We start from the raw sequence: 121,896 nt of genomic DNA, 5'->3' as shown, positions 1-121,896 counted from the left end.
CAGACAGTCTGGGAAAGTCAGTGACAGGGTTTTCATTACAGCGGGTCAGCAACTGGGACCCTTGGTCTTGGCTGGGCAAAACAGCATCAGAACAGACAATGGGGCAGCCTCCAATCCCAATGCAGAAGGCAAATTGCCAGCCCAGGAAACAAGACTAGGTCAGGTTAGCCCCTGTGTGAGCAAGACACCAACCACAAGGGGCCCCTGTGCTCAAAGCTGCACAAGAACCTTGGGACAGCATCCCCTGAACCCCAGGAGCAGAGCTCGCTCTGAAAGCCACAAAATAGAAAGAAAGAAGAAAAATGGGCAAGAAACTTTAGAAAAGAACCTTGACCATAAAAAGCCACTGTGGCGACAGGAAAGATTGAAACACATTCAGGAAAGGATAAAATTGCTAGATGTGAAATTTCACAGCAGGGTATGAATTGATCTCAAGTCCAAAAAAGCCTTTTTGGAAGAGCTTATAAAGTTTTAAAAATCAAATAAGAGAGGTAGAAGAAAAATGAGAAGTGTGCAACAGGGAGTCAACAACTTGGAAAAGAATGGACCAAAACTGACTGAAAAATCAGTTCCTTAAAAACACAATTGGTCACATGCAAAAAAAAAAAAAAAAAAAAAAAAAATCCAGGGAAGAAAACATCACTTTTTAAAAGATGGAAAAGAAGATACAAAAGCTAACTAAAGAAAATCATACTTTAAAAACTAGAACTGGGTCAAGGGAAACTAATGACTCTAGAGACATCAACAGCTGGAGAGAGCTAGAGAGACACACAGACAGAGACAAAAGACAGGGACAGACAGAGACAGAAACAAAGAGAGTCAAACAAAAAAGAGAGAGAAAATGGAAGAAAATGTAAAATGCCTCATTGAAAAAACAGCCAACCTGGAAAATAGATCCAGGAGTGACAACTGAAAAATTATTAGACTACCTAAAGACTACAATCAAAAAAGAGCAGGGCTAGCATTCTTCAAGAGATCAAGGAAAATTGTCCTGATATACTAGAACCAGAGGACAAAATGGTCATTCAAAGAATCCATTGATCACTTCTAGAAAGAAATCCCACAAGGAAAACTCCAAGAAACATTGTTGCAAAACTCCAGAACTAGAATCGCAAGTTAAAAATACTACAAGCTGCCAGGACAAACAAAATCAAAAACAAAGCAATTCAAGTATCAAGGAGCCACAGTCAGGATTTGGCAGTATCTACAATAAAAGATCAGAGAGCCTGGAATATCATATTGCAGAAGGCAAAGCCCAATGAGACTTTCAAGGGAGATGAATCTCCAATGAAGTAGGAGATTTTCAATCATATAGAAAAGACCAGAACTAAACAGAAAATTTGATCTACAAACACAGGACTCAAGAGAAGCATAGAAAGGTAGACAGCAAAGAGAAAAGAAACATTATTTAAAAGTTAAACTGTTTATATTCCTACAGAGGAAAATGATTCTTGTTACTAAAGAACTTTTTTTAAAATTAGGACAGTCTGATGTGATGATATTAAAGAAAAAGACATTAAGAAATGGGAAAAGAACTGTCTTGGGAGAAGAGGAAAGGGAAGATAAAAGAGGGTAAATCAGATCACATAAAGAGGCACGAAAAACGTGATTAAAGTAGAAGGGAAAGGGATGAGCATTGTCTGAAGCTCAATCTCGTAAGTTTTGGCTCAAAGAGAGAATAACATACACAGTTGGGTACAGAAATTTACCTTACCGTACAAAGAAATAGGAGGAGAAAGGGGAAAGTAAATGGAGGGGCTGGATAGAAGAGCAGAAACACTAGGAGAAAGAGGTAAGAGAAGAGAGGGTGCTAAAAGGGAGGGTAAATTAAGGGTGGGTTGAGTCAGAAACAAAACACTACTAAGGGACAGGGTGGAAAGAGGGAAAAAAGTACATACAGGGGATAAAATAGGATGGAGGGAAAGACACAACTGGTATAGCTATGAATGTGAATGGGATGAATTCTCCCATAAAATGGAAGCAGATAGCCAAGTAGATGAGGGAAAAGTAGGTACACTAATGAATTGTTGGTGGAGTTGTGAACTGATCCAACTATCCTGGAGGATAGTGCTCAAAGGGCGATAAAGTTGCACATACCCTTTGACCCTGCAATACCAACCACTGCTAGGTCAAAGAAATCAGAAGAGATCAAAGAAAAAGGATGAAATGCACAAAAACATTTAAGCACCTTTTTTATGGTGGCAAAGAATCATAATTTGAGGGATGAGTAAGCAAGCTGTGCTCTGTGATTGTAATGGACTACTACTGTGCTGTGGGGATGACAAGACTGGGGTGGGTTCAGAAAAAAATCGTGGCAAGATCTATATGAAGTGATGCAAAGCAAAGTGAAAAGAACCAGGAGATCATCGTGTACAGTAACAGCAACGTTTTCAGACTTGGCTGTTCTAATCAATATAATGCTACAAGACAATTCCAAAAGACTAATGATGGAAAAATGGTATCTCCCGAAATAGAACTGACAAAACTTTGAGTGCAGATTGAAGTATATTTTTTCCTTCCTCCTTTTCTCTTTCTAGAGTCTTTCAAAGTTGCTTTTCACTGTGATGTTCATTGTATAAATTGTTCTCCTAGTTCTGTTGACATTGCTCTACACGAGTCCATAGAATTCTCTTCCCCGTCATCGTTATTTTTTTTACAATCCTATTCTTTTACCACAGTTTGTTTAGCCATTCCTCAATAATGCAATTTCTGGCTGCCATCAAATGCATCATATGCATTTCTTTTGGGAATAATCTATAGGTCCTTTTTCTCTGAGGTGTCAGTCAGTAGGCATTCATTAAGTGCCTATTATATGCCCTTTACTGTGCTAAATGCTGTGAAGTCAAAGAAAGTCAAGAGATAAGTAGAACCTTTGAAGAGATCAGTCTTTTGGGAGGAGATAACATGTAAACAATTACGTACAAACAAGATATATCCAGGGAAAAGAGGAAATAATCGCTACTGGAAAGTATTAGAATTAAGAGGGGTCAGGGAAGGCTTCCTGTAGAAGATGGGATTTTAGCTGGGACTTAGCAAAAGCCAAAGAATCAAGCCAAGGGGCAGAGATGAGGAGGGAGAGCATTCTAAGGATGGGGAATCTACCTTGTGTCTGGAACAGCCAGGAGAGCGTTATTGGAATGAAGTGGGGAGAAAGGTCAGGTGATGAAAGACTGAATGCCAAAGAGAAGCTTTCTCTGGCTTAGGGGTCTCATAGACCTCTAGGTGGTTAGAGCTGTAGTAACTTTCTGGGTGTAGTTCCAAATCGCTTTCTCAAAAGCCTGAACTAATTCGGAGCCCATCAGTAGCACGTTCCTGTTTTCTCTGACACGGAACATTTGTCATTTACTATTTTTGTAACTTGGCTTGTGTGGTGGATACAAAGTAGAAGCTCACTTTTGCTTTCATTTGTAATTCTTTATTATTCATTTTGGGGGCAGCTAGGAGGCACAAAGGGCAGAGCACTGGCATTCAAGCACTCTTGAGTTCAAACGTGCCTTCAGACACTTCCTAGCTATATGATTTGGGGCATTTAACCCAACTTGCCTCAGTTTCCTATCTGTAAAATAAGCTGAAGTAAATACCCCATTATTCCAGTGTCTTTGCCAAGAAAATGTAAACCAAAAAAAAAAAAAAAAAAAAAAGAAAAAAGGATTACTTTAAAGCATTTTAGCATCTTTTTGTTGATAGCTTGGATTCTTTTCCTTTGAAAACTGCATTTTTCGACCCTTTATCTACTAGGGGAATAGCTTTTAGTCTTACACTTCAATAGACCACCTTCATCAGTGAAACTTTCTGCAAAGAGATTTTCCTACTTCTGTTTCTGTTTTACTGCACTGAACTTTTTTTTTTACAAAGATGTTAATTTTAAAAAATCAAAATTCTTCATTTAATTTTATGATTCCCTTTTACAACTTGTTTAGCCATGAACTCTTCCAACACCTATAGAACTAAAAGACAATTTTTTCTTTGCTTCTCTAAATTGCCTCATGATGTGACCTTTTATATCTGGATTACATGCTCATCTGGAGTTTATCTTGGTGTATGGTGTGAGAAGCTATTCTAAACCTAATTTTGCTGAGTTCCAGCTGCTTCTCCTAACAGTTTTGGTCAACCCGTGTATCGTCCGCCCAGTAACAGTGGGATTTCTCAAGGACTCTCTGTTCTATGTACATGTGGAGTACAAGTTACTATTATTAATTCCACTTTTTTTAAGTACCTGTATTAAATCATCTTAACACTTTGTGATACAGTTTTAGATCTGGAACAAAGGGAACTTTTAAAATTATGATCTTTGAGATCCTTGGTGTTTTCCTTCTCAATAGGCAGCTAGGTGATTAGTGGAGCACTGGGCAGAGTCAGAAGGACCTACGTTCAAATTGGGCATCGTACAAGTTGTGTGACTCTAGGTAAGTTACAACTTCCATCTGTCCCAGCTTCTTCATCTGTAAAATGGGAAGCACTTACTCCCGGAATTGCTATGAGGATCAAACGAGAATATTTTTGTAAAGCACTTTATAGAGTGACTGGCACATAGTAGGCATGTTTCCTTCTAATCTCCCTGTATTAATAAATACATTTTAAACAGTGCTCATATCAACTTTATCATATGCCTTCATGCGTAATGTAATTTCCTCCTACTGTGCAGCTTTTTCTGAAATTATAATTAAGACACCTGATTTCTAAAAATTTAAGTGAAGTGTAAACTTTTTCTCCAGCCCAGCTTGTAAAACTCGGTGGATTTTTGTGTCCCACTCGCTTCAGAAAACACCGTGCTGTTGGGAGTCTGCTTTTTCCTCCACTCGTGATTACGCGCACTGGCTCTGAACTTCCTTCTCCCTTTCCTCTTCAGGGTTCTGATCTGCTGCCTCTTGCCCCGATCACAGCTTCTTGCTCTGGGCAGTTTCTTTGCAATCTGCTCTCCAGGGTCCTCCCTGACATCTCATTTCTCTTGCTGATGACTATTCCCGTTCCGTGACCAGCCCTCTGGGACGCCTCCCCCTTGTCCCTTTTGTACTCCCATGTCCAGGGGGATATGTGTGTATGTGTGTGATTGTATGTGTGTGAGTGATTGTGTGTTTCTATGTGTGTGTGTGTGTATGTGACTGTGTAAGTATTTGTGTGTGTGATTGTCTGTGTGTGAATGATTGTGTGTGTGTATATGTGACTGTGTGTGTTAAGTATCTGTGTGTGTGTGATTGGGTGAACGTGTGAGAGTGTGTGTGGGTAAAACAGTGTTGCGTCTTCACCGGTCGACCACTGCACTATAATCACTGCACTATCCACGGGAACGCTCCATGCCGATGGGAGAGCATCAATGGAGACGAGCAGCATTCTAAAACATTTATTGGAAACTTACAACACCAAGAAGGAACACAAAACTCGGGAGCACCACTCATGCAGACACGTCGGCCCAGCTCTCGAATCTGGGCCTGTCAGGGGGGCGCATGCGCCAGGCTGCGCTCAGAGGATGCAGGGTTAGGGTTCTCGTGGTACTGGCCCAAGGCTGAGCTACACACGCCACTACTGGGGAACAAAGAGGCTTCTCGCCTTTCTCCACAACACTTAATTCTCAAACACTAACCCGGAAAGTCGCACAGTCTCACCCACAGCACAGGGAAAAACTCGAGACGCTGAGATGGGCCCGTATGAGCCGGAGCGCATGCTCAGGCTCTGGGGCGTGAAGTCGGGGCCAGCTTCAGTCCTCCTCCTGCTCTTTGTTGGCCTGCTGGAATGTCAGGGCCCGCTGGCCCCTCTCCGGGTCCGGCATTCGGAGTATCCTGATCAGTCTACTTGGGGGGAGAGAGCTGCAGACACAACATCATGAGGTCAGCCCCAGGCCCCGGCTCCAGCCCCCCCACGGCTGACATCATTGGGACCAAATGCCAACGGCAGGCTGTGACCAGGACCATGGGGGGGGGGAGGGGAGAGGGTGTCGGCCCCAGGCTTTGCCCCAAAGGCTGATGGGGGTATGGCAGGAGCCCCACCCCAAGCATTTCCCTTCCCCCTGAGAAGGCCCAGCTGGCTGGGCCATGAGCTCGCCCCGCAAAGAGCAGCAGAGGTCTGAGGAAGGTGGCTGACGGCTGCCGTTACCTCATATTCTGGGGAGTGAGCAGGATGAACTGGCGGTAGTGCTGGGAATCAGCCATCTTGAGGATCATGTCCATGGCTATTCTTCTGTTGACCATGTCCTACAGGGAAGACCTCAGTGACTCATGGTCCCGGCTCACGGGAGAGATCCCGGAGTGTGGAACATCAGGCCCAAGGAAGTCACTGCACCCTGGAGACTGGCTCGGGGCGGCTCATGGGAACCGATCTTAGACCAAGCGTCAACCAGGACAAACCCATCCTCCTCCTCCATCTCTACTGCAATCCGTCCAATAAAGAGCATCTGCAGTCATGTGAACTGGTCACTCACCAGTTTAAAAGTCATTTGTGACGTTTAAAGAAACTTTTCCTGAAGCTCAGTGTGCCCATAAAACTTAAAAGTTGGAAATAAATGAACAATCCAAATAAATTATACAACCAAACAAGTTACTCTTAGTTAATCTTGATTTTCTTTCAAGCAAAACTTAAAAAAAAAAAAAGCCAAACGAACCCCCCCCCCCCCATCTCCCACGCCCCACTTAAGTGTTCTTTTTGCCCACACCACGGGCCAGGCGAACACTCGGTCCCGGCCTGCACAAAACGGGCCACCCCACGTGATGGCAACTCCTGACTGTGTGAAAGAGGGAGCGTCAGCCCCTCATAGAGCAGGAGCACAGGACGGGCTCCTCTCGGGCACTGGCTGTCTACAAACAAACGAAGTCAGGGTCTCAGTCGGGAAATCATCAGCGATCAGACGCCAAGACAAAGGTTGGGAATGGGAAGAAGCTGTCGGATCAGCTCGGAGCATCACAAAAACTCTTAACCGATTTGTCTTTTCCAAAGCACGACCAGGACACGACCGGATGGGATTTCAAACAGAAGCTGCCCCCACTTCCCCAGAGGGAACGACGCCCCATCTAAGTGGACAAAGCACAAGGAGGGGCCCCGAGCCGGCCGTACCATGTAGACGTCAAACTCGTCCAGGCACCGGAAGGGCGACTCCGCGATGGACCACAGGGACAGAATGAAGCAGACAGTGGAGAAGGAGCGCTCCCCCCCGGAAAGGGAGCGCATGTCACTGAAGGCGGCCTGGCTCCCCTCTCCCGGCTGGACCTTGGGCAGAAGGGAGAAAGGAACCTCTACTGAGCAGGCAGAGGGACGGGCTGCGGCAGGCCTCCCAGGACCAGGAGACCGGCCTACCCATAAACACGTGGCGGTGAGCAGAGGAAGCGCCTTGCTCACACTGGGAAGGAGGAGTGTTGAGGTTAGAACCCATACCTCAACTAAACAGCAAACAGGCCTCTCACACTCAGCTATCTTGGGGCTTCTCATTTCTGCTTGGAGGATGAGGACACCCTTGGGACAAGCTGAAGGGCACCATGGCTCCCCAGGGGTCAGTCCCCCTCGGCCCCAGGGCCGGCAGGGGTCTCAGAGAGGTGAGGCTGGCCTGGGGTGACTACATCTGGGTCCTTGGACACCTGGGCTCTTTGCACTACAGAGAGAGGCCTGGGCAGGGCCCTCCAAAGCCAGCATTGTCTCCCGGAACTGGCAGGGAAGCCGGAGGCCTATGTCCAGGGATTTGTCCTGTCAGGGCACCAGAGGGGGGTGGGGATGTGCCCAGGAGCAGTTAGGGCCGGGATCTGAAGGGCACGCAGGCTTCTGTGGGACGCTTGGGCGAGCCCTCGCCAAGGGTGCATCCAGGCTGGAGGCCTGGACCTCTGCCCCAGACTCTCTTCTCAGTGGACACATAGGGACACCAAAGTCTCCCACTAGACGCGCCAAGAACTCTGGCTGCTGCAAGGAGCCAGTGGCAGAGCCCGTTATGGTAGATACTCTGGGCTGGCACTCAAGGCTCCCACAGGTGTATAAGTCACAAGGAGGATGGGAAGCACCTGTTATGTGCCAGACTCTGTGCTAAGTAATTTACAAACAAACTTCCTGGATCCTCACTACTATCATAGGAGCTGGGGGTTATTATTATCCCCATTTTGCAGATAAGGAAACCAAGGCAGATGGAGGGTGACTTGCCCAGAGGGCTACCAAGGGTCTGAAGCTGCATTTGAATGTAGGTATTGCCGATTCCAGGCCTAGCTGCTTGCCTCTGGACAGACAAATCATGAGTTTGGCTCAAATGAGCACTGTTGGGTGATCCCTGGATCTCCCTGGAGGCGGTGGCTCCTTCTGTCTAGTCTGAGGGGAGCCTAGTGGGCGTCCTTAGTGGCCAGGCAGGCCTCCCGGGGCAATCTCACCACCAGGAAGCTGGCACCAGCCTGGCCCTGCCCAAGCAGAGCTCGGCTTTTGTCATCGTGCCATCGGCATCCCAACTGGAAGACGACATTTTCCCCGTGCTACAGTCACACCACCCAGTGACTCCCCCAAGGACCCACGGGCTTTACAAGTGGCCTGGGGAAGGCTGTCACGGAATCAGCCCCGGAGAACCCCTAGGGGCCAGGTTCCCTGTGCACCAAGGGAGGACGCCCATCCACGGGCACTGGCCCTGGGACTTACTGTGATGGCCAGGGTCTCGTTCTTATGGTCAAAGAGCATCTTGCCGGAGTAGGCCCGCTGGGAGAGCAGGTTGTCGAAGTACAACTTGCACCGCAGGGTGAGACACCTGAAGGGGACAGAAGCCACCATTCGTACAAGAGACAACACGGACTGTTCAATATTGTATTAGAAACGTTCGCTTTAAGCAACAAGAGAAGAGAAAGAAACTCAAGGAATTAAGAATAGGTCATGAGGAAACCCAATTCTTACCCTTTGCAGAGGATATGATGGTACACTTAGAGAATCAACTAAAAAACTACTAGAGACAATCCACGACTTTAGCAAAGTTGCAGGATACAAAATAAATCCACAGAAATCCTCAGCATTTTATACATCACCAACAAAGTCCAGCAGCAAGAGATACAAAGAATTCCATTCAAAATAACTGTCAATAGTATAAAATATTTGGGAATCTATCTGCCAAGGGAAAATCAGGAACTATATGAGCAAAACTACAAAACACTTTCCATACAAATAAAGTCAGATCTAATTAACCGGAAGAACATCAAATGCTCATGGGTAGGCTGAGCGAATATGATAAAAACGATAATTTACCTACATTAATCTGCTTATTCAGAGCCATACCACTCAAACTGCCAAGAAATTACTTTATGGAGCTAGAAAAAATAATTACAAAATCATCCAAAAGAACAAAAGTCAAGAATACCAAGGAAATTCATGAAAAATAACACAAAGGATGCCGGCCTAGTCATACCAGACCTAAAACTCTATTATAAAGCAGCGGTCATTAAAACCATTTGGTGCTGGCTAAGAAATGGAGTAGTGGGTCAGTGGAATAGGTTAGCTACACATGACACAATAGTCAGTGACTATAGTAATCTAGTGTTGGATAAACCCAAAACTCCAGCTTCTGGGATAAGAACTCGCTTTAACAAAAATTGCCGTGAATGCTGGAAAACAGTCTGGCAGAAATGAGGCACTGACCAACATCTCACCGCTATGCCAAGATAAGGTTGAAATGAGTTCATGATTTATACATAAAGAGTGTGACACTACACGTAAATTAGGAGAACAATCAGATCTTTGGACAAAGGATGAATTTATGACCCAACAAGAAATGGAGAACATAGGAAATTCAAAACGGATAATTTTGATCACATGAAGTTAAAAAGTTTTTGTACAAACAAACCCAATGCAGCCAAGATTAAAAAGGAAGCAGAAAGCTGGGGAAAAAAAATTTATAGTCTGTGTTTCTATCAAAGGCTTCATTTCTAAAGTGTATAAGAAAAGGAGTCAAATTTATAATTCCAGTCATTCCCCAATTGATGAGTGGTCAAAGGATATGAATAATTTTCAGATGATGAAATTAAAGCCATTTATAGTTATATGAAAAAGTGCTCTAAATCACTTGATTAGAGAAATACAAATTAAAACAACTCTATAAAGTACAACCTCACACTTCTCAGATTGGTTAAAATGACAGGAAAAGAAAACGATAAATATTGGAAGAGATGTGGGAAAACTAGGAAACTAATACATTGTTGGTGGAGCTGTAACATGAACCAATTATTCTGGAGAGCAATCGGGAGCTATGCCCAAAGGGGTATCAAACTGTGCATAATATTTGATCCAGTAGTCACTCTGCTGGGCCTATATCCCAAAGAGATCAAAAAAGAGGGAAAAGGACCCATATGTGCAAAAATGTTTGTAGCAGCCCAGAAACAAACTGAGGAGGAGATGCCCGTCAGTTGGGGAATGGCTGAATAAGTTATGGTGTATGAATGTAGTGGAATATGACTGTTCTATAGGACATGATCAGCACCATGATTTCAGAAAAGCCTGGAAAGACTTACATGAACTGATGTAGAGTGAAGTGAGCAGGACCAAGACAACATTGTACACAGCACCAAGATTATGCGATGATCAAATGTGAGGGGCCCGGCTCATCTCGGCAATGACGTGATCCAAGACAATTCTGATAGACTTGGGATGGAGGAGACTGAATGCAGATCGAAGTGTATTATTTCCCCCCTTTTTTTTTTTTTGATCTGTTTTCTTTTTCTTTCTCATAGTTTTTCGCTTGGATTCTGATTTTTCTTTCACAACATTACAAATATGGAAATATGTTTAAAATGACTGTACATGTATAACCTACAGCAGACTGCTTGCTGTCTTAGAGAAGGGGGGAGATAAGGGAGGGAGAAAAAAATCTGGAACTCAAAACCACCTTTACACATAGTTGGAAAATTAATATTGTCGAGAAAAAGAAACAGAATACCGCACCCTAAATTCCCAGGACATATTTTTAGAAAAGTCCTCATGCTCATACTTGCCATTTTATGTTTTTTTTTTAATTCCTCAGAACGTTTGGATTTTGTCCAGTCTTTCTAACTGTCCCGAAACCGAGTTGTCTTCTACCAGCTGTCACTTCAGACCCCTAAATCCTTGACTATGTACTGTTAACATGTCAAAACTGTGAGCGTTCCCATGGGAAACAACAGCATCCTTGACAGGTAAGGGAAAGAAATCGCTCAACATCCAATAATTATTCCTACAATTTTCTAATTTAAATTTCCTCATTGTGTACCACTAAACATACTTTCACTAATTTCTTAACTTCGTTCCAGGATTAAAATAAATGCATCTATCTGTCAAGGGACAGATAGGTTCCAAGTCACATGGTCTGGCCCTCAGGCCCACCACTGGAGTCTCTAATTCTTGGACACAGATGGGGAGAGCCGGGGCCAGAAGGGCAAACAAGACTTCTGATGACAGTTTTTCTTGTTTTTATTTTCATTGGAGTCAAATTGGATTTTAATAGGGATAAGGATTAAGTCTTAGATCGGTCACGGAGACAGCACCTGACAGACTCTGGGCTCTACCCAAGTCCCTGGCAACGAACCCCAAGGCTCCTTTCCATTCTGTCTCATCAAGGCCTCCCTCCTTCCTCTGGGGGTCAGTCCCTGTGGCCATCCCCCTCCCTTTGATGCCCTTTCAGTGGCCAGATGTCCGGGGTGGGCCCCGACAACACCTGTGCTGGCTCTTATGATGTCCCATTTTCTCCGCAGGCCCAGGGGAACCTGGACATTGACCCCAGAGCTTCCTTCTCTTGGTGCCCTCACCCCAAAGTATGACCCAGGTGCTGAAGCAAACGTTTAAGGGACACTTCTCAGGGCTAAGGTAGAAGGGACGGCCCAGACCACTTGGAGGCCCCTGAATTTAATTACCATAGCAGGTCTGCTGCTGAGCCCGGCTCCTCCCTTGTAAAGGGAGGTCTTTCTCACTAACTGCCAGAGGCCCGCCCGTGCCTGGGCAGCAGCAATGGGGACTGGGCACGTGCTCCAGGGCGAGGCGGGGGCTGCTCACCTGCGGAACTGCTGGTAGGTCTTGTACCTCTGAGTCATGATCTCATCCAGTAACTTGATAAACCTCTTGAGGCTCTTGACTTTGCCGTCGAGATCCTGGTAGGTCTCCTTGGCCTCTTTGTACTGCCTGCAGGGGGGGCAGAGGGTTCGTTCTGAGGGAAAGGTGATCTGCACCGGGCTGGGGGCTGCCAAGGTCAGGTCCCGCTCTCCAGGGGGAAGGGCCCACGCCAAGCCTCCCGGCCCTCCCAGTCCCCACTCTCTAGTGCCCAGTGCCCAAGACAAAACAAGAGTCATTAAAAAGCAAACAAGGCAGCGGCGAGCACTAGCCAGCAGGACAAACGTTTCAGAGAACCAAGATCCAAAGAAGGGGCTGGGGGTGGGGAGGAGGACGGGGACAGAACACAAGGACCCCACTCTTGTGGCTGTTTCTGTTGCCACAAAATGCCCCCGTGACCCCACCCGAGCGGCCCAGCTCCTTCCTCTGCGGCTCTCCCTGAGCTTTCTGCTCTGGGCAGGGGGTGTCAGGGGCTTCTAATGCTCTTCTCTGGGCAGCCCACGGGACGTCCTGGCTGGTCAAGCCATTGATGGACACGCTGCTTCTGCAGGGGAAGGTGCCCCTCACCCTTGGCACAAACACGGGTACAGGGCGACGTGTCATCTGGGTTTTGCTCAGGCTGAGCCCCCTGCCAGTTGCCCACGTGCCGATTCCAGGTCTGGGGGGCTGTGACTGTTGTGGAGCCGAGGCTTGTCCCCCCTTTCCCTGTCCATCACAGCCAACCTGGAGGCTGCGAGGGGCTGCCCTTTCTGGATGTGGGGCTAGCCTTTCTGCCAAGGCACAGACGAGCAACAAAATGGAGCAGGCTCCGCTGGCCGGGGCCTGGCCCTGGCTCCCTTCTGCCTTGGGGCCTGGTTCCCTAAGTCAGACCCTAGGCTCGCCTTCTGGGCCCCGTTGTAGGCAGAGCTGGGACACCAAGAGCCTGGAGCGTCTGCAGAGCCCTCGGAGCTGATCAGGGACATGGAAGGAGCCCAACCATTTGTTCACTGGTCTCATGGGGAAACCTGGGGACAAAGGCTTGTGCCCAGCTCCTCCCCAGACCATCAGGAAGCCCCTCCACCAGCGAAGGAGCCAGCAGCACGTGGGTTTCTGGATTGGCAGAGGGCCCACAGATGGCAAGGGACGGCTGAATCCCAGAGGAGAAGCCCGCACTGCCCACTCTGTGATGGACAGCCATGCCCTCTGCCCTCGGTGGTGACCCTTCCCCAGGTCCCCCAAGGGGGAGCCCACGGGACAGTGCAGAGACACGGGCCAGCTTGTGGGGAGGAGTGTGGATGGAGCCGAGGACGGTCACCTCACAATGCTGACAAGAGCAGAGCAGCCACAGGCCCGGAGAACTACTGAGAGACCCGGGTCCCCTAGAGGTCGCTGCTCCCCCACCCAGGGAATGCCACCAGAATGGCTGCCCATTCCTCCTGACTAAGCCTGAATAAGACTGAGCCCGGTTGGGGCCGCGGCCATCCCAGTAAAGAATTATTCTCTCAAATATGAGGCAAGAGAAAGGAAAGGAGTCACTTCCCCGAAGGAGCCACGTGGGGAAGCGCCGAGCCGGCCCCCGAAGACTCCTGCCATCCCCGGAGGGAGCCCTCGGCGCGGCGCAGGGCACCCCCTACCTGATGATCTCCTCCCGGTCACCGTGACTGTTGCTCTCCGACTGGATCTTCTGCCGGAGCCGGGTGATCTCCCGGTCCAGCACAGAGGGGCTCTTCTTCACCTCGATCCGTTCCGGGCAGATCTTCCTGGCCAGAGCGCTCTTCTCCTGCAACCGGGGACGTCCGACTTACTCGCACCTTCCCCGGAACCCGCTTCAGACACAGCCAGGGTCCTGGCGGGCAGGGCCCCCACTTCAGGGGAGGCCGCCCCCCATTTTCTGGGCCTCTCCGCACCGTGCCCCAGCTCGGTGCAGGGATCTGTGGTCCCAGCACTTGGCACGGTGCCAGGCACACAGCTGGCACTTGTGAAGTACATATGGCCAACCGACTTGGGCCTGGCTGCATCACAGGGGGCACAAGCCCCACGAGGGCAGCCTCCCTCCCCCCACCAGGCCCCATCCTCCCCGGAGCCGCGGCAGGTACCTGGTGCTCCTTCTCCGTCTGGGACAGCTCGTCCTTCTTCGCCGTGAGCGTGTCTGTGTGCTGCCGGAGCTTCTCCTCGTAGTGGCGCAGGGAGCGCTTCTGGGTGTCCACCTCGGCGTAAGCCTGATTCAGCTCCTCCTGGGGAGGGGGAACGAGTGAGGTCCTGGGAGGGGGGAACCCACAGCCTCTGCTGGAGCCCATCAGCCTCCGAGGAGCCTGGAAGGCGGGCGAGCTCGGTATGGGCCAAGCTGGGTCAGGGAGGAGACCCCCCCCCCTTCCCCCCCGCTCTCCTGGCCTCGGCAGGTCCAGAATTTCCAGGCCTGGAGGACTCTGGGGCTCATGGGACCCAGCGGCCTCGGCTGTGACGCTCAGACTTGGGGTGAATCCCAGAACCCCTGGTCTATCAGGCCTCCCTGGCCCGTGTCCCATTCCACATCTCCCCCTTTCTTGGCCTGCCCCTTGAATCCCAGCCGGGACCGGGCACAGAGAGGGCAAGAAGAAATGGCGGCTGAAGGAAAATCACGCCAAGCGGGAGGTGGCCCCAACTCTGTCCCCTCTCCGTCCACCCCTGCCAGGGTTACCTGAGGGCCTGGTCACCTTCCCACCCCCTTTTGGGGCTTGGGGCCAGAGCTCAGTGGTGTCCTGGGCAGGGTCCTGCAGAGCACACCTGGTCTGGGCCCCAGGGCTCTGGGCGCCAAGCCTGGCCGCTGACCCGGGCGGCGTGCTTCCCCTTGGGCCCCCCCGCTCCCAGCTGGAGGCCCCCCGCTCCCCAGTTGGGGCGCACACAGTGGACGGAGGGCCCCAGCACCGACCTTCACAGGCTCCGCCAACTCTGAGACCTGGTGGATCTTCAGCTTGAACTCTTCGTACGTTTGCTCGGCCTCCGAACGCTGCTTCCTCAAGCTGTCCAGCTCCTCCTTCCGAACCTTCATCTCTTCCTCCACTTTCTTCATCTGCTTTTTAATTTCTTCGTCTTCCTCCTCCTGTTCCCAACGAGAACCCAAGAAACAGGGCACCGGTCACCCAAGAGGAAGGGCCATGGGAGCAAAGGGACGGGGCTGAGGGAAGAGAAGGGCCCTTCCCCACAAGGCAGAGGAGTCAGAGCCAAGGCAGGCAGGTGGAGAGCTGGAGGGCCAGCAGCCCCAAGGCTCCTGGGCCGGCCCATCCCACACAGGGGGCAAAGGAGGCCCCGAGGGGGCCGAGTCAGGGCCACGGCTCAACAGATGCCACCTGGAGGGCAGCCCGTGAGCTCGGTATTAAGAGCTCCATCACCGTGGCCAGAGGGAGCCCTGGGCCCCAGGGGGAAGGGGAGGGGGGGCCCAAAGAAGCCAGGCCTCCTCACCAGAGTCGAGATGTCCACAGACTGGTTTTCTTCTTCATTCTCGAGATCTTTGATTTCTAGAAGGATCTTTTTTATTTTAATCTGAAAGAAACATTCAGGCTTTTTAGGTCCCTTTTGGAAGCTCACAGTCTCCCCCTCCCCGCAGCCTCCTTTCCCAGCAGGGTCTGCCCCTCCTCCACCCCTGGATTCCCCAGACGCCCCCTCTCAGGAAGGCCGTTTCAGGCCCTGCCGTTACACTGGCTCAGTGAGCTCAGGCCGGCCTCTCACCTTGAGCTCCTTCAGGTGCCGGTGGTGGTTGCTGACCAGCTCTTGATTCTTCCGCAGGTCACTCTCCAGGGAGCTCACGTGTTGCTGGAAGACGTTCAGCTGCGCCACTTTGTTCTCCACTTCTTTCTCCAAATGGCTGCAGGAGGAAAGAAAAGCCTGTGACGGCCTTGTCCTCGCTGCCCCTCCCACCCCAGCCCCCCTTCTCAGGCAGCTGCCCACCTGATCTCTTTCTCGACGTCCCCCGTGAGATAGCGAGGCCTCGTGCGCTCCGACGAGTAGTAGCGTCGCTCAAAGACCTGGTCGCCTTCGGCGGTGAAAGCCTCATTACAGTTCTTGGGGGGTTTCTGCAACTGCATCACCGCGCGGGCCAGCGGGCTGCTCTGAAACCCAGAATGGGAGATAGCTGTCACTGGCCGGGCGAATGTGGCCCCAGACCCTGGGACGCCCAGTGCAGGACCCTCAGGCTCGGGTGTCAGCGGGACCTTCCGAAGTAGAACGGGGCCAGGGGCTTTGTGAACGCGTGGACGCATCCATATGCTTAAAATTTACAAAGACGGAAAGGTCAAAAGTCAAGGACACGCGGATGATCCCCAGCAAATTTAACAGCCGCGTGCTCCGAGGTCAAATGGACACTGACCTGTCAAGCTCAATCGCGCCCTTTGCTGGTAAGAAAAAAGAAACATATTTTGGTCCAAGGTGACGATGAAGTGGGTGTTTATATTGGGAAAAGTCAGGACAGGTTTTGGAGAAAAGGCCCTCCACGTCATGGAAGGGCTCAGAATGGGGCTGGCGATCACGGAGAAGTGGAGGAGAAAGACCGGAGCTAATGGAACCCTGAATCCTACCTCTCCTCCCTCCGGGGGCCAGGACTTCCTCTCATCGGTCTCCATTAAACCCTGTGACGCATCACGAGTGGGTGCCGAGACCACGAGCTGGGTCACCTTTCAACGACAGACTGATGGCTGGGGCCAGACAGACGCCCCACAGAGGCCTGGAGCTTTGAGAGCCTGTTCTGACTGGATTTTTCTTGCACAGCCCAAGTGGGAAGCGTGTGTGGAAGAACTGTGCGAGTTTCACATAGACTGGATTGGGGATGAAGGGGGACAAAGTTTGGATGGTGGGGTTTGGTGGGGTGGATGGGGACAGCTGCCTATGCACGCGCTTGAGAAACAAAACGGTAAAAAAAGGAGTCTATTCAACGTCATTAAATGGAAGGGGGAAGGGAGGGAGAAAACGGCCTTGGCCATTTTCCTACAGAGGAGCCGGAGAAATCCCAGACACAGCAGCTCCGACACAGCCACATTGCAGCCAAGGCCACTGAGACACACCTCCTTGGTGCGAGGTCCTGGTACCGGGGGGGGGGGGTGGGGGGGGGTGACCTCCACGTCTGCCTCACAGCCGAGGGGCCAAGTCAGAAAAGAAACAAGAGGAACAAGACAGGGGAAGGCTGGGGGAGTGGGGAAGGGCTCATGCGCTGAGAACCTCATGGAGGCTGCAGCCCCCCGGCCTCCCTCTTCAGGCCCGGCCCTGACGAGACCTTCAAATGGTGGAAAGACAAGGCCACTTGGGCTGGACTGTAAGGCATGGGACACTGAGAAAAACAGAATAAAGCAGGCAAGGAAAGGGAAGCATTGAGGGAGACCTGGCAAAGCCCACAGGCGCTGGGGCCTTGTGCCAATGGCGACAGAGCCACGAGGTGTGGGAAATGGGGAGCTGTGTGAAGACCGCGCCAGCGTAGGGAGACCAAATCCGCAGATTGTTGTCCAAATCATCTCCAAGGAGCTCCAAATTCAGATTTAGCAAAGGATGGGAAAGGGACAAAGAGGGGTCTGGTTTGTGGGGCTGAGGGCAGGGGGATCCATGAAGGGAGAGAACAGCCTGGGTGGGGAGGGGGAGAAAACAAGACAGAGGAGGGCCCCGGTCTGCCCCATGCTGCCTTTGGACAACAATTGGAGAATGCCTGGGGCCCACAGGAGCTGAACCAAGATGGCGGCTTCCAGGGGAATCAAAAGTGGGCTGAGAGACCGAGGCAAGGGCCCAAAGGGCCCATCTACCACCTGGAAGAGCAGGGCCCTCAGCAAAGTTGTGAAAATAGGCAGTATGGGGAAAAGGATGCCCTGCGGGTGTCTAGTACAGGTCCAGGGAGAAACCAGGGCTGGAGACACCGATTTGAGCAGTCAAGAGAATCTGGACCAAGTCACTATGAACCCCGCAAGAAATGAGGACGGTCCCCATGCAAGTGACCTGAGCAGCCAGTGACAAGTGGGGCGTCCTTGGGGGTCAAAGGTCCAGAAGAGCAGGAGAGGAAGGTCCCGGGGCTCAAGTGGCAGAATCCGAGGGGTGAGCTTTGGGTACCTAAGGCTGAGGATGTTCTGGGGGAGCGAGAATCTGGGGGCAGGCAGGCCCAGCAGAAGCGACATCCAGGTCCAGGTAGGGGAGAAGGGCGAGAAATGGGCAGAAGGAAGAAGTACAGATTTAGCCACCGAATATACACAGAGGCTCAGAGGTGGCTGGGGGCTCAGTGGATCCAATCTGGCCTTGGACTTACTGGCTATGTGACCCTGAGCAAGTCACTTACCTTCGAAAGGTAAGTGCCTGAATCTACTGGAGAAGGAACTGGCAAACCACTCCAGCGTCTTTGGAAACTTCCAAAGGGGGTCACAAAGACCCAGAGAGACAAATGAATAAATATTCCTGTGGCTTGGTTGAAAGCTCCCATGGTGGATGAATCAAAAATAACTCATTTATGGTATGGTCAATTTCTTTTTTAGAAATCAGGTTATGCGAGTCCACTATTTCTTGTACAATTCTCCATTTCATTTACAGAATCTATTTCGTTGTCATATATTTGGACAAAGTAATTTATTTCTTTTTAAATTTAATGTGAATTTAGCTTTTGTAAAATAAAAACTTTACCAGTTTTATTAGTTTTAAGAAATGTTTTTTTTTTCTTTCCAAGTGGATATTTTGCTTGCACTTTTACTTCTCAGGATTTTATTCTCATTTTTAATTGAGGCTTTTATGATCTAGGTTTTTTTTCAGTTGCCTGCTCAGTTCAATAATCTATTTTTCTCTCTCTTTCGTTAATGTAAGTGGTTGGAGACATAAATTTTGCTTTAAGGACTGCTTTGATTGTCTCCCAAAAATAGCTGGCATGTTGTCTGTCATCATTAATGAAATTATTTATTGTTTCTATGATTTGTTCTTTAACCACTAATTATTCAGGATAAAGTTTTTTAGTCTTCAATTATTCAACTATTCAGCAGCTCTAATGAAAATGATTTTTGCTGGATTGTGGCCTACAAAAGGCCAATTTAATATTTGTTTTTCTGTAGACAGTTCTCACTTTACACAAATTCCCATTATGAAAATTTGACTCGCCAGCAGGTGGAGAACAGGACTCTAGCCTGAGCTCCAGTTCCTGACACAAGTGGTGGCAGTAGCAGCACCGGCGCAGCTTCGTGCCAGGGTCCTCCTTGAGGTACTGGAGTTAGCTGCTTCTGGCTTCAGGAACCTATAGAACAGTCTACTTATGTTAAGCGAGAATTGCTTATATTTTTTCAAGAGATTTTTATGCCCTAATATGTAGTTTTTGTAAACATGCCATGCACCCCTGAGAAATACGTATACATCTTTCTATTCTCATCCAGTAGTCAAGAGGGTTATCATATATAAGTTTTCTAAAATTCTATCTGGCTCCTTAACTAATTTTTGGTTAGATTTATCTAAGTCAGATAGGATTATAGTTCTACTGTCTTTATATAACTCATTTGACTCTTCTTTTACATTTTTTAGATCCTCCATTGATTTGTGTTTCATAATTACTTATACATATCTAATAATAAAGTTATGTGTGTATATAGAGTATAATGAAAAAGTCAGACAGGATATAGTTCTACTGTCTTTCTATAATTCATTTAACTCTTCCTTTACATTTTTAGATCCTCCATTGATTTGTTTCATAATTATATATACACATCTAATAATAAAATTATGTGTGTATATAGAGTATAATGAAAAATGTGGTTTTAATACTAATTTGTTATCCCTGATGCTTTTCAGCAAAAAGTAGTTTTCCTGGTTATTTCCTGCAATAACATCTATTTTTACTATTGCCTCCTCTGCCATCAATGGCTCTATTCCTGCTTTTTTACTTCAGCTGAAGCATCAGTGATTTTTCTCTAGCCCCTTATTTTAACACTCTTTAATCCTGCTTTGCAATCCCTTTTGCTGTCTTCCTTTCTATGGGTGAACAGGGATATTGAGGGTCCCGCTGGCTAATTCTGTATTTTCCTCCCTTTTCACATAAATGGAAAGAAGGTGGGGAAGAAGTGAGCCTGCTCATCAATGCCTTACATTTGAGCTGTCGGCTCCCTGGGGTTCCTCCATTCTCATGCTGGATCTTCTCACTTCCTCATCCTCCCAGGCTCACAACCCTCCCTTCAGTTTGTTTTTCCTGGTACTAATTTCCTCTTTTCACTACTTCACTCTATCCCCACGCCCTCTGATTTTCCTGGGAGGTAAAACATTTCTGCACAATTGTGTGTGAGTGTGTGTGTGTGTGTGTATGTGGTGGTTCTCCTTTCCTCTGACCATTCCAGATGAAAAACCATAAATGAGCTCTGAAAAAACAACTCTGGCATTCCATGAGCTGTTTGAAAAAACTTAGAAGACTATTCTTACCAACTTCCTCCACAAGAAAAATATGGTGTTAATATTGAACCAGAGAAACGTTGAGAACAATACCCCCGGTGAATATGGATGCAAAATGTTTAAATAAAATATCAGTAAGGAAAGCGCAGTAGATCACAACAATGATTTTGATCAAAAGTTCTGCCCATGCCAAGCAATGCGAGGATCCGGGGCAGCTGGAGGACCTCGGATCGAGGACACCTGGGAAACTCGCTCTAGTCCCGGGCAGAACGACTCACCTTGGGCCACGGGCCACCGTTCTGCTGGTGGTCGAAGGGGCGAGGGTTCTCGGCCACCACCTCCACTTGCCTTGGCCTTGCTCCAGCGAGCCCAGATCAGACAGACCCACACGCCTGGTCACCTCCCCTCCCCCCACTCCCCTCTCAGGGGTCCTACTTTGATCAGCAGCACGGTCTCTATCCTCCTCATGTCAATCAGACTATTGGCTACAACCGCGTTGTCGATCTCCAAAGCCGTGAGCACTGTGGGAAACTCCGGGTGATAGGCCGCTCTGGGAGGAGAGGACAACGACAAACTCAGTGACCCTTTCTCACCCTGAATAGGGAAGACCCCTTTCGGGCCACAGAAGAGGCTAGAAGTTCCCCCCACACACCCAGGGCTGCCAGCCAGCTGGGGGGAGGAGCTGGCTCCAGCCATCATGGGACAGATCCAGGCATCTGACTTTCCAATCAGATCTTTTAATTCTAGTCAGTCAGTCAAGTATGGACGAAACACCTACTGGGTGCCAGGACCTGGCTTTCAAGGGTCTCATGGTTTACCAGGTGGTGGGAGGAGAAGGAAAGCGGCACTTTATTAAACACCCACTACGCACTTCACAAATATGCCAATTGCTTCCATTTGGACAGTCAGAAAGACCAAAGATGACGTGGCAGGGTCAGGTAGTGGCCACTGAAACCCTCCTTACCAAGTCCTCAAGCTCTATGGCTGGCCATGCTGCTCAAATGCCCCACGCCCACCTGCCCAAAAGACTGTTCTATGGAGAATTAAAGCAAGGTGGGAGGGGGTCAGAATAGCCTCAAGATCTCACTGAAGAACAGAGATGATCCCCCCAATGTTCCCAGGGACCTTGGGGGCCGGGCCTGGGGCGGAGGCTGGAGCTCGCTGCCCCCGGGCGCTCCCTGGGCACCAAGGACAATGACCAACCACCTGGCTCCTCTGACCCTTATGACGACGCTGGAGGCAGGCGCTGGGTCAGGGACTGCACGAGGAGCAGCAGCATGCCTCCGGCCTCCCACGGGGAGGAGCCTCACCTGCGGCTGACATCGTACACTTCGTTGCGAAACTCCGAGACGATGATCTGGGGCCGGGAGGCGTTCGGAGGATAAAGCTTCTTCATCAGTCCCTGGAGGACCCGCTCATCCTTGTAGTTGTGGCAGCAAAAGGCAAAAATGAGGCCCTTGAGGCAGCACTCGATGGCCAAGGCGAGCTCGGGGTCGCGCAGGCGAATACAGGCTCCTGGGGAGAGAGGAGCCTGATCAGTGGCCGGGGCCCCCATCTGAGGGCACCATATCCGGGTGGGAGCCTCCCTGAGAGCCCCTGACATCGGAGCCCCATGGAGGATGTTGTCCCTCCCCACGACTGATACAGGGGAGGGTCCGCTGCCCCCCACTCATCCCCATACACAGGGCCCAGCCCAGACTCGGCCCAAGGCCTACCCAGTGGGCCCACGGGCTTGCGGGTGAACTGGCCCTTGCGGTAAGCGTCCTCGATGGCCTCCAGGAGGGCTGGCACTTGAGAGCCAAACTGCTTGAGTCGGTTGGTCCTGGTCTCCTTCAGCTGGTGCAGGTGCCTGCGCTTGGTGTTCAGGGTCTGCACCACATCCGACTCCTCTTGCCTAACAAAAGGGACAAAACGTGAGACTTGCCCATGGCAGGAGACCTGCCTCCCCTGGGGGAGCCGGGGACCACCTGTCTGGGGGCCCAGCTATACAACCTCACAGGGTCTGAGGGCCCATGGGGTTCCATCTGTCCAATGCCTTATGGCCTCTAGAGTTGGGGTGAGCTCCAGAGGAAGAGGCCGCCAGGGACCCCAGGAGGGCAGAGTGGCTGAAGCAGAAAGGGTGCCCGCCCCCGGGGAGTCCCGTACTTGATTCGGGACCGTTCCTCCTTGTCTTTCTCTATAGTCTGCCGGAAGCGCTCCATCTCCTGCCCCAGAAAATCTTCTTGGTCCTCGTAGCTCTTGAGCTTTTCATTCAACGAAGCAATTTTTTTCTGCCTTTCTTGCCGTGCTGGCTCCAAACTCTGGTTAGCACTGCGGGACCGAGCACACACACAGTAACAGGCCCCATGGCAAACTCTGTGAGCGGCGAACCCAGACCCCCCTGCCGTGGTCCCACCGAGGAAGGCCCTACCTCCTCTTCAGCTCCTCAATTCGGTTCCTCAGCTGCTCGCCATCCTTCTCCAACCCTCTAAACTCATTACGGCAGCGAATATATAAAACCTGATGTGGAAACATTAAGTGCCCCATGAAGGAAGCAGGGGGCAAAGGATCCTTTCCCTAGAACATTCTGAGGGTAGATGTGATCACGTGAGCCTCCCTCATTCTGAGACTGGAGGGCCCAGACAGCTTATCCCCCAAGAGACACCCATCTGGAAGGTCACCAAGGCCCCGGAGCAGAGCAGCCCCCCCCACCCCACCCCCAGCCCTCACCTCAGCGTCATTGTAAGCCTTCTTCTTGTGGATCAGATCCTCCTTGGCTTGAATGCACTTGGGCTCCAGTTCAATGGCCTCCTCGCTGATCTTCTCCAAGTTATCCTGAATAGCCTTAAACTTCCTATCGGCCACGCCGACTCTGGCCTTTAAGGAAAAAGATGCCTCTGGGGAAAAACCCTAACACCCAAATCTACGCAACGTGACTAATAATGGAGGGGAAATGGCCCAGAACTCCCCGAGCTAGCGTGGTAGCAGCCTGACCCACGACATCAGATCTCAAGGTCAGGAGGAACCTTTTGCTCCCTGTTTCCAAGCTCCAGAGAGCATGGCCAAGGGCGAGGGCACCTCGGGGGAACCCTGTCTCTGCATTTACACAGGAGGCTCTGTCAGGTTTCCAGGAAGAGCAGACTTGGGGGCCCTGAAGGCCTGACTTTGACTTATTTCAATTCATTCCCCTTCCCCTCACAGCCTCGGCACATGACTTCCGGGCTGAAGGTGGGCAGAGACCTTTTCTTCAGACCTTCAAGGTCAGCTCAGAGCCCCGAGGGCTGCCTCATTCCTCTGCCCACTGCACCACACTGCCTCCCTTTTCAGAGTGCAAAAAAAAAATAACAAGCACCTAGGACTTAAGTCATAAATATCTGCTGATGAAGGGGGGAGGCAGGAACTGAGAGGAACATGTTGAAAAGAAGTGATCGCTTTGCCTATTTTTGCTTTTATTGAGCACAAAAGAGATCCTTCTATAGCTGATGAATCAACACACATTCAGTTCTGATCTAGTAAACACATAAACAGGGACACGATTTCTACGCCATCCTCATTCTGGTGCTGAAGAAGCCTCTTACTGGCCCCTGCCCATCCACCACTTCCTCCTCCCTCCCTCCCTCCCGCTTCCTCTCTGCTTCTTTTAGTGATCTTTAAAGTTTTTTTTTTTCAATTTATTATCTCATTTCTTCCCCATGACACAAACAATTGTTAACATCCTTTTTTGGGGGGGAGGGGACGTGCAAGGCAATTGGGGTTAAGCGAGTTGCTTCACATTACACATGAAGTAAATGTTAAGTGTCTGAGGCTGGATTTAAATATGGGTCCCCGTGATTCCAGGGTTAGCGTTCTACTCACTGAGCCATCTAGCTGTCTCTTTAACATTTGTTTTTAAAGCTTCTGAGTTCAATCTTTCACTTTCTCTCTCCCCATCCCCCCTGACTGAGGATGCACACAATTCAATACATATGTAGTCAGGTGGAATATTTCTGTAAGTCACATTGTGAAAGAAAACATGCCCCCCCCCCCCAAAAAAAAGCACTCTCAAGGAAAATGTTAAAAAAACAAACAAAAAAAAAACCCGCTTCAATGTGTGTTCAGACAGCAGCAGTCCTTTCTCTGGGGGTGGAAGCATTTTTCATTCCGAGTCCTTCAGTTCTTCTGAATCACGGCATCACTGGGAAGTTATGGCACTGACGGCTGATCATCTTCTCGCTGTTACTTTGTGCACGGTACCCATCCCCCCGCGTCAATCCACTGAAGGCTCTGCAGGCATTTCTGGGAGCATCCTGCTCATCGTTTCTCACAGCACGACAGTATTTTGTTGCCATCACAGACCACGATTTCCTCAGTCATTCCCCAACTGATGGACACACTCACAATTATCCAATTCTTTGCCTAAGAGCAAGCTGCTGTACATGTTTTTGTACATATACATCCTTTTCCTTTCTGTTCCCCTCTGGGGATACAGACTCAGCAGTAGCACTGCTAAGTCTAAGTATACGTGTGGTTTTATAGCCCGTCAGACATAGCTGAATAAGTTTACAACTCCACCAATGGTGCATGTGTCTCATGTTTCCCATGACAACCCCACCACCATTTGTCATTTTTCTTTTCTGTCCTATTAGCCAATCTAATAGGGATGTGGTAGTATTTGAGAACTGTTTTAATTTGCTTTTCTCCAATCAATAGTGAGAATATTTTTTTTCCCATAAGGCTATAGATACTATGACTACTTCATTTGAAAACTTCTTATCTTTTGATCACTTACCATTTGGGAAATCACTTATCTTTATTCTGTTTGCTCCAAAAAAAAGACCACTTTTTTTTTTAAACTATTATTCTAATTGTATTTCCCTGCTTATTCCCTTTTCACATCCCTTCTCACAAATGTTTTGCCCCCCCATTTGAACCCCTTTCCATCTTCCCCTTCTTCTATTCTTCCCTCTCCTACTTTCCTACAGGGTCAGACAAGAGTTCCCCACCCAAATGAGTGTATATGTTATTCCCTCTTTGAGCCAATTCTGATTCAAGTAAGGTTCAGGTACTATCTTTCTCCTCCTCCACTGCAAAAGCTTTTCCTCGCCTTTTGTATATGATAAAATTTCCCCCATTCTACCTCTTTCCCTTTTTCTCAGTATATTGCTTTCTCATCCCTAAATTGTATTTTCTTTAGATATTATTCTTTCCTATTCAACTGTGCCCTCTGTCTATACATATGCCTTCTAACTGCTTTAATAATCAGAAAGCTCTTATGTGTTGTAAGAAGCATCTTCCCATATAGGAATATAAACACTTTAAGCTTATGAAGTCTCTTATGAACTCTCCCGTTTACTTTTTCACATCTCTCTAGAGTCTTGTATCTGAAAGTCACATTTTCTTTTCAGTTCTGGTCGTTTCATTGAGAATCCCTGAAAATTTCTATTTCATTGAACATCATTTTCCCCCCTCTGAAGATTATACAATTCTGAAGGACCTCTGATGAAAAAAACTCAAGGTATCTGAACAGATTGAAGCAGACTTTTTTTTTTACACTATTTTTCTTGAGGGTTTTTTTTGGAGAGTGCAAATGTTGCTGGATAGGGAATTCTTGATTGTAATCTTAGCATATTTATCCTCCAAAATGCCCGATTCCAAGCCCTCTGGCTCCTTTAAGGTAGAAGGTACTAAATCTTGTGTTACCCTGACTATAGCTCCACAACTTGAATTGTTTCTCTGTGGCTGCCTGCAGGACTTTTTCCTTGACCTGGGAGCTCTGGATATTTGGCTATAATATTCCCAGAAGTTTTCATTTTGGGATTTCTTTTCCAGAGGTGATGGGTAGATTCTGTCCCATTATTTTCCCCTCTGGTTCTACAATATCAGGGGAGTTTTCCTTGACAATTTCTTGAAAGATGATGTCTAACTTGGCTTTTTTCAACAATGAGGTGATTCAAGGCAGTTCCAACAGACTTGTGCTAGAAAGAGCCACCTGCATTCAAAGAGTACCATGGACACTGAATGTAGACCTTTTTTTGTGGTTACTTTTGTTGGTTTGCTTGTTTTTTTCTTCCTCATTCTGCCCCTCTTGATCTATTTTTTCTTGGGCAGGAAGATAAATATGAAAATATATTTAGAAGAATTGCACATATTTAACCTATATTGAATTACTATTGACGGAGATGGGAAGACAGGAAGAAAAGTTTAGAATGTAAGGTTTTGCAAGGGTGAATGTTGAAATCTATCTTTGCATATACTTTGAAAAAAAAAAAAAAAAAAAAAACTATTACTAGGGGCAGCTAGATGGCGCAGTGGACAGAGCACCAGCCCTGAAGTCAGGAGGACCCGAGTTCAAATCTGGTGTCAGACACATAACACTTCCTAGATGTGTGACTGGGCAAGTCACTTAACTCTAACTGCCTCAGCAAGGAAAAAAAAAAAGTCAGAAACTTAACTCAAAAAACTATTACTATATTTTTCTAAAAAGATAATATATAGGCTTGTTTTGATCACAAATCTCAAGTAGTCTTAATAATTTTTAAATTCTCTCTCCTAGACCTATTTTCCAGGTCAATTGTTTTCCCAATGAGATAGTTTACATTGTCTTCTATGTTTTCATCCTTTTGGTTTGGTTTGGTTTGGTTTCTTGATTTCTCATAAAATCATTAATTTCCATTTGTTTAAGGCTAATTTTCAAGTTTTTTCTTCAGTGAAGTTTTGTACCTCCTTCTCCACTGTTCAAGTCTACTTTTCCAGGAGTTGTTTTCTTCAGTGGGTTTCCCCCCCTTTGGCCAGTTCTGCTTTGTAACTCATTCTTCTTCACGGTTTTCGTCCTTCATTTGCCATTCGGCCTAGTCAGTTTTTCCATGCGTGGTCTTCCTCAGTGTTTTTTCGTTATCTCCTTTACCAAGCTGTTGACTGTTCTGTGTGGTTTTCTTGCATCGCTCTCCTCTTTCCAATTTTTCTTGCTTCTCTTATTTGATGTTCAAAATCCCTCTTGAGCTCTTCCATGGCCCGAGACCAGTTCTTGGTTTTCTTGGAGGCTCTGGACGCAGGGGGTCTCACCTGGTTATCTTCTGAGTGTGTGCTTTGAACTTCCTTACCCCCGTGAGAACTTCCTATGCTCAGCACCCTTTTTGGTTGCTTGCTCATTTTCCTAGCCCATCACGTGACTTGTAATTATCAGAATTCTGCTTCCAGGGTGGAGGGTCAAGCGTCCCAAGCTTCAGGATTTTTGTGCAGCTCTTTTCAGAGATTTTTCCAAACCAAGGAAGTATGCTTTTCCCGCTCTCCTGGCCTGAGATTCAAGCCCCTTCTGTGAGGAGGGTCCCCATGGCTGCAAGCTCTGGTGTGCTAGGGCCCTTCCTCACCCAGGGTTAGACCAGGATTGCGTCGGGGTCGAGCCTCAGGGTCCCGCCTCAGGGTGAGCTGAGAGCTCCTGGAATTCCCTCCAATCCCTTGTTCCTCCTCATCATCTGGGAACTGAGTGCTCCGGAGGCTCCCAGATTTGTGCTCCCCCCTGGCTCTGCTCCTTGCTCAGGCTCCTCACCTTTGCTCCTTTCTCTCCTGGGACCCTCGGTCACTTCCTGTGGCTGGGCTCAGGGCACAGACTTTTACCTTAGTCACACAACTGGCACAAGGGCTGTGGAGTTTGGGGCTGGCCATCCCTGCCCCCACCGGGCCAAGCCCTCCTGCTGGTGGCCAGCAGTCCCTTGTGTCCCTGCGCTTGCTGACCTGCCCTGGACCCGGTTGTTTTCTTCCCATTTTCAGAGGTTCACTTTGGTGCTGAATCCTGCACACAATGACCTGATCTCGCCCTTTTCTGTTGAGAGGAGGGTGGGCCACCCCTTCTCAGGGTCTCTCAGTGAGGTCTCCCTCCCCCTTACAGCCCCCTGCACACGGCCTAGCACACGGGGCTCCACCAGCCTGCTCCCGGCTGCTCCCTGGAGCCCTACCCTAAAAGCTCACCAGGAGGCAGACCACGCCACGCCCTGTAGTCTGAGTGAGACCCAAGTTCCAATCTGGCCTCAGACACCTGTGATTGGGTGACCCTGACCTCGCCCTGCCTCAGGCTGCTCGACTGTAAAATGGGGAGAGGATCAGCCAGCCCCTCCTCCCAGGGCCGCTGTGGGGATCAAGTGGGACCCGAGCGATAAGGCTCTTAGAGCTGGCTCTGGCCCAGTGGGGGTGCTCCCCGGAGGCGTTTGCTCACCCGCCAGTCCTCCACCTTCTGCATCAGCCGCACCGTGCGATCCTCCCCGGCGCTCACCTGATTCCTCATTTCTTGAATCTCCTTCTCGTACTCGCCCACCTATAAGACAAGGAGGCGTGAGGTCCCGAAGGCCCCTCCAACCCGGAGCTGACCCCGGCACGCAGAGACCCCCGGCGGCCTACCAGGGCCCAGGCCATCTCGTGCTTCAGGTCCTCCAGCTTCTTCTTCATCACGCTCAGGTCGGCGATGCTCTGGAAGCGTTCCTCCTTCTCCAGGCACTGGCGCCGGAGCTCCAGAAGCCGCTGCAGACACAAGGGCACATCTGGTACCTCGTGCCCGGAGGCACGGGGGATCGGGGGAGGGCCCCACGGGACCACGGGGGATCCAGCCATGACACCTTGGGGGTGCAGGAGCTCAGGCGGGGTTCTGGCCCCTGCAGCTGGCCCAGTTTTGTGCATGACTCTGGAAAGTCCCTCCCCATATGCCTTAAATGGAGAGGCCTGGGGACCGTGAACAGGGCCGTAAGCGGCTCTGCCCTGAACCTCGGCCCCACCCCGGGCACCCGTGAAGAAACCCTGGCAGTCCCATCCCTGTCGTCCCATGAGACTCAGCGTCACCCTCAGCTCAGTTACCCCAGGTCCTTCCCCTTCCCCCTGTTCTGGGATCAGGTGCCAAAGATCTGAAGGCGATGCTCTGGCCTCCCCCTCACAGCCTGGAGCCTGAGGGGTGGCCTTTGGGGGGGAGGGGGTCACAGCCACACCCTCCAAGTCAGGCCTGCTGCCCCCAGGTGGGTCGTGCTCCTCCAGGGCCAGCGCCTACACTGGCTGCCCCACGGGCCTCCCTGCCACCGTTCTCGCCCCGAGCCGTGCAGTCGGCCGTCTGTGAGCCTGTGACTGGGCTCGTATCTCCCCAGGGCCTCTAGGCCCAAGGCCATCCCCGCGTGGCCTCTCCTTTCTAGGGACCCACCCTCAGACACACCACCCGGGGGGGAAGGGGTGTCTCCTTGGGCCCAGGCCCGGGTGCAGCTGGCCCCGCCCCCCACTCGCCCCTTTCTCTCCTCAGGTCCGGCATGCTGCCTCTGGAGGACCAGCCCTCGGGGCCCAGCTCTCACCCACCTCTTCCCCCTGCTCAATCTGGTCCCGGGTTCTGGCCTTGGTGTCCATGATGTATGAGTAATCCTCTTTCATCTGCTCCAGCTGGGTCGCTTTCATGAAGAACTGCGCCAAAGAGGGGCATGAATCAGGCGCGTTACCGAACCCCCTTCCTCTCGCGCTGCCGTGGCCCTGGGGGGTCTTCCCAGAGGGCGCTGGGACTCTGCCCGGGTGGCCCCCAGCTGTGCCCCTCCCAGAGCCCCAGGGGCTCTCCTGGCAGACATGCCGGACCCCTTGGCCATCTCCTTCTCCAGCTCGGCTCACAGGGTGAATGACTTGTCCAGGTCCCCCGGCTGGACTTGAACTCAGGGCTCTGCAGACACCTGCTGGGCCGGGCCAGTGGAGGCCACAGGGTGAGGCAGGGTCACACCCCAGCCTGGGCTCCTGGGCCCTCGCCCGTCATGGCGGAGACAGGCCGCGCTCCTGGGCTCCCTTACCTTGTATTTGTCCCCTTCGTTCTTGGACTGCAAGAACTGCTTGCTCATCTCTTGGGTCAAAATGGACACGGGGTTGTCCACCTGGGGACGGACAGATAGACGAGTCGTTAACGCCCGCCCGGATCCACCGTGGCAGGCTTCGGGGGAGTGAGGCGGGAGGACGGCCAGAGCCCCGAGGCGACAGCCTCCCTGCCGCGAGCAGAGGCCGAGGCCCGGCACCGCCAGCCTGCACGGGGCCATGGGCTCCAGGCCCAGGAGCTCGGCGCCCCTGGCCCTCCCCCGGCCTCCACTCGGGGGACGAGGCTCGAGGCCTGCATTGGTCACTGCTTTCAATAACGCCAAGGAGGCCGGCCTCCGTGTCTCACAGCCTCCAGGGATGGAAGGGGAAACCGAGGCTGGATCACATGACCCACCTGGCCAAGCCAGGCAGCCTAGCCCCGTCAGCAAGGCCAGGCAGCCTCCGACAGACATCCCCTCGGAGCAGGGGCCATCATTACCCCATGTGGGAGGCTGTGCTCACTCGGGGCTCAGGGCTGGGCCTGAACCTGCTGTTCCTGACTCCAGGCCCAGGGGCCCAGGAATAAGCCTCCAGCTTCTGGACATGGGGGAGGGGCAGCTTCAGACCCCCAAGCATGCTTTCTGCAGCAGCTCCATTCCCTGGAGCCAGAGACCTCACCAGGCCCCTCACTCTGAGGGCCCCTTTGGTGAACCTTCTGGACAAGCCCACACCGGACCCACCAGGCCGCCAAGTCCCTTTCTACCCAAGTCTCAGTCTTCCTGCAGGGGGCACAGTCTGAGATGGGACACCTCCCCCATTCATGGCTTCTGCCCCCAATCGCCAGGCTGCCTCTGCTCTCATGAATTTGCTGGGCAGAGGGGAGCAAGCACCCAGAGGAATGAGTCGGGTGAGGGCTAAAAGGATCAGACTGAGGCTGGAGGACCAGATTTCAAATCCGGCCCTGCCCCTTCCTCCCATCCCTTCTGCTCACTCATCCCTTACCCCGTTAGCCTACGAGCGTCCGTGCTAAGGACTAAGGGCTCGGGGGCCACGGGCGCAGGGAAGGAGGGCAGGCTTCCTGGCGGCGGCACCTGAGGCTGGCCGGACGGGCAAGAGGAGAGTGTTCCCGAGCTATGGGAGCACACGGAGATGCCAGGAGCAGGGGGACTTGCCCTCGGGCTTAGGGGGGACAGCTCAGCGCAGTCTGGGCAGGGGGCGCTCCGAGGGCCCACCTCATAAAGACGCCCCTCTGCTTCCCAAAAGCACAAACTGCTCGGACACAGATCGCTGCGCCGTTACCTGGATGTTAAAATGGTCGAGGATGGCCGTGAGCTCTTCCTTCTTGGTAGAAACCAGATTTCCTAGTTAGAGAAACACACAACGGGACACCCAGTGACTTTGGGCTGCGCAAGCTCTTGCCCTGCAATCCCACAGGCACTCGCTCCCCCGCCCCAATCTGAGCTGCGCTGACCCTGCCCCCAGGGTCTAGTGGGCACCGAGCAGGGCCTGATGGGCACCAAACATCCCAGTGGGCACCAAGCAGTCTGACGGGCACCGAGCAGGGCACTGAGCGGAGCTGGCAAGAACTAAGCAAGGCCTGACAGGCACCGAGTGGGGCTCAGGGTGATCCTGTCTGCATCGAGGCACACTTGGCAGGAGGGGCCTGGAGAGTGCAGGATGAGTGGGCAGCCCAAGGGCACCCTGGGACCATCTGTCAGAGGTGGCGGGGGGGCCTCCATGGCCCTGGGCTCCCTCTGGGGCGCACAGAGGCCGAGGCCTCAGGGAAAACTGCAGCAGGAAGCAAAAGGCCGGGGGGCGAGGAGTGAAGGGATCCCGCGCCGGGACAGGGCAGGAGTTCAGGATGCCCTGGGACTAAGGGCAGCGCTCCTCCTGGAGGCGAGAAGCAAACAGGAGGCACCCCCCCCAGGGGTCTTGGGGAGAACTGTGCAGGGAGGAGGAGGGGCTCTAGGGGCGGAGCATCCCCAGAGAGCCTCACCCAAGACTAAAGGAAGAGAGGGTCTGTGAGGGGAAGCGAGCTGAGACCCTCCACTTTGGCAATCATGGCCCAGAGGGCCCCAGGGCACTGCCAGGGTGCTTTGGGGGCATTTGCAGCCCTGGCATGTTCCCGCTCGGCCAAATTGGCCAAGGCTGCAGGAGCTAACGTCCGGCCCGGCTGTCACGGGGGCAGCTCGGAGCCCAGGGACCACCCTCGGTCTGGGGATGGCCAGAAGCCCCACAGCAGGCGGAAGCTGTCCGGGAGGCCCGGGTCGGAACTCACCGGTCTGGCCCTTGAGCTTGTAGCTGCGGTTGCCCTCCAGGCTGATGTGCTGCTGCACCGTGATGGAGTCCCCATACACTCTCGGCTTGAAGGCATCCTCCCCTCTGTTCCGGAGCGTGATCGAGATGTCGGCAGAGCTGCAAACGTGACCAGAGAAGCCCGGTCGTCCTCACGGGGACAGCCAAGGCCCGGGGGACCCCCACGCGGGGCCATGGCTTTGGCCCGGCCGCTCTCCACGGCCTTCTCTGTCTCACGCCTCCCCGTGCCTGGCCTTTCCCTTCCCTATCAGGGCCGCCGGGTTCCCTCATTTCCTGATTCTAACCCCAGATTCCAGCTGCTCCTTCCCAACCTGGTGCCTCCAGAGTGAGCCTGGGACGTGCCAGGCACAGGGGCTGGCACCAGTCCCCGTCTTGACTGCCCGTGGACCCCCTCCCCCCACGCTCTTTTCCCCCCTCCTGTCTGGCAGAGCCTTCATCTCGGTCACGGCCTCCTGGGGCTCTCGCTGTCCCGTCCCCTATTTCTGCTGAGGCTGCCACGCCCCCTTCCAGGCGCGAAGCCTGAGGCCTCCCCTAGTCTGGCCCGGGTCACACCCAGATCCTTCCTGGCCAGTCCGGTAACCCTCGGGTTTGGGGGCCCCTCTTGCTGAAAGCCCACCCCCAAGGCTCTGGAAGCTCTTCACAATATGGCGTCGGGCTCCTCCCTGCCTCAGGGCTGAGGTTCTGAGCTGGAAGGGACCCCCCAAGGGCCCTTGGGACCAAGCTCCTTAGGGGGCCACAAAACACCAGAGCCAGGTTCAGGCCCAAAGCTGCTGAACAATGGGACGATGGGGAGGTGGGTAAGGAAGTATCTCGTGGGGGCCCGCAGGCAGGTTGGGGGGGCCCCAGATTTGGGCAAAGGCCCCCCGGGGCTGTCAGAGCCAAAGAGAAGGGGCTGTGTGCCGGCCCAGAAGCAACAGCAGCAGCTGCTGAGGCCGGGCAGACCGTGGTCACCAGGGAGCCTGCGTGGCCGCTTTGTGGACAGAGCGTGGGGGAGGGGGAGCGCGGGGGAGGTTGCGGATGCTGCCTGACCAGCCCTCCTGACCTCGGCTATGTGGGACGGTTCTCTCAGAAGGGGAGGGGGGGGGAAGGGGAGGAGGATGAGGAGGGACACTTGGCACCAACTACCGTCACCACAGAGCTTTTCTGGGCCTGTGCTTTTTTAGAGTTGTTTCCAACCCTGGTTAACCAAACAGCCCTTGACAAGCAGTGGGAGGCGGGAGGTGGGAGCCAGGCCCAGGGCAGGCAGCAGCCTCCTGTTCCCCCACCCCCAGGGTCACCCCTTCTAACTTCCCTCTTGACTCTGGGGGGAGGGGCAGCATCTGGACCCCTCACTCCCTCTGCTCCCTTATTTCCTGCCCCCTCCCCCCCCCTGCCCTGCAAGGGTTCTGAGCTTCCCTTCACTTCCACTTCAAGGTTTTCACTCCCTACGGCCTGAACCACGAGCACAAAACCCAAGGGACTTCTGGCTCCCTCCCACCCACCCACCTTTCCCGGGGGCATCAGTGAGGGAGGAAACTTCGTCTCCATCTCACCCTCACCCCCAGCAGGGGTGCAGCTGGCTCTGAGCCCCTGGCACTCACCTCTGCCCATCCTTCACGAACCCTTTCAGAGAGGAGCCTCTGTTGGTGGCCAAAGCTTTCCCTCCGAGGCCCACTATGAGCGCGGTCAGGACGGCGCTCTTGCCACCTGAGGGGGCAAGGACGTCAAGAGCCCTGTCACTGTCTGAGAAAGGAGGCTTCTTCCTGCCCCCCAGGACAGTGGGCTCAAACCCCGCCCCGCCCCCTGCTGCCCTGTGTCCAACGGGCACTGCCCCCTCCTTGGGGCGCCCTGAGTGAGCAGAGGAGCTCGAAGGGCACGGCCAGCCATCACCCGTGGCCTGCGAGCGCTTCCTTTGACAAAGTCAGGGAGAAGTTTCCTCTTCCCCCAGAACGTGACACGTTCCTCACGAGACACAACAAATCTCCTTCCTCAGAGGCTTGTCTGAAAAGTGGGGGGGGAAGGGGGCCTACCCTGAGGCGAGCCGAGGTTCTGCCCCAGTTCTCGGGCCCAGTTCTGTCCGTCCTCAAAGCAGCCACTAAGCCGGCTCACAGCCGTGCTGGGCCTCCTGCCCAAGTGCCCCGCCCCCCAGGGCCTGCCCAGGAACCCCAGGGCACGACAGCTCAGAGGGAGCAGAACCAGAACCAGAGCGTCCCAAGTTTAGGCGTCCCACCTAATGCCCGAGTAACTCGGAGCCCAGAGAGTGCCTGTCCAGCTTCTCCTGATGGATTTACAAGGAACAGAACTGAACTTAATTACAGCAAAACCACGAGAAGCCATCATTCTTCTCAAAGAAAGATGTGAGAGAGGTCCCGGGAGTGAGGAGTCATGGGACTCGCCCAGGAGAGCCAAGAGGAAAGCTGGAAGCAGGGACGGTCCATGGGCCACCGGGCACCAGGATGCCCGGGACCAACGCCCTCCACGGCCCGTTACCGCCAACAGCGACGGCCCAGAGAATTCAGGGTAAACTGAGGATGCCTCCCCAGAGAGAAATGGGCCTGACGGGGCCTCGGACGTTTTAAGGACTGATGGAGCTTCCCAGACTTTCTCCACCATCAGCACACACGCGTACCCACAAGTACCTCCCCCAGCAGAGCACGACGGTACTGGGAGGGGCTCCCGGTGGGCTAGGGCTGGGGGAGACCCCATGGATCCTGAGGAGGGGCCAGCAGACAGAGACAACGACCAAGACCCGTTCACCCCCAACTTGGGACCACAAGAAAGGTCCCCTCTCGGGCTGGCCAAGCTTTGTCAGCTTTTCTCCGGACGCCAGGATGCCACAAGCCCCCGGGGGTCACCCACACACAGTGGGGATGGAGGGAAGGCCACCAAGGCTGGGGCCCAGAGCCGGGCTCTCAGCTGCCCCCTCACCCCCACCCCGGCCAGTGCCGGGGCACAGACCGACACCGTGAATCCCAAACCGACATCAACTTACTCCCATTGTTTCCCACCACAAAGTTGACGTTGGATCCAAACTTAAAAGGCCCCAGCATGGCGTGGCACATGAAGTTCTTCAGCTGGATGCTCTCGATGATCCCGACTTCGGCCGATATCTGTTAAAGACCCGTGGGCGTCAGCGCGGGCCTGACCACGGCAGGCACCCCCCCTCCCGCCCCCGCCCAGCCAACCCTCCCTTGGCTAAGAGACCACGGCGTGGCCTGTTCCAGGCAGCATGAGCGCCCCGGATGGCGGTAACACACCGGCCGCAGCCGGGGGCTCAGGAGGCCGGACTTTCTCAAGGACGCCCTGGCCCGGCTAGGACCACACCCCTCAGTACGGACGTTCTTGCCACAGACTGGAGGGGCGGGGAAGACGAGGCAGGGGAGCCCTGCGCTAGACAGGCTCCTCCTGCCCTCTTTGGGATCCCAAGGGAACGGGAAGCTGCCTACAGCGTTTCCTTGTCGATGACCCGCTACTTACCACCTGGGTCGAGGCGGTCCCGGGGGACAGAGGCATGAGGGACTCCTCTTCCTCCTCGCTCTCCTCCTCAGACACATTGTCCTGCTCCTGCCTTTGCTTCTTCTGCATCCCCATGGGAAGAAAATTCTCCTCCTTTCTTTTCGCCATGGGGCCTAGAACAATGGAGAGTGCCAAGGTGTTAGGGACAGCCTCAGACCCTGCCCAGGGAGGGAGGGGGAGTCCAGGCCTCCAGTGAGTCGCCATCCACCCTGCCCCCAATGCTACGGGAGCTGCCCTGGCAGCGCCTCAATAAGCTCTTCCCGTCGGGCCCGAGGGCGGCCTCGTCCAATCTTCTGGGCAGCAGCGGCGCTCCTCACACTCTAGCCCCGTCCGGCACCCCGGCCTCCCCCTCTCCCTGGCCTGGCCTCCCCCGAGGGCCTCTCCTGCCACGTTATGGGGGAGCCTTCTGGCTGGTGACTGAGGGTGGGTCAGGGAGTGGGAAGCACAGGGGAAAGCCTGGCCAGCAACCAGGAGGGGCTTTTGTTTGGTTCTCACCAGTTATGAGGCAACCCCGAGTCAGGCCGAACTCCCGCGCTCTGGCGTGTCCCCTTCCTCAGGATGGCTCCCAGCCCACGTGGGGTCTCTCTGTCCCGGCCCAGAGGAAAGGTCCAGACCTAGGAGACACAAGAGAAAAGCAGCTTGTTAAAGATGAAGGACTCTGGGAGACACATTGCAGGAACAGGGATCTGAGCCAAGCGCGAGCCCGTGGCAGCAGCTGTTCTACTGCATGGATCGCTGCTGAGAGTGAGGAACTCCAGGCCCCTGCACCCAGGCCAGGCCCGGGGGAGTGGGGCAGGGGCAGGGGCAGGGAGCAGGGCAGGGATCAGAAAGCACGATTTTCGCAACCACTGGCATTTAGCAGAAATTAAACTCTGGCCCCCAAAAGCACCAGCCCTCCTCCAATGCCGGAAGTACTGGGAAACTTCAGGAAGAAAATGCCATACAAAGCTCCAAGTGACAGATTAGCAAGAACCAATAAACAGAGGCGACTGCCTCTGAGCAAGGCCCGAGGCGGCTTCCTCCTGCACAGTCTGACAGCACCTCCCTTGGACCTCCCCCTGCCAGCCTCGGCCCTCTGACTGGCGGGCTGGCCTTCGGGGGCGGGTGCCCCTCCCTGACATTTAAGGAACACCAGGTGCTTCATGAGCAATCCTGTGACCGCCACCTCACCTTGATTACAAAGACTTGTCCCGGAGGATGGCCTAGACTAGGGGTCCTCCAACTTTTAAAATAGGGGGCCAGTTCACTGTCCCTCAGACTGTTGCGGGCCTGGACTATAGTGAAAACAAAAACTTTCTGGGCCTTTAAGTAAAGAAACTTCATGGCCCTGGGGGAGGGGGATAAGCGTCCTCAGATGCCGCATCTGGCCCGTGGGCCGTAGTTTGAGGACCCCTGGCCTAGACAGCGGGAGACCAGAGGGGACCCCCTTGGGAGGGGCTGAGCCAAGCTGCCAAGGAGCAGACACCCTGGGGCTGGGAATGACCATGGGGGGCTCAATCCTGCCTGCAGACACCGCCTGGCCTCCAGAAGGAGGGATGGCTCGTGGACTGGTGCTGGTGACTACATGACCCACAAATCGTTAATTTTCCTCATTCCCTGCTCTGATTCACTTAGAGACACTGTGTCCTCAACGAATCACTATCGGAGCAGACACAGGGGCAGGTGGGTGGCGCAGTGGTTAGAGCACCAGCCCTGCAATCAAGAGGAGCAGATTTCAAATCTGGTCTCAGACACTTCCTGGCTGTGGGACCCTGTGCAAGTCACTTAACCAACTGCCTCAAAGGAAAAAATGAAAAACATAAAACATGACATCCAATGTCCCCGCCACGTGGGGGAGGGGGCCGTCTCCCCTCTCACAGGCCTGTTTTCAGAGCCCAGGAGAGATCCCAGGAGGCTCCTCGCAGCACAACGTAAGTCCCTTTAATTCCGCTTCGCTGATAACCAGGTCGGGCCGTGACTACAAACTCCAACCCAAGGCTCTCATCTCACCCCCGACAGTTCCTGGGGAGCCGCGGACCAGAGCTTTCCCCCAGCCCTGGGGCTTTATGCAGATCGGGAGCCCGTCTGATCGATCTGGGCCCTGCCAACCAGAGGCCCAGGAGGAATCCAGCGCCCTGCCCGGGGAAGGCGTGCAGGGTGAGCCCCTCTGTGAATGACCACCCCCCGCGCCCGGAGGGCCAGTCCAGGCTGCTTTTTAAGGGCATTGACTCTTCCCCTCCCATCTGGACCCCACAAAGGAAAAACCTCCACGTTACTGCCTCTAACTGCCCCGTGACGCAGGTTAACAAAAAAGATGTTTCTAGATGTAGGAAACTCAAATCACTGAGAAGCTGGCAGCTCTGCCGCCTCGCCACTGCCTGGTTCGGGCAGAGAAGGAACAAGCCAATCACAAGCGTGACCTTCTAACTGAATAGAAAAAGACAGAAAAGGAAAACAAAGCACCGTCCCGGGGCCGGCAGCTTATCGGGAAGGGTTCAGAACGTGTCATGAATTTCCGTGCCAGAGCATCCCCAGAGAGGACACCGCGTTCCCGACGCCCACCTCCGTGCTCTCCTTAGTTATGCTGGTCTCCGCGGGCGGGTTTCTTTCCCCCCCCCCCCCGCCCCTTCCCTGCCTTCCCGCAGCTCAGGCATGGACGTGAGCGTGCACAAAGACCCGCAGTCGCGCCCGCGAACCAGCGCCCCCTCCCCCGCACAGACCCCAGCCACGCCCGCAGACCAGCGCCCCGCATAGACCCGCAGCCGCGCCGGACCACGCCGCCCCACCCCCGCCACAGACCCGCAGCCGCGCCGGAACCAGCGCCCCCTCCTCCGCGCACACAGACCCGCAGCCACGCCCGCGAACCAGCGCCCCACATAGACCGCAGCCGCTGGCGAAACCAGCCCCCTCCCCCGCACAAGACCCGCGGTCGCTCCGCGAACAGGCCCCCCGCATGGACCCCACGCGCTGGCGGACCAGCGCCCCCCCCCCGCACAAGACCCGCAGTCGCATCCGCGAACCAGGGCGCCCCCCCGCATGACCCCAGCCGCGCTGAACCAGCGCCCCTCCCCCGCGCACAAAGACCCGCAGTCGCTTCCGCGACCAGCGCCCCCACATAGACCCACAGCCGCGCCCGCACCAGCGCCGCCCCCGCACACAGACCCGCAGCCGTGCCGGCGAACCAGCGCACCTCTGCGCACATATGCACGCCCCCCGCCACAGACCCGCAGTGGCGCCCGCACCAGCGCGCCCCAGCACGCGCCCACAGACCCGCAGTCCGCCCACGAACCAGCGCGCCCCCGCGCACACAGACCTGCAGCCGCGGACCAGCGCGCCCCCACATAGACCCGCAGCGGCGCCCGCAGACCAGCGCGCCCCCGCGCCCACAGACCCGCAGTGGCGCCCGAACCAGCGCGCCCCCGCGCACACAGACCCGCAGCCACGCCCACGAACCAGCGCGCCCCCGCGCCCACAGACCCGCAGTGGCGCGCGAACCAGCGCGCCCCCGCGCACACAGACCTACAGCAGCGCCCACGAACCAGCGCGCCCCCGCGCACATATGCCCCAGCACGCGCCCACAGACCCGCAGCCACGCCCACGTACCAGCGCGCCCCCGCGCACAGACCCGCAGCCACGCCCACGAACCAGCGCGCCCCCGCGCACACAGACCTGCACCGGCGCCCACGAACCAGCGCGCCTCCACGCACATATGCCCCAGCACGCGCACACAGACCCGCAGTGGCGCCCGAACCAGCGCGCCCCCGCGCCCACAGACCCGCAGCCACGCGCCCGAACCAGCGCGCCCCCGCGCACACAGACCTGCAGCCGCGCCCGCGGACCAGCGCCCCCGCGCACCCCCGCAGACCCGCACCTCCAACAGCCCCGCAGCGTGAGGCCTCTCCGGACCGATGCCCCTTTGCCCGGAGTCAGGGCTTCCTCGCCCTTTTCCCTTCCTGACAAATCCCGCTCCCGGCCCTCGTTCTCGCGTCTGGGTCTCCCGGCCCCCAGCCGGTGACGACCCCCCCCTTTAGCGCCGCTCCTCACCCGCCCTTCTCGCCCCCGCCCGGGGACGCCCCCTCTCCACCCGCCCGCTCCCCTCGGCCGCCCGTCTGTTCCCACCTTATCCTCTCCCGCCGCCGCCACCGCGAGTCTGTGCTCGGACCCGGGCTTCTGGCCGCGCCCCAAAACCCAGCTCGCCGCAGCCCCGATTTTCTCCGTTTCTGACAGACGGATGACGTGCGCCCAGAAGCTGCGCCAGCGCGCGCCAATGCGCCACCTGCCGTACGGCGGCGGCGGCTCCGGGTCCGCAGGGACCTCACGCCCACGCCCGCCCCCGCCCCCCCTCAGGCGCCCCCAGCGGCCGTTCCGCGGGGCTCTGCACCGAGGGGCCGGCAGGGGGCCCTTTGGGGCCTGCTCCTCCGCCCGCAGGGCGGCGCCAGCCCCTGGTGGAGGGCCGCGGGGGGGGTCTGCGGCCTCCGGCCCAGCGGGCATCCGTGCCCCTCCTGCACGGCGCCCTCTGCTGGGTGCGGCGGGCACGTGCCCCCCTCAGGGGAGCTCCTGGTGCCCGCTTAGCGGTCATGCGCACCCTTCCCCCAAGGGCCTCCTCCTCACCGCCCGGCCCCCAGAGGGCTCAGGGGCCCCCATCCTCCCCCTCCCGTCTCTCCCTCCCTCCTTCCTGTTCCTCCCCCTCCCCCCCTCAGGATTCTAAGTCAGGGTTCGGAGCAGACGCTGCCTGGAGCTTTTGCTGGTATACAGTAGGCGCCCCTTAAGTGCTCACAGCAAGGACGGAGGACGCCGCCTCCCCCCTCAGACTCCCCTCGCCTCCCCTCCGCGGGTGGCCCTGGCCCCCCACGAACTCTCCCGCGGTCTCCACCCGTCTCCCAGCCCCCCGTTCCCCGCCTGGGGAGGGCAGCACCCCTCAGCCCCCTACCTGCCGAGGTGCCGCAGCGCGGGGGGATGGCGGAGGGACTTAGCGACCGGAGGCTCAGTTCCCCCAAGCAACGCGGGCGTCCTGGCCTCGGCCCCCACGGGAGCCCGCGGCTCGGGCTGCCCGCGGAACCCGCCAAAACCGGCGCCGCAGGGGAAAAGCCGCCGGTCCCGGAAGGAGGGCGGGAGGCCCTCCCCGCGCCCGCCGCTGCCCCCCGCCCTGCTGTCTCGGCCGGGAAGCGGCCGTTTCCCCATTCCTGGGCAAGCCGGCGGGCACACGCCTTGCGCCCCGGGACCGCCCTTCCAGGCGGGTACATTGGCCGGAACCGGTAGCCGAGGCGGGCAAAAGACGGCTTTCCCCTTGGCGGGGGCTTCCATCCGCTCGGGGGCGGGGCCAGGCGCGAGCGCCAATTTGGAACTGGGAAGTCAGCGCCGGCCTCGGCCTTGGAGCCTTCTGCCCCGTCGGCGCCTTCGCGGTGAGTGCGGTGCGGGGGGCGGGGGGGGGGGGGGGGGACGGGGCGGCCCGAGGCCGGCCGGGGCTTCTGGTCTCCGTCTCCCAGAGGCTTGGAGGCCGCCTCCGCTGGGGCCCCGGAACTCTCCCCGCCCCGCCCCGGGGGGAAGCGCACGGAGGGAGGTCTGGAGGGGCGGGGGCGCTCCTGGCGCGGGGAGACCCCTGGGACTGGGGGTCAAATGAGGGGCTGCCCCGTGGGCCAGAAGCCCCTCCGCGCCACCCCAGGAGAGGCCAGCAGGGGGCAGTTCTGGGAACGTCGGGAAATTTACCAGGGTAAACCCGGGCCCGGCCGCGGGGACAGCGGAGCCTCCTCTGGGGGCCCGGCCCCGGCCGCGGGGACAGCGGAGCCTCCTCTGGGGGCCTGAGCCCGGGCCCGGCCGCGGGGACAGCGGAGCCTCCTCTGGGGGCCCGGGCCCGGCCCCGGCCGCGGGGACAGCGGAGCCTCCAGAGGAGCATCTGTTGTTCAGAGGGGCCTCTGTCTGGGGCTCGGCCCAGAGGAGATGGAGGGCGATGTCAAGAGCTGGCTGGCAGACCAGGCTGCCTCCCCTCACAGCCCGCCTTTGCGAGATGCCCAGCGGGGGGCGCGCTGCTCTCAGGAGCGCTTCTGCCGGTCCTTGCTGAGCTTCCCCATCTGGGGGTTCGCTTGTGCCTTTTGAAGGTTTGCGGGCCCGGTTGCGTTCTGAACACCGGTGATGTTCCAGCATCCGTCGCTTTCCCCATACGTTCGAAGCGCTTTAAGAAGCGTTTCCTTTACCGTGAGTGCAAGTAACGTGACCGTTTCTCAATTAGGAAACTGAGAATTACAGAGTTTGAGTTGACTCGGGGGAGGGTCACCTGGCTCGTAAATGCGCACCCAGCCTTGATTCCAAAGGGGCTCGATATACCAGCTGCGCCCCCCCCCCCCAGAGTGGACGGCCAGTCACTAAGCAGGGCAGCGCCCGCCCCGGCGGGCAGACCCCGCCCCACATTCTGGGGAAACGCCAGCTCGGCAACTTTTTATCCTGTTGTGTCAGACAAAACCAAAAGAATCAGAAAGTCCCTTATCCCAGAGCGCCTGGGAAGGGCGGGCGGGCGCTAGAAATAAGCTCAGAACCAGCTCCACGGGGCAGGGGCTGCCTTTTGAAGGAAGAGAGGGACTCCAGAACAGAGGGGGAGGAGAGCGAGCCGGGGAGTTGGGCTGGCCCCCTCCAGGGAGGCTGGAAGGGCAGCTTGGGGCCAATTGTGATGTGCCATCCTGGCCATGGAGCCCAGCCAGGCTGGGGGAGGGGCCGTGTGAGCAGAGAGAAGCGGGCGGATTCAGGAGCTGATCAGAAGTAACAAGCTAGGTAGGAGGACCTGGAGACAGGAATTTAAAAGTAACTGGGAAGAGAAGTGCTCAGCGGGGCCAGCGACCCAGACCGGCCATCGGATTGGCCGGAGAAGAGACTTGTGATCTTTGAGCGGCTAAGAGGTTCCTTTGGAGAGAGCGGTTTCAGCCAAGTGGGGATAAGAGGGCCAGCTTGCAAAAGGGTGAGCGGGGCAAGTGGAGGGAATGAGAAGCTCATCTTCCGGAGTTTGGCTGAGGAAGTGCGGAGCTCTGGGCTGGTAGCGGAGGGAGGAGTGATGGTGAGCCCTCTGATGGGAGAAGTGGGGAGCTCCTCCCCAAACCTCCGTTTAAGGAGGGGGCCCGGGCCAGCCGACTCTCCCTCCCACCTGGCTGCGCTTCTTTCCCCTTTTCATCTGTCCACATGAGGCCGGCCCATCGCCACCTGAGCTCCCAGGCCTCCGGCAGCCTTCTCTCCGTGGCCCACCAGCCAATCTGCTTTTGGCCTCTTTGGCCCTGCCCATCCAGCCTCACATTAGCTTCTTTTTTTTGCTGGCGTCCCAGAATCAGGGCCCTGCCTCCAGATCCTTCCCTGCATCACAGTCCAGGCAAGAAAGCTGCTGAATAGTTTTGACAAAGGGCTCGGAAACCCCTGGATTGGGCCTACAGTCACAAGGGAGGCACGAGAAGGGGACACTGACTAATGAAGCCTTTGCAAAGGGGATGTAGGGAACAGCTGCCTTGTTGTGAAAGGCAATGGAGGATCCTCTTCAAGTCCGCATCACTTGGGGCCATTCTTACTTTTTTTCCCCTCGAGGTTTGAGGACCCTGAAAAGCTCCAGGGCTGGTTTCTTACACCAGCTCATGGGAGCCCTCCCTTGTGCTGTTTCTCTCCTTATTTGGGATTCTTTAGCCAGTCAGACTTAATGAGCTTCAGAATAAGTATTTACCCAGTGATGTCATGGTAGCCTGTTGGTACAAACATCCTTCCAACTAGAAGCTCGGGCTCCCTCGATTCCATGGCGATTCCAGAGGATGAGGGGCTAGGGGCCAGGGAGACTCAGGGGCGAAGAGTCACTTACAGCTCCTCAGGGATGAAAACCCTTGTTCTTCCCGTCATGGGGACCCCCTGAAAGACTTAGGTGTGCGATGCTTTCTGCTGGGCTCCTCAGGCCCCACACAGATGGGACCATCAAATGCTATTGATGTGGGGGGCACTGCCAGGACTCATATGAGCCATCCCCTGGTCAAGAACAGCAGAGACAGAGGCCCCTCTCCCTTCTTCCCTGCTCCCCGATCAGTTCCTTTGCCATGGCTTTGACCAGGCTCCTGCTGGGCTTGACCCCATTTTCCATGGGGGTGATTTTCATCCCTAGCTTTCATTTCTCTCACATTAGCGAAGGACTTTCTTCTAGCTTCATGCTCTTGGTTGATGCAAGGATCCCACTGAGCTTGTCTCCCGATAAAGGGAACGGGTAAACGGTGACTTGTCAGTCCTTTTAATTGCGTCCCCGTGAGGACCCAAAGGATTCCCCCACATCTGTTTCTTTTGCAGACAGACCCCGTGGGGCACAGGTTCCTACTTTCTTGTGTCTGTCCTTCATCGTCTTGACGTTTTTAATTGATGATTATTGAATTTGTGTTAATTTTGTCATTTGAGGACTAGTAACGGGAAAGCAGAGCTATCCCCTCCTTTTTTAAGACTTTTCCATGTAACGTCTAAATTTCTTATTTGGAACCATTAAATCCTTCTGTTACACAGTTTTCCTAACATCGGAGAAAACCAGCATGGGGGTGAATGATCTGTGGCAGATTCTGGAGCCTGTTAAGCGGCACGCCCCTCTCCGGAGTCTCCAGGGGAAGACCCTGGCCGTTGACCTGAGTCTCTGGGTATGCGAAGCACTTGCTGTCAAAAAGATGGTCGGCATCGTTGTCAAGCCCCACCTCAGGTGCGTTGGATTCATGGTGGCCGCGCCCGTCCCCCGTGGCCTTGCTTCTTATGAAAGCTGGCCAGCACCACGTCAAGCCCCACCTCAGGTGCGTTGGATTCGTGGCGGCCGCATCCATCACCGTGGCCTTGGTTCTTATGTCTCCCTGCTTCTGTGGGGTGTGGTGGGCTGAGTTTTTGAGAGCGTCGCCTCCCCAGATTTCCCGCTCCTCACTCAGGAGACACGGCATGGGAGAAGAGTGGCAAGCGTGGCATTGCCCGCTAATCTGTCCTGACTGTGTCGTGCCCCGGGAGCCTGGTGACCCCGGGGGCGAGACTGAGGCTGGTGAGTGCACGGCCCAGCCTCCCTTAAGGCGAGCTCACTCGCATGTCCCGGCATCAGCTCCCGGACGTCTGAGAGCGTCAGCCACAGTGTGAGGCATCAGGGCACGTTCCCTGCCCACAAGGTGGCTACATGCTTTTAGGGCAAATGGCACAAACACAAAGAAATGAATCTAACATGTAGATGGAACGTCCAGAGTAATTTCCTGGGCTGGACGGGGAGGCGTGAGGCTCAGCCCGCCTCTGCGAGGGCACAGAGAGCTGGGGTGAATGTGCTCAGGGACAGAGTCAAGCCACGTGGGCGCAGAGGGGAGAGGCGGCAACGCTGGCTGGCCATAGCTCAGGGCACAGGGTGCAGGGCTTGGCCACTCGCTGGCTTTTCTCAGAGCCGGGGATTCATTTAGATCTGTTTGGGCTGTTCAGGAACCTGTTTTTTCGCATCTCATCTCTAACCTTAATGGAAGTAAAACTGCTCTTCGTCATGGAAGGCGACGCTCCCAAGCTGAAAGCAGACGTGATGGGCAAACGGAACGAGACGCGCTTCGGGGCCCCCCAAAACCGGGCCCACAAATTCACAAGATCCTCTTTCAAGGCTGTCTTAAAAGAGGTGAGCAGCCAGAGCCAGGGGCCCTTCTGTCCCCAAAGTTTGGAGCCAAAACATCCCCCACATCCCCTAAGAAAGGAAGAACACTTAGTTATTTTGGGTTTCTGGCCTCAGGGCTTCCGTAGGGTCTTTGTATGGAAGAGAGATAGGAAGCTGAGATGGTGATTGGGGGTTCACGAGTATCTATGCCACAGGGCGGCCTTTGGTCAGGCTCCAGGCCTTATCTCTCTTCTCTTCCTGACTAGGAGCGCTCATTACACTTAGAACCTCCTCCACCTTTATGGGATTTTGCTCTATTTTCTCTTTGAACATGATTTTTATACCTTTGTCTCAAGCAGGAAACGTTCCAATGTCATTACAGAAATTCCGACTGCTTATTGTCATCCAGTTTGTTCTTAAATATTCATTTGCACTACACGGGGCACTTGGGATTGAGTCCTAGGAGCACAATTCCCTTCTTGGGAAATCCTTCTATTACAAGAGAAGCTCTTTTCCCCACGAAGTCTCAGTAATGGATCGGACGTGGATTACGTGAAGGACGGCGTCCGTCCTCCTCAGCCGTTGCTGACGTCGTGCTTCTGAGAGCAGGCCTCCTTCATGGCTCGATCCATTCTGTGTAGATAAAGAAGGGCCATAAGCCGGCCTTAGTGAGCATTCAGTAGTGTAAAAAGATCTCTGCTGTCCCCAAGGTGGCCTGCCTTGCCCTTGAATGTGAACATCTGTCTTTGCAGAAGACCCCGAGCTAGCAGGGGGAGGGCCTGAGAGCCAGCGGTAGGGGACTGACTTCCCAGGATACCCTGAAGAGTGTCCTCTGGCCGAAGGCAGCAAGCCAGTCCTGCACTTTTAGCGGGCTTCTCGGTGGGTGGGCAGCACAGGTCCAAGTGCCATGGCAGATGAGAAATGGAGAATTGTTGGTCCTACCCTAAGCGCATTGAGAGACCTTTAGGTGTTAACATTGAAACCAAAGCATGTGCTGCTGCATTTCAAGTCTGTCATTCTAGCTAATCTACATTGTGTCTTCTACCTATCTTCCCACCCACCCATCAATCTGTCATCTGTCTCTCTCCATAACATCCGTGTATCATTTAGCTACCATCCACCCATCTGTATCATTTATCTACATTTGGAATCTCCAAGTCCTTAAAAGGCAGTTTTTAACCTTCTAAATCACTACCCCTTTGGGCTTCGTGATTCCTGGAGAAGGATGGTGCAAGAAGCATAAGCTAGTGCACACAGTAGGCACTTGATGCTGATTGACTGATGGGAAGCAGGCCCTGATTTTGGTGGATTCTGCTCCTAGTGCCTTGACTTGTTGGAGTGCTTGGGAGTTCCGTGGGTTCAGGCATCCGGGGAAGCCGAGGCTATGTGCGCCTACCTCGATGCCCATGGCTATGTGGACGGGTGCCTCACTGACGATGGAGACGCTTTCCTTTACGGAGCACAGACTGTTTATCGAAATTTCACTATGAATGCAAAGGTACGTGTTTTTGAAAATTAATTTTTGAAGATTATTATTGTCAAGTGATTAACTTTGGGGGAAGGATATTCTGAGGCAGCATGCCACAAAGGTTAGCCCTCAAAGCCAGAGAGACCTGGGGCAGGGCTGTCTCTGATGCATCCCAGGGTTTGAGCTTGGGCAGGGAGGTCCCTTGTCGAGACAGGAAACTTGCCTTCTCCCAGCCTTGGCGCCTTCAGGTACGCATCCCAGGTCTCGGCTGTAAGTCAGGAGCTGGGGGTGCAGGATGCGACTGAATCATCGGCTGCACCTGCTTAGTAAGAGCCATGAGGATAATGATTGCAGAGAAAGTTGTTCAGCAGCTGTTGGCCCCCGAGGTCCTTGGCTATGGAGCCTGAGACGCTGCATCTGCCTCTGACCCAGTGATTGTGGGTGACTGGCTTCAGGCTCGTCCTCCTCCTTTGAAGAGTGTGGGACTCGAGGCAAGGCTTCGTAGCCCATCCTGGGGCCTGGAGCCCTTGGGTGGAGCCTGCCCGAGCCTCCTCGGGGTGCTCTTGGCACCAAATGGTCCTCCCTTCCCGCTGGGACGTTGGGATTTCTTTTGTTCCCTCCGCGCACACACACACACATAATGCAGGAGACTTAGCTGAGGCTTTGCACGCTCCTTGTCTTTTAGGACCCCCATGTGGATTGCTACACGATGTCCTCGATTAAGCGGGATCTGGGCCTGGATCGGGACACCCTGATTGGCCTGGCCGTGCTGCTGGGCTGTGACTACCTTCCGAAGGTAAGCCGCTGGCGCCGCCCCCTTTGCCTCCCCAGCCTGGTCTGGAGCGAATGCTCATGGACCCCCTGCTAGTTTTACTCATGGTTGCCACGGACTGAGAAAAAGACCTGCTTGGGGCTCCTGTTGCCGTGGTGCCTTTGTTGCCAGGGAACCCCCTTACCGCCCCAAGACCGGCCCACACAGATCTTTGCTCCATGCATGCTCCATATTGACTCACATTGCACGTGGGCCCCCGCTCACCCAGCGGGAAGTCGGCCCCTCAAAGGCAGGAGTTGCCTTTGCCTCGTTCCTGTCATCCCAATCCTTGCTGTGGGGCTCGGAGCACAGTCGCACCTCCATAACGGCTGGTTGGATGGATGGAGGAAGCCGGTGGTCCTCAAGCCGGTCACTCCTGAAAGAGTTTTCTCTGCGTGAGTCGCAGCTGTCAGCTTTCTCACATTGGAAATTAAAACTGACACATTGTTGATTCATCTAAAGTAACAGCCAGCCCACCGGTTAACGCGAAGAGCACGTCTGCTCCTTTCCCAGCCCGACGCGCGGCGTGGCACTGGGGATGTCCCATTCCATGGGGACGTCTGCGTCTGCTCGGCACAAGGCACTTCGGTGGAAGCGTGGGGAGAAGATCCTGCCTCCCGGATGTGGGCTTAGTAAAGGGAGGGCTTTCGAGAGGCAGCTGACATCTGTGTGTGTGGCCCCTGGCGGGGCCGCCCTTGAGACCCACGTCCTCCTCATCGGCCCTGGCACGGGGTGGGGCATGGGGCGCGCTCTGGATCACTGTGCAGGTGGGCAGACCCGCAGCCCTTCGGCCCGGCATGGCAAGTGGCTGGTGAAGGTGGGGGGCTCCTGCAGCTGTGCATGTGCGTCGGGCTGACGTGGTGCGCTTTGGTAGGCGGCCCTCCTCAGTAACATTCTTTTCTCTCAAATATAATGTCCTGGGAGCAGGTTTCTTGGGAGCTTCTGGAGGCAGCCTTAGTTTCAGTTCTATGTAATAATCACCTCAAATGCAGCCAGGAGTTAAAGTCCAAATCCTTTGTTGTCTCTTCCAAAATCTTATCTCCTTCACTTGGGGCTCGGCCAGCTTTCTGGAGGCCTTTGGGATCTTGGCTTCAGGGTTCTCCACAGGACAGCCTGCCACCTCTTCTCTGTCTCCCTTCCTTCTGCCCAACTGAATCCTGCCTCTCAGTCTCCCAGAATCCATCCTGCTTGAGGCTGCTAGCTTATATAAGCTCTCTTAAAGGTGCGAACTCTAATTAAAGCACTAAGTACGTCTAGAGAACTGTTAGGCAACCATTGTCTCTATCAATTCCCCTGACTCAGCACCTTGTGAGAATTCTAACCTCCTCCTCCTCCTCAGGGTGGTCCTCGAGTCCTTGATGTGGTTCACCTTTGTGCATCCAGATGCATTTCGTTATTCTTTTTACCTCCTTCAAGGGCTCTTGAGAGTCCGGCTGGCCCCACCCTGGCTCGGCACACCCATCTGATTTAGGTTGGCTCGACCCAACCATGATCTCTCCACGCTGGTCCAGTTTCTGAAGTCTCTGGGGAGGTCAGGGATGGCTCGGGCTTGAGCTCGGGCGCTTCCTGGATGTGGGTTTTAGCCTCCCTGATGTTTCACGTTGGCCAACCAAGAAGAATGTGGCCTTCACAGCTTCCTTCTTGGGAGTTCGGACTTGGCTCTGGGCCTTCTCTCCCCACTCCCGCCCTAAAGAGCGGCCTGGCCCTGCGTTTCACAGCCTGCGTCCCATGTCCCCCTCCCCCCCACACCCCAGCCACACAGAGAGGGTCATTCCCTCGGTTCTGCCCTCCCCTGGCACAGAGCCCTTGTGGGGTTGCTGCGTGGACAGTTTGAGAGCCCTGAGGGCATGTTCCAAACTCTCTTCCTGAACGCTTGGGCCGGTTCACAACGCCACCAATGATGCATGAGTGCCCCTAATTTTCTACCTCTCTCCAGTACTTGTGATCTGGTGGGTGAGAGGTGGTACCCCAAGTTGTTTTAGTTCCCCTTTCTCTAATCAGTAGCGATTTAGAGCGTTCATTCATGTGTGTTTAGATATCTGAATGGCTAGGTGATAGAGTGCCAGGGCCGGAATCAAGATGGCTCCTCTTCCCGAGTTCAAACCTTCAGACCCTGGAAAAGCCACTGAACCCCGTTTGCCTCAGTTTCTTCCTCTGTAAAATGAACTGGAGAAGGAAATAGTAAATCACCTTTTTGCTAAGAAAAGCCCAAATAGGACCATGAAGAATTGGACACAACTGAAATGACTTAACGACAATAGATGGCTTTGGTTTCTTTTGAAAACTGCTTGTTCATATTCTTTAGCCATTTTTGACTGAGGAATGACTTGTTTTTGTATATTTGACTCAGTTCCCTATATTTGAAAAAATGAGCTTTTTATCAGAGAAACTTGCCATGATTTCACCCTCCCCCCAGTTTCCCCACTAATCTTGGCTGCTTTGGCTTTGTTCGCATAAAACCTTTTTAAATAAGAATAATCCAACAATCCATTTTACTTGCTGTGATCATCTCTGTCTCTTGTTGGTCAGAAATTCTTCTTTTACCCACAAATCTGATGGGCATAATTTCCCATGAATCACCACGTTCCCATTTGGACCTTCTCTCAGCACGTGATGGCAGATGTCGGTCTTTTCAGAGTTTCTGACAAGCTGGTTTTCCATTTTCTTGACGATCTTTGTCAGTCCTTCTTACTCCAAAGCTCGGACCCCTGGATTTATCCCCTGTGCCCTGTTTATCCCGGGGAGAGCTCCCCAGTCTGGCTGGCCTGCTTGGGGCCTTCCTCCTTGGACTGTAAGCTCCACGAGGGCAGGGACTCCTGTTGGTCTCTTGGTGTACCCTCGATGCTTGGCACACAGTCGGCATTTAATGTGCGTTTCTTGAGTGACTGATTGTGGAGGAGGCAGCTGGAGAGGAAGAGGCCGGGGTGGAAGCCTGGTGAGCTCTCCCAGGGCTGATGCAGAATTTCGGAGGGAGACTCGGAGCACTTTGGAAGGGTTCCCAGGTCCATGGCCATGTCCGTCCAGGGTGGAGCTGAGCGGGGCGGGGAGCACTGGGCCTCGGACCCCGCCCTCTCGGCTGTTCAGCCCATTCTGTTCAAGGCGAAGGTCTCCATTTAAGATGCTCCTAGTCCCAGTTTGTCCTGAAAAGACTTCAGGGTCCAGATAAGGGTGGGGGGGGGGGGGGGGACATGGTGATCCAATTTGTGAAGGCGCCACTTCCCAGAGAATGTCAGACTCATCACAGACCCCGATTGGTCGTTGGCTTTGTTATGAAACTTCCACCTCCAAAATGCGTTCTCCTTCCAGGGGAATTTCCTTAAATGAGTAAATAAATAAAAGCTTCTTCAGGTAATAATAGTTTTTTAAAAAAGAAGTGCGTCTACATCAGTTAGACTCTGACGCCCCGTGCTTGGGCTCCGGAAGGGGCTGGAGCCGGACATGGGCCTGTTGGTGGATATGGCTGCTCAGCAGCCCTCCCAGGGGGTCCCCAGAGCAGCAGAAGGGGACATGTCCCTCCTCAGGGTTCTGGGGGTTTGTTAGAGCTCCCGGGCTCCCATGCGTGTGCTTCTCCCTCGATTGTTGATCACAATTGGCTAGCCAGACTTGATAAGCTTTTAGGAAGGGGTGGATACAAAATGTCCTCAAACCAGGGGGCACCTTCTCGCCGCGGGGGTTGCGGCGTGCTGGGTGCCAGCTTAGCGAGCGCACATGGCCCAGAGGAGAGCCCGTGGCATCCATCTGCCCCCAGTCCCCCGGCGTCTCCTGCCGGTGTTTGGGCACATTCAGTGTGTCTGCTGGGGCCTGTGCTCCCAGGGAACCCCACTCTTACTGTCCTGGGGGCACTGCTATGGCATCGGGGGGACCAATCCTCCTCCTTGTGGAAGCCCCCGGGGGCTTGGCCCTTCTCTCTGGTGCTCCCCTCCCAAGCGGTCCCCTCAGGAGCTTGCTCAGAGCACCCCCTGCCAGGGGACGTGGGCTCCTCAGCCCTTCCCAGGGCCAGGGCCAGATGCTGGCATCCCGTCCTGTCTGTTCCAGGCTCTTTCCACTTCCTTCAGCCTTTGTGTTGGGGCCTTTGTTGATGGGTCCAGAGGAGACGGCTGGACATATATCCCCGATCCATTTGTAAATTCTTGCCCCCTGTGGTGAGGAGCGCCCCAGCGTGCCCCGTCACCGTCAGGGCCGCAGAAGTGCCACTGCCATCTTGGAGGCTTCCTCTGGCAGCCCCAGATCCGCCCGCTTCCCTGAGATTTTCCTTTAAAGCGGCCCTGGGGGAATCGGCTGCCAGGGGGAGAGGGGGGGTTATTCCTGGGATTAATGGCGCTTTCCTTCGGTCACGTTTTTCTTCCTGAAGGGAGTCCCTGGAGTTGGAAAGGAGCTGGCGCTAAAGCTTGTGCGCTCTTTGAAAGGGCAGAACTTGCTGCAGAAGTAAGTCCAAGGTGAACTCGAGAATGTGGCTCTTCCCTGGCAGGATCATCAGCCCCCGTTGGTCTGGGAGGAGACTGCCTTTGGGAGGCACCTGGGGCAGGGGGGCCCCGAGGGGCTGAACCCTGGGGCCCATGAGGGGGCCAGAGCACGCCCTGCTCTCTCCCTGCAGTGGCTGCGTGCCAGAGGCAGGAAGCATTGAGCAGGTGCTTCCTGTGGGCCTGGCGGCCCACTTGCACCTTAAAGCAAAGATGGCTCTGCCCTCCAGAACCTTCCCTTCTAGTGGGGGAAGGGAGAGAGGAAGGAGGAAGGGAGGGAGCTGGGCCCTGTGGAGGAGCCCCTATGAGGGGTCACATGGGGTGATGCAGAGAGGGGAGGGCCCAGGGGCTGGGAGAAGCTCTGGAGCGGCCAGCAGAGAGGAGTGGATGCTTGTAGTCAAGAAGATAAGAAAGAGCCAGGCTGGCCCAGGACTGACAGGTGAGAGAGGCCGGTCTCTGCTTGCTCTCAGGGGGGCTTTCTTGTGCAGAGAGCATCCCTGTGACTCGGGGGCCTGCAGACCCGCGGCCTCGGAGGGCTCGGCCTACTCTTTCCGAGTTTGCTTTTCTGTTTGAGAGGCTGCTTTGGGTGCTTGGATTCTAGAAATTTCCCACGTGCCCCTCGACTCCACTTTTTCCCAAGGATGTCCAAGGAAGCCAGGCCCGGTGCGGCCTTCAGTTCTCTTCCTTTTCTCTGGGCCGCCAGCCATGAGCATTGCTGGGATGGCTCCAGTTAGCGGTAAAATAGGTCATATAAGTCTAGTCGGGAGTTGGGATGAGTCTAGTGGGGACGTAAAATGCTCCATGAGTCTCCTGCCCACAGCTGTTTTTAAGCAGAGCCTTTCAAAGTAAGGAAAGGGGTAAATGGCGTCCGCCAAGTCCGTCCTGCCTTTTATAAATTCTAACCCGTGATCCACATAGCGGTGGGTACCGGACGCGGATGTGCCGGCTCGCCAAAGTCTTTGCCAGGCTCCCCTCCCCCGGGAGACCCACAAACACAGGACAGAACTAAAGGACAAAGCCCGTGGCCAGTCCGTCCCAGCATCCGTGGCTCGGCCCTCGCCCCTTCACGTGTCGGAATACTGGGCTGCCAGCGGGGCCTCAGAAATCGGCTTCCCCTAATGGTCGTTGTAGATCGGGGGTGGTTTCCACACTGGCTTCCGCACCCCTGTCTGTAGATCGGGGGTGGTTTCCACACTGGCTTCCGCACCCCTGTCTGTAGATCGGGGCTGGTTTCCACACTGGCTTCCGCACCCCTGTCTTTAAGGGGACGCTCTGTGGAGTTATTGGAGGAGCCCGGGCATCTGCCCCAAGAGCGCTGAGCTGCTCCAGGCCCTGGCCCCACTTGGCTGCTGCCTTTCCAGGTTCGATCAGTGGAAGGAGGAGTCCCACAGCCCCGACCTGCCGCCAGCCCCAGTTAGGAAGCCAGCTCATTGCAATGTGTGCGCCCATCCAGGTAGGAGACATCCGTGGGGTGTCCAGTCGTCCGGCCCCGAGGAACACTGCTCGCTGGCCCTTCTGCCCCTGCCGGCCTGCAGTCCGGCCGGGCTCACGCTTGTGGCTCCCTCTCCCCCTCCCCTTCTCCCTTCAGGGCTCCCCAGCATCGGTGACTTTCCCAGGGAATCCCATCTTCTCACGGCCAGAGTTCCGGCACTTGCTCGGGGGCAGCCTGGTGATGTCAGTGGGCACTGGCGCAGTCCCTTGCTGTCCGAGGGCCAGGTGGGGCTCCCCGGTCCCCCAGTGGGAGGCCTGAGCCGGCAGGGCTCACTTAGTCCCCCTCTCACAGCCGCACACGGCCCCTAGTAAAGCTCCCGCTCCACTGGGGGCCTTTTTGCACCTGGAACTTTCCTTCTGAGCGGCCAGAGCCCGTTTCTTCGTGTCTGTAGCCCCCGTCGACGGCCATCCTCGAAACCCAAGAACGTGGCATCCGTCCCTGCTTCCAGTGGCTCTTCCAGGCCCCTCTTTCTCCCTCCCAAGAGGCATTGGAGGGCAGAGAACCTGCCTCGAGGGGCTCAGCCGGAGAGACTTTGCTCCTGGCCTCAGTCCCCCTGCACAAGGAGCCTTCACCCCCCTCTCTCCCCATTGACGCCCCACCTAGGAGCTCACGGGGGCTCCTTCCACAAAGTCTGCAGGCCCAGCCCAGGCGGAGCGTCAGCGGGAAGGGAGCTCGCAGCGAGGCCGTGGGAGGCTGGGGGCCGCACGGGGGCCCCTCTGGCCGGGGAGGAGGCTCCTCCTGCCCTTCTCTGAAATCCGCCCAAGCTTCCTGGTTCTCCTGCGGCAGTTAAAGATGCGTCTTTGCTTGGGATGTGGGACCTTCTCAGATCTCGGCGCCGCGATGGGCGCTGATCGTCTGCTGGCCACTGGTGACGGGCCCTTGGGCCGGGGCCGGGCGGGCGGTGAGCCGGCGCTCTGTGTCTCTGCAGGCTCCCCCGGGGACCACGAGCTGCGCGGGTGCCGCCTGTGCGGCAGCGAGCGCTACTGCGAGCCCCACGACCCCAAGTACCGCTGCCTGTGCGACTGGCACCGCGCCGAGCACCGCCGGCTACAGGGTGCTGCCGAGAACAGCGTCAAGAAGTGGGTCCCTCCGTGGCGCTTCCCCTGGGGCGCCTGCTGGGCACTGGGCGGGGGCACCCACTCCACGAGTGCCCCAGAGACCCGGAGGGGACCCCGGGGGGCGGATGCTGGCCCAGGGAAGGTCGGAGGAGGGGAAAGGCCATGAGGGGGTCTGCTGGGGGTCCTGATGGATGCGAGATGCAGGTGCAGGGCAGGGCTGCAGAGGGGCGAGGGGCACGTGAGAGGCCTTAGCCCATGGGACAGCCTGTTCATTGCTGGGAGCCAGTGGGATTCCCTGGGGGGGATGGTCCAAAGGTGGGGGGAGGGCAAGGGGGTGGGGCTTGCCCAGAGAGATGTCGGAGCCTCCTTTCCAGGTCTTCCTGCATGAGGAGACGGAGGGGGTGGCAGAGAGGCCCCTCAGACCCAGGGCGGGGGGAGGGGGGATTCAGTAAGGCAATTGAGTGCCCACGGGTGGCTCCGGAGGGGCTGGGGCTGTGGGAGGGGTGCGGCCCCAAGGCAGGAGGGGGCCCTTCCTCCCCTCACCCCCAGTCCCGTGGGAGCCCAGGAGGAGGCCCTTCCTCCCGTGACCCCCAATTCCATTTCCCAGAGTTTTCACGGGGATGCAGCTCCCCTGTCTCAACTGCCCTGTGAGAGCGGTCCCCGGGCCTGGGCGTCCCCTTTTTGTGAGCCATCAGAGGTTTGGAGGCCAGACCCCCAGTCCACTCCTCTGGCCCAGGCTCCCCCACCGCCCCGGGGCCCCTCGTGCTTCTGGCTGGCCCTGGTGGCCTCTGACCTCGTGACCTGTGGCTTGTTTCTAGGAAAGCTTGCGCTTGCCAAGGATTCCCGTTCCCTGAGGTAACAACCAGACCCCCAGTGAGCGCTCACCCAGGGCGGGCCGGCGGCCGGGTCTGAATCCTGTTTGTTTTCTTCTCTGCGTCCCCTCCCCCTGCCCCCACCCCAGGTCATTCGAGAATTCCAGGTAAACAAGGATCGAGTGACCAAGAAAATCTGCTTCCGGAGACCTGACCTCTTGTCCTTCCAGGTGCGTGCAGGTGCGCCGAGGGTCCCAGGAGGCTGGCGTGAGAGCCCGGCCCGCGACGTGGGGCCGCCCATCTCCTCCGCGTGCCCCGGGGGATGGGGTTGTGCTGCACCAGGCTCCGCCCACGCCGGGACCCCCGCACAGGCCCCTGCCCTGGGTCAGAGACCCCGGTGCCCGCCCTTGTCAGCGGGCCGTCTTTGCGGGCAGGGATGCAGGAACACAGCAGGTGCTGCATAAGTGCTCCCGCGCATGTCCCCTGTTGCTTTCCCCATCCAGATTTTTGCCTTGGAGAAGCTGGAGTGGCCGCGGCACTACGCCTGCGAGAAGCTCATGGGGCTCTTGGCCCATCACGACATGGTGGAACGGAAGCTTGGGCACAAGGGCCCCGCCCAGCTGCGGCCCCTGCGGTAACGGGTGGGGGGCAGCCTTTCCTCCGGGAAGAGGGGGTCCCGGGGGGCTTATTCCCCATCTGCTCTGGGCTGGCCAGGGGGGCCCACGAGGAATGGGGGCAGGGGCGGGGCCTGCTCGGGTCCGAGGCATCCCCGCAGCATGTTAAACGGCCACTTTCTGTCTCCCAGAATAACCCGCTCCCGCCTCAGGAGCGGCGTCCCTTGCTTGGAGATCCTGTGGCAGAAGCCAGGTGTGTGCTGGGCACGGTGGGCACTTGTTGGGCTTCCTGCCCTGGGGGCCGACCTGGGGGTGAGCGGGCAGGGCCCCCCAAGATGAGGGCAGAAGGTGGCTGTGAGCACAGGGAGGAGGGGCTCTGCACAGGGACCCCCATGCGCTTGTGGCTCTCGCCTTGTCCTCCCCCCAGCGCCTCTGCCCTTCAGCTGGCCAGTGAGCCTCCATTAAGCACCTGCTGTGTGCTAGCTTCTGTGCCAGGCGCTGGGGAGCCAGAGCGGGCCCCTGCCTTCTGGGGGCCCCCAGGGCATCCAGACCCGCTGCAGACGGGTCCGTGGGGGAAGGGGGCAGGGCTCGCTTCAGAGGAACGGCGGAGGGTCCCCACAAGTGAGGAACCTGGGGGCACGGGGAGGGGCAGTGCCAGGGAGGTGCCAGCCTCCCGCCTGCCCCCATGTTTCAGAGCACTACGTAATGGCCAGCGCGGCTCCCCAGGCCGGGCCACTCGCCGTGCTCACGGTGGAGGAAGCCGCCCTGTTTGAAGCTGCCTACCCCGAGGTGGTCGCCCAGTACCAGGAGCAGCTGCAGGAAAACCAGGGGAAGAAGTCCAAGAGTGAGTCTGGGGCCCGCATGGCACGGCAGGCCTGGCACATGCTGGTGGGCAAGGGGGGGCACGAAGGCTCGCTGATCATCACTAGATCCCAGAGCGCCCCCCTAGGAAGGCCAGGGTCCGAGCCTGTAACTTGGGACAGATCCCGGTCTCTCCCTCCCTCCAGTGCCCCAGGCAGCTCCAGTTCCCGGGAAGGTCCCTACAGGCCTTGGCAGAAGACCCTGGTGCTGCCCTCTGGCCCTCCCCCCCTGAGCCCCACAGGGCCCATCTGCCTGACACCTCTTACCCACGAGGTGGCCCCAGGCTGGTCCAGGCCCTCCCCCCCCCCAACTCCGAATCCCTGGAAGGGTCCGTCCCCTCATGGGAGCCCGGTGCCTGCTGGAGGCCCTGCCCAGGCCTGGCAGAGACCACCAGGATCGTTCTTTGCTTTTGCCTTTCTTGGAGAAGAACACCCGCTTACTCTCTTTTTTTTTTTTGTTTTGAACAGGTAAGAAGAACAAGGACAAGGGGGGCGATCTGCTGGATGTGGGCGAGGTGACCGGCCTTCTGGCCCACGTGAGACTCTCCCACGAGATGGGCCCGGGACAGGCCGCCAAGGCAGCCCTGAAAGCGCCCCCAGAGGAGGAATGGCCGCAGAGAAACAGCCCCGTGGGGGGCAGCCGGCTTTGGAGTGGGGCTCCCCTAAGTCTGGAAGCCTGGCAGCTGCCCGCCCCCACCCCCACCCCCGCTTCCACCCCCACCCCCCTGAGACTCGGGGGCTCACAGCACGGTTGGGCCAGCAGCCATCTGCTGTCCATGTCCGAGCTCCAGGACGATAGCTCGGCCATCGAGGCCCTCCAGCTGAGCACCATCGACTGGGAGGGCACCTCTTTCAGCGTCTCCCCGGGGGCCCACTCCTCAGGGCCCAGCGGCGACAGCCCCCACGAGCCCCAGAGCACCGGCTCGGCCAGAACCCATTCGAGCCTCGGCTCGACCCTTCAGCCTCTGAAGGAGTGGGGGTGTGCCCAGCCACTGGCGCAGCCCCAGCTCTCGGCTCCGGACGGGCGCCACGGCCACTGGGCCGACCCGGAAGCCTCGGCGCTGCAGAGGAAAGGGGCCTTCACTGCGAAAAGCGGCCCCTCCTTCGAGCCCCAGCAGCCTAACTGTAGCCCCCCAGGTCTTTTCCCAGTGTTCCGTTTGCAGAGCAGCCTGGACCAGTCTGACATGGCAAGCAGGAGGGCACCCAGAGCTGGAGCGTTTGCGCCCCTTGGCTCCGGCAATCCAACGCTGAGACCCCTGGGCCGGGGGCTCCCCCGACTTCATCCCGAGGCTCAGGCTACTCCGAAGAGATTCCCCAAAAAGACCGTCTGCCTCCCCTGCAGCTCCTCAGAGGAGGAGGACGAGCTGACTAGCAGGAGCGAGAAGTGCCTGCGGCCGAAGGGGAAGCCCGAGCAGCGCCCTCCGGCCTGGCTCCAGACCAGTGTCCCGCGGCCAGATCCCAGAACCCTCTGTAAGGGAGCCGGGGCTCCATGCTCGGCCACGGCCACCTCCACATTCGACCTCCTGGACGCTGCGGGGAGCTCGCTGCGGCCAGGCCTGTGCCCGTCCCCGCCCGGGGAAACGAAGGCTGCCAGTCTGCTCCTGGAAAGCCCTCTGCCTTTGGCCCAGAGACTGAAACTGCGATTCCAGAGCAGCTGACAGCCCCCGAGGGCGCACCGTGACCCTGAGCCCAGCCTGGAGGGCTGGGGACTGGAGAGATGCCTGAGCGAGGAACTGGTCCCCCAGACCTAGTGTGCCCACTGCCCGGGGGCTCTGAACACCGGGATTGTCAGGATTTACTTGGGGAAAATTCATATTTAGTCTAAATTAAACTGGGGGGGAGGGGGAAAGGGAGCAGCAGCCGCCAGGCTGTGGCTTCTCAGGCCCAGGGATGGAGGAGGCCGGAGCTGTCCTGGAGCCATCCCAGAGGCCGTCCTGGAGCCGTCCTGGAGGCCAGGCAGCCCCAGCACCCTCTCTCATTGGGACCCTGAGAGCCGCAGGCGTAACCGTGTGTCTCCCTGTTGGTTCTCAGACTTCTGACGGAGGCCCAGACCAGCAGCCTTGCCTCTTTCCAGAAGTTCCACGGGGAGCCGGACTCACCTTCCCGTAACCGACCCCCACTTGGGATTCTTTTGTAGGCGAAAGTAACTGAACTTCTTGTCCCCCCTTTTGTTATTCATTGTGACCCTTCCCCCATTTGTGTGTAATGCTAGGTGAACACACAGGCAAGTCGCTTATTGTCCCCTCAGAGGGGAGGGGAGGGAGGGAGACAGAAAATGGGGAACTCAGAATTTTTTAAAGTGAATTTTATAAATTTTCTACACGTAGATGAAGAAAAACATTATTTTAAAACAGTTTTTTAAAAGCTGATGTCCAGAATCAGCTTGGAACACTCCAGGTCGATCCAGGGCTAGGGTAGCCTTGATTTTGGCTCACTCTAATGTTCTGAAATGCCTAATGGGGGCCCAGAACCTTGAGGAGGACTTGGAACCGAAAGTGAGGGGGTTTGTTCCCTTTTTTGGCTCGGGGCAGACGGACCCCGAAGTTGGTAGTGAATCGCTCCCCTTCCCTCCACCCATGCATCCCCTGGCAGGTGGTTCACTAGCTGAGCAAATAGCCCACCTTCCTGATGATAATTCTCTCTGGACATCGGACCTCAGATGTCCCCCAAATCCTAAAAGCACCACGTTTATGAGGGGCCCAGTAGGAAAGAAATGACTCTCCCCGTGACCCCTGGAGGGTACGTCTAGATACACAGTTGGGGAGCTCTGAGATGCTGGCTTCTTGGTCGCCAGTGGCCCAGGAGAGCTGGAGTAGGCCTTCCTGCGTGGCCCAGAGCCGGCAAGGAGGACCCGATGCAGCAGGAGAGAAAGCAGGACACGACGGGTTCCCCAGAGACGCGGCGGACTTCTCTGACAGGTACCACACCAGGTCCTTGCCTTCTGGATCAGCCTGCCCTCCCCAGCTCAGTGATTGGCTGACTGCGCCCAGCCACGGACTGCCATCCCATTCTTGATACGGATGCTCCGGGACAGTGCCCGTGGGTCTGAATGAGCTCTGGAGTCCTCACCCGGGTGCTGGAACATCCTGAGCTGCGTCGGGCCGCCATTGCCAAGGGGCAGGAAGGTCAGCCCGTCTCAGAAGGGAACCCTAAAAGATCCTTCTAGAACACCTCGGAGGCCTGGTGATGGCTGGGAAGGAGCAACAGCCACCTGTGCTCTGAGCCCTGGCTTGGTGGCATGATGTCCCCTCAAAGGGCCGTCCACGATCACAAATTCATATTAAAGATCGCTGCGCCCAGAGGATCCTTCACAGCTTGGAGCCGTAAGAAAGCCAGGGGGCAGCTCAGTGTGGTGGGGGAGGGAATCGTGGATCTGGGGGGAAGACCCCACCGACCCAGCAAGGCAGCGCTCGACCAAGCTTTTTGGCTGATCGATGGTCTCATCTGTGAAAATGGCGACAGCCTGCCTGCCCTTGGAGGGTGTTAAGGCGCTCACCATGTGCGGGAAAGGACCCAGCTGATAACACAGGAAAATGTGTTCTTTTAACTGGATCCAAAGTGAAGCTTTTCATTTCTGGCAACAAACACTGCCTAGTTCTGTGAGAATTTTTAAAAACAAACCTTAAACTTATTTTGTTTTTATATAGAAGACAAAGATTTCTAGACCTTCAAGACAATTTGGGGATAAGAGGCAAAAGTGAATTGCCAAATTGGAAACAATTTGGGATTAGCTTTTCCTCTTGCTCAGATAGTCCTTTGTATTGCTTTGAAAGCAATTTCTATTTAGAAAAATAAAGCAATTTTTATAAGATCAAATTTGATCTTGTTCTGGAAAATAGAAGCAGTTTATATGTACCCATTATACCCCCGTACCCAGATACACACACATACATATCCTCTTTTTCTCCTGCTGTCATCATTAAGGAAATACAGGCTGCAGGAAAGCAATGAAGAGAACTGAATGTCACGGACATAAAAGAACTGCTGATGGCAGAAGCAGTTGGCTGGAAAGTCGGGAGCCCTGCCCCTGGAAAGGAAGGCTTTGGGAGGAGCCTTCCAGGGCCCATTAGCGGTAGAAGGGAGGAGGGATCACCTCCCATGGATGAGGGATGGCCGATGGAAAGGCACGGAGATGGGACCTGCTGTGAGGAGCCAGAGGAGGGCCAGTTGAACTGACCAGACTGTCCACAGGGAGGAGCTGTGTGGTGCATCAGGTGGCTGGGGAAGGACTGGTCAGCCCCCAAGGAGGCATTTGTACTTAGCCCTATGAGTAACAGGCAGTCGCAGAGGAACCACGTGGTCAGACCCATCCTTTGGCGGCTCGAGGGCAGACGATTGATGAGGGGAAGAAGCCCCAAGGGGGCAAGTCCGGAAGCCACCTGCTGGCCACGGAAACATCAGGATGATTTTCTTGGAGGCCCGGTGTGCCCACGACCCCCTCTCACTCCATGAGCTCCAGGGTCAAAAATTCAGTCCTTCCTAACCTGTCCCCCTTCCCCCACCATTTGTGGCTAGTTATCCCCAAAGGTGCCAGTAGGGCTGGCACAGCATGGCAGACAGGAGGAGAAGGCTCAGGTTTGGGCCTGGGCAGCTGCCAGCTCTCAGCCACACAAGGGCAAGGTGACCCACAGTGCAGCTTTTCTAAGAGATGGACGGGGCTGAGCTGTGATCACCCTTTCCTACTGAGTTCCTGCATGATGGTAAAACAGATTGGACCCTGTGGAAAAGCAGCCGCTTGGGGAGGGCCAGGGCTGCAGGCCCCACAACAGGGACGAAGTGGGTCAGAACCCCCCCCCCCCCGCCAGCCCCTGCCTGAGCACTGTGGATGGGCAGGGAGGAAGCCTCTGAGAAGCTCTAAAAGGGAAGGGAGACATCATCCCCTGACAGTCACGGGTCTCTTGCCCGAGTCCTCCATCAAGGGCTGACCCTGGAAGACAGTCATCTGCCTGAGAGCTGGCGTGGTTTCAGAAAGGACCAATGGAAGGTCGATGGGAAGAAGAAAGGCCAGGAGCAGAACCGCGGTCTGGACACAGCGTCTGTCAGACAGAGGCAAGTCAGAAGGGCTCATCAGTGTTGCATAGTAACTTCATCATGGTGTGCTTGCCTGGCTTCCTTCCCCTTTCCCTCCTTTCCCCCTCTCTCTTCCCTCCCTCCCTTCCTTCCTTCTTCCCTTCCTCCCTCCCTCCATTCTTCCCTCCCTTCATCCATCCTTCCCTCCCTCCCTCCCTTCCTTCCTTCCCAAAACCATTTATCTTATTATCCTGGAGACCCAGATCTCATTCTGTTGAACTCAGGGAGGGAGGGAGGGAGCCCAAGCTCAGGGAGGAAGCAAGATAAGGGGAGGGGAGGATTTTAGCAGAGGTTCTGCTACAACCCCAATCCCATAACAAGCATGCGTGTTTGCAAAGAGCCTTTAAGGCTGAAACCAAAATGCCCCTGACTAGGTTTTGGGGTTGTTTTTCTAGCTGAGGATGCTGTGGTGGATGAATCACAGGGGGCTTCGTGAAGGAGGTGGTGGCTGGGCGGCTCCTTTTAGGAAGAGTGGGATTTTGAGAGGCAGAGGGGAGGGGAGGCAAAGACTTAATGCTTTGGAGGGAAATACAGAGCTGGTAATCATAACTGAGTGTGAATGGAATGAACTCTCCCATAAAATGGAAGTGAATAACTGGATTAAAAAGTAGAATCCTACAATATGTTGTTTACAAGAAACACATTTATAAGAGATACATATAGAATAAAGGTAAAAGGCTGGACCAGAATTCGTCTGCTTCAACTAAAGCAAAAAAAAAAAAAAAAAAAAGCAGGGGGAGCAATTCTGATCTCAGATCAAGCAAAGGTAAAAATAGGTCTAATTAAAAGTGATAAGGAAGGAAAGTACATCTTGATAAAGGGTACCATAAATAATGAAATAGTAATGCTATTAAATGTATATATACCAGGTGGTAGAGCATACAAATTTCTAGAAAAGACATTAAGCCCATTACAGGAAGAAATAGATGGCAAAACTATATCAGTGGGGGGGGGGGGACTTCAATCTTCCCCTCTCAGAATCAGACCAATCATAAAGTGAACAAGAAAGAAACTAGGGAGATTAATAGGATCCTAGAAAACCTAGATATGATAGCTCTTTAGAGAAAATTGAATAGACACGGAAAGGAATGCACCTTTTTCTCAGAAGTACATGGCACCTTCACAAAAATTGTCCATGTATTAAGCATAAAAATCTCAATCAAATGCAGAAAGGCAGAAATAGAGAATGCTTCCTTTTCAGACCAGAAGGCAATGAAATTATATTCAATAAAGAGCCAGAGAAAGACAGATTAGAAACAAAATGGAAATTAAATAATCCAAAGAATGAGTATCACACAACAAATCACAGAGATACTCCATAATTTCATTCAGGAGAATGACAATAAGACAACATACCAAAACCTATGAGATGCAGCCAAAGCAGTTCTTAGAAGTTTTATATCTCTAAATAGCTACATGAATAAAATAAAGAGGAGATCAATAAATTGGGCATGAAACAAACAAAAAAAACCAGAAAAAGAGCAAATTAAACCCCCCTAATTAAATGCCAAATTAGAAAATTTGAAACTCAAAGGAGAGGTTAATAAAATTGAAACTAAGAAAACTATTTACAAAACTAAGCGATGGTTTTATAAAAAGACCAAGAAAAGAAATAAATCTTCGGTTAATTTGATTGGAAAAAGGAAAGGAAAAAAAACCACATTACCAGCATCAAAAATGAAAAAGGTGCACTTAATACCAATGACAAGGAAATTAAAACAATAATTAGGAGCTATTTTGCCCAACTGTATTGCAGAAAATCTGACAGTTGAACCGAAATAAATATTTACAAATCTACAAATTGCCCAAATCAAGAGAAGGGGAAATAAATTACTTAAATAGTCCCATTTTAGAGGGAAAAAAATTGAACAAGCCATTAATGAACTTCCTAAGAAAATCTCCAAATGGCTGAATAAGTTATGGTACATGAATGTTAGGGAATATTATTGCTCTATAGAAATGATCAGCAGGAGGATTTCAGAGAGGCCTGGAGAGACTTACATGAATTGATGCTGAGTGAAGTGAGCAGAACCAGGAAGTCATTGTACACAGCAACAAGATTATACAATGATCAATTCTGATGGACGTGGCTCTTTTCAACAATGAGATGATCCAGACCAATTCCAGTGGTCTTTAGATGAAGAGAGCCATCTACACCCAGAGAGAGGACAGTGGGAACTAAGTGTGGATCACAATATAGCATTTTTACTCGTTGTTTTGCTTGTATTTTACTTTCCAGCTTCTGGGATAAGAACTCACTATTTGACAAAAATTGCTGGGAAAACTAGAAAATAGCATGTCAAAAACTCGACATAGACCTACAACCCATACCCCACACTAAAATAAGGTCAAACTGGATATGTGAATTGGGCATAAGGGGTGATTACCATAAGCAAATTAAGGGAACAAGGGATAATATATCTATCCAATTATTGGAGAAGGGAGGGATTTATGACCAAAGGAGAACTAGAGAACATTATGAAAAGCAAAGTGAACAGCTTCGATTACATTAAATTAAAATTTTTTGCACAAACAAAACCAACAGAAACAAGATTAAAAGAGAAAGACAATGCAGGGGAAAAAAAATTACAGCCAGTCTCATTTCTAAAATATATGAAGAACTGTGTCAAATTTATAAGAATACGAATCATTCCCCAAATGATAAATAGTCAAAAGATATGAACTGATAATTTTCAGATGAAGAAATTAAAACCATTTCTAGTCATATGAAAAAAATCTGTAAATCATTATTGATCAGAGAAATGTAAATTAAGACAACTCTGAGGTACCACTACACACCTCTCAGATTGGCTAAGATGATAGGAAAAGATAATGATGAATGTTGGAGGGGATGCCAAAAACTGGGACACTGATACATTGTTGGTGGAACTGTGAATTGACCCAACCATTTTGGAGCACCCAAAGGGCTATCAAACTGTGCATACCCTTTCACTCAGCAGTGCCATTATTGAGAGTGGCCATCACTGGTGGGGGGCAGAAGACATAGCTCAATCCCCAAGGCCCCAGCAAGACTGAGACCCCCATTCCTTCTGAGGACTTCTGGTCCGGCTGTGCCTCCAGAGCTCTACATCCCACCATCCGGCAGCCAAGCATACCAAGTCTTGGTATGGTCACTGATTGACTGGTTGAGCTGTGCAGGCAGCGAGGGGAAATAGAACTTCTCTGTGCTGCTTCCTGCCAGATTCCATGTCTGGTCTGGTGAGAGGACACAGTAACTTGAGATCTTCGTAGGGCAGCGGTTCCCCAGCTTGATCCCGGCCCTGCCACTTGGCCTGTTAACGGATGCCCCAGGGACTTGGTAAGATGAGAAACTCCCCTCCAGCTCTAAAGACACTGCCCCTCCTCGGCACCTCCTAGGAGAGGAATCTCCTTTCCCAGGGCCGGTCAGCAGCTTCCCAGGCATTTGCAGCTTTTAGAGAATGCCTAAAACAATGAAAAGTACTTGTGGTTATGCAGCCAGTGCCATTCAGAGGCAAACTGGAACCCGTCACTGGCCAGGAAAAGCCGGCTTGCTGCTTTTTTAAAAAAAAAAGTGTGAAGAAATGATCCAGAAGGAGGAAGAAGAAAAGTAGAAAGGAAAAGGAAGAGGAGGAGGGAGGGGAAGAGAAGGAAGAAGAAAGGGAAAGGAAAAGAAGGAAGAGGGGAAGAGGAAAGGGAGAAGAGGGGGAAGAACAGGAGAAGGAAGAAGAGGGAAAGAAAAGGGAGGAAGAAAGGGAAGAAAAAGAGGAGAGGAAGGGAAGAAAGAAGAAGAGGGGGAGGAGGAGGAGATGTACTGGACAGCTCTTTGGGACTGGCCTGGGCCTCTCTCATCTTTTTGTCCCTGCCACAGATGAAGCACAGGTCACATTCTCTCTCTGTCCTGTCTGTTTTTCTGTCTGTGTCTCTGTCTTTCTGTTTTTGTCTCTATCCCTCTCTCCTCTCTCTCTCTGTCTCTCCTCTTTGTCTCTCCTCTCTCTCTCTCTCTCTCTCTCCTCTCTCTCTCTCTCTCTCTCTCTCCTCTCTCTCCTTTCTGTCTCTCCTTCCTTTGCTCTCTCTCTCTCTCTCTCTCTCTCTTTCTCTCTCTCTCTCTCTTCTCTCTCTCTCTCTCTCTCTCTCTCTCTCTCTCTCTCTCTCTCTCTCTCTCCCTTTGTCTCTCTCTCTGTCTGTCTTCATCTCTGGGTGTATGTCTTTATCTCTCTCTCTCTGTCTTTGTCTTTCTCTGTCTCTGTTTCTTCTCACTGTCTATCTCTCTCCCTCCCCCCCGTCCCTCCCTCCAAACATGTATTTTATTTTTTACATGTATATTAACTTTTAAAATACACATTTCTTTATGAATCATGTTGGGAGAGAAAAATCAAAATAAAAGGAAAAAACCACGACAGAAGAAAAAAACAGAAAAAAAAAATGAGCATAGCGTGTGTTGATTCACACTCAGTCTCCATAGTTCTCTCTCTGGATGCAGATGACAAATATTGGAATCACCTTGGATCACTGAACCGCTGAGAAGAACCATGTCTTTCCTAGTTGGCCATCGCACAATCTTGCTGTTACTGTGTACAACGTTCTCCTGGCTCTGCTTGTTTCCCTCAGCAATAGTTTGTGTAAATCTTTCCAGGCCTTTCTAAAATCAGCCTGTTCATCATTTTTCATAGAACAATAATATTCCATAACATTCATATACCACAATTTACCCAACCATTCTCCAACTGATGGGCATCCACTCATTTTCCAGCTTCTGGCCACTACAAAGAGGGCTGCCACAACATTCATGCACATACAGGTCCCTTTCCCTTCTTCAGTATCTCCTTGGGGTATAAGCCCAGTAGAGACACTGCTGGATCAAAGGGGATGCACAGTTTGACAACTTTTTGACCAGAGTTCCAGATCACTCTCCAGAAAGGCTGGATCCATTCACAATTCCACCAACAATGTATCAGTGTCCCAGGTTTCCCGCATTCTCCCCCCACCCCCAACATCCATCATTATCTCTTTCCTGTCATCTTAGCCGCTCTGAGAGGTGTGAGGGGTTTGTTTTCATTTGCATTTCTCTAATCAACAGGGGTTTAGAGCATGTTTCCATGACTAGAAATGGCTTTAATTTCCTCAACGGAGAATGGTCTGTTCCGTCCTTTGTCGAGGTCACGTTCTCCATGGACGTTGGCCAGAGGAGGGCAAGGAGCCGCCTTCCTTGGGAGTTTGGTGCCAGTAAAAACGAGCAGCATGAAAACCCTTTCACAGAAAGGTGATAATGAAGGAGTGGGCTTCCTCCCGAGAGGCGATCTGCATATTAAAGTTGGACCGATATTTATGGACCTTTTGATCTCCTGGAGCTCCACCCCCACCACATGCACACACACATACATTTATGGCCCCCACGTGCACACACACAATCCACACACATGTACATTTATGTCCCCATACACACATATACAACATATATATTCATGTCCCCCATACACACACACACACACACACACACACACCACACACACACACACACACCCTTCTCCTCACCCCACCCCCCCGAGATGCTTTCCATCCCTGGGACCCCCTGAAAGGCTGGCTCTGGGCCCGGACCTGCCGTGACCCACTAAAGGCCAGTGTAGACTGACCTCTGACACCTCCTCCAGTGGCTCATCCTGCAGGGTTCCGGGTTTTAGGGCGAGAAGAGCCTGGGTCGCCTGGGCCCTGCTCTCCACTTTCTGGATAAGGGGCTGCAGCTGGAGGAAGGGATGGGACTTCCCGGCCCAGGACCGGGCTGAGCAGCACAGACATCCTGCCCCCGAATGCCGCCGGACACTGGGTCCCCATTAGCTCTTGGTGGGCAGGATTCCCAGCCTTCTTTGTACTTGGCGCCCCAGCCGGGGCTCTGCACGTGGTTAGGGGGCATCATGGTGCACAGATCTGGGGGCAGGAAGCTCTGAATTCAAGTTCTGTATGAATACTTATCTGGGCAAGTCACTCCGCCTCTGCCTCCTCATCTGCAAAATGGGTGTGCGAGCAGCGCTCCCCTCCCAGGGTCACCGTGAGCCTTGGATAACGCAGAGTGTCAGCTCCTTGGGGAACCTTAAGTCCGTCCCCTGGCCTCAGAGGCTCTCCCGGCCCCAGGCTGGCTCCTGCAGAGGCCCTGGGCTCCCCTGGATTCCCGTACAAATCTGCAGCTCGCCTGGTGACGTCTCTGAGACTTGGCCCGGACATTTCCTCATCTTCCAGACCATCCCAGGTGTCTTTGGCAGCCAGACATGGGCCAGTTTTATCTATTTTTTTCTTTTGAAGGTGGATAGAAACAAGCATTTATTAAATTCTTCCTGTATGCCAAGCTCCGGCCTGAGTACTTAATGAACACTATTTCATTTGGTCCTCACAACAGCCAGCAAGGGAAGGACCGTTATTGTCCCCATTTTACAAATCAGGAAACTGAGGCAGACTGAAAGTGACTTGCCCGGGGTCACACAGCTAGGAAATCTAGGGTCGTGAGCTCAAAGGCAACTGAGAACTAAGGAGCTCGGTAACGTGGCACAAAGGGGTCAGTCACCGAGGGGTCGAGGCAAAGGCCGCATGGCCGGAGCTTTGGGCAGAGGCCCCGGTGTGGGAGGGGCTCCCGGCCCCAAAAGAGGCTCTGCTGCCTGGGGAGATTGTGCGGCTTCTGTAAGCATGTGCGTGGGGGCGAGCAAAGGTGGGGGGGATTGGTGTGGCTGAGCATGTGCAGAATATGGGTGTATGTAAGTATGTATGTGGGGGTGGATGTATGTTTCTCTGTCTCTCTCTCTGTCTCTCCTGTCTCTGTCTCTCTGTCTGTCTCTGTCTGTTTGTCTCTCCTGTCTCTGTCTCTCCTATCTCTGTCTCTCTGTCTGTCTGTCTCTCCTGTCTCTGTCTCTCTGTCTCTCTCTCTGTCTCTCCTGTCTCTGTCTCTCTCTGTGTCTCTCTGTCTCTCTCTTTCTGTCCGTTTCTCCTGTCTCTGTCTCTCTGTCTCTGTCTCTCCTGTCTCTGTCTCTGTCTCTCTGTCTCTGTCTGTCTGTCTCTCCTGTCTCTGTCTCTCTGTCTCTCCTGTCTCTGTCTCTGTCTCTCTCTGTCTGTGTCTCTCTGTCTCTCTGTCTCTCCTGTCTCTGTCTCTGTCTCTGTCTCTCCTGTCTCTGTCTCTGTCTCTCTGTCTCTGTCTGTCTGTCTCTCCTGTCTCTGTCTCTCTGTCTCTCCTGTCTCTGTCTCTGTCTGTGTCTCTGTCTCTCTGTCTCTCTCTGTCTCTCCTGTCTCTGTCTCTGTCTGTGTCTCTCTGTCTCTCTGTCTCTCTCTCTCCCTCTCTTTCTCCTTCTGTTTTTTTTCCCTCCTCTCTCCTGCCCTTCACCCCATCCTCCCTACATCAAGGCCCGCATTTCTACATGTTCTAACCCCGGCCCCTCAGGGTGATTTTCCTTGTTTCGGGACATGAGCCTCCGGGGCCTTGCTTGACGCCCTTTCAGAGATGCTGCTTCCGAGAACATTCGGTCCTTGCGGGTCCCCCTTCTGCCACTGCCCCCCCTCAGTCACAGACACACACGACCCATGCCTAGACTCCAAGCCTTGACCAGGCCCGAGGCAGCGCTGCCTCCTGCCTCTCCATCAGAGCCGAGCCGTCAGAGCAAGGCCTTGATGGAAGGGAGACCTGAGTCTGTAATCGGGCAGCGAGTCCCGCTCTGTGTGTCACTTAGGGCTGAGGGGCCAAGGAAAGGTGACAACCGTCTCTGCCTCGGGGAGCTCCCCCAGTGAGGGGGCAGAGAGAGCCGGCCTGGAACAGCCAGGAGAGAGTGGAGAGCCTCCCGGGGGGGGGGGCGAGGGGAGTGCTCACGTGGGACTGTCAGGGTTTGAAAGCTGCCAGAAAGTGGGGGGATCGAGGTCTACAGGCCATGGGGGCTCACCCAGCTGTGCGACCCTGAGCCTGTCACACGCCTTCTCTGAACCTCAGTTTCCCTACTGTAAAAGCATCTGTCCCACGGCATTGCCACGAGACCCAGCGATCCAAGACGTGTGACACGGGGAGCCCCTGGGAAGCATTGTAGCCCTGGGCTGTTAGGAGAAGGCGCTGGGCTCGCCCCGGCCCCCTGCCCATATCAGGGACAGGCTGAACTTCTCCGTTTAGTGGAACAGATTAGACCAATCTCCCCGGCTGGTCTTAGAGTTCCAAGTCTGCAGAGCTTCCGGAGCCCAAACCTCTCGTTTTATGGAGGGGGAAACTGAGGCAAAGGGCAGGAAAATGATCTGTCCCTGATCACCTCTGTGACGAGGGGCAGAGAGACTCACACCCAGGGCTGGGAACTCTCATCCATTTCTTGATTATCTACAACTGCTTGAGGCAGCTTCTCTTCTTATCCCCATTTCACAGTTGAGGAAACTGAGGCAGAATGTAAGCACCTTCACCTCCCCCTGGGCATTAGCCCTGGACGGCAGAGTGGAAGCCGAGCTCCCTGCCCCGAGCTTCCCGGGCCTGGGCGGTTTGGGGTGTAGCCTGCACCTCCAAGGTGTCAAACGGGGCCCCGCCAGAAGGAGGCTCATCTCCTCTGCCTGTCGAGGTTGAGAGCTCAGGTTCAAAGCACGGGCCGCCTCCAGCCCCGCCCCCGTCCCCAGCGAGCATCCTGTGTCTCTGCTCCCCCAGCCCGTGCTAAGTGCCCCGGGACGTCCCAGCTCGGATTTCTTGGTCCTGAAGTGGGAAGGGAAAACAGCAGAGGGGAAACTGAGGCCTGGCCTGAGGGAATGGGCCCACCCTGACATCCCGCCCCCTTCTCACAGTTTATGTTCTAAGGTTCCCTCCCCTCTGCCCTGACGTTCCACAGCTTCTGGTACCGTTTCCAACACTGTTCTGTGTTCTAAGCTCCCTCCTGGGTCCGACATTTCTCCAATCAACCTTTAAGAGAATTTCGTGGCGAGTTAGAGTTCGGGGAGAGCCCCAGAGGCCTCTGGGACAGGCTCGGGGGTGATGGCCGCTGCGGGGGGGGCAGGCGGAGCTCTGGGCTTCGTGCTGGAGATGGGCAAGGGGAGGGGCTCTGTCAGAGCTCGGTTCTTGTCACCTCAGCGCCGGCTCCCTCTCTCCGCAGCGCCTCGGGAAGGGGACTGTGACCTCTTAACAAGTGTCAAGGGTCCCCAGATGGCCCCAAAGGTCCTGACACGGCCCCAGCGCTCTGCCACAGATGGGACACACAGATCCCAGGGAGAGGGAGCCATGGGAAACGCTCTCGCTGTGCTCCCCGAGAAGTACAAAGCAGGTACAAAGTACAAAGGCTGGCCCCACACCATGCTTCCCGGGCCAGACAAGCACAGGCTTTCTTTAGAACTCTTCCTGGCTTCAAGGCTGCTACTCTGTGGACTAGAGGGACTAGGAGAGGGAAAGGGGGTTAACTGGGAAGAGCCAGAAAGGCATCCTGGGCTGGCTCCCGGAGAAATGAAAAATAGGTGATAATTCGAACCAATATATACATTACTGCAAGAAAGTCGGCATGACCTCCCCGTTGAGATATTTCAGGAAGAACTTGGTTTAGCCACTCCCTTTTATCCAATCAACATTTAGTAGGCACCTACTGTGTGCCAGGTACTATGTTAAGCACAAAGAAAGGCAACAGGCCGGCAATGAGAAGAGTAAAGGAAATCAGGATACTATCCCCCATAAACTGTCCTCTCCTCCGAACGACCTTATTTCTATGGTGGACACACTAGCCTTTAAGTTGTCTCAGGCTCTTTTCATACTTTCACCCACCACCCCTAATTATTTATCGAATTTCATTAGAAATATAATACATAATTAGTTGATTTCATAAAGAATGGAATCATGGCCAGTCTAGTACGAATTACTACTTTGGGCAAGTCATTTGATTTTGTAGAGTCTGTAAATACATGGGTGGCATGAGCTAAAAGGTCCCATAATCATTTATGTTGTTTAGTTATTTTTCAGACATGTCCAATTTTTCATGACCCAATTCAGGGTTTTCTTGTCAAAGATACTAAAATGGCTTGACATTTCTCTCTCTAGTTCATTTTACAGATGGGGAAACTGAGGCAAACAGGGTGAAGTGACTTGTCCAGGGTCACACAGTAAGCATCTGTGGCTGGATTTGAACTCAGGAAAATGAGTCATCTTGACTCAGGCCCAGTGGTGTCCTCTAGCCACGCATGAAATAAACAGAAGACAATCCTGGGAGAAAGGAGCAGAGCTTCCATTTTCTCTTTCTGAAGAGAAGGTTCTTCAGACTATAACCACTAAGGCCAATATGAGACTGAAAATCAGTGTAAGGAAGGAGCGTATGTGCTAGGTACCCGTCATGAGGTCATACCCAGTCCCATCCAAACATCCTTTATCAATGACCTATGTTAGGTCGTGGAGCATGGAAGAGCTCCTGCAGACCAGGGGAAGGAAGCACCAGTGTTCTGATTTACAAAAAGAAGTGGGCAGTGGAAATGAAGGGCCAGTGAGCTTGACTTGGATTCCTGGCAAAATTGTGTACTATGTATTATAAAAGGATGGTTACTAACTATCTAGAAAGGGAGGCAGTCATCACAGACACCCCACACGGCCTCATCGAGAACATTTCCTTTTTGTAGATGGAAATGGTCTGGTTGGTTGACGTCTGTTGATATTGATATTGAGTTAAATTTTCCGAGAACACGATATGCCGGGCTAACTGAATTTCTTTCCTTTTCTGATAGCCCGGCATATCGTGTTCTCGGAAAATTTTCTGATAGGAAAATCACATCGGCAGATCAGGGAACTGTTAAAAATAGTTTGTTTTTGCTACAACAGTAATTTGGCTCCCAGGGCCACGTGCCGAATTCCCACGTGACCATGGTCACCATGATTTGCTTTGCACATGGAATACTCAGCCGGAGATAAAAATGGGTTGGAAGTACAAACTTCCTGATGGGTTGATTAAAAGTTGACCAGTCCTGCTATCTCATATTGTTCATTATATATTTCCAAGGACCATGATGAAAGCCACTAGAATTCTGCAACTGAGTGAGGAGCTGAGATACTCAGGGAGGAGAGACAACTTCCTTCTGTCAAAAACTCTGAAGGTCTTTTCAAAACCTCATCTCAAAAGCAAGAGGATGAAGGGTACTGCCCCCAAATAGTAAATGCCCTCAGAATACTTAGAGAAAATTGATATTAAGTTGAGAAAACTGAGTCTTGCATTGTCTCTGTTGAGAAAAAAAGTTCTGTCCTTAGTCCATTTCAAGAAAAATATCTCATTTTGAAAATAAAGGGGCAATATTCAGCAGAGGCCATTGCCAGAGATGACCAGAAAGGAACAGAAGATCAAGGGAGGAAAAACAATTTGAAAGCTTTGAAATAGCCCATGGAAATGCAGCCAAGGCATAGCTCAGTCTGCCCCCGAAGACCTCTGGGTTATCTGCAAAGCTTTTGAGTGTCCCAGGGCCAGCATGGTTCCTCATCAAGGCGGCTTCTGACTGAACTACTGGGAATGTCATCCTAGCACGACAACGTGACCTTGAGGCTGTCGGACCCCCAAGGAGATGAAGCAGAAAGAAGTGGGAAGAGAGAATTCACCAAACTTGGGTCTACTTATGCAGATAAGGGACCATTTGTCTCCCAGGCTATCTTATCTGCTACCCTCCCCCTCAACAACAACAACAACAAATTTGGTTTATAGTTAATGACAGGTTTGTGTTACTTCTATTTGGATTTTGTTGTTTTCCCCTGTGGTTTTTTTATATTTTCCATGTGATTCATAGGAAGAGAATCGAATCATTCCATTTTGGAGGATTATCTGTTTTGAGCTTTTTATTTATTCTACTTGATCCCCCTGTCTCTGGTCCCTCCTCAGCCCAGTCCATTTTCCACTCAGCTGCCAAAGCAATTCCCGAAAGTTCAGGTCTTACCGCATCCATAACCTCCAGAGTCAAATACAAAATCCTGTGTTTCTCATTCAAAGCCCTTTATAACCCAGCCCCTCCTCCCTGTCCAGTTGTACCTCTTCCTCCCCTCCAGGCACTGTACAATCCAGAGACTCTGGCTTCCTGGCTGTTCTTAGATCAAGATGCTCACTCCATGTCTTCCCTGGCTGGTGCCCAGCCTGCTCTCCCTCCAGTTCTCCTAGTTAAATTTCTTTCTTTCTTTTCTTTCTTTTCTTTCTTTCTTTCTTTCTTTCTTTCTTTCTTTCTTTCTTTCTTTCTTTCTTTCTTTCTTTCTTTCTTTCTTTCTTTCTTTCTTTCTTTCTTTCTTCCTTCCTTCCTTCCTCTCTCTCTCTCTCTCTCTCTCTCTCTTTCTTTCTTTCTTTCTTTCTTTCTTTCTTTCTTTCTTTCTTTCTTTCTTTCTTTCTTTCTTTCTTTCTTCCTCTCTCTCTCTCTCTCTCTCTCTCTCTCTCTCTCTCTCTCTCTCTCTCTCTCTCTCTCTCTCTCTCTCTCTCTCTCTCTCTCTCTCATTCTTCCTTTCTTTCATATGTCAAAGCCTTCCCCTAATCTCCCCACTCCCTTTTGTCATGTAACTTTTTATTATCATTGTTGGCATCCAGCTCTTAGCACAATGCCTGGCAAACAGCAGGTGCTTAATAAATGGATTTACCTAATTATTTACATGTTGTACTCTCCCTCCCCTCTCCCATTGAATTATAAACTCCTGTAGGGCAGGGACCATGTTCACATTTCTTCACAGCCCAGAACATAGTGTAGACTCAGTAAGTAGAGCTGCTTACTTGATCCACAGCAGATAATATGAGGATTTGCCATTTTTAGCTAAGTTGGCCCAGGTTTTTGAGACCCTGATCTCTAAAACTGACTACAGGTTCCTCTTTTTGGCGCTCAAAGCCTTCACAGCTAAGGTTTCTAAGGGGTGGCCCTGAGGGTTTCAATATTGCTCCTCAAAAGCCCTCATCCCCACCCCAACTCATGTTTCCTATTGATGACCAATGAGCCAGATTTCCTTAACTTTTAGAAAGGGTCCTATCTTAGTAAGTAAGAAGTAAGAAGGGGCAGCTAGCAGTGCAGTGCAGTGGATAGAGTTCCAGTTCCTGAGTTCAAATCTGGCCTTACACATTTACTAACTGTGTAACCCTGAGCAAGTTTGTCTGTTTGCCTCAGTTTCTTCACCTGTAAAATGACCCAGAGAATTAAATGGAAAACCATTCCAGTTTCTTTGCCAAGAAAATCTCAAATGTGGTCGTGAAGAGTCAGACATGACTGAAAATGACTGAACAAGGTCAGCAACAGATGGAATAGTAAGTACAGAAATATGGCTTCCAAAATGGAAGTCTGCTCTCGCTCTGAGTAAAATGGCACCAAGGAATATGCGTGGAGACCAGTGTGGTTCTGTTTTAGTGTGTAAAGTGCTGCATAAAGGCCATCATTTTTGTCTTCACCATCATAAATACTGCTATTATTACTAGACTGTATTTCATACTTGGAAAAATAAGGACTTTGGGCTCGATGGTCTTTAGGATCCCTTCCAGCTCTCACTTCTTTTTAAAACTTGATTTAAAAAAACATTTTTAATTTAAAGTTTTGAGTTCCAAACTTTGTCTCTCCTCCCCTCCCCACCCTTCCCTCCCTCCCTGAGATAGTAAGCAATCAGATATATATTGTGTATGTTCAATCATTTAACACATTTTCCTATTGGTCATTTTGTATGAGAAGACTTGAACAAAAGAAAATAAATGAAAAAAGAAAGCGAAACATAGCACGCTACAACCTATATTCAAACAATATCAGTTCTTTCTCCAAAGACGGATAGTATATTCGTCATGAGTCCTTTGGGATTGTCTTGGATCATTGTATTGCTGAGAAGTCATTCACAATTCTTCACCAAACAATACTGCTGTTACTGTGTACAATGTTCTCCTGGTTCTGTTCATTTCACTCTGCTTCGGTTCACGGCAGCCTTTCTACGATTCTTCTGAAATCATCCTGCTTGTCATTTCTTAAGGCACAGTAATTTTGCATTATATTCATATACCACAAATTGCTCAGCCACTTCCTAATAGATGGGCAGCCCCTCGTTGTCCAATTCTTCTCCATCACAAAAAGACCCGCTATAAACATTTTTCTAAAAATGGGTCCTTTCTCCCCTTTTATGATCTCTTTGGAATATAGCCCTAGCGGTGTTATTTGCACAGTTCTATAATCCCTTGGGAATAGTTACAGATTGTTCACCAGAATTTTTGGATCAGTTCACTCACAGTATATTAGTGTCCCAGTTTTCCCACATCCCCTCTAAAATCCCAGATTTTCCTTTTTTGTATATTAGCCACTCTGCTATGTGTGACGTGCTACCTCAGCAACTCTCATTTTTTTTATTATAACTTTTTATTGACAGAATAATGGGTAATTTTTTACAACATTATTCCTTGCACTCTCTTCTCTTCCCACTTTTCTCTTCCCTCCCCCCACCCCCTCCCCTAGATGGCAGGCAGATTTATACATGTTAAATATGTCCCAGTATATCCTAGATACAATATATGTGTGCAGAACCGAACAGGTCTCTTGTTCAGCAACTCTCATTTTAAAAATCATCAGTAAATAGGTTTGGTTGGGATCAGGAGTTGCAAAGAGGGATATTCTAATGAATAAAAAACACATTTGTTTTTAAATTGGTCGTTATTATCTTCATCCTGTTGAGACCATAAATGTTAGCAGAAAGACAGTAAGGTGTAATTGGTTTTGCTGAAATGAAACATGGGATTTTCCCATGTTTTCGGTTATCTTAAAACTCAAAATGTCAAGAGGGAAGTCAATATGGCCTCATGAAGGAGAAGGGCTTCTAACCTGGAGTTCGAAGGTTGGGGTTCAAATCATGGCTCTCTTTCTGTTCTGAGTGACCCCGACCAAAGCTCTTTCCATTGTCCTCCTTTGTAAAACCAAGGAATTGGATTCAATGTTCTCCAAGATCCCTGGAAGCGGGGACATTTTTTAAGAATTTGTTTTCTTTTTACTTTATGGAATAAAACAGGCATTTCTATAACGTGTATAATAAAAAAGATGATTGTATGTCAGATTGTAAATCTACTATATACAACCTGCTATTTCTTTAATATGCAACAAAGTTATGTTCATTTCTGTGAGATTTATGAAAAAATATGTCCTATAAAATGTTCAAAATCATTGATTAGAGAAATACAAATTAAAACAACTTCCAGATATGATTTTGTACCATCAGACTGGCTAAAGTGACCGAAGGGGAAAGTGGCAGATGTTGGAGGGGATGCAGAAAAACTGGGGCCCTAATTCATTGATGGTGGAATTGTGAACTGATCCAACTGTTTTGGAGAGTGATCTGGAATTATTCCCAAAGAGTTATTAAATCACCTGTACCCTTTGATCCACTATTAAAAGTCTATTTCCTTTTTTTTTTTTAATAGCCTTTTATTTACAGGTTATATGTATGGGTAACTTTACAGCATTGACAATTGCCAAACCTCTTGTTCCAATTTTTCCCCTCTTACCCCCCACCCCCTCCCCCAGATGGCAGGATGACCAGTAGATGTTAAATATATTAACGTATAAATGAGATACACAATAAGTATACACTTATTAAGTCTATTTCCAATGATGATTAGGGGAAAATGAAAAAAAAACTATATATGTCTTCCTGCATATCTCCTTTGTAATTAATTTGGACATTTTATAATAGTAAATAAATTATATAAATATAATAGTAAATATAGCAAATATAATACTAAAAGTGACTTAGTTGTTCAAAGTCATTATCAAAACAATTTCACTGTGGACAATGTTTTCTTCTCATCTTGCTCTTTATTATTTCATGCAAATCTTTCCATGGTTTTCCAAGATCCTTGAGCTTGTAATTTCCGATAGCACAGTCATATTCTACCCCAATTTCCTGCCCCAGCTTTTCAGCCATTCCCCAACTGGGAAGGAAGACGCTCTCTGCACCCAGAGAAGTAACTGATAAATAGAAGGATGTAGACGATGGTTTCACAGACAGCTACTATTTGTGTCCGGTGCTGGCCATTTCTGGTGGTGGGGGTGGGGAAGAAAGAAAAAAAAAAGGAAACGTGGACATTGGGCAAAGTCCTTTCGGAGAAGCCTCCTTCCAAGTCTGGTTCTCGGTGTTCTTTGTTTTAAAACATTTCCCTTTTCCATAATCATAAAAGATTGAAAAGAACCATTTTAAAAGCCTGGCTTAATGTCCAGCCCTATAAACATTAGCCCTGGCAGTCCGAAAGATATTTGCCCTTGAGTCTTTGGAGGATCTCAAAGCCCTTTTGCCAACATCTAGAACGATTCCCCACCAAACAGAAGGAACGGGCTCTGTCAGAACCACAGGAGGTGAGAGGGGGGGCACAAAAGGGAAATAATTAGAACTAGCACCCACGGAGCTCTCTAAGGAGGGCAGAACGGTCTGCGTGCGCTGTCACACTTTATTCTCCCAACAATCCTGGGAGCTACAAGCTGTTATCATCCCATTTTAAAGCCTCACTCACCTAGAACCCAATGCATGGGACCAGGCTGGGCAGACGTGAAGAACCTGAAGGGCCTCAGAACAAGGAATGTCGGAGCTGGGAGGGGTCTGTGAACATAGAACATGGAATGAATGTCAGAGCTGGGAGGGAGGGGTCTTAGAACACAGAGCACAGAATGTCAGAGCTTAGGGCGATTTTAGAATACAGAACATGGGATGTCAGAGCTGGGAGGGCCCTCAGAACAGGGAATGTTGGTGCTAGAAGGGCGGGCAGAACCCAGAATAGGGAAAGCCGGAGCTGGGAAAGCCGGAGCTGGGAAAGCCGGAGCTGGGAAAGCCGGAGCTGGGAAAGCTCCCTTTTGGGAGAACCTCCTGGTATGTCAGCAAAGGAAATCATCCTGGAGCCCCATTGCAGAGCCCCATTGCAGAGCCGGGCACTTTGCTGAGGGAGACCCAGAGGCTGAGAAGGGGGTGAGGCCGAACGTGGGGGAGGAGCTGGGCTCCAGCTTGGCCCTCAGCCTGTTGCGCTCTGCTCCGTCCCTCTCTCTGGGCACACCGTGTGGACGCTCTGACCCTGGCCGGCAGCCCCAGAACCTTCGCCTGCTGGATTCAGACCGGATGCTTCCTGGGTGTGTGCCCTGGCCCTCTGGGTGCCTCAGTTTCCCCCCCTGTAGAGGAGGGGGCCGGGCTGCGGGAGCTCCCTGGGGGCGGGAGCCTCCCTCCTGCAGGCCCTGCCCCCGGCCCGGATTGTTTTCTTTAGCCGGCTCCTTAATTAGCTCCCAATGAAGTCCCGTTACCCGGGCTAATTGGTTTCCGCGGATCCAGCGCTGGGGCTTCTCTGGGGGCCCTTCTGTTTAAAGGCATTTTCACCGGGGGGCGCTAATTGGGAACGGGGCCAAAGCCCCGCCCGGGAGCTCATTGGCCGCCTCCCCGGCCTCTCCTTTGAACTCGGCTGGCTCGGCCTCAGGTGCCACTTCCCCAGCCCCCCTCCCGCCCCCATAAAGAGGGGCCCGGGCCGCGGCCCCGGCAGACGCCCCGCAGGATGGACAAGCTCCCGGAGCCGCTGCTGGGCCTGGAGCAGGGCCTGGCCTGCCCCGGCCCGGCCTTTCTGGCCGCCTGGGACTGGAAGGAGCCGCCGGGCCCCTTCGAGCTGGGCCGGGCCGGCTCCCCGCAGAGCCTGTCCCCCGCGCCCTCCTTCGCCTCGTCGGCGTCGCCCGCGCACCCCGGGGCGGCCGAGCTGGCCTGCGGCCCCGGCCCGGGCGGGGGCCCCTGCGCCATGCTGGCCTTCCCCCCCTCCTACCTGCAGAGCCCGGGCCCCGGCAAGGCCGCCAAGGGGCCCAAGGTCAGGATGTCGGCCCAGCGGCGGCGCAAGGCCAGCGAGCGCGAGAAGCTGCGCATGAGGGCCCTGGCCGACGCGCTGCACACGCTGCGCAACTACCTGCCCCCGGTCTACAGCCAGCGGGGGCAGCCGCTCACCAAGATCCAGACCCTGAAGTACACCATCAAGTACATCGGGGAGCTCACGGAGCTGCTGAACGGGGCCCAGCGGAGCTAGCGGCCGCCCCAGCGGCCCCCCGCCCACAGACTGCCCGGCGCCCGCGGCGCCGCCCCCGCCTCAGCGGGGGAAACTGAGGCCGAGACGGGCGGCCGGCCGGGACTTCGGGCGAGGGAGGCTTCGTTTCCCGGCAGAAGGACGGACCGTCGGCGGAACGAGCCCCCGACGTCGGCACCTCTCAGCCTCCTGGCCCCCGCGCCTCCTCCGCGGGCGGCCTGCCCAGTGGCGGCCCCCGCCGGCCCGCGGCCCCCCCGGGCGCTCCCTGGAGTCTACTTGCCTTTCCGAAACTTTGGAGGACGGAGGACGTTTATTTTCGTGGGGCGGATTGGGGGGCGGGGGCTCTGTACAGACAAACCTGCGCGCCCCCACTTCAGCCTTCCCTCCCTGCCCCCCCCCGCCCCGGACGCAGCTCGGGGCCGAGGGACCCATCACGGGCCATTGTGGGCCCTCTGACAGCAACGGGAAAACGCCGATCTGCGGCGGCTGCCGGGGGCCTGGGTCCCTCCCGGCTGCTCTGCTCCCTTCCCCCTTTGCCAGGTCTCCTCCCCGGCCGCCTTTTCTGGGGAGCTGGTCCGCGCGCCGCAGATGGAGGGGCTGGCTCGGGGCTTGTTTGCGCCCCCCCTTCTGGCCCCCAGAACCCCTGGGCTCTCGGAGGCGGCGGGGGCGGGGGCGGGGGCTCGGGTCTCCAGGTGAGCAGGGAATCTGCTTCTGAAATCCCAGGGATCTCCCGGCCCCGCAAGGTAGGGTCGGAGGAGGGAGGGAGGCTGGAGCAAGGGCGGGGGGGGGGTCTGGCTGCAGCGCCGAGCGGGGAAAGGGGGGGGCATCAAGTCTGCTAATGGGGCCAGTCCCAAACTGAGAGCTGGGCTGGGAACTCCGGAGCGGGAAGGCGCTTCCAGCTCCCTCCCTCGTCGCACACATGGGGCCACCGAGGCCTGCCCCGCAGTCAGCGGGCTTAGACCTTTGCTGGAGGGGGATGGGCAGGCCCCCATTCCCGGGAGGAGGGCAGAGCCAGGAGAGCGGGGGCATCGTGGGCGCCCCCCCGCCCGATGGGGGGGCTCCGACACCCGCACCCAGCCTTGTCCGCGGCAGCCTAATAAAACTGCTCAAGTGAGTTTCTGCGTCCGGAAAGTCTGCTTTCCTCTCTCGCCCCAGCGTCCCAGGATCGAGATTCGGTCTGGGAGGGACTCCAGGCTCCTTATGGCAAGTCCATTTTATAGATGAGTAAGCTGAGTCCTAGAGGAGCGGTGACCTGCGTAAGGTCGCACAGAGAGGGGGCAGGGGTGCGCTTCGGGGATACTTTCGCCGGTACCACAATGTCCCTTTCTGGCTGGGCCTGAATAAGACAGAATTTCCCTTTCCCTCCCCGCCCCCCACAACCATCCCTAGGTGTTTATGGGGGAGGGGATAGAAATTTTCCACCCCTCAAATGGCTGCAATAAAGGCCCCTCACCCGGGCTCCGGCTTTGCTTTTACTGCGGGGATGTCAGACAGGACACCGGGACTCCCCTGGGAAGCTGAGGGTGACCCAGCAGCTCCCCTTCCGGGGAAGTAATGGCAGAGTCAGGATTCGAACCCATGGCTTCGACCAATCTCAGGCTTTCCTGAAAGGGGTTTGGAGCAGAAAGGTAAAGATGGAGCTCAGTTCACTGGCAATCGCTGAGTTTGCTATGAAGGGGTCTGGGAGGCCCTTAGTCGGGAGGCCAGGGCAGGCAGGAAGACCCTGGGGAGCCCTTTGGGTGATGGAGCCTCCCCAGGGCTCAGTTTCCTTCTCTGTCAAGGGAAGGGGCCGGCTTGGCCACCTCTGAAATGCTTGTGGGCCCGGGATCCTGGATCCTGATTCTTCCTGGCCGCAGGGAGGGTGTAGAGGAGCCTCCTGATTCTGCCACTGGCTGGTCTGGGACCTGAAAGTGAGGAGAACCTGGGGGACCCCTCCATCTCCTGCCCCCTTGGATAAAACTGGGGAGAACAGGGGGCACCCTTCTGTCTCCTGCCCCTTGGCTGGGACCTGAAACAGGGAGAGGGCCGGGGGCAGGGACCTGCGTGTGTCTGTGGGGAACGACCACATCGGTGTTTGTGCCAACAGCAGCATCCTTTGGTTTGCACAGAACGGGCAACTGAGGCTGGGGAGAATTCCCAGTCTCTCCACCTGAGGAGCCGGAGGTCGGAGGCTGGGCTCCGAGGCCTTTCATGCAGGAGGCTGCTGGGAGGCAGCGAAGCAGGGGCACCGGGCTCGGCTCTTCCCTCGGAGCCATCCTTGCTGGGGGATGCAAGGGAGCCCCTGGTCCCACGGCCGCTGAAGGAGACGCTGACCTGTGCTGGCAAAGGGACTCTCCCCAGCTGGGAGTCTCCAATCCTTCCCATGGCTTAAGGGTTAAATGTTGGAGGGGATTTGAACCCACCCCCCGGAGCCTTTTGGCTGCATAGCCAGTCAGGCTTAGAGCAGGGATTGTCATCCCTCTTCCCGGGCCGCGCCCATCCCAAGCCGCTGTCTGCCCTCACCCAGTCAGGGAAGCCTGGCCTGCCTCAAACTCAGTCCCTTCCTTCCTGGGCCTCAGTTTACCTCATCTATAAAACGAGTCACTCGGACTTGAAGCCTCTGCAGCCCGGATCTGTGATCCTTGGTCCCTTCCCTGAAAGTCAGTTTCCTCATCTGTACAAGGAGCCTCCTGGACTCCGTCCACCCTGTGGGGGGAGCTTTGCCAGCCCCGGCCCTGAGACTCTGACTGCAGGAAGTGCTGCTGGACGCCAGGCCGAGCGTGTCCCTGCCCGTGGGACAGCTCCTGCACCCCCCCCCCCCCCGGGCCATCTGGAAGGCCCTGCCCCCTGCCTGGCCCCTGCTGGTGACACCTCTGCCCTAACACATCTGGCCCCCGGGGGAGGGGCCGGGAGCTCTAACAGCCACATTTGGCTCCCACAGGCCCATGTGAAATTGCCTTCCGTTCTGCAAGCCGGCCGGGGGGTCGCTCATTAGGAGAGAACGGAGCCCTCCCCAAATATCCCAGGAGGGGCCCTTGACAGCCCCCCCTCCCCCTGCTCCCAGCGGCTGCTTCTGGTTCTGGGGCAGGGGGAGCAGCTTTCTGGGCCAGGCCCGGATACCCACCCTGGGCAAGGCTGAGTCTGCCGGGCTCTGCCGCGGACCCGGGGGCCCCGAGGGTGGGCCTATTATAGCCCCTGTAGTAGCTGGGTCATTGGTCACAGAGCAGAAAATGTCTGAGAGAGGAAGGAACCCAGAGCCCAGAGTGTCAGAGCTGGGAGGGAGAGAGACCCTGGAACACAGAGCTTAGAATGTAAGAACTGGGGGGAAGGGACCCTAGAACTTAAGAGCATCAGAGCTGGGAGGGCAGAGACCCCAGCACACAGAGCCTTGAATGTCAGAGCTGGGAGGAGAGAACGCTAGAACATGGAGCATAGAATGTCAGAGCCTAGAGGGAAGGAACCCTAAAATATGGAGCGGAAGGTGTCAGGGCTGGGGGGCCCTTAGAGAGCAGAACATTGAATATTCCATCTGGAAGGCTCTGAGAACCCAAACCAGCCAGGGACAGCTGGGAAGCTCCTTAGACCATAGAAGGCAGAACTGGGAGAAGACATTAGCACAAGCTAGTCCAGCCTCCTCATTTCACAGAGGGGGAAACTGAGGCACAAGTTACCCTCTTTGAATGCTGATCTGGGTTCAAGAAAATCTCTAAGGACAGCCGATTGGCTGAGGTCTCTTTGTCTCTCTCCCTTGGCTGAAAGAAATCAGCATAAGAGTGACTTGTGGGAATCCTCTTTCTCCTCTGGCTCTTTCACTGATTTATCAATAAATAAAATGCCCGCGCAGCCTCCCTCACAGTTAGAAAGGTTTCCGAGTATTCATTCAATAAACATTGAAGCGCCTACTGTGTGTCCAGCTCTGTGCCCAACAGGGTGGGAAGGAAAGGGGATGGAAGATGAAGGTCAGGAACAAGCTCCACCCTCGCGGAGTTCAAGGTCCGGGGAGGGGATGAGACACGGCCAGAGAGAGACCAGCACTTATACCCAGCAGCCCCCAGAGCCCAGGGCTGCAGGTGCTTGGGGAGAGTCAGGGCAGGGAGGCCTTCCTGGAGGAGGGGATGTGGGAGCGGCCCTTTAAAGACTGGGAATGGAGCAAGAGCCAGTGAGAAGGAGCAGCGGGAACACAGGCACTGACAAGGGGCTCGGGATGGCTGGCCACTCAGAACCCTAGAACCCCCTTTGGAGCCCTAAGGGGGGGCGGGGGGTGGGGCCCAATTTTGGGGAGGGAAAAGGAGGAAAAAGGGAAGGAGGGGTGGAGGGGAAGGAAAAGAAGGGGGGGAGGAAGGAAGGAGGAAAAAAGAAGGAAGGAAAGGGGGAGGAAGAGGGGAAAAGGGAAGGGGGAGGGGGAAGGAAAGGAAGGGAAGGAGGGAGGGAAAAGAAAGGGAAAAGGAAGGAAAGAAAGGAGGGGGGCAAGAGGGGGAAGAGGGAAAGGGAAGGAGGGATGAAGGGAGGAGGCAAAGGAGAGGAAGGAAGGAGGAAAGGAAAGGGAAAAGGGAAAAAGAAAAGAAGGGAGGAAAAAGAAAGGAGGAAGGGGAAAGGAGGGGAAAAAAGAAAGGAAGGAAAAAAGAAAGGACAAGGATTTTAAGGGGGGAGGAGGGAGGGAGGGGGAAGGGAGGTGGATAAAGGAGGGAAGAGGGGGGGTGGGAAGGAAGGGGAAAAGGGGGGAGGGGGGGAGGGGAAGGGGAGGGAAAGGGAAAAAGGGAAAGAGAGAAGAAAAAAGGAAACCTTATTACTATGTAGGGGAACGGGAGGACCATTGCTTGGAGGGAACGGGAAACCCCTTTTTTCCCCGAAGACTGGGGGGAAAGCCGGGGGTGCCCTGGGTTTCGGGTCAGAACTGGCGGGAGGGTTTAAAGAGCCCGTAGTGGGGGGGGGGAGGCCCAGTTGAAGGCCATTTTGGTCACTTGGTGGGGGAGGGAGCAGGAGTCCAAGCCTCGTTATGGGGAACGGGGAGGCCGGGGGACTTTAAACCTTTCTTTTCTCCTGGAAGGGGCTTTGGGGGTGGAATCCGGGGCACGGGCCCCGGGCTCGGGCCCCTTACTCGGGGCTTGGGGGGTCCCTTCACTCCCTCCCAGGCCCCCCTTTCCCCTTGGGGTCCCGGGGGGCGGGGAGGCTTTAACGCCGCCTGACGGGAACCCATTCCCCGATCTTCCCCCCTAGGGGGAGGGGCAGGCCCTTTCCCAGGCCTCCCGTTTATTTACAGCGGCGGGTTTGCTCAGCCCCTGCCTCCCTTCTGATTCCCGGGCCGGCCCAACAGGTGAACGGGGCCGGGGCCGGGACCGGGGCGGGGGGCCTCAAAAAAGGTTTCATTTCCTCTTCCCTCCTGTTAATGGGGGGAAGAGAAAACAACACTAACGGAGGGGGGGGGAGGCCCTGCCATAAAGGGCCGGACTTAAAAGAGCCCGAGGTGTCGCGGAAACACTTCGGGGCCCTTTTTGTTAAGCGGGAGGGGGGGGGGCAGCGCGGAGCCGTCCCTTCCGCTGGGGGCTCGGCCACAGGGCGCTGAGAGGAGCCTCCTCGGGGGAGAAACCCCGGGGCCAGGCCCGGACCTTTGATGGGGCTCGGGGTGGGAGTGGGGGGGCGCCTGCGCCGCTGCCCCCAACGCGCCCCGGACCGTGAGGGCAGCCCGGCCTAGCCTCCCCGGGGGGGCAACAACCCGGCGAGGATGCCCCCGCTCTGCCGGGGGTCTCACCTCCTCCAGCCCTCGCCCCTCCCTCTTTCTAGCCTTCTTTCTGTTTCCATCTCCCTCCCTCCCCTCTTCCTCCTCCTCCTCTCTGTCTGTCTCTGTCTCTGTCTCTCTCTGTCTCTGTCTCTCCCTCCCTCCCTTTCCCCTCCCCTCTTCCCTTTCTATCCCTCTCTCTGTCTCTGTTCCTCTGTCCCTTCTTTCCCCTTCTCATCCTGGCTTTCTTTCTGTCTCTTTCTCCTATTCTTTCCTCTCCCCTTCCCCTCCCGTCCCCTCTGTCCTTCCCTCCCTTCCTTTCTATTCTTTTTTGCTTCTGTCTCCATCTCCCTTCCTCCCTCTCTCCTCCTCCCCCCTCTCCCTCTTCTCTCTGTCTTTGTGTCTCTCCCTCTCCCTTCCTCCCTTATTTATTTTTATCCTGCTCCCTGCCTCTGTTCCTCTCTCTCCTCCTCTTACTCTCTCTACCTCCTTTCTTTCCCCTTCTCATCCTAGACTTTCTCTCTTCTATTCTCTCTCCTTTTCTTCTCCTTCCCCCCCCGTCTCTGTCTCTGTCTCTCTTTGTCCCTCAGTCTCTGTCTCTCTCTCACCTCTCCTCTCTCTCTCTTCCTCCCTTCCTCTATCTCACAAGATCTTTGAGTGAGTTTGTGAGGGATCCAGTGTGATATTTATAAAGCACTTGCTACAGTGTCTGGCACGGTGCCCCCCCTCCCTCCCTCTCCCCTTCTTGGAGCCAGGAGGCCCAAGGGGCCTCCTGGGCAGACTCAGACCTAGGAGAGCTCTGCCTTTTATTTCGTCCCTTGGCTAAAAGGGATTTCACGGGGCTCGCACTCTCTTCAAGTGTTGAAAGGGCCAGCTGGAGAAAGAGGGGGCGGACTCGTGCTGTTTTGGCTAAGGGAGAACCAAAGGTGGTCAGTCAGCAAGCATTTATTAAGTGCCTACTGCATGCTTGCCTGATTAGACAAAAGGCAAACAGAAGGCCCTTGACTTCTGGGAGTTATCACACTTTCTAAAGGGAGGATGATCTGAGCACAACCATGAGCACATAGGATTTGGCCGGAGCCGCCGGGAGCCCCTGGGAGGCAGCGGAGACAGCAGGGAAAGGGCAGGAGCTGAGCCCTGGAGCAAGGCTGGCGCGGGGAGTGAGATGGAGGGAACATTGCCAAGAAGCCCCTTGGGACTCAATGTGGGGAGCAGCTTCCTCATAATGGGGGGGTCCCAACGTGGACTCCTAAGTCCGGGCTTAACTTCCCAGGGTCCTTAGCTATTCCTCTCTGTTCTGCCCTGGACTCTCTGGGTCCCAGCTCCCTGCCTCTGCACAGCTGGGCCCCTGCTCATCCCTCCTGTGCCCACCTCACAGAGCCCAGATGTGGGGCTCAAGATCCTCCCCTCTAAAGGCCGAAGGAAGACAGAGAAGCCCCCATGTAGAAGAGCCACGAAGCCCTGGAGGAGGGGGCGAGGAAGGCTTCCCAGAAGAGGCAACACCCAGCTGAGCAAACTTCCCAGAACCAATTCGTTGTCCTTGACATTTTCCTGGCATTCTAGGCCCCGCCATAGGACTGGCCGTCCTGGCTGAGGTCTGCCTCGCTGCCCATTCCCACTCAGGGAGAGGTTTTCGTGGGAGCATCGAGGCTTCTTCTCCAGGCCCAGCATCTGTGCTTTACAAAGGACTCAGGACGTTCATCGAGGGCTGGTCTTGATGCCAGGGCAACCCTGGCGTCCTGTGCCCCCCCCCACGAGCTGGCCGTGGCAGCCTGGCTTGGTGGCTCTGAGAATCAGGGCTGGGATAGTGCACAGAGATCTGCCCAGGGTGCCTCAGCCCTCCCCCCACGCCATGAAAGTCCCAACTCTGTGTCTGCTGTGGCTTTGGCTGGACCAGGGGGCAGAGGCCCATCCTGGCCTCCAAAGGGAGGAGAAGCAGGTTCGCTGTAATGCCGGGGGCCAGCGCTGGGCTGGGAGCCCTCCGTCTTCCTCACTGGAATACGAGCATCTTAGATTAGAGAGGGTCCCGTTCATTGTCTTTTATCTCCAGCACCTGGCAAAGGGCCCGGCACACAAGAGGTGCTTAATGAATGCCTCATTGACCGCGCTCCCCCAGAGTTTCACAGCTATCAAGTCCCAACCTCGGTGAACCCCGGGTTTCTGCAGTAATTTCTAAGCAATAGTAGCATACTATTCACTTCACTGGGTTGTAGAAAATGCTGAGGAGGAAGAGGAGGAGGAGGAGGAAATGGAGGAGGAGGAGGAGGAAGATGGAGAGGAGAAGGGAGGCAGGGAAAGAAGGAGAAGGAAAATAGAAAGGTCAGAGAAAGGGAAAGGAAGGAAAGAAGAGGTTGAGGATGATGATGATGAGGAAAATGAAGAGAAAGAGGAAGAAGAGGAGAAGGAAATGGAGGAGGAGGATGAGGAAGAAAAAGAGGGGAAGGAGGAATAGGAAGAAAAGGAAGGGGAGGAGGAGAAGGAAGATGGAGACGATAGGGAAAAAGGAGGAGGAAGATGGGGAAGAGGAGGGAAAGAAGGAGGGGAAGGAAAATAGAAAGGTCAGGGGAAGGGAAAGAGGAAGGAAAGAAGAGGATGAGGATGAAGAAAATGAAGAGGAGGAAGAGGAAGATGGAAAGGACAAGGAAAGGGGGTGGGGGAGAGGAAGAGGAAGAGGAGAAGGAAAACATCCCCAAGCCTTCCCAGTAAAGCCGCTTCCATCACTCCTGAGGCAGAAGCAGCTGCCCAGAAAATCCACAAGAGGGGGCTGAAGCACCACCCACCGTGTGGCTGCTGGGAAGCGAATGGAGCTGGCTCCCAGACCTCATTTTCTTGGCCGTGCAGGGCGGCCCCCCGGAGCCTGGCAGGGAGACAGGACGGCCCCACGGAGGACGGCCCCACGGAGCCTGGCGGGGAGGCAGGATGGCCTAGAATCCCTCCGGGGCCGGGGAGCTCCCTCCTCAGCAGCTCCCCTGCCGGGTTGTTGGGGTGCATCCCCCCAAGCCTAGAGTTTTGAGACCTGAAAGACTTCAGTGACCACAGAGTCCAAGCCATGCAGGGAAGGGCTCCCCAAGGCAGGTGGTTCTCCAGCCTCTGAGGAAGGAGGATTGGCTTCTTACTGGGGAGGGAGTCCTGCTCCCTGGAGAGGAGAGCGGCCTCCCTTTGGAGTCCTGCTCCCTGGAGAGGCAGGCGGCCTCCCTTTAGAGTCCTGCTCCCTAGAGAAGAGGGCGGCCTCCCTTTGGAGTCCTGTTCCCTGGAGAGGCAGGCGGCCTCCCTTTGGAGTCCTGCTCCCTAGAGCCAAGCTGGCCAAGTCTCCTTTCCCTTCAGGGGACCCCTTCGAAGATCTAAGGGCAGCCAGAGCCCCCCCCCCCCAGCCTTCTGTTTCAGCACTGAGCTCAGGGCTAGCTCCCCTGGGCAGCTCAGCTCCCAGCCCCCTCCGGGGGTCCAGCAGTTGGAGAAATCCCCAAGAATTCCGTGTGCCCTACTATGTGCCCACTCCTGGGTGGGCTGCTGAGCCACGTGGTGCCAGACGTGTGGGGCCAGTCACATCTGGCTCAGACTCAAATCTTGGAGCTATGGAAAGCTGCACCCGGGCATGCGTACTGCTCTTACTGGGTTCCCTTCCTCCTCGCGCCTTCCCCTTTCCCAAGGTGCCCTTGTGCCCATTGGGCGCGTGCTCTCCCTCCTAAAGCTCCATGAAGGCAGGGCCAGTGTGGCTGTTGTCTCAATCCCTGGCACGAGGGGACGGGCACTTAGAACTGGAGAGTGGCCAGAGCTTCCGAGATGGGGAAGGTCCTTGTGTCCATCTTATATCAGCTAAAGAAACTGGGGAGAGAAGGCTGTGGAGAGGCCCGGGACGTCTCCCTTTAAATCTGTGAAGGGCTGCCATGGGGGAGGGGTTCGCCCTGTCTGCCTGCCCCAAAGACAGGGCGAGGAGCAAGGCATAGGGAGCCGAGAACTAGGAGGAGACAGAGCCTGGCTAACTGAGGAAAAGTCTTCTTCCTAACACCAGAGGCCGAGCTGGGGGAGACCTCCCACTCCTTGGGAGCCTCCAAGCAAAAGCTTGGCAAGAATGTCCAGGCAAGGATTCCTTCGAGAGAGACAGAGACAGAGACAGAGAGAGACAGAGACAGAGACAGAGACAGACAGACAGAGAGACAGAGAGACAGAGAGAGAGAGACAGAGAGAGAGAGAGAGAGAGAGAGAGAAGACAGAGAGACAGAGAGACAGAGAGAGAGAGAGAGAGAGAGAGAGAGAGAGAGAGACAGAGACAGAGAGAGAGACAGAGAGAACAGAGACAGAGAAGAGAGAGACAGAGAGAGAGAGAGAGAGAGAGAGAGACAGAGACAGAGAGAGACAGAGAGAGAGAGACAGAGAGAGACAGAGACAGAGAGAGAGAGAGACAGAGAGAAGAGACAGAGACAGAGAGAAGAGAGACAGAGAGAGAGAGAGACAGAGAGAGAGACAGAGACAGACAGAGACAGAGAGACAGAGAGACAGAGACAGAGAGACAGAGAGAGAGACAGAGACAGACAGAGAGAGAGACAGAGAAGAGACAGAGAGAGAGAGAGAGAGACAGAGAGAGACAGAGAGAGAGAGAGAGAGAGAGAGACAGAGACAGAGAAGAGACAGAGCCCCCTCTGTACCCTGCAATTGTAAGCTCCTCGCGGGCAGCTGCTATTAAATCCTAAGCTATCAGCACACAGCTTGATGTCGTTGTTAACTCATTTTTCACTTGTGTCTGTCCATTACCCCATGTAGGTTTTCTGGGGCAGATACTAGAGTCCTTGGTCATTGCCTCCTCCAGATCATTTCACAGATGGGGCCAAACAGGGTTAAGGAACCAAGGCCACACAACTAAGACATGTCTGAGGTCAGGTTAGAACTTGGGAAGTTGTCTTCCTGATTCAGATCCCCGAGCTCTATCACTGAGCCCCCCAGCAGCCCGGAGCACATAGTGGGCACTTTAACAAGTACTTCAGTGCCCATGTCTTGCTCCTATCCAAAGGGCTTCTGCCTCTGTCTTAATATACTGTTAAGTCAAATGTGAACATGAGATTCAATTAAAGGCCATTCCCCAAAGGGGGAGAGGTAGATGATGAGGACGTAATGATGTTTGCCCATAGCCCTACTGAGAGTTCCAACCTTGAAGACGGCCCGGCCATTTGTCGGCCGCGTCTGTATATTTTATAAGGTACAGGAGTGCCGGGCGGGGAGGGGGCTTTCTCAGGTGCCCGGGAAGCCACTGGCTCCGCGTCCTCCCCACTCCCTGGTCCCGAGTTATCATTTATCAGAACAGCCTCTTGTCCCGGGGCACGCCCAGTACGGGCCCCAGTGGGGCCCGGGGAGGGGACGGCAGAGGCAGGGCCACGGCTCGCTCAGCTTCTGCCCCGGCCAGCTACAAGATGGCGAGTGAAAGGAGCCGGGGAGCAAATGCTAGGAGGGAGAAGACCAAGAGGGCCCCAGTAGACCCCCATGGAATCCACGTCTCTAGTTTTTGGTCTTTTTTATTATTCTAGTTTTTTATTTACAAGACTCCTGCTGGGTAAGTTTCCAGCACTGACCCTTTCAAAACTTCTGCTCCAACTTTCCCCTCCTTCCCCCCACCCCTCCCCCCGATAGCAGGTTGACTGATACATGTTAGATATGTTAAAGTGTATGTTAAATACAGCACATGCAGACATTATGCGGTTCTCTTACTGCACAAGAAAAATTGGAGCAAGAAGGAGGAAAACTGGCCTCCGAGCCCGGCCTCTGTCCCACCTACTTGGGGCCTCCTCATCCCTTTACTGGGACCAGGCCCGGGCCCGCGAAGCCCGCAGCCCACAAGCCGCCAGGCCGCCGTCACGGCTCCGAGACCCTCACTCAGGGTCCCCCAGGCTGAGGCGAGGGGCGACCCCTGGCCCCTCGGGAGCCCCAAGCTGGAGTCCTGGGGGAAGGGGCTCGGGGAAAGCTGGAGACTTCCTTCCTGAGCAGCTGCGAAGCTTTGCCTTCCGGGGAGCCTTCACCACAGGGGGGCACTAGGGTCCTGTGGGAAAGGCCGAAGGCCTCCCGGCTTGGGGCTGACCCTTGGCTCCACTCAACGAGCTGTCAGTTCGCTGGCATTTGTGAGGTCCCCAGCACTTCCCCCACAGGGACCCCTGCTGTTTGTGAGGGAGAGGATTTCGGGGGCCCTTGTGTCACTCCCCCCTCCCTCAAGTTTTGCCCGGGTTCTCCGGATCTCCCCTTCCATTTATGGGCCAATTGTGCGGCCGGTCAGACCAGAAGCCCCAAATTATCCTTATCCCTGAGACCGAACACAGGCCCCCAGCACGTGGGGGTCCTAAAAGGTCCTTGGGGAGTGAAGGCCATGCCGTCTGAGGTCAGAGCTGGGAGATGCCCCTGGAGGCCCAGGTGTTCCTGAGCAAGGGTTGGGCAGCCCTGGGATGCAGACGTAGCCCTGGGATATGGAGGCAGCCCCAGGATGCAGACACAGCCCTGGGCCAGCCTCTCGGGAGCCCCCCAGTCCCTGACTTCAGGTGCAGAGGCAGGAGCCAGGGTGTGATTCCTCCCAGCCTCGGAGGGCAGCCACCCGCCTTCAGCCCCCTTGGAAGTGTACCTTGTGGTTGGGCCCCCTTCCTTCCCCAAGGGCCCCGGGGCCCTCCTAGTCCTCAGCAGCCTGAGGGTGTCAGAGCCACCCTGATTTGGACTGAGAGAGCTTGGAGTCTGGAGTCAGGGGAAAAGCACCAGCTTTGCCTCTGACTCAGGTCAATAAGCACTTATTAAACACCTGCTGTATGCTGCTTTTTGTGCTGAGTGCTTGGAACATTTAGAAAGGTAAAGCCAGAAGGATGCTGCAGAAAGAAAACAGGCCCAGGATGGAGAAGCAGCAGCCAAACAGAGAGAGGGCACAGGAGCTAACCACATCAGGAAAGCCCTTGCACCTTCCCTCCTGGGGTCTCAGTTTCCCTTCTGTGAAAGGGGGTGGGCTAGGCCACTGCCAAGGCCCCATCAGCTCCAAACCCTGATGGAATGACCAAAGGCCTTCCTGCCCCCTGGCCACAGGGAGGCCAAGGAGAACAACTTTGAGAAAAGGCTGTGGAACAGACTTTGGGCATGATTCTTTGGGCAAAGAATCATGGGGGACTTTTGAGAAAGCAGCCCTGGCAGAGCCTGAATCCTGCTGGCCTCCAGCCTCCCTCCTCCTCTCCCGTGGACCTCTGTGGTCAGCCAGGGTCCCAGCCTCCTGCTCCCTCTGCCCCTCCCCCTTTGTTGCTCTGTATCTGGTCAGTGGCTAACTGCTGTCCGTTCTATCTCACAGCACAAGGGGGGCCCTCTCCCCTCCCCTTCACTCCCTACCCTAGTCCAGGGCAACAAACACCCCTGATCCAGGCAAGTGCAATGGTCCCCTTTGGGACCCTCTGTGCTCCAGTCTCCGCCGTCTAGCTGCTAAATGGCTATTTCTAAAGCTCAGATCTGAACACGTCGTCCCACACCCAGAACCTTTGATGGCTCCCTCCTGTCCTAGGATAAAACCCAAAGCCCTCATCCTGGTGTTTCCCACCCTCCCGACCAGGCTTCCCTCCGCCCCCTTTCATTCCATGACAGGATTCTGCCACTTTTCGTGCCCCAGGCTTGAACACCCTCCTTCTTCAGCTTCTCCCTTGGGTCTCCTTCAAAGCCGGCCCAGGTAGCCCCTCCTACAAGAAGCCTTCCTTGATCAACCCAGCTCCCCAGCTCCTGTTCCTTCTTCAATGTCTTTGTCCTCAGTGAGTCTCCTTTGCATGTGTTTGGTACCTATGTGGGTTCCTGTGACATCACTCTGGCCGAAGGTTGAGATCCCGAAGCTTCCTTCTTTCTCCCAAAAGCCTAGGCCCGGACAGAGACAGAAAGAGATAGCTCTGGCAGAAGATGAGATCCTGAAGCTTCCTCCCTTCCGGAGAGATCTCCATCATCCACCTAAATCCAGGACAGGAGGAAGAGAGCTCTCCCTCCCTTCCTCCCCATCATACCCCCCTTGCCCAAGACTTCTCTTCTCCAGAATGAGCAACCTCAGCTTCTTCCCCTCAGCCTCCGGTGAATGGCTCCAGGCTTTCCCTGATCTTGGCTGTCCTCCTTGGCCACCCTCAATTTATTGCTGCTCTTCCTATGGAATGGTTCCTAGAACCGAGCCCAAAGCTCCAGGCAGGGTCTGCAAACTCTGAGCTCCTTTCTGCTGGATGGCCATTGTCCTTCACCTAAATGGATCTGCGGGAGCTTTTGGCTCTTGGCAGTGATCTCCAGTGCACTAATCCCTCCGATGCCTCCCCATCCTTCTTTCGTCTTGGACTTGGAGAGTCGAATTTTAGAACCCAAAGAACCCAAAGAAATTTAGAAGCCAAGAAAAGCCCTAATGAATGGGACCTTCTGGAAGCTATTGTCCTGGCCCACTGAGATCCTTGAGGGTCCTGACCCTATTGCTCAGTGTAGCTTTGCCGTCCAGCTTGAACAAGACGTACCCACCGTCTCAGCCTTTACACAAGTCACTGATACAAATGCGTAGTAGGACCAGGTGCAGATCGTTGGAGGCCTCCAAGGGGGTTCCAGCTGTGGAAGCAGTGATGAGGGCTCCTTGGTCCAAGCAGCTCTGATTCCCCCACTTAGATGACCATCGAGGCCTGGTTTTTCTGCCCAGTGCACAGATGCAGCATAAGACACCGCATCCAATGCTCGCCTTTGAGCAAATTGCGTTTGCAGTCTTTCCTTGGGCTTCTGGGCTGGCAACTTTTTCAGAAAACGAAACAAGGGGACCCTGGCGTGGTTTTTAATTATCGTCTCTGTGTCCAGATGTGCACTGGCCATTTCTATAACAACATAGTCTAGAATTTGAATAGAAATCCAAGTCTTGGATCTTAGGTGTGTAGACTCAGCTCTATTCCTTTGGTTGAAAGTCAGGATTACATGCCCCGTGCAGGGGTCCTTTTAAAGAAGACCGAGAGTGGTCACAATCCCAGCAGTCAATGCTTTAGTCCTGGACAGGGCATTTTGGCAACAAATTAGCATCAATTTACAAGGAGTTCCCATTAAACTCCTTCAGGGCAGTGAAAGGCTCTCTGATGCTCCCCTGGTCACTCATCCTGTCCATTCTGCTAAGATTGTGACAAGAATAAAAAAAATCCAACCAGAAACAAAATGAAGACTGAGCTGTGACCATCATCTATTCACATTTGCTCTTTTCCTCAATACAACTTTAAAAACCCCATTCAGGAACAAGGCTTTTCTGGGTCCCTCCAGCCCCAGCTCTTTCTGGGTCGATTCTATCAGTGCAGTATCACCCTCCACTGTTCAGCCTTTATTACCCACCTTCATTCCATCTTCTGCCCAAGTCTCTTAAAAGTCTGTGTACTGGGTGAGTTCCCAGTACATCCACATCTTTATATGAATTCTCCTTCATCCTCCCCACTGAAATTGTCTCACAAAGTCATCAATTCAGAGTTGGCAGGAACCTGAGGTCACGTGCTCGAGCCCCTTCATTTGACTTTGAGAGCCGCTCAGGGAGACACCGAAAGCAAGTGGCAGAGCTAGGAACCTGGGCTTTCTTTCTCCAAAATTCCAAGGGCCTCTTCCCATTTCCACACCCGGTCTTTCTCTTTTGGCTTAGGATGTTCATTCTTGAGAGTTTTCCATCAAGCCTGGAATTGTGTTATCCCCTTGGACCTTGAAAGCATGGGAACTCAGCTAGCCTTCCCCTGAGCCTTTCGAAATCTGCTCTCCAAACTGATGTAGTCAAGATGAGAAGGAAAGCAGAAGCTTGGCAAGACATTTTATAAACAGATACTTCAAATTTATAAGAATATGCGTCATTCCCCAATTGATAAATGGTCAAAGGATGTGACTAGGCAGTTTTTCAATGAAGAAATCAAAGCTATATATAGTCATGTGAAAAGATGCTCTAAATCATTATCGATTCGAGAAATGCAAATTAAAACAACTTTGAAGTATTCTCTTGCACCTAGAAGATTGGCTAAAATAATAGAAGGGGAAATGTTGGATGGGATGTGGAAAAATCGGAGGATGAATACACTGTAAGTGGAATGCTGAAGCAATCCGACCATCTTGGAGAACGATCCGGAGTTATTCCTAAATTTATAAGAATTCAAGCCATTCTCCAGTTGATAAATGGTCAAATGATATGAACAGACAATTTTCAGATGAAGAATTAAAATGATTGCTAGTCATATGCAAAATTAAGACAACTCTAAGGCACACATCTTTCAGACTGGTTAAGATGACAGGAAAAGAAAATGATAAATGTTGGAGGGGATGTGGGAAAACTGGGGCACTGATGCATTGTGGGTGGAGTTGTGAACAGATCCAACCATTCTGGAAAGTGATTTGGAACTATGCCCAAAGGATTATAAAACTGTGCATACGCTTTGATCCAGCAGTGTCTTTACTGGGTCTGTATCCCAAAGAAATCTTAAAGGATAGAAAGTACAAAAATGTTTGTAGCAGCCCTTTTTGTGGAGGCAGGAATTGGAAACTGAGTGGATGCCCATCAATTGGGGAATGGCTGAATAAGTTGTGGGATATGAATGTTATGGAATATAATTGTTCTGTAAGAAATGAGCAGCAGGAGGATTTCAGAGAGGCCTGGAGAGACTTACACGAACTGATGCTGAGGGAAGTGAGCAGAACCAGTCAATCATCATACATGGCAACAATAAGATTATACAAAGATCAAATCTGATGAACGTGGCTCTCTTCAACAATGGGATGATCCAGGCCAGTTCCAATGATTTTGTGATGAAGAGAGCCATCTTTACCTAGAGTATGGTATAACTGAGTGTGGATCACAATACAGAATTTTCACTCTTTTTTTTTTTTGGTTTGCTTGTATTTTATTTTCTCATTTTCTTCCTATTTGATTTTTCTTGTGCAGCAAGATAATTGTATAAATCTGCATGCATATATTGGATATAACATATATTTCTACCATGTTTAACATGTATTGAACTACTTGCCATCTAGGAGAGGAGATGGAGGAAGGGGGTAATTGGAACACAAGGTTTTGCAAAGACTGATGTTGAAAAATTATCATGCATATATTCTGACAATAAAAAGCTTTAATAAAGATAGAATTATAAAACTGTGTATGCCCTTTGATTCAGCAATACCACTATTAGGTCTGTTTCCCAAGTTGATCAGGGAAAAAGAAAAGAAATCTATATGTTTTAAAATATTTATAGCGGTTCTCTTCGTGGTGGCAAAGAACTGGAAATTGAGGGAATGCCCATCAATTGGGGAGTGCTTAAAGAAGTTGTAGTATATGATTGTGATGAAATACGACTGTGTTGTAAAAAATTGATGAGCCAGTTAATTTTATTTTATTTTGAAATTTTTTTCAATAAGATTTTGTTTTTCCAAATACATGCAAAGATGGTTTTCAACACACCCTTTTGCAAAACTTTGTGTTCCAAGTTTTTGTCTCTCTCTTCCCCTTCCCCTTCCCCAAGAAGCAATCTAATATAGGTTAAACATGCGCAATTCTTCTAAACATGTTTCCGTATTTTTTGTGCTGCACAAGAACAATCACTAGAAAGAAAGAAAAACAAGCAAACAACGACAAAATACTATGCTTTGTTCCATATTCAGTCTCCATAGTTTTCTCTTGAGCAGGTTAATTTTAGAAAGATATGGAAAGACTTCCATGAAATAATGAAGAGTGAGATAAGCAGAACAGCAACATTTTGTGAAGAATAACTGTGAACTATTAAGCTGTCTGAATATTATAAATACCCAAATCGACTATATAGGGCCCATAAAAGAAGAAGTTCTCTTCCTCTGGAGAAAGAACTTACATATGGACTATGATTGTGTGTGTGTGAAACTGTGACCTTAAAGAGTTAAGAGGGACCATAAATTGTGTCTAAGGCAAAGGCAGGAATTATACTTCAGAATCCCCGATCCTCTCTATGTCCAGCCTTATTCCAGCCAACATGTCATCTACCCATTCCATGTCCTGCTCTGCCAAAGCCTTTCTAACCCCATGCTTTGGGCTCATCATCATCTCCAGTCCCTGTTGCCCCTCTGCTGTTGCACTCCATCACTGCTGCTCAGACTTGACTTTCCTGCTTTTATAACCTTACCCTATAGTTCACCTGCTCATCTTTATGCTGCCCTCTCCCTTCAACTCCCTTATCCCGCCCTGCTGCTCAGCATACTGCTGCTCATTCTTTCCCAAGCTCCAAGTCTGAGTTAGTCTACCTTCTCTAGGGCTAGTGCTGCTGAATGTCACTAGAGGATGTCACGCATCTGGGTCACCGGAGCCCTGACAATTTTGTGTTAGTTGAATTTAGCTGGGCCTTCACTGCTCCAGCGTGAGCCTTTTACTTCTCTATCATTCACTTTATCATACTCCCAATAGTCTCTGTTCAAAACCTTTTCTTCTCCACTGAAGCCACCAGACATCTTCTTCCCTACTTCTCACCCAAGGACTTTGTCTCATATTTTACCAAGACAACGGAATCGCCCATCCTGAGTCTCCTCCACCTCCCCCAGTTTGTGTATTTGGAATCTCCTTTGGCCCATCCTGAGTCTCCTCCCCCTTCTCCAGTTTGTGTATTTGGAATCTCCCTTTCTAGCCTCCTTTGTTTCTTTCCCTCTTCCTTCTTGCCTTCTTCCCCCTTTCTTGCCTCCTTTGCTCCTGTATCAGAGGAAGACTTCTTTGTGAAGTGCAACCTTCTACTTCTGCTCTCCATCCTGTCCACTAAAGTCTCCCCTGGGGCATAAAACTTCAATCACCCCCATCCCCCTGTATCAGGAATCACTCAGGATCCACTGCTTTCCATGCCCCGCCCTCCCTCCTCCCAAAACTTCCATGGATTATCCTGGAATCTCCCACTCTTCAGAGACCAGCTCCCAGAGGAAACCATCCATTCAAATTGTTCCCCTTTGTTACCACCTCCCCTTCACTCCCCCCACTCGGGGACACATGACCCTGGACTTCACATCTGACTCCAATTCCGCTAAGGTTAGCATTCGCTTCTTCCCTTTTTCTCTTCCCAACTCCTGGAACTCTTCCCTAGTCAAAGCCATTTCCTTCCCTCCATCCTCCGCCTTGCTCCAAGTGTCCCTTGTGCCCCGGCAGCCTCTCCCAGCACACTGCCTCCATCCCAGCTGACTGGAAATTACCCAGATCACTGAGCTGGTGCCTTTTCTCCCTCCTCCTCCCCGCAGTGGGTAACCATGCTGTCCTTTCCACCCTGGAGAAGCTTTTCTCTTCGGGTTTTGGCGACTGATCTCTTTTGATCCCTCTCTTAACCTGCCAATTTTTAACTTCTTTGGTGGGATCATTTCCCATGTCCTGTCCCTTTAGCACGGATCTATTCCAGGCGCCCGGCAGCTCCCATATATTCAATGATCCCCTTCATGTTGGCTGACTCCCGGATCTTCAGTCCGTCCCTGAGCTCTGGGCCCAAATGACTGACTGCTGGTTGGGTGTCTCCCCCTGGGGGTCCCACAAAGACCTCTGGTTCAACATGTTGGAGAAAGAGCTCCCTTTTTCTCCAAAGGCCATCCCATCTCCAAACTTCTCTATTTCTGTTCAGAGCAAAACATTCCTTCCAGTCACCTATGGTCCCCAGGGTCACCTTCAGATACCCCCAAGTCCCCCTCCCCTCCGAGAAGCAAAGAAGTAGCCTGGAAAGGGCCCTTGCTCTGGACTCAGAGAGTTCAAATCTCACCTTTGGTCTTGCTCCCTGTGTGACTTTGGGCAAACTGCTTCACCTCCCCCAGACTCAGTTGTCTCAACTGTAAAATGGGAGTGTTGGGCCAGATGGTCACCTAGGTCCACCTTCCAGTTCTAGATCTAGGGCTCTGTGGTTCTCCCCAGGAGTTCAGTGATGGGGGCAGTTTTCAGGAGTTGGAAAGACTCTAGTCCTTTGGGACAATCCTCTCTCCTTCTCCTCTAGGTTCCCCCCCAGACCTTTGAGTCACTCCAACCTAACAAATATACATGTCTACTTTGTGCCAGTTTTATGGGCAGCGACGTGGCATAGAACAAGAGGCTCGGGGTCAGCAGGTCCCCAGTTTACATCCAGCCTTAGACACTTGTTCTCTGTGTGATTCTGGGTCAGTCGCTTGACTCTCTTTGCCTCAGTTTCCTCAACTGTAAAATGAACTGGAGAAAGAAATGACCAACGGCTCCAGCATTTTTGCCAAGGAAATAGGAAGCCTCCGAGCCCGGTGAACAACAGGACCCGGGGGCAGGCGCTGGCTCCGGGGACACAAAAACGGAAAGCAGCATCTCAGCGGAGCAGTTCCTCGCTTTGTAGGGCGTGGGGGTGGGGTGGAGAATATACCCCGAAAAAGGGCCCCCGAGTGAGCCCGGGGCACGGGAGGAGGAGAGGGCGTTGGCCCTGCAGAGGCTCCCTGGCGGAGCTGGCCCCGGAGCGGGTCCTGAAGGGGCCGCGAGGCCGGGCCAGGCGGGAGCTTCCTTGTCCCGCGGCGGGGAGACCGTGTGAGCGCCGAGGCAGGAGGGGAGCCCAGCCTCGTTTGGCTGCTCCCAGGCCCACGGAAGGGACCTCCTGGAAGCCCACGAAGGGTCTGAGAGAGGAGCGAAGAGAAGGATCCCGGGGCGCGCGGGCGCTTTACCGCCTGAGGGGCAAGCCGCTTCCGCGTGGCTCCGAACCGGCCAAGGGCCGCAGGACCGGAGCCCGTCTCCAAGTCCTCGCCCCCCTCCCACTCCGAGGGCCCCAGAGATCCGGCGGGGTTTCCGGTAGCCTCCTTCAGGGACCTGCAAGGGCCAGGGTTACATACGGGACCTGACCGGGACGCCCCCCCCATGGGGTGGTGGGGGGAGTGTGCGGTCGGGGGCCTCTGGGGGAGCCCCCGGGGCCGGGCTCTGTCCGGATTAGCGGGGCCATCTTCGGCCTTCCTTCACACCCCCACTTCCAGCCCGACTCCGGGCCGGCCGCAGAACCAGCTTCGTTCGCCCAGACGCCTTTGGGGGCGACCAGCAGGGCGGGGTCCGCGAGCGGCTCGAGGAGCTCCGGGCCCCGGGGAGAGCCTGCCTGCGCTGGGGGGGGGGGGGGGGGTGCGGGGCTAAAACACCGGCCCGAGGCGCCTGGGCCCGCCCCGTCCCAACGGGCTTCCGGTCACTTGTAGAGAGGTGAGGTCCACACCGCCTGCGGGGGCCTCCCTCTGAGGCCCGGAGCCTGCGCGATGGGGGCGCGGTGGGGGCGCGCGGGGGGCGCGGGGGCCGGGGGTCGGTGGGGGCCGGTGGGGCCGCGGGCGCGCCGGCGCCCGGGGCAGGTGGGGGGGGCGGGGGGCGGGTGGGGGGGGGGGCACCACGCCCAACCCCGCGCTAAAGGGCTCGGTCCGGAAGGGAAGGTCCAGCCGGGTCCCGAGGCCCTCCCGGGAAAAGCGGGAAACCGGGCCCAAAAGGGTCAGGGGTTCTGCCCGTGCAACGCCCAAAAGGCCGCCAGGGCGCCAAGGGGGGGCCGGTTTGGCTGGCCCAAGTCCCTCGACCTTTGCCTCAACCCGCAAAAATAGGCCCGGAGATTCCGGCTTCGGCACCCTGGGGAAACACCGGGCCCAGCAGGGCCCTTTGGACCCCAAAAAAGGGGAAAGCGGCGGAACCCCCGGACGAACCGGGGGCCAGGGCCCGGGACGTCCTCACTGGCTAGGGGTTCCCGGCTCCGCGAGCCTCGGGTTTTCCCGCAGGCCGAGGGGTCCCTTTCCCCGGCCCCGGTTTCCGGGCGACACCCTCGTTTTGGCCCCCGGCCGCGTGCAGCTCGGGACCCCCCGGGCCCCGGACCCAACCCGCACGGGCCCCCCCCCGCGCCGCGGGACAACACTCTTGCCCCCACGCCTCACCGACCCCGGACACAACAACACGCACCCCCGCCCAGCCCGCGCGCAAACCCCTCCCCCTCCATCAACCCTCCGACAAACATCCCCCCCTCCCCTTCCACGCGCCCACCTCCCCCCCCCCCCTCCCCCTCCTACATCTCCCCCTCCCTCCTCCCACTCCCCCTCCCCCCTCCCACACCTCCCCCTCTCCCCTCACCTCCTCCACACACCCACCTACCCTCCACCCCTCCACCCTCCCCACCCCACCCCCTCCCACCCCCACCCAACCTCTCCACCACCCTCCACCCCTCCCTCACACACCCCTCACCCTCCACCCTCCACACACTCCCCTCCCCCCTCCCCCCCCCTCCCCCCTCCCCCACCACCACTCCTCCTCCCACACACACAACCTCCCCATTTCTCCCGGGGAAAACGATCCCACCCCTCCCGGCTCGGCCCCTCCCCAAGCAACCAGGGGCAAACCGGCTGGGCCCAAAATCCCCCCCCGGGACACTGGGACTCGACCCGGGGCGCGCCGGGGTCTTCCCTCGGCCCAAAGGCCGGGCCCCGCCCCGCCCCCCCCCTCGCAACCCTCCCCCTCCCTCTCCCCGAACCCACGGACAACGCAGGGCACTCGGGCCGGCTGGCCCGCTTGGCGGGCTGGGCTCGGCCCCCCGCCGCCCCGCCCCCCCCGCCCCCCCGCACAGAAGAACCCTCCGGGGGCGGGGGGAGGCCTCCCCGGGCCGGCCGAGGGCAGGACCCTCTCTCCCGGGTTGTCCCCAGGGTGTCCCGCCGCCGCCAGGCCCTCCTCTCCCCTTCCCGCCTCCCTCCCCTCTCCGGGACCCCCAACTTTCCTCCCTGCCGCGGGCGGAGCGCGGAGCCCCGGCTCCCTGCGCTGCGTCTCCCGGGGACCTACCCGGGGCGAGGAAGGCGGGAGGGCGGGGCCGGGCGCAGCCCCATCGGGCGGGCGAGCAAACTGAGCCCGGGCCGGAAGCAACTTGCGGGATCACCTGTGTGGGGAGAGAAAACGGGGTGCCGGCGGCTGCGCCGCCCTGCCCCCGTGCCCCTGTGCCCCCGCGCCGCCCTGCCCCCGTGCCACCCTGTCCCCGTGCCCCTGTGCCGCCCTGCCCCCCCCCTGTCCCCGTGCCGCCCTGCCCCGTGCCCCCTGCCCCTTGCCCCCGCCCCTGCCCCTGCCCCCGGGGCCCCCCTCCCCCGGCCCCGGCCACCTTGCCCGCGCCGCCCTGCCCGGGAAACCCTGCCCCGGCCCGGCCGCCCTGCCCCCGGCCACCCTGCCCCGGCCCGGGGCCGTCTGCCCCGTGCCCCCGTGCCGCCCTGTCCCCGCGCCCCCGTGCCCGGCGTCTGGGCTCTTGCCCTGGAGGGTCCGGGACAGAAGGGGGGCGGCTTCCCCTTCCCCTCCTTTTGGAAGGGCCCCAGGGGCGGCCAGGCGGGGGGAAAGGGGCAGCCCGGCCGGGGGCCCTCTCCGGCCGGGGGCTCCCTCGGTCCCCGGGTGGCCCCTGGGCCCCCGGCCCGCAGGGAACCCGAGGGTGGCAGCTCGGGGGGCCAGAGAGGGCTTTTTTAAAAATGGGAGGAGAAGGGAATCCCCCCGGTATGGGTTAAAGGGCAGGGGTTATTCTTCCCCCAATTTCTTAAATTTAAATTGTGTAAATTCCCCTAAAATGTGTGTGTGGTTAGGTGTATGGCCCTCTGTGTTGTTTTTTTGTGTAGTGTTTCTTTTTGTGTTATTTCATTTTTTGTATTTTGTGTGGTGTAAATTTCTGTTGGTTTTTGTGTATGGGTGGTTATCTTGTTGTTGTGTATGGTTGGTTTTCTAAATTTTTTTTATTGTATTCTGTGTGCATTTGTGTGTGTGTGTGTGTGTGTGGTCTGTGTGTGTGTGTGTGTGTGTGTGTAGGGGGAAGAACACAGGCCTGGCACACTGCAAGCAAGTCAGACTCTCCTAGTGACAGTCCCCGTCTCCTGGGCTGGGGGTGGGGGCTGAGGGTCACCCTTGGCCCCCCCTATGGGCCCCGCGTCCGGCTCTAACGCCTTGCTCCGGGGATGGGGAGAAGCTGCCGGGGAGGATTCCACAATGAATGGGCCAGGGTCACAAGAGGCAGGCAAACTGCCGAGGAAGCTGGGAGCAGAGAGGGCCCTTGTGGCTGGGTTTGGGGAGAGCGGGGAGGGCTTCTTGGAGGAGGGGAGCCCGGAAAGGGGGAGGCTGGGGCCCTTGTCTAGGCTCTGACTCCAGCTCAGCCTGAGGCAGCCTCTGGCTCCCACGCACAGCCCGGGTCTGTGGGGCTGCTGCAAAGCCGGTACCTGGGGGGGGGGGGAGCACACGGCCTTCCAGAGTCAGGGGGAGGCCCGCCGAGGGAGGGGACCCTCGGAGCTGCAGGGGGTGTCCCACTCAGGCCTAGAAGCGAGGAAACTGTCCCCGGGACTTGCTTAGGGTCGCTTCTCCAGGTTAGAGGGGCAGCCGGGGGCTCCTGGGAGTGCGTTTGGAATCTTCTCCTTTCAGGGAGGGAGAGGGGCCGGGCCTCTGGTGGGATAGAGAAGGGGGGTCTGGGGGGCTTCTGTTGGGATCCCAGAGTGGTGGAGTCCGGAGCAGCCTGGCTGATCGACCTGTCTCCTCCCCATGTTCTCATGGAAAGAAACAAGTTCCTGGGGGGGGGGTGTAAGTGTGTGTCTGTGTCTGTGTGTGAGGGTGCAGGGAGGCTGCCCGCACTGGGAGAGGTGCCCAGCTCTGCCAGGGGCCTCCCCTCTCCCCCAGGGCTCCTGGGGTGCCTGGTGCCCCCTGCCGGTCCTGCCAGACAAGTCTCCCAGGTCCAGGCTCAGGGCCCCCCACCGTCCGGTCATTGGGGGCTGGGGCTCGGCCTCTTCCTGGCACAGGGGCTGTTGCAGAGCTCCCTCCCGGCCCCCTCCACTCCCTCCTCAGTGTAGGTAGCGCACCGGGGAGTGGGGGAGGTAGGGCTGGGCTGTGGGCAGGAACAGGCCCCTCTGCTCCCGGGAGCCGAACCTCGGTTGGGGAATCCCCTCCATTTCCTTCCACAAGGCAAACTCGGGAGAGCAAGGAAACCAGTGTAGAGGTGGGGAAACTGAGGCCCAAGGAGGCTCAGCCTGAGGACGAGTGGTTAGGGGGAGATTGGAGAGGGACCCGTCCCTGGTGGGAGCCGGAGGCCAGGCTCTTCCTCAAGGCCAAAGTTGGGGGTTTACGGTGGATGTTCAAGCCACCTCCCGAGGCTCCTCTTTGCTGAGGGGATAGTTTAGGGGGGAGCAGACCCCTGGTGGCTCCCGGAGAGGCTTAGGACGGGGGGCAGTTTGGGGCCCCCTTTGTGGCTCCCGAGGCCCCGGGCAGAGGCCTCAGCCGGGGCCAGGACCATTTGCCTAGGCGATTTGCATGGGCCTTTGGTTGGAGCTGCGGGCTGGGCCCTTTCTCTGCCACTGGGGCCGTGGGCTGGGCTCCTCCCCACCTGCACGGGGCCTGCGCCCCCTCCTCGCCCTCCCTGCCAGCCTCCAGTTCAGGCTTACCTCGGGGTCCAGCCCCCCCAGACCTTGGCTCTTCATTCTCACTCACCCCAAGGCCCCCCCGGCTGCCTGAGGCCCCCATTTCTGAGGTCCTTTTCAGCCCCTAGTCCGTGGTCCCAGGGCAGAATTCGAACTGGGTCCCGGCCCGCCCTCCACAGTCCTTTGCTGCCACATCTTCATCTTTTCATCCCTCAGCCCCTCCCCCTCTTCCTCACCTGGGACTTGCCAGTGCCAATGACACGCCCCCTGCAGCTCAGGCCCTGATCATATCCCTGGAACAGCACTCAGGGCCCTTGGGAAGATCCGGGGCAGCCTTGGCCCCGGCCGGGGCAGTGGCTGCAACCCCGGCTCCAGGCCTATGGATTGTGTAGGAAGAGAACGAGAGGTGGCTGAGGAACCCCTGGCTCCAAGCCCCTGCCCCGGTGCAAGGGCACAGTGCCAAGCAGGTGCTCAGAGAGCCAGGGGCCGCTGGGGTCAGTCAGTGACCCCCGGGGGGGGCATCTGTACCCTAGAGATGTAAGGGGGGGTGGGGAGGAGGGGAATGAGGAGAGGAGGGAGACAGAAAAGCAAAACAGATAATAGAAAGAGGAGAAAAGGAGAAGGGAAAAGGAGGGGGCCAGAGATAGAGGCACCACACAGATAAAGAGAGAGAGAGAGACACACACAGATAGACAAGAGACCAGAGAGACAGAGAGAGCCAGAGAGCCAGAGGATTTCCAAGAGCTGAAGCTCATCTTGCAGAGGAGGAAACTGAGGCACTGAGAGACTAAACTGACCGGCCAGATCAGGTGAGGGGAGGGCCGGGAGAGGGCCGTGTCTAAGCCAGACCCTTGCTCTTCATGCTGTTCTGAGGGGGCACCCGCCCATGGCGGGGCTCTTCTGCCTCCATACCCCCAACTCCCAGGTGTGTGGTGCACAAGGTCCCTCTGGTGCCGAGGACATTGGCCAGAAGGGCTGAGATTCTCTGTGTCTCTCTGTCTCTGTCTCTCTTTTTATCTGTGTGTCTCTACCTTCTGTCTCTGTCTTTCTGATTGTCATTGTGTCTATCTCTCTGACTCTCTTATCTCTGTCTCTATATGTCTCTTTATCTCTCTGTGTCTCTATTTCTGTCTCTGTGTCTGTCTCTCCTCTCTCTGTCTCTGTCTCTGTCTCTCTCTGATTTCAGTCTCGGGGGGAGCTCTCCCTTCCCAAAGCCCGTGGAGGGGACTGTTCCCGACCATCTGGTTTTCGGACAGCGCCCCCCGAGAGGCTGGCCCGGGTCCCACAGCCAGAGGGCGTCCCGAGTGGGGCTCCGGCCCAGGCCCTTCCGATTGTCCCCCCCTCCCTGCCCCCCTGGGTCCCTGTGCCCCTCTGTGCCCGTGTGCCTCATCGTGTGGGACTGCGCCTCCATAGCTAGAGGAGGGAGAGGCCGCTGGTCCCGGCCGAGCCCACTGGAGAAGGGCCTGGGAGGTAGAGGGCTGGGAGGCCGTCATTCTGGTGGGGGGGGGGGGGGAGAAGGAGACCCCGGGCCCTGGGCTGCAGCCACCTCTGTATCCTCCCGCGCAGTCTGTGGGACTCTCCATGAACACGTGAGAAAACCAGTTATATGGAGAAGGGCTGGGAGCCGGGGCGAAAACCCCGGAGCCCGGGCCTCGGTTCAGGCCCGCCCGCCCCCCCCTGGGGTCCGCTCCGCCCGGTTTCCCAGATTTCCTCCCAAGGGCCCTTGGTTGCCCCCCAGGGGCCTTTTGGGTCCAGGCCTCTCCCTCGCATCTATGGGTGTTTAATGCCTTTTCTGGAGCCGGCGGGGATGGGTCAGGGCCGGGACCCCAGCCTTGCCCGGGCCCCCCCCCCCGGCTGGGGCCTCGCTTGGAACGGGAGGCAGCTAGGGATCATCCGGGTTCTGGGAGCAAACGGAGGCCCGAGAAAGGGAGGGCCGAGGCAGCTGCCCGAAGGTTCTCCCGCAGAAATGGGAGCAGTGGGCCCTGCGGTGCCGGCCGCCTCCTGCCTCCGCCGCCTCCGGCCTCCGCTCGGCTTGTGTGACATCCCCACGGCCTCTTCCCCCTGAGACAGGACAGGCCGGGCCTGGGCCTCCGCTTTCCCGAGGAGAAGACTGAGCCCTAGGGAAGGGAAGCGGCCGCCGGGGCCCCGGCTGTCCCAGAAGGGACGAAGGCTCTTTGGGGAGAGACGCCACCTCCTGTCGCCGGGACGGACCCCCCTCTCGCTCCGGGCCCTTGGCCCTTCTGTCTCTGGGCCTTTTCTTGGTGCCGGACCTTCCGCATTGTCCTTAGGCATTCAGCAAACGCCTAATAAGTGCTGCCTGGGCTGTCCCACTCTGCGAGGGGCGGGCCAGGAAGGAAAAAAGCCCTTTCCCGGGAGGGGCCCCCCTTTAACGGGGAGGGAACATGCAGACACTGTGCCCAGGGGCCGCACCCAGGGCCAAGGGGAGGTGTTCTGGGAGGTACTGTGGGAGGAGACCTGGGGAGGGGGCGGGGAGAGCCTTCGGGCTCCCCTCTTTGGAGGCTCATGTCCTTTCCTCCCACCCCCTTCCCCATGACTACGTTGTCTCCCCCAGCGCAGCCGAAGCTCCCAGAAGAGAGTGATTGTTAGCCCTGCCCCAGTATCCCCGCGCCCGAGACGGTGGCGGCCGAATAGTAGGCGTTCAATGACAGCAAGCACTTATTAGGCACTTACTGTGTGCCAAGTCCAGTCCCTGCTCTGGAGGAGCTCTCGCATGACCCGGGGAGCTCCCAGTCACCTTCCCTTCCCGGGCCTCAGTTTCCCCCCTTAGAATTGAGGGATTATATTTGCCCGCATCCGCCCTTCGGGCCTGAAGCCGCCATCTTTATTCCATCCCCTTCAGGGGCGCTGGGATCTTACTGGGAGGAGGAGGGAGCGGGGAGGAGGGAGTAGGACGAGAGCGGGGAGGGGCACAGGGAAGGGGAGACGATGCTCCCCACTCCCTCCTCCCTTCCCCCCTCCCAGGCTGGACTTCCTGTCCCGGCCCCGCACTATCACGGGAAGAACTGCCAAGGGAGCTTTCTGCGGGTTGAGGCCCCGTTTGCTTCCCGAGAGCCGCAAGTCTGAGGGAGCAGAGACCCGGGCTTCTCTCCTCTGAAAGCTTCCAGGAGGCCTCGGGGCTGGTGAAGGACGGGATTCGAATCGGGACCTCCATTCCAGACCGGCCCCTGCCCCTCCCCAGCGGTGCTTGTCCTGAGAAGCAGAATCTTCCCCCTCTTAGCCAAGGTGCGATGGCAAGGAGTCGGCCTTGGGGCGCAGGGGGGAGGCCGGGCCTGGAGGCCCGAGGAGCCTGCGTTCTGTTACTCCCGAGCGTCTCGGCCTCCGTTTTCTCATCAGTAAAATGGGAATCCTTCCTGCGCTAGCTGTCTCATAGGGGGGCGGGTGTGTGAGGCGGGGTGTGTTGCAAAATATCCGTCTCTCTCTCGTTTTGTTGCCTTATTTCCAACTCTGTCTCCCCCTCCCCCCTCCCCCCCAACCAGCCACCATAGCCTAGGGGATCCCAGCCACCTCGCAAAGAAGTGAGAGGAGGGCGGAAGGCCACGCCCTCCTGTCTTCTTCCCCCGTCCCCCCATGCTTTGAGCCGGGTCAGGGCCCCAGGGCCTCCTCTGCCTTCAGATTCTGGGGCTTTTAGGAGGCTGGGGGAGGGATGAGCGGCCCCCCTCCCCCATGAGAAGGGATGAGCAGCCCCCCCACCCAAGGGATGAGCAGCCCCTGGTCAGGTCGGAGCCGGAGTGATCCGGGCCGCCCCGACCCTGAGAGCAGCAGGACTGCTCCCGCCCAGCCCGACCCCCCCCCCTCCCGCCCCCCCGGAGCGGCCGCTCCCCTTCCATCCTTTTAGTCCTAATTCATTCCGAGAAAGCGGCCCGCGCACTGGGCCCAGCATCCCACGCGCCCGGCCGGGTTTTATGGCTCGTTGTCTGAGGGCCGGACACATTGTCTGAGGGCCGGACACATTAACGGCCGCGCTGCCGGCTCAGCGCGATAAGGGCTGAGGAAGGTTGATTTTGAGGCTCTCGGGCAGAGCTGATAAGAGCAGGGAGGGGGGGGGGGCTCTGCCAGCGGAGGGGGGACGGCAGAGCCGGCAGGACCTCAGGGGACCCCGCCCCCCTCACTTACACAGGAGAAAATGGGGGGGCGGAGGGAGGGGCTCAGCTTTCAAAGCTTATTTACAATTTTGTGGAAAACGTCCTCGGTCTATTTTTCTTTAGAGCATCTTTGTTGCTCTAAATCAAGCCAGCCCTTCCCCCCTCCCCCCTTCAGGGCGCTGCCCCTGGAAACCATCGATGAGAGACCTGCCATCTTGTCTGACCGCAGGTGCCCGGTGTTCCCCCCCTCCCGCGGGAAGGAGGGCTGGGTGGGCGGGTGGACAGTGAACACAGGACGGTGAAGACCCTTCAGCCCATTCCATGTGAGACAGGGGACATAGAGGGGAAATGCTGGGCCCTCGCTCCGCACAGGGAGGCTTTTAGTGCCTGACAGGGTTAGGGCTTGGTCCTGTGGGCCAGGACCTTCCACAGAGCGGGCCCTGAGAGTGCCATGGAATGAGCCAGGAGGACTCACTGAGTGACTTGTGTAGGGGTTGAGGCACTCATATCTGGGCGGGAGGAAGAGGGTGCTATGATTTGGGTTGTTGGATGGCGGTGGGGTGTATTCAGAGTGCCCCAGGCTCACAGATTGAAAGCTGACTCGGCTCTTGCTTGGCTTAAATTGGCAGTGACAGAACCGCCGTCCCATGAGGTCTCACTTCCTTGTTTGTCTCCCCCATACACTCATCCAGCCACTCCTCACTTCAGGTCCTTTCACCTCTTACCCTGAACAATGTGACTGGCCCCCCGGCTCCTTTCTCTTCCCCCTCCGTCCTTTAAACACTCACCAATCTGATCTTGCTCAAGCTCAGGTCTGACCATGTTATCCCCCTGCTCAAGAAACTCCAAGGCTCCCTGTTACCCTGAAGACAAAAACTCTTCATAGTCTGACCTTTCTGATTAACTGTTATTCCACTTCATGCCCCATTAAATCCAGATACGTGGCACTCCATCATCCCATTTCATAGTTTATACTCACAGCACTCCATCATCCCATTTTATGGTCCACACACACAGTGCTCTATCATCCTAAGTCATGCTCCAGACAAATGGAGCTCCATCATCCCATTTCACTGTCCAGATGCACAGTGCTTCATTGTCCCGTATCATAATCCATGTAGATGGCGCTCTGTCATTTCATCTCACAGTCCAGACGCATGGTGCTCCATCATCCCATCTCACTGTCCAGATGCACAATGCTTCATTGTCCCATTTCATAATCCATGTAGATGGAGCTCCATCATCCCATCTCACAGTTCAGACATATGGTGCTCCATCATCCCATCTCACAGTCCACATGGAGCTCCATCATCCCATTTCAGTGACTTTGCACTATTCCTCCCCTGCCCGCAATGCTCACTCTCCTCTCTGAATTGTTCAAATTTCGAGTTTTGTCCAGAGGTCGATTTAAATGCCACCTGCACAAAGTCTCTGCTGATCTCCTGAGCAATCAGTCCCTCCGCTGCCACTGTCACTGTGAAACAACTTTATATTTAGATTATTATCTACTTGTAGATACTTCCGTGAATGTGTCTATCCCCACCTGTAGACATTGTTTCCCCGATAGCCTGTAATCTCCCAGAGCATGCTAGTTTCCCTTTATGCCTTGTAGTGGCCCCTGCCATTGGCTACGCCAGCAAAGCAGATTCACCCATCTCATGCAATGCATGTTTGTGGGCCAGTTCAGAACATGGAGACTTGGAGCTCTCTCTTAGGGCTACTTTGGGCCCCATCTGCGGACAAGTCAGGATTTCCAATGCCTCGGATTCTTGGTTCTCCGCAGTCACGCTCCTTTCCTGGTTATCAATTGAGTTTGTTCGTCCTTTAATCGCTGAAATTGGTCCTAGCAAGTCCCGGCACGTTCCTTGCAAACACCTTTGTTGCTTTCTTGGCTCTGTTTCTGCACTTAACATGTTCGGCTTAACTCCCAGGATGGGGATGGCTGAGCCTAGCCTAGTTTTCCCCTGGGGCCAGAAGGGCGCAGCAAAGGACAGCCCCTCCTGCGGACTCAGCTTCTTTGGTCTTCTAGGAACTGGGGCAGACTTAGCTGTTTCTGCCCTCTTGGGCCTAGTTCTTGCCCTTGCAGGAAAACAGATCTTCATCCGTGGCCCATTTGCTGTGGTAGATCCCAAAAACCAGAGACCTGAACACATGGGCAGGGATGCTGTCTCTTGTGAGGAGGGAGTCAAGACGACATTTGCTTCCCTTCAGTCACCCAGGTGGCCCTTTCGATAACACTGGCTAGAACATCAAGGAATGGGACGTGTACCTGCCATAGATGTCGGGAACAGAAGATACCCGAGAACAGTGAGCACATCCTGAGGAAGCTCACCGTCACCGTCTGCGTACAGCTGGTGGAATTCAAGTGTGCTCTAGGTTCCTCTTGATAAGCATCTTTCCGTGGCCATTTCTGGATCAATCAGTTTATTTCCAGAGCTAACACAGGATGGGTGAATTATCCTGTAACCCTCTATGCCCAACCCATTGCTTCTGGCACTGCTCTCTGGCTGAAGCAGAAAATCATAATGGCCTTCTTCCCTGTGATGAGTATTTCCGAAATGAGCATCTGAGAGATAGCTACTCTCCTTGTGTCTGTGGTGTCTGTGTCTAGCCTTCTCTCTACTCTCTCTCTGATCTCCCTGTCATCGTCTCTATTCTCTCTGTCTCGCATGGTACCTTCTCTCCCTCTCCTCTGTCTCTTCTCCTCTCTTGTCTGTCTGTGTCTCTCCTCTCTCGTCTCACGTCATCTACTTCTCTTCTCTCTCTCTCTCTCTCTCTCTCTCTCTCTCTCTCCTGTCTCTCTCTGTGTCTCTGTCTCTTCTCTCTCCTTCCTTCTCTCTCTCTCTCTTTTTCTCGCTCTCCTTTCTCTCTTTCTCTCTCTCTCTGTCTCTATCTCTCTGTGTGTCTCTCTCTCCTCTCTCCTTCCTTCTCTCTCTCTTTCTCTCTGTCTCTCCTTCTCTCTCTGTCTCTCTCTCTCTCTGTCTCTCCTTCTCTGTCTCTCCTTCTCTCTCTGTCTCTCTCTCTCTGTCTCTGTCTCTCTCTTTCCTTCTCTCTCTCTCCTCTCTCTCTCTCTTTCTCTCTCTCTCTCTTTCTCTCTCTCTCTGTCTCTTCTCTCCTCTCTCCTTCCTTCTCTCTCTCTCTCTCTCTCTCTCTCTCTCTCTCTTCTCTCTCTCTCTCTTCTCTCTCTCTCTGTCTCTCTCTCGTCTCTGTCTCCTCTCTCCTTCTCTCTCTCTCTCTCTCTCTCTCTCTCTCTCTCTCTCTCTCTCTCTCTCTCTCTCTCTCTCTCTCTGTCTCCTGAGAATTTCAAGGTCTTTGGAATGCTTTTCACATCATGGACATCACCATTCTGGCTGCCATTCTTTTTAGACTCTCCAACCTATCCATGATAATGGCCCAAACCCAGAACTTACTTAAGTGCTACAACATAAACATTGTCTCTATGTCCAGAAAAAGGCCGACTTGGGGCCCAGCTGAGCTTCCCAGGAAAGGGCCCTGCTGCTCTCTTCTGGTTCTTCCCCTAATTGTGATTGCTCGTGCTCAGATTCTTGTGCTGGGTCATTGTCCATATCATGTTCTCTTACTGCAGGTGCCCCCAAGGCTCTGGCCTGTCTTCTCTCTCTTTTTTCTACTGTGTAATCTCTTGGGAACCTCATGGGTTCTCTCATTATTTCTGTACCCTTTATTCTCAGATGTATCCATCCAGCCCTGTTATTTCTCTCTCAAACTCCAGTTTTGCATCACCAAATGCTTGTTGAACATTTCAAATTCCATATCTTATAGACACCTCAAATTTAATGCTTCTAAAACTGAACCCATTACCTCCCAATTCCTGCCCCTTTTCCAACCTTCTTTTCCTGTCATTCCAGCCAATCTGAGGGATGGGAAATGGTACCTCAGAGTTGTCTTAATTCACATTTCTCTAATCAATAGTGATTCAGAGTATTTTTCATATGTCTAGAAATGGCTTTGATTTCTTCATCTGAAAATTGTTCACATCCTTTGACCATTTATCAACTGAGTAATGTCTTGTATTATAAATTTGTGTCTACTCCATGTATTTTAGAAAGGAGGCCTTTATCTGGAATACCAGAGGTGGAATTTTTATCCAAGCTTTCCGTGGGAATGGGCTCTTTTTACTGCACAGCTCTGAGCACAGGGCGCCCTCACTCAGGAGCCCCAGTGACATCCACTTGTCCCCAGGATCAGATGTGAGGGCCACTCTTTGTCCTCTGAAGCCCTCTGTCCTCTGGCACCTTCCTTTTTTACCCACACTTTTATTCACTGCTCCTCCCCATCCTCTTTCCACATGATTGCTCGCATGTTGTCTCTCCCTTTACACTGAAGTAGCTTCTTGGGAAGAACTGTCTCCTTTGCCCTTTTTTCTATCCTCAACATCGAGCACAGAGTAGTCAGGCATACAGAAGGGACTTAATAAATGCTTATTGGCTTGCTATGTCACTGGATGGCTTCTGATAGAACTGGTCTGTCAGTGTGTATTTCTGAGAAAGACCCTACAGATGGGGGAGGGAATAGATGGCCCAGAATGAGCAGCAGGAGGAGAGGAGACTAGATTGCCTTTGGCCAGTTGGAAAGTACTTTTAGTCACTTAGAGCTTCTCTCTGGAATCGATGTCCATATCCTGCCAGTATTCCTGTGTGGCTGTCCGTCATTTGAGGTGCTGAAGAAAGGCTTGAACAAAGGGCAATGGGCTGGTTCTCCTTCATACAAATGAGGCAGGAGAAACGGTGTAAAGGGAGTCCACAGAGAAGTCTGGTGGGGAAAAAAGACGGGGGCAGAGTGCAAGGGAGACTGTGAGTTGACGGCCTTTGTGCCCCATTGGTAGCTGCCCCCAGTGAATTGGGATATTATCTTTTCTAGTGATTCCAGTCTGCTCTCCCAAGAGATTCTGCCAGTTTGCAATTCCATCAGCAATGTATACGTTTCTCAATACAATCCGCATTGCCATTTCCTTCTGTCGTTGATATTTATCTTTGCAATCTCATGCATGTGTGGCAGTGCAATAGAATTGACTTTAGGGAATGGTGCTATGATTGTATCAGTTTTTTTAATATACTCTGTTACATTTTAGATTTATTTGCTTCAGATATTTCTCCTAATCTGACGTGTTTCTTTTTATCTTGGTTATATTGTTTTTGTATGGAAAATAATTTTTATGTGTATGTAATTGCATCAGTCTACCTTGTCCTTTTAAAACTTTTTTCTATTTGTTCGATAGATAACATTTTATTTCCCTTCTGCAGTTGAGATAAATCCATTCCCTTTTCTTCTAAATTTATGTGGTTCATTTTTTAAAAAGTATGAATGTGACTCAGCTGGAATTTATTATGGAGTTTGGGGAAGATATCATTTCTGGGATCTTCTCTGATCCTTATTGGAGCCCTCCAAAGGTGGTGAATTCCCAGCTTTGGTTAGTCTTTTGAGGCTGGGCCTGGCCTGAGGGGTAGCTCAGGTGGAGACATTTATCTTCGGGATGTTGGCCCCCCAGAGAAGGGTATTTCAGAAATCCGTCTTCCAAAATGACAGCGTGCTGCAGAGAAAGCTTCCCTTGGAGCCAAAGAGCCCTGACCTCACATTGGGCTTCTCACACTTCCTCACTGTGTGATTCTGGGCAAGTCCCACACCTTCTGCTTCCTCCTGCCAAAATGGAGTTAGAATACCTGGGTGGGTTTGCTGTAGAGAGATGCTATGAGGCTCTTGTTTGGGCTGAAGCTCTTGAGAAACTTGAGTATCATATAAATTCTGGTGCTATTAGTAACTATTTCCCCTTGCCATGGGTTTTTTCTTTTGAATCTTTTTCTTGATATCTTTTGTTTTTGTTACCTTCATTTCTCAAAACATCCCTTCTCCCCCTCCCTACTGAGGCAGACCTTGTAACAAAGATTTAAAAAGAGAAAAAAAGGCCGTTGAACAAAATCAACAGACATAACAATCGTGTGTAAAAATATATGTAGTGTACACACCCATTGTCCCCCGCCTCTGGCAGTTGAGTAGGAAGGGGAATTTCCTCAATTCTTCTCCAGTGGAATCATTTTTTCATGAGCAATGAAGCTGCTGATTTATTTCTCAGCATCTCCATCCCTTCTCCAATATTTATAATAGAATCAGTAACAAAAGCTCAGAACTGGCAGGAAGAATCTAGTCTACCCAGAAGAATCGAGTCTCAACCTATATTTTAATGAGACTCCCTCTGTGGGGAAAAGCTTTCCTGGAAGGGGAACTCATGGCATGGCATGTAGAGCTTGGGACTAGGAGTTAGAAGGACCTGAGTTCAGATCCTGCCTCAGAGACTTCCTGGCTATGTGGTCCTGGGAAAATTGCTTAGCCTCTGGGCCTCAGTTTCCCCCCTGTGTAAATTATGGGAATTAAACTCTAAAGTCCTTTCCAACTTCTTTTCTTTTCCAACATTTGTCCTGGAGTCCTGGGATCTGCAGCTTCCTGAGGCTGCCCCCTCTTCTTGAAGCTGTCCCCCACTTCTTTCCATTGCCCTCCCTTCTCCTGGCTCTGGGGCTTCCCATGTGAAAGCCCAAAAGATATTTGACTGTAGCCATCCATTTAGCCCAGTCTTTTCTTCTCTAGGGAGAGTCACCATCCATGAGTCCTCCAAAGGACCTTCAATAGACTTACTCTCCATTGCCCTCTCCACCCTGCTCTTCCTGCTCCAGATCCGCTCCCCACTGGTTCATTTCCTTCCTAAATTGTGGTGCCCGGAGCTACCTAAGCAGCAGAGTTCCATACATGGTCCATATAAGGCAGCATAAGGTGAGCCGGCACTTCTCTGCCTCCTGAGAGCCATCCGCTGACGTGATTGGCTGCTCTGCCCTGTTTTCATGTACGAGATAGAACTTGCGGTCCCCTAAAATCCTCAGATAAACTGTTGTCCAGCTATGAGCCTTTCATCTTGAACTTGAGGAATTGCATTTTTAAAAACTCAAATACAGGATCTTTCTCATTATTGCTGTTAGGTTTTATCCAGCTTGTTAAATATTCTGTCTCCTAGACTCCTGGTTTTGCATTAGCTAATCTGCCCAGCATTTTCCTGCTCTCATTCAACCCCATATTACTTTGAAAAGTTCTGATCAGCCCATGAGCAAGTAGAGGCCCCCGGGGCATCGCACTGCAGGCCCTCTCCCAGGACTCATCAGACTATCAGTGGTCTCTTTGGGCTTGGGCGTTTAGCCACAGCCACATCCCTGGACTGGAATCTCACTCGCTCCTGTCTCCTTAATGTCTATAAAAATCCAATCATGGAAGCCCATTATCAAACCTTCCTAAAATCCAGGCAAATCCGCATTTCTTCCATCTACAAGTCTCGGAACGCCATCAGAAAATGAGATCATGGTATTTCGAATGATCTGTTCTTGCCGTAGCTGTCCTGGCCCTTTATAATTGTTTCTTCTTCTCAGTTTTAGAAACCGTATTTTTCCAAATTATGTTCTTGAATTTTTTCCTGGATGAAAAGGCAAGCAAATTACGCTCTTATTTTGAAAAGCAGGACGTTCACCCATTTCTAGTCCTTGGGCTGGGTCCCTGAGAATTTACTCAGCTGGCACATCTGGGCATTCCCCAATATCCCTGGGGGGAGTTTATCTGGGCAGGGGACGGACTCTCAGAGGGCAGCTCTGGTCTCCCTTACTGGCTCCTCACCTTCCTCGGGTTTAAATTCTATCGATTTATCATCTCACATGGGGAAGCTCAGGGGAAAATCCATATGAACCAGGAGGGTGTGGTGGTCGGGAGTCATATCACCTGAACTGCACACACACACTCACTCTCACACACACAAACACACACACACACATACAGAGTTTGATTTAGGGAATACAGAGGGAAGAGAATAGGGAATAGGGAAATGGGAAGAGAAGGAAAAGTAAATAAAAATGAAGATGGATTAAAGAAATGGGAGGGGAGATGGGAAGGAGAAAAACTAAACCTTGATTTTTTTTTATTAAAGATTTTTACTTTTCAAAACATCTGCATGGAGACTTCTTCGACATCAACTCTTGCAAAACCTTGTGTTCCAATTCCTTCCCTTTAACCCTTCCTCTCCATGGCAAGCAGTCCAATATCTGTTAAATCCAGTACATGCGCACACATCGCTACCATTACCTTGCTGCACCAGAAAAGCTTGATGGTTTTTTAAGACTTCAGTTCAATGTCAGAAGTCTCAGCCACTCCCCCGGTCATCTTCACCCCCGACAATCAACAATTTCTCCTGTGAAAAAGGGTCCAGATCACTGCCCCCTTGGTCCTTCCACTCTTTTTGAAGGATAACCCATCAGTAGAAGTTAAGAGATGATCCGCTGCTGTGGGACGGAGAGAGAGTTGGCTGATATCCGGGAACCCCCCGCCATTAGGTCCTGTTGCCTCAGTAGCCCCGGGCTCTTCTCCCCAAACCTTTTACCTTCTCTTCCTTCTGCCCCAGTGGTCCATAGCTCACTTGATAACTTGAGCTTCTCCAAGATCCTCTTCCCCCACCTCTCTCCTGGTCCTCAGATTTAGGGGTGCACAGCCCCCCCCAACCAATCCGGATCCTGCCTTGGTGTCTTGCTTCAGTTTTAGAAGCAGCCCCTTGGCTTCTGTTACTGCCCCCCAAGTTTCTGCGCTTTTTTCTGAACATAAAGAGTCCGGAGGAGCCCCCGGCACCACGGCCGAGTGTTCCCTTGGGCGGGTCCGTCTGGGTCTTTTTCCAAAGCCAGGAGGGGCTGGTGGTCGCCGCCAAGTGCTCGGCGGAGGGGGCGGCCAGAAACCTGGCCTGGGCCAGTTAGAAGGGGGGGGATGGAGGGGGACGGACGGGAGTGGGCAGTAATGAATGGAAGCTCTGAACTGGACTGTGCTGGGCGTGCGTTACCTCGGTGCCCACCCTGCCGATCCCCAAGTGTGTGTGTGTGTTGTATTGTGTGTATGTGTGTGTGTGTGTGTGTGTGTGTGTGTGTGTGTGAGTGTGAGTGTGTGAGGGACAGAGGGAGGCAGTGAGCTGTAAGGCACAGAGCCTGGGCCGGCCCGCACAGCAGCTGCTTCAGTTCTGGATGACTGGACAGTCTCTGGGTGCCGGAGTCGGGGAAGCCCCTTTCATCCCTCTGGGTCTGTTTGCTCCTCCCTCCGGGTCCATTTGCTCCTCTCCGAGGCTCCTCTCTGGCTCAGGATCCTCGGCTCCTCTGGCCCCACAAACCCAGGCCTCTCACTCCAGGGGCCATGAGCCCTCTTTTTTGCCTTTGGATCCTTAACTCTAGCCGGTATAGCGGCTGGCACCTACTCGGTGCTTAATAAATGCTCATTCATCAGATGTCCCATGGACTAATGATAGCTTTCTGTGCCTTTTCCAGCCGTTTCCCCCCCCCCCCATGGGGCCGTTGTCTTCTAACTGGACGGACCTTCTGTTAGACCAGAGAGGGCTCCCGAAGGCTGCCTTGTCCCCATTGGAGCCCGGCAGCAGTGGTGAGTCCGGGGAAGGGCCGGGTTGTGGGTGCGTCACCTTGTTAGCTCTCCAGAACGCCATCTCCACCCTAGCCTGGGAGGGAGAGAGGACAAGGCCCCCAGCCCCCATTGCTGAGATGGGAACAGGTTCAGCTTTGCTGCTGAAGGTCTTGCCAGACTTGGAGTCTGGGTCTGGGTTCAAAGAACGGTGGAATTAAAATTCCTGTTATAAATACTCACCTTGGGTGAGGTGCTTCTACTCTGACAATAAGCACCTATTCAGTACCTTCTGTATGCCAGGCACTGTGATAGGCACCTGGGAACACAGAGATCAGGGTGAAAGAGCTCCTGCCTCAGAGAGCTTAAATCCCAGCAGGAGAAAATGGCTCAGCGCCAGAACCACAGACAAGGGGAGCCCGCAGTAACGGGCACGGACCCGAGCTCAGAACCCTAAGGCAACCATGTGTCTCCCAAGAAGCAGGACCAGGAAGGGCAGCAGGCGTGAGGAGACACTTTCAGGAGTTTCCAGAAAATTGTCCCACTCCTCCTGGCCCCTCTCTGTAATGTTCTTCTTTTCTCTAAATTATAGTCGTTCTCTGGGAGCAGGTTTCTTGGGGGACTTCTGGGGGCAGCCTTCCTTTCAGTTCAGAGTGATAATCACCCCAAATACAGCCAGGAGTTAAAGTCCAAATCCTTAATTGTCTCCTTCAAAATAGCCCAGTTAGTTTTCTCAGAGGCCTGTCTCTCTCCTTGGTTCTGAGAGCTCCTGTTGCTCATCCTTTGTCTCTTCCAGCTTCAGCCTCCATCTCCCTCTGTCTCCAGCCAGCACAAAGGTGATATATGGAATGAATCTGCCTCTGCCTCTGAGAGTGGGCTTGTGGGTTAGTGGGCTTGTCCTCTCTGACTTGTGAATCTCTCAGAGTCCTCTCTGACTTGTGAATCTCCCAGAGTCCTCTCTGACTTGTGCATATTGTAGAACTCCAACGAGCACTAAATACATCAGGGAGCTAGAGAACTGTTAAGTACTGCGCTAAATTAGATAACTGACTTAACACCTTGTAAGAATCCTAACACCTCCCCATGACTCCCCTTGGGAGCTTTAAGGCGGAGCATCCTTGGGACAAAAAGCTGGTCCGTGGTGTGTGTTCATACTACGGGTTTCGTGACTAATTCCGTTCTCCTTGTTTATCAAGGTGCAGAATATTGGAGAAATAGGGAATCAGAAAGCATGCCTTCAATGAGCTTCCATGAGTGTGAGTGTGAATGTGTGTGTATGAGTGTGAGTGAGTGTGAGTGTAGGGGGAACGTGGTGGGGCAGGTAAATGAATACATTGTGATTTGGGGAGGAACGAAATGGAATAGCACTTATTAGATACTTACTGTTTGCCAAGCAGAGAGTAAGTGCTGGGGATCCAGAGCTGGATGGTAATGATAGCTGGGGCTGGGCTCAGGCTGTCCAAGAGAACTCCCCTTTGTGCCTCGGGCTTGGGTTCAGGGCAGGCTCTTCTGGAATGAGGCAGAGGGACCCTGGGAATGGGTGGGTAATGGGAGATGAGGCACCCCCCCCCAGACTGGGTCTTAACTCTGGTTTGAGAACCAGTGAACTCTCCAGGGAATGCAGCTCCTGAGAAGGGCGCACCCTGGACCCTCTATGATTGTCATTTAATAATTAGTAAAACAAGAGTCCAGCAATTTATAAAACCAAAAAAATAAAAACTAGGCCCAGGCTATTATGATTATCCCTATTTCCATAATCACTGGATCCCCTTCCCCCAGCTGTGTGATATTTGAAGGGAGAGTGAGGCTGGCACGGGCGAGGGCCGCCCCTTTCCAGAGATGGCCCTTCGGTGGCTGAGGCTCCACAAACATTGGCAGAGGAGGGAAAGCCCAGATTGCCCTGCAGCTCAACCCAACAGGCTTTTGTGCAGGAATCCTGCACAAGTGGCCTCTGTCTGCCTCAGTTTTCTTATCTGTAAAATAGGGGGGATAAAAGCATTTACCCCCTTGTCTTAGCACAAGCCCTGGCACATTGGAAGCGCTGAAGAAATGTTAGTGATGATGATGATGATGATGATGATGAAGAAGAAGAAGAAGAAGAAGAAGAAGAAGAAGAAGAAGAAAGGCACAAATGCTAATTTAGAAAAGAATAAAAAATGGGCACCAATGGGCACTAATATATATATATATATTATATATAATATAATAGAGTAATGACTAATTACAAAGGCACAAGTAAGACTAGCCACATGACCTGGGTCTTTCTCAGAGCTCTGTGAACCATATTTACCTCTTCTGTGTTATGGGGATAATTCTGGCTGCTTGGGGAAGCTCGGGCCAGCCAGCTCCAGTTTGCCTCAGTGAGCATCTGTTAAGCGCCTGCTGTATGCTGGACACAGTGCTGGATGTGGCACTGGGAAGACAGTCTGTAGTCTCAGCCTCTCTCAGCTCCAGGGAGGTTCTGGCTCGGCTGAGCGGGCTTCCCAGGGGTCCCTCACGTTTCCTTCTGTCTCTGGGGAGGCCTGTCCTCCCAGCAGGGGAGCCCACCCCTTGTCCGAGTGCACGTGAGCTCCAGGGGCCCCTTTCCTTAGAAGAAGAATCGGGGCAGGAGGGAAGCGGCGCCGGCCGGGGCTTCATCCTTGCAGGTCCGGCGACCTCTCACTTTGGTTCTTCCCTCCTCAGATGAGTAGAATCTCCCCCTGGCTTCCTTGGCCAGGAGATGCCCAGGCCCGGCCCCTTCTCCCCGGCTGCCCGAGGATCCCTCTCGTGTGCCCCTGAGTCCAGGGGGGGTGGACGGCACTGCCCGCCGGCGATGGAGACTCCACCGGACAGGATGAGGGGAGCCTGTGGGACCTCCTGCGAGTGTGGGTGAGAGCTCCGGCTGGGCTCGGGCCGGCTCCGGGGGGCAGGGAGCCAGAAATCCGGAACAGGGACAGATATTGGGCATGGGGAAAGAGGGGGAGGAAGAGGAGGAAGAGGGGGAGGAGGAGAAGTAAGAGGAGGAGAGAGAGAGAGAAGGGAGAAAGGAGAAGGGAAGGGGGAGGAAGAGGAAGAGGAGAGGGGAAGGGAAGAGGAGGAGGAGGAGGAGAGAGAGGGAGAAGGGAGAAAGAAGGGAAGAGGAGGAGGAAGGGGATGGAGGAGGGGGAGGGGAGGGGAAAGAAGAGGAGGAAAAGAAGGAGAAGGAGGAAGAAAAAGACGAGGAGGAGGAGGAAGGGGAGGAAGGAGAAAGGAGAAAGGAAGGGGGAGGAGGAAGAAGATAAGGAAAAGGAGGAGGAGGAAGA

General features: G+C 54.4%; 5 protein-coding genes across 11 annotated transcripts in view; 4 read left to right on the top strand and 1 right to left on the bottom strand.

The window, feature by feature from the left end:
* Positions 1-5,326: 5,326 nt before the first annotated feature.
* SMC6 (structural maintenance of chromosomes 6) lies at positions 5,327-40,967 on the bottom strand. 3 transcript variants are annotated; one of them, XM_031949606.1, is made up of 28 exons: positions 40,823-40,967; positions 36,409-36,527; positions 35,875-36,026; positions 35,390-35,507; positions 33,999-34,104; positions 32,381-32,517; positions 31,402-31,463; positions 30,105-30,185; positions 29,632-29,733; positions 28,699-28,818; positions 28,517-28,615; positions 23,059-23,205; positions 22,760-22,848; positions 22,495-22,659; positions 22,065-22,243; positions 21,660-21,864; positions 20,785-20,899; positions 15,916-16,076; positions 15,697-15,832; positions 15,430-15,510; positions 14,900-15,070; positions 14,088-14,225; positions 13,626-13,771; positions 11,959-12,084; positions 8,593-8,698; positions 7,045-7,197; positions 6,091-6,188; positions 5,696-5,804 (listed from the first exon to the last, which is right to left on the bottom strand). In XM_031949606.1, exons 3-28 carry the CDS (start codon positions 36,019-36,021, stop codon positions 5,696-5,698), a joined length of 3,297 nt encoding a protein of 1,098 aa, XP_031805466.1. In that variant the 5' UTR covers positions 36,022-36,026; positions 36,409-36,527; positions 40,823-40,967. The 3 variants fall into 3 exon arrangements, with proteins under 3 accessions (XP_031805467.1, XP_031805466.1, XP_031805468.1); XM_031949607.1 differs by lacking the exons at positions 36,409-36,527; positions 40,823-40,967 and having other exon boundaries at positions 5,327-5,804; positions 35,875-36,021; XM_031949608.1 differs by lacking the exons at positions 5,696-5,804; positions 6,091-6,188; positions 7,045-7,197; positions 8,593-8,698; positions 11,959-12,084 and having other exon boundaries at positions 13,622-13,771.
* Positions 38,846-39,904, top strand: LOC116420941 (translation initiation factor IF-2-like). The gene is made up of 2 exons (XM_031949187.1): positions 38,846-38,926; positions 39,012-39,904. Exons 1-2 carry the CDS (start codon positions 38,846-38,848, stop codon positions 39,783-39,785), a joined length of 855 nt encoding a protein of 284 aa, XP_031805047.1. The 3' UTR covers positions 39,786-39,904.
* Positions 40,968-41,200: 233 nt separating the features above from the next.
* GEN1 (GEN1 Holliday junction 5' flap endonuclease) lies at positions 41,201-60,599 on the top strand. Of its 3 annotated transcripts, none has more exons than XM_031949603.1 (14): positions 41,201-41,294; positions 44,395-44,581; positions 45,325-45,508; positions 46,806-46,982; positions 47,638-47,748; positions 52,115-52,188; positions 53,585-53,676; positions 54,644-54,794; positions 55,592-55,628; positions 55,735-55,815; positions 56,089-56,219; positions 56,391-56,452; positions 56,894-57,043; positions 57,528-60,599. In XM_031949603.1, the coding sequence occupies exons 2-14, from the start codon at positions 44,421-44,423 to the stop codon at positions 58,715-58,717; spliced, it is 2,601 nt and encodes an 866-aa protein (XP_031805463.1). In that variant the 5' UTR covers positions 41,201-41,294; positions 44,395-44,420; the 3' UTR covers positions 58,718-60,599. The 3 variants fall into 3 exon arrangements, with proteins under 3 accessions (XP_031805463.1, XP_031805464.1, XP_031805465.1); XM_031949604.1 differs by lacking the exon at positions 41,201-41,294 and adding an exon at positions 42,070-42,838; XM_031949605.1 differs by lacking the exon at positions 41,201-41,294 and having other exon boundaries at positions 44,503-44,669.
* A 17,854-nt stretch (positions 60,600-78,453) lies between these two features.
* Positions 78,454-80,169, top strand: MSGN1 (mesogenin 1). Its single transcript, XM_031949602.1, has one exon. It carries the CDS (start codon positions 79,565-79,567, stop codon positions 80,075-80,077), a length of 513 nt encoding a protein of 170 aa, XP_031805462.1. The 5' UTR covers positions 78,454-79,564; the 3' UTR covers positions 80,078-80,169.
* Positions 80,170-118,444: 38,275 nt separating this feature from the next.
* The window catches only part of KCNS3 (potassium voltage-gated channel modifier subfamily S member 3), a 10,917-nt gene continuing 7,465 nt past the window's right edge, over positions 118,445-121,896 (top strand). For 2 of the 3 annotated variants that reach the window (XM_023495674.2, XM_031949601.1), the window contains exons 1-2: positions 118,563-118,639; positions 121,298-121,483. Coding sequence is in view for 1 of the 3 variants with exons in the window: in XM_012540949.3 (XP_012396403.2) it covers positions 118,546-118,639 (94 nt within the window). In the remaining 2 variants the exon portion in view is untranslated. Of the gene's footprint in view, positions 118,640-121,297; positions 121,484-121,896 lie in introns of all 3 variants that reach the window. The other variant, XM_012540949.3, reaches the window with a different exon arrangement.

This window comes from Sarcophilus harrisii, chromosome 2 (genome assembly GCF_902635505.1).
Source record: "Sarcophilus harrisii chromosome 2, mSarHar1.11, whole genome shotgun sequence".
Lineage (NCBI taxonomy): Eukaryota > Metazoa > Chordata > Mammalia > Dasyuromorphia > Dasyuridae > Sarcophilus > Sarcophilus harrisii.
The sequence above is the reverse complement of the archived record's forward strand: the minus strand, read 5'-3'. Positions and strand labels throughout refer to the sequence as shown.

What these genes read in the sequence shown, in the direction of transcription:
- SMC6 (XM_031949606.1), bottom strand. Translation starts at nt 36,021, where the DNA reads ATGGCGAAAAGAAAGGAGGAGAATTTTCTTCCCATGGGGATGCAGAAG. An exon ending in AGATTGAGCAGGGGGAAGAG is followed by an intron (nt 28,819 to 29,631) that starts GTGGGTGAGAGC and finishes TTGTGTCTGCAG; the next exon opens with CGGCTTCTGGAGCTCCGGCG. An exon ending in CAAGCCCGTGGGCCCACTGG is followed by an intron (nt 21,865 to 22,064) that starts GTAGGCCTTGGG and finishes CTCTCTCCCCAG; the next exon opens with GAGCCTGTATTCGCCTGCGC.
- LOC116420941 (XM_031949187.1), top strand. Translation starts at nt 38,846, where the DNA reads ATGGACCCCACGCGCTGGCGGACCAGCGCCCCCCCCCCGCACAAGACC. An exon ending in GCGAACCAGGGCGCCCCCCC is followed by an intron (nt 38,927 to 39,011) that starts GCATGACCCCAG and finishes GCCCCCACATAG; the next exon opens with ACCCACAGCCGCGCCCGCAC.
- GEN1 (XM_031949603.1), top strand. Translation starts at nt 44,421, where the DNA reads ATGGGGGTGAATGATCTGTGGCAGATTCTGGAGCCTGTTAAGCGGCAC. An exon ending in CTGACCTCTTGTCCTTCCAG is followed by an intron (nt 55,816 to 56,088) that starts GTGCGTGCAGGT and finishes TTCCCCATCCAG; the next exon opens with ATTTTTGCCTTGGAGAAGCT. An exon ending in CCAGGGGAAGAAGTCCAAGA is followed by an intron (nt 57,044 to 57,527) that starts GTGAGTCTGGGG and finishes TGTTTTGAACAG; the next exon opens with GTAAGAAGAACAAGGACAAG.
- MSGN1 (XM_031949602.1), top strand. Translation starts at nt 79,565, where the DNA reads ATGGACAAGCTCCCGGAGCCGCTGCTGGGCCTGGAGCAGGGCCTGGCC.